General features: G+C 45.3%; 1 protein-coding gene across 1 annotated transcript in view; it reads right to left on the reverse strand.

Annotated features, from left to right (window-relative positions):
- LOC123121579 (uncharacterized) overlaps window positions 1–2,080 on the reverse strand; it is a 2,782-nt gene extending 702 nt beyond the window's left edge. Inside the window, exons 1-2 of the mRNA XM_044541603.1 lie at window positions 1,882–2,080; window positions 1,610–1,738 (exon numbers count right to left, since the gene is read on the reverse strand). Of these exons, the coding sequence (XP_044397538.1) occupies window positions 1,610–1,738; window positions 1,882–1,902 (150 nt within the window). The 5' untranslated portion in view covers window positions 1,903–2,080. The remainder of the gene's footprint in view (window positions 1–1,609; window positions 1,739–1,881) is intronic.
- Between the last annotated feature and the right edge of the window lie 142,099 nt (window positions 2,081–144,179).

Raw genomic sequence — 144,179 nt, forward strand, 5'->3', positions numbered from 1 at the left:
AGAACAGGGCAGAGGACAAAATTATTGTTATTGACATGTCTTACAGAACAAGGTTGGCTGCTAACCCAGCAGACAGTTTGACAAGTAACTATCATAACTTCTAATGACTAAAACAAGTCCCAAGCACACGCCAAAATGTGTGCTATTTGTATTAGAAGAGAGCATCAAAATTATCAACAAGTCTTACAGCAAGGAAAAACCAAACATAATGCCAAAAACAGGGTAAAAACTAGAAGCGGAAAAGGAAGAAACAAAACTGGCTGCAGGAGCTAAAACGGTAGTCAGGTCAGAAGGCCGAGCATGAAGCAGCAGCCAGCCAGCCACCTCAACCTTTTGGCTCTGGCGAGACCATCAAAGCATGTGTTCCTCTCTGATCTAAGCTACAACTTTCGTCCAACAGTGAAATAAAAATTAATTTCTACTCCCTTCGTCCTGAAATAATTTCTAGACACAGTGAAATAAAAATTCTCAACTACTCTCTAATCTAGAATCTGTAACTAGAGGTTCTAGACACAGTGAAATAAAAATTCTCAATATGGACCCTAATTTCTACTCCCTTCGTCCTGAAATAAGTGTCGCTGACTTGGTACAACTTTGGCATACAATATTATGTACTGTAAATTGGAGAATTGCTTCATACATTGATTCCATCAATATTTCAAATTGTGAATGCCCACCTTACACATAAAACAAATTGAATTATTTGGTGTTTGTGCACTTGTGTCTTCCCCTCTTATTCCATTTCCTATCGTAAAGTCTATATAAGAAACTGAATAATCGCTCATCATATGACTTTCTTGGGACTGGTGTCTGAACAAACAAAAATCTCCAGTCATATCAGGTAAAAGCACTCAGCTCAGTTATCATGCTTACCCGTTTGGAATAAAATGCTAGTCTTTTATTAAGTCTTCTAAGCAGTTATAAAATGCTAGTCTTTTTATTTCACTGTGTCTAGAACCTCTAGTTACAGATTCTAGATTAGGGTCCATAATCGCAACAACAAAAACTAACTTCAGATTTCCTAACTCTAGTTACAGATTCTTCATCATGACAAACTTATGTTTAACTAGTTCAGGAACACACAACCATTCACCTTACTGGGGTCATCGTCTCAATAACATATTCAATATTTTAGCTGGAGATTTTCCATTATCTTTCGGTGTCAACAATGCCGCAACATTAATCCGTTTGGGTAAGAAACACAGTGATGGACATATCTTTTATCGTTTTAGGTAACAGGAAATGCATGGAAACTCGCCCCCTTTCTTCCCAAACTACTCAGCTTGGGTTTTGTTCCAATTTATCTTTTGTGGTCCGGAAGCGTTCCACATGGTATTTCCGCCACAGTTGGATGAGCCAAAGACACCAGTGCTTTATTTTCAAGACCATTACAATATCACAAGGACTTTTGAAGATAAACCAATAATCGGTAACTAAGTTCATCGCCGTTGAGTGGTTAGAGCATGTCTGTTAACGAAACAAGATCATGACAATAAAAATTTCAACGAGTAGATTAATGAAATTCGATATCAACATTCTGATAGTTACGAATCGTTATAATAGTCCGCAAAAGCAGGCACAAGTTAAATGTGTCGAACAAAATGCAGACCTGATAGGAGAAGGATGCGCCCCCAGAGGCCGCGTCGGCGTCGGCAAGGGAGCGGTAGATGGCGCGGCGCTGGTGGAGGACGAAACCACCCATGGAGACGGAGCCCAGGGCGAACCCGAGGAGGCGCTCCTGCGCACAGATCCACGCGGAACCCACAAGAAACCGAGCCGAGTGAATCAATCGGTCAACCAATCGAAGGGGGCGGACGCGAAATGGAAACGGGGGATGCGAATCCCTTCGGAATCTACAGCCTTGGAGTCAGGATGGGTTACCTGCGCGAGGATGCTGATCATCGTGGTGGCGGCCGCCGGCGAGACGCCGAGGTTGTTGAGAAGTTTCCTCTTTTCGTGTACGGTTTCTGCGGGCCTTCACGATGTGTGGCAGCAGCTGCGTGTGTGCTGGTTATTAGGAACGGAGCGCTCAAGGGGCCACGGCCATCCTATTTTCTTTTGAGCCCTAAACTTAAACTAGAGCTTTTTTTTGCGGTAAAAACTAGAGCATCTCCGGTCACAATTAGTATCAAATATGGCCTTCATTTGTCTGTGAAAAAATTTGAAAATATCCATTGACAGAAGACGGAAGAGATTTTTTTGCCTGTTTCCAAAATCAAAATTCATATAAAATCATTTGATAATAGAAATAGCACATATTCAGCAATTCAAACAATGCCAAAATCATCCACGGCAAATAAAATTCAACATATCATATAAACCAGTGAATCAAGTGTTTTCCTTGCATTTGGTGATGTCTTTGCACGTGGAGGTGATCCACTCCTTGGTATCATCGTCCAAAAGGCTTGTGTTGGCTAATATGATCCTCGACTCATCGATGAATCTTTTATTGGCCGCGGGTAAACGCCTAGCTAGGGATAGACTCCCACCCGTCCCCCATGTCGCCCTCCCTGGCGGCGACGGGGAAACCCAGATCCGGCCGCCCTCCACCCTTCCCATCTGTCTCCCCACCTCGCCGCCACCGTAGGAACGGCCGGCGAAGCCGGCGCCGGTTCCCGGGATGGTGGCGGCGGGGCGAGACCGCTCCCTTTCGGTGGTGAGAGTCCGGATCTGAGGCGGCGGCCTCGCTGGTGCGGACGGCGCTCCCGGCGGCGGGGAGTGCTCGTCGGTGAGGTAGGCCGGGTCCCCTCGGCTACGCGGGCAGCGAGGTCCTAGTGGGCGCAGGTCATGGCGCGGGGAGGCCCCAGGCTCCCCGCGTCAGATCGGAGGCGATCCTGGTCCGCTCGTGATGCATGACCTCCGGCCGGCCTGGATCTCCGGCGTACTCGCGCCTGCGGATGTTGTGGCTGGTTCGGAGGTGGCGGCAGGGTGCTTGGCCGGGGGAAACCCTTGGCCGCCGGTGGCGGTCACGGCGTCGATGGCGTCCCGGACGCCATTCCCTCCTTGGTGGCGGCGCCGAGGCTAAACCTCCCCTGCCTCCCCCCTTCCCCTGCGCCCGGGTGAAAACCCTAGCCCCGGTGGCTAAGCGGCGGCGGCGCCACAACGTCGTCACCTTCTTGAAGGCGCCGACTTGGGCATGGGGATGCTGGGTGTGCATGGCGAGCTTGTCTAGTTCCTGGTGGCGGCCCGCCTGATCTGCTGCGTCGCAGCTCCGGGCAGTGTCTCGGGGCTGCGGTGCTTCTCTTCCGGCCGTGTCTCCGATGGGGGACCTTGCCCTTCCTCACCCTGTACATGCCGTGGTGGAGCGGTACTTCATCTCACTCATTGATGGCGGAGAAGATTGGCGGCATGGCGCTGTGGAGGCTTGCCGCCCGATGCGCGGAGATGGACTCACGCAGGAGGAGGTTGCTATCTGGCATCATGGTGACGTGACGTCGATGGCAGAGTGGCCAGACAAGGTAAAAGCCTCAATATGATCTGAAGACGGACCTGTGGAAGATGGTGGCGACGACACACGAGTGCGTCTGGCCGGATTGTGCCCCAGACCCGGTATGTGGCTCGGCTGGGGCTTCCGAATAGGTTTCGGTTTCCGGCTTTTTGATGTTAGGCTTAGGTGAGTGGTTTGGGTAGTGGCCCAGCTAGCACCCCTTCATCATTTTGGATAGGAGTAGTGGCATGTGTTGCCAAGATGGTGGATTCAGACTCATTGTTGTAATATTTTGTAAGGTCCCCGAGAATAATCAATAAAGTGGCCGTATGCATCTCCCAGATGCAGAGGCCCGGGGTCATCCTCCTTTTCTAAAAAAAATGGGGATGATTCTGACAATAAGAGATAGGGGTAGATGCAACGCTAGATCTAGCTAGGCGTAAGTGTGACATGGGAATTTTACGAGTTCAGACCCCTCTCGGTAGAGGTAAAGGCCCTAAGTCTCGAGCTTCAGGAGCTTTTCTTTCTCTGCATCTAATGAGGATTCCAATGATATGTAAACCCCTGTCTACGAGGAGCGGTTTATATAGAGTGCGCCAAGCCCCTAGCCTTTGTTGTTACAGAGGAATTGAAGTGTTACATTGATTAAACCCAGTACAACTGGTAACTGATGGTATTTAAACTAATAACTTATGTTTCATTAAACATTGTGACGCTTCCGATGTTTCATCTGGTTGTTCGGCTTCATACACCTGGGTAGCTTACATATATGAGTGCTTGTCAATAGCCCACTAAGTATTCTATGAACATTTGTTTGGGTATCAAGTGTGCTACCTCGTCCGAGTGAGCAAGAGCTCCGATGTCGTTCGAGTAAATTCTTAGATGGTTGAGATTGATCTACGAGTATCTCATGTATACACCCTATAATTTGTGATGCTTTGGACCTTCATGAGCCTACCCTTAATAGGTAGCCTGCCACCTTGCGATCCTCATCTTCTCTCTCAGTTTTAATGAGCTTCATTGCTTTCTTCCTCTCAAACTTCATATGGCATCTTGCTTTCATCCTCTCCATTTATATCCTCTCCCTCTCAATTATCATCATCTCCCTCACCCTCCTGTAAAATTTCATCATCTCCCTTTACACATCCAAGAAGAGTTTATATATCTTCTCCTCCTCTATTTTCTTCAGTTCCACCCTTTGTCGGAAAGGAGGTTCACTCGGGTAGACAATATTTCGCTCACCGCTCTGTAGCACCCCGGGATCGACACTATGCAGATCTAACATCCTCCAATAGCCTCCACGTCGATCCTAAGGCGCCACTTTCACACAATGAGCACGTCAAAATGTGCACACCATATGATGGCACGGTCGGTATCACAAAACACATAACAAAATAATCCGCAACGACAACTCTGGAGAGCAAAAACTAACGAAAGAATACAATAAGGGTCTTTCGACTAAGATACAACTCATACACCAAAGTGAATATAACTTAGATAGGTAAGAATACAAATTGCCTTAAGAAGGCTTAAACAAAAGCAAAGGGCACCCATATCCCTTCCCATGCCACTTTTTGTAGAATAACCAGCTAACGTCGTCCATCAACAAACCTGCTTCGTTAACTATTGTCAGTTGTATGGCAGTCATCTAGAAAAAAAAGTATATTAAGCAAGGTGGGAGCTCAATTGTACTCACAACACTTACGCAAACCTAAACTAGTTTATCCAACATGTTTAGAAGAAAGTGGTAAAGTGATTTAGTGACACAGGCACTAACAGTGGCGGAGGCAGGGGTGCCAGCAGGGGCCCCTGCCCGGGCCAACATGTACATTTTTTCAATACATCACCGATTACCTGTTATTGATATTGTGTATTACGGTGATTTGGTTTGCTTTGGCCCTCCCTAACATGATTTAACATCAGTTGGCCACCCTTATTAAGTTTTCCTAGCTCCATCACTGGGCACTAAGCAGTCTACAGAAGTACAAAGACGCACTGCAACTTGTGTATATTAGAGATAATAAGAGAGGGCGCCTACCTGTTCAAATAGATATAAAGTAAAATGGCAGATCACAACTACTCTATTCACCTACCTAACCGCAAACATAAGATAACACTACCTTATCCCCCCCCCCCCCCGCATCTCCTGCGAGGAAGAACCCACAAGACATTCACATGGTTGGCAAACTTTTATTGTATTTGTTAAGGTTAAAGTTGTTCTATGAACTGAGATTAATCACCAAGTCGTCCATAACTGCGGACACGACTATTCGAATAGATTTATCCCTGTAGAGATGCACCAATGGACCCTCACATCCATCCATATCTTGTCATAGATCGGTTATTTGCACATTATATGCATGAACCGGAAGATGCGGATCGACACGACGCTCCATTATGCTATCTGATTCTGAATCTGGCCGCAACTCCAAAGAAAGTTATCACTCCACCTCGAAAGTGGTTTTCTAAGACCATCTACAGCCAGGATTGCCAAATCTGGTGCCCTATACGTCCACGGACGTGCCCGGGCGTGTCTGTGGACAGTTGAAAGGATCGATATAGTTGACTAGAGTGGGGTGAATAGGCAACTAACAATTTTTAGCTTTTCTTTACCAAATTAAACTTTGCATCAAAGTAGGTTATCTAGATATGCAACTAGGTGAGCAACCTATATGATGCAACAACAACAAGCACTCAAGCAAGCAAGGAATTCAACTCGATAAGCTTGCACAAGTAAAGGTGAGAGACAACCAAGAGTGGAGTTGATGGAGAAGAGGATGTGTTACCGAAGTTCCTTCCCTTGAGAGGAAGTACGTCTCCATTGGAGCGGTGTGGAGGCACAATGCTCCCCAAGAAGCCACTAGGGCCACCGTATTCTCCTCACGCCCTTACACAATGCGAGATGCCGTGATTCCACTACTGGTGCCCTTGAAGGCGGCAACCGAACCTTTACAAACAAGGTTGGGGCTCTCTCCACAACCGAATTGGAAGCTCCCAACGAAACCACGGAGCTTCACCACAATGGAATGTGGCTCCAAGGTGACCTTAACCATCTAGGGTGCTCAAACACCCAAGAGTAACAAAATCCACACAAGAAAGTATGGGGGAATCAAATATCCTTTGGTGGAAGTGTAGATCTAGGTCTCCTCCTTCAATCCCTAGCAAATCAATAAGTTTGAGTGGCTAGAGAGAGAGATCGGGCAAGAAAGCTTGAAGGGCATTAATGGTGGAGAGATAGGGGCAAGAGGTAAGTGTGGTAGGTGGAAGAACCACCCTTATATAGCAAACCCTAAAATCCAACCGTTACTGCGAAAGAAGCATTGCAGCAGTACAACCGCTCATTGTCCCGGTACAACCGGGACTCACCGGTAACCTACAAAAACCCTACCAAACGGTACAACTAGGCAGACAGGCGGTAGTACCGGTTGTGGAGAACAACCGAAACAACCGCTCAGCCACCGCTCAACCACCGCTTTAAAACAGTAGGGTGTCACCCCTGTGTGCGGTGATCGAGTGGTATAGCACCGGTGCAACCGCCTGGCCCTGGTCACTTGGATGGCTAAGTCCCAAGCGGCAGAACCGCTTAGTGAAGGAAATATGCCCTAGAGGCAATAATAAAGTTATTATTTATTTCCTCATATCATAATAAATATTTATTATTCATGCTAGAATTGTATTAACTGGAAACATGATACATGTGTGAATACATGGACAAACATAGTGTCACTAGTATGCCTCTACTTGACTAGCTTATTAATCAAAGATGGTTATGTTTCCTAACCATAGACATTTGTTGTCATTTGATTAATGGGATCACATCATTAGGAGAATGATGTGATTGACTTGACCCATTCTGTTAGCCTAGCACTTGATCGTTTAGTATGTTGCTATTGCTTTCTTCATCACTTATACAAGGTTCCTACAACTATGAGATTATGCAACTCCCGTTTACCGGAGGAACACTTTGTGTGCTACCAAACGTCACAACGTAACTGGGTGATTATAAAGGTGCTCTACAGGTGTCTCCAAAGGTACATGTTGAGTTGGCATAATTCGAGATTAGGTTTTGTCACTCCGATTGTCGGAGAGGTATCTCTGGGCCCTCTCGGTAATACTCATCACTTAAGCCTTGCAAGCATTGTAACTAATGAGTTAGTTACGAAATGATGTATTACGGAACAAGTAAAGAGACTTGCCGGTAACGAGATTGAACTAGGTATTGGATACCGACGATCGAATCTCGGGCAAGTAACATACCAATGACAAAGGGAACAACGTATGTTGTTATGCGGTTTGACCGATAAAGATCTTCATAGAATATGTAGGAACCAATATGAACATCCAGGTTCCACTATTGGTTATTGACCGAGAATAGTTCTAGGTCATGTCTACATAGTTCTCGAACCCGTAGGGTCCGCACGCTTAACGTTACGATGACAGTTTTATTATGAGTTTATAAGTTTTGATGTACTGAAGTTTGTTCGGAGTCCCAGATGTGATCACGGACATGACGAGGATTCTCGAAATGGTCGAGACATAAATATTGATATATTGGACGGTTATATTTGGACACTGAAAAGGTTCCGGATGAGATTGGGACTATACCGGAGTTCCGGGAGGTTACCGGAACCCCCCGGTAAGTATGTGGGCCTTATTGGGCCTTAGTGGAAAGGAGGGAGAAGGAGCAAAGGAGGGGGCGCCCCCCCCCCGAAGCCCAATCCGAATTGGGAGGGGGTCGCCCCCCCCCCTTCCTTCTTCCCTCCCCTCTCTGTTGGGGAACGTAGCAGAAATTCAAAATTTTCCTACGCGTGACCAAGATCTATCTATGGAGAAACCAGCTACGAGTAGAAGGAGAGTGCATCTACATACCCTTGTAGATCGCTAAGCGGAAGCGTTCAAGTGAACGGGGTTGATGGAGTCGTACTCGTCGTGATTCAAATCACCGATGATCAAGTGCTGAACGCACGGCACCTCCGCGTTCAACACACGTACAGCCTGGTGACGTCTCCCACGCCTTGATCCAGCAAGGAGAGAGGGAGTGGTTGAGGAAGACTCCATCCAGCAGCAGCACAACGGCGTGGTGGTGGTGGAGGAGCGTGGCAATCCCGCAGGGCTTCGCCAAGCACCATGGGAGAGGAGGAGTAGGGAGAGAGGTAGGGCTGCACCAAGAGGGAGAGAACTCATGTGTATGGCAGCCCCAAAACTCATCTATATATAGGGGGAAGGGGGGGCTGCGCCCCCTTTAGGGTTTCCTACCCCCAAGGGGTGCGGCCAGCCCTAGATGGCAAAGGGGAGGCGGCCAAGGGGGGAGAGGAGAGGGAGGCGCACCAATATGGGCCTTAAGGCCCATCTGGACTAGGGTTTGCCCCCTCCCACTCTCCCTTGCGCCTTGGACCCCTTGTGGGGGGCGCACCAGCCCTCCTAGGGGCTGGTCCCCTCCCACACTTGGCCCACGCAGCCTTCTGGGGCAGGTGGCCCCACTTGGTGGACCCCCGGGACCCTCCCGGTGGTCCCGGTACAATACCGATATCGCCCGAAACTTTTCCGGTGACCAAAACAGGACTTCCCATATATAAATCTTTACCTCCGGACCATTCCGGAACTCCTCGTGACGTCCGGGATCTCATCCGGGACTCCGAACAACATTCGGTAACCACATACAAGCTTCCTTTATAACCCTAGCGTCATCGAACCTTAAGTGTGTAGACCCTACGGGTTCGGGAGACATGCAGACATGACCGAGACGTTCTCCGGTCAATAACCAACAGCGGGATCTGGATACCCATGTTGGCTCCCACATGTTCCACGATGATCTCATCGGATGAACCACGATGTCAAGGACTTAATCAATCCCGTATTCAATTCCCTTTGTCTATCGGTATTTTACTTGCCCGAGATTCGATCGTCGGTATCCAATACCTTGTTCAATCTCGTTACCGGCAAGTCACTTTACTCGTTCCGTAACACATCATCCCGTGATCAACTCCTTGGTCACATTGCGCATATGATGATGTCCTACCGAGTGGGCCCAGAGATACCTCTCCGTTTACACGGAGTGACAAATCCCAGTCTCGATCCGCATAAAACAATAGATACTTTCGGAGATACCTGTAGTGCACCTTTATAGTCACCCAGTTACGTTGTGACGTTTGATACACCCAAAGCACTCCTACGGTATCCAGGAGTTACACGATCTCATGGTCAAAGGAAGAGATACTTGACATTGGCAAAGCTCTAGCAAACGAACTACACGATCTTTGTGCTATGCTTAGGATTGGGTCTTGTCCATCACATCATTCTCCTAATGATGTGATCCCGTTATCAACGACATCCAATGTCCATAGCCAGGAAACCATGACTATCTGTTGATCACAACGAGCTAGTCAACTAGAGGCTCACTAGGGACATATTGTGGTCTATGTATTCACACGTGTATTACGATTTCCGGATAATACAGTTATAGCATGAATAAAAGACTATTATCATGAACAAGGAAATATAATAATAACTTATTTATTATTGCCTCTAGGGCATATTTCCAACAGTCTCCCACTTGCACTAGAGTCAATAATCTAGTTCACATCGCCATGTGATTAACACTCACAGGTCACATCGCCATGTGACTAATACCCAAGAGTTTACTAGAGTCAGTAGTCTAGTTCACATCACTATGTGATTAACACTCAATGAGTTTTATGTTTGATCATGTTGCTTGTGAGAGAGGTTTTAGTCAACGGGTCTGAACCTTTCAGATCCGTGTGTGCTTTACAAATCTCTATGTCATCTCCTAGATGCAGCTACCACGCTCTATTTGGAGCTATTCCAAACAACTGTTCTACTTGGAGCTATTCTAAATTATTGCTCCATTATATGTATCCGGTCTCTCTACTCAGAGCTATCCGGATAGGTGTCAAGCTTGCATCGTCGTAACCTTTACGACGAACTCTTTTACCACCTCCATAATCGAGAAAATTCCTTAGTCCACTAGTTACTAAGGATAACTTTGACCGCTGTCCTGTGATCCATTCTTGGATCACTCTTGTACCCCTTGACTGACTCATGGCAAGGCACACTTCAGGTGCGGTACACAGCATAGCATACTGAAGAGCCTACGTCTTAAGCATAGGGGACGACCTTCGTCCTTTCTCTCTATTCTGCCGTGGTCGAGCTTTAAGTCTTAACTTCGTACCTTACAACTCAGGCAAGAACTCCTTCTTTGACTGGTCCATCTTGAACACCTTCAAGATCATGTCAAGGTATGTGCTCATTTGAAAGTATTATTAAGCATTTTGATCTATCCTTATAGATCTTGATGCTCAATGTTCAAGTAGCTTAATCCAGGCTTTCCATTGAAAAACACTTTCAAAATAACCCTATATGCTTTCCAGAAATTCTACGTCATTTCTGATCAACAATATGTCAACAACATATACTCATCAGAAATTCTATAGTGCTCCCACTCACTTCTTTGGAAATACAAGTTTCTCATAAACTTTGTACAAACCCAAAATCTTTGATCATCATCAAAGCATACATTCCAACTCCGAGATGCTCACTCCAGTCCTTAGAAGGATTGCTGGAGCTTTGCATACTTATTAGCATCTTTCGGGATTGACAAAACCTTCCGGTTGTATCACATACAACCTTTCCTCATTAAAATCGTCGAGGAAACAATGTTTTGACATCCTATCTGCAAGATTTCATAAATAATGCAGTAATCGCTAATATAATTCCAACAGACTCTTAGCATCGCTACGAGTGAGAAAATCTCATCGTAGTCAACTCCTTGAACTTGTCGGAAAACATCTTAACGACAAGTCGAGCTTTCTTAATGGTGACATTTACCATCATTGTCCGTCTTCCTTTTGAAATCCATCTGTACTCATTAGCCTTACGACCATCGAGCCGTTCTGCCAAAGTCTACACTTTGTTTTCATACATGGATCCTCTCTCGGATTTTATGGCCTCAAGCCATTTATCGGAATCCGGGCCCACCATCGCTTCTCCATAGCTCGTAGGTTCATTGTTGTCTAGCAACATGACCTTCCAAGACAGGATTACGTACCACTCTGAAGTAGTACGCATCCTTGTCATCCTACGAGGTTTGGGAGTGACTTGATCCGAAGTTTCATGATCAATATCATAAGCTTCCACTTCAATTGGTGTAGGTGCCACAGGAACAACTCCCTGTGCCCTGTCACACACTAGTTGAAGAGACGGTTCAATAACCTCATCAAGTCTCCACCATCCTCCCACTCAATTCTTTCGAGAGAAACTTTTCCTCGAGAAAGGACCCGATTCTAGAAACAATCCATATTGCTTTCGGATCTGAATTAGGAGGTATACCCAACTGTTTTGGGTTTCCTATGAAGATGCATTTTATCCGCTTTGGGTTCGAGCTTATCAACCTGAAACTTTTTCATATAAGCGTCGCAGCCCCAAACTTTTAAGAAACGACAACTTAGGTTTCTCTAAACCATAATTCATACGGTGTCATCTCATCGGAATTACGTGGTGCCCTATTTAAAGTGAATGTGGTTGTCTCTAATGCCTAACCCATGAACGATAGTGGTAATTCGATAAGAGACATCATGGTACGCACCATATCCAATAGGGTGCAACTATGATGTTCGGACACACCATCACACTATGGTGTTCCAGGCGGTATTAATTGCGAAACAATTTCCACAATGTCTTAATTGTGTGCCAAAACTCGTAACTCAGATATTCATCTCTATGATCATATCATAGACATTTTATCCTCTTGTCACAATGATCTTCTACTTCACTCTGAAATTACTTGAACCATTCAATAATTCAGACTTGTGTTTCATCAAGTAAATATACTCAACATCTACTCGAATCATCTGTGAAGTAAGAACATAACGATATTCACTGCATGCCTCAGCACTCATTGGACTGCACACATCAAAATGTGTTACTTCCAACAAGTTGCTATCTTGTTCCATCTTACTGAAAACGAGGCTTTTCAGTCATCTTGCCCATGTGGTATGATTTGCATATCTCAAGTGATTCAAAATCAAGTGAGTCCGAACGATCCATTTGCATGGAGTTTCTTCATGCATATACACCAATAGACATGGTTCGCATGTCTCAAACTTTTCAAAAACGAGTGAGTCCAAAGATCCATCAACATGGAGCTTCTTCATGCGTTTTATACCATTATGACTTACATGGCAGTGCCACAAGTAAGTGGTACTATCATTACTATCTTATATCTTTTGGCATGAAAATGTGTATCACTACGACCGAGATTCAATAAACCATTCCTTTAGGTGCAAGACCATTGAAGGTATTATTCAAAAATAGAGTAACCATTATTCTCCTTAAATGAATAACCGTATTGCGATAGACATAATCCAATCATGTCTATGCTCAACGCAAACATCAATCTCGGTGGTAGAGGGAGCGTGCGATGCTTGATCATATCAACCTTGGAAACACTTCCAACATATATCGTCAGCTCACCTTTAGCTAGTCTCCGTTTATTCTGTAGATTTTATTTCGAGTTACTAATACTTAGCAACCGAACCGGTATCTAATACCCTGGTGCTACTAGGAGTACTAGTAAAGTACACATCAATACAATGTATATCCAATATACTTTTATCGACCTTGCCAGCCTTCTTATCTACCAAGTATCTAGGGTAATTCTGCTCCAGCGGCTATTCCCCTTATCACAGAAGCACTTAGTCTCGGGTTTGCGTTCAACCTCGGGTTTCTTCACTGGTGCAGCAGCTGATTTGCCGTTTCATGAAGTATCCCTTCTTGCCCTTGCCCTTCTTGAAACTAGTGGTTTCACCAACCATCAACAATTGATGCTCCTTCTTGATTTCTACTTTCGCGGTGTCAAACATCGCAAATACTTCAAGGATCATCTTATTTATTCCTGATATGTTATAGTTCATCACGAAGCTCTAGCAGCTCGGTGGCAATGACTTTGGGGAAACATCACTATCTCATCTGGAAGATCAACTCCCACTCGATTCAAGTGATTGTTGCACTCAGACAATCTGAGCACAAGCTCAACGATTGAGCTTTTCTCCCTTAGTTTGTAGGCTAAGAAAATCGTCGGAGGTCTCATACCTCTTGACGTGGGCACGAGCCTGAAATCCCAATTTCAGCCCTCGAAACATCTCATATGTTCCGTGACGTTTCGAAAACGTCTTTAGTGCCTCAACTCAAACCATTTAATTGAACTATCACGTAGTTATCAAAACGTGTATGTCCGATGTTCGCAACATCGACAAACGACGTTGGGGTTCAGCACACTGAGCGGTGCATTAAGGACATAAGCTTTCTACTGATCGCATAATCGCTACTATCAACTTTCAACTATATTTTCTCTAGGAACATATCTAAAACAGTAGAACTAAAGCGCGAGCTACGACATAATTTGCAAAAGGTCTTTTGACTATGTTCAGGATAATTAAGTTCATCTTATGAACTCCCACTCAGATAGACATCCCTCTGGTCATCTAAGTGATTACATGATCCGAGTCAACTAGGCCGTGTCCGATCATCACGTGAGACGGACTAGTCATCATCGGTGAACATCTTCATGTTGATCGTATCTACTATACGACTCATGCTCGACCTTTCGGTCTCCGTGTTCCGAGGCCATGTCTGCACATGCTAGGCTCGTCAAGTTAACCCTAAGTGTTTTCGCTGTGTAAAACTGTCTTACACCCGTTGTATGTGAACGTAAGAATCCATCACACCCGATCATCACGTGGTGCTTAGAAGCGACGAACTGTAGCAACGGTGCACAGTTAGGGGAGAACACTTCTTGAAATTTTGTAAGGGATCATCTTATTTACTACCGTCGTTCTAAGCAAACAAGATGCATAAACATGATAAACATCACATGCAATCAAATAGTGTAGTGACATGATATGGCCAATATCATATAGCTCCTTTGATCTTCATCTTCGGGGCTCCATGATCATCTTGTCACCGGCATGACACCATGATCTCCATCATCATGATCTCCATCATCGTGTCTTCATGAAGTTGTCACGCCAACGACTACTTCTACTTCTATGACTAACGCGTTTAGCAATAAAGTAAAGTAGTTTACATGGCGTTCTTCAATGACACGCAGGTCATACAATAAATAAAGACAACTCCTATGGCTCCTGCCGGTTGTCATACTCATCGACATGCAAGTCGTGAATCCTATTACAAGAACATGATCAATCTCATACATCACATATATCATTCATCACATCCTTTTGGCCATATCACATCACATAGCATACCCTGCAAAAACAAGTTAGACGTCCTCTAATTGTTGTTTGCATGTTTTACGTGGCTGCTATGGGTTTCTAGCAAGAACGTTTCTTACCTACGCAAAACCACAACGTGATATGCCAATTGCTATTTACCCTTCATAAGGACCCTTTTCATCGAATCCGTTCCGACTAAAGTGGGAGAGACTGGCACCCGCTAGCCACCTTATGCACCAAGTGCATGTCAATCGGTGGAACCTGTCTCACGTAAGAGTACGTGTAAGGTCGGTCCGGGCCGCTTCATCCCACAATACCGTCGAAACAAGATTGGACTAGTAACGGTAAGCATATTGAACAACATCAACGCCCACAACTACTTTGTGTTCTACTCGTGCAAAGAATCTACGCAATAGACCTAGCTCATGATGCCACTGTTGGGGAACGTAGCAGAAATTCAAAATTTTCCTACGCGTCACCAAGATCTATCTATGGAGAAACCAGCTACGAGTAGAAGGAGAGTGCATCTACATACCCTTGTAGATCGCTAAGCGGAAGCGTTCAAGTGAACGGGGTTGATGGAGTCGTACTCGTCGTGATTCAAATCACCGATGATCAAGTGCCGAACGCACGGCACCTCCGCGTTCAACACACGTACAGCCCGGTGACGTCTCCCACGCCTTGATCCAGCAAGGAGAGAGGGAGAGGTTGAGGAAGACTCCATCCAGCAGCAGCACAACGGCGTGGTGGTGGTGGAGGAGCGTGGCAATCCCGCAGGGCTTCGCCAAGCACCATGGGAGAGGAGGAGTAGGGAGAGAGGTAGGGCTGCACCAAGAGGGAGAGAACTCATGTGTATGGCAGCCCCAAAACTCATCTATATATAGGGGGAAGGGGGGGGCTGCGCCCCCTTTAGGGTTTCCCACCCCCAAGGGGTGCGGCCAGCCCTAGATGGCAAAGGGGAGGCGGCCAAGGGGGGAGAGGAGAGGGAGGCGCACCAATATGGGCCTTAAGGCCCATCTGGACTAGGGTTTGCCCCCTCCCACTCTCTCTTGCGCCTTGGACTCCTTGTGGGGGGCGCACCAGCCCTCCTAGGGGCTGGTCCCCTCCCACACTTGGCCCACGCAGCCTTCTGGGGCAGGTGGCCCCACTTGGTGGACCCCGGGACCCTCCCGGTGGTCCCGGTACAATACCGATATCGCCCGAAACTTTTCCGGTGACCAAAACAGGACTTCCCATATATAAATCTTTACCTCCGGACCATTCCGGAACTCCTCGTGACGTCCGGGATCTCATCCGGGACTCCGAACAACATTCGGTAACCACATACAAGCTTCCTTTATAACCCTAGCGTCATCGAACCTTAAGTGTGTAGACCCTACGGGTTCGGGAGACATGCAGACATGACCGAGACGTTCTCCGGTCAATAACCAACAGCGGGATCTGGATACCCATGTTGGCTCCCACATGTTCCACGATGATCTCATCGGATGAACCACGATGTCAAGGACTTAATCAATCCCGTATTCAATTCCCTTTGTCTAGCGGTATTTTACTTGCCCGAGATTCGATCGTCGGTATCCAATACCTTGTTCAATCTCGTTACCGGCAAGTCACTTTACTCGTTCCGTAACACATCATCCCGTGATCAACTCCTTGGTCACATTGCGCATATGATGATGTCCTACCGAGTGGGCCCAGAGATACCTCTCCGTTTACACGGAGTGACAAATCCCAGTCTCGATCCGCATAAAACAATAGATACTTTCGGAGATACCTGTGGTGCACCTTTATAGTCACCCAGTTACGTTGTGACGTTTGATACACCCAAAGCACTCCTACGGTATCCAGGAGTTACACGATCTCATGGTCAAAGGAAGAGATACTTGACATTGGCAAAGCTCTAGCAAACGAACTACACGATCTTTGTGCTATGCTTAGGATTGGGTCTTGTCCATCACATCATTCTCCTAATGATGTGATCCCGTTATCAACGACATCCAATGTCCATAGCCAGGAAACCATGACTATCTGTTGATCACAATGAGCTAGTCAACTAGAGGCTCACTAGGGACATATTGTGGTCTATGTATTCACACGTGTATTACGATTTCCGGATAATACAGTTATAGCATGAATAAAAGACTATTATCATGAACAAAGAAATATAATAATAACTTATTTATTATTGCCTCTAGGGCATATTTCCAACACTCTCTTCCTTCCCTCTCCTACTCCTAATAGGAAAGGGGGGCCAAACCTACTTGGAGTAGGATTGCCCCCCCTAGGGCGCGCCTCTCCCCTTGGCCGGCCCCCTCCTCCTCTCCCCCTTTATATACGAGGGAGGGGGGCACCCCTAAGACACACAAGTTGATCTACAGATTGTTCCTTAGCCGTGTGAAGTGCCCCCCTCCACCATATTCCACCTCGGTCATATTGTCGCGGAGTTTAGGCAAAGCCCTGCACTGGTAGAACATCATCATTGTCACCACGCCATCGTGCTGATGGAACTCATCCCCGACGCTTTGCTGGATTGGAGCCCGGGGGACGTCATCGAGCTGGACGTGTGCTGAACACGGAGGTGCCGTACGTTCGGTGCTTGGATCAGTCGGATCGTGAAGACGTACGACTACATCAACCGCGTTGTCATAACGCTTCCGCTTAACGGTCTACGAGGGTACGTAGACAACACTCTCCCCTCTCGTTGCTATGCCATCACCATGATCTTGTGTGTGCGTAGGAATTTTTTTGAAATTACTACGTTCCCCAACAGTGGCATCCGAGCCTAGGTTTTATGCGTTGATGTTATATGCACGAGTAGAACACAAGTGAGTTGTGGGCGATACAAGTCATACTGCTTACCAGCATGTCATACTTTGGTTCGGCGGTATTGTTGGATGAAGCGGCCCGGACCGACATTACGCGTACGCTTACACGAGACTGGTTCTACCGACGTGCTTTGCACACAGGTGGCTGGCGGGTGTCAGTTTCTCCAACTTTAGTTGACCGAGTGTGGTTATGCCCGGTCCTTGCGAAGGTTAAAACAACACTAACTGGACGAACTATCGTTGTGGTTTTGATGCATAGGTAAGAACGGTTCTTGCTAAGCCCGTAGCAGCCACGTAAAACTTGCAACAACAAAGTAGAGGACGTCTAACTTGTTTTTGCAGGGCATGTTGTGATGTGATATGGTCAAGACGTGATGCTATATTTTATTGTATGAGATGATCATGTTTTGTAACCGAAGTTATCGGCAACTGGCAGGAGCCATATGGTTGTCGCTTTATTGTATGAAATGCAAACGCCCTGTAATTGCTTTACTTTATCACTAAGCGGTAGCGATAGTCGTAGAAGAATAGATGGCGTAAACGACAACGATGCTACGATGGAGATCAAGGTGTCGCGCCGGTGACGATGGTGATCATGACGGTGCTCCGGAGATGGAGATCACAAGCACAAGATGATGATGGCCATATCATATCACTTATATTGATTGCATGTGATGTTTGTCCTTTATGCATCTTATTTTGCTTTGATTGACGGTAGCATTTTAAGATGATCTCTCACTAAAATTTATCAAGAAGTGTTCTCCCTGAGTATGCACCGTTGCCAAAGTTCGTCGTGCCCAGACACCACGTGATGATCGGGTGTGATAAGCTCTACGTCCATCTACAACGGGTGCAAGCCAGTTTTGCACACGCAGAATACTCAGGTTAAACTTGACGAGCCTAGCATATGCAGATATGGCCTCGGAACACGAAGACCGAAAGGTCAAGCGTGAATCATATAGTAGATATGATCAACATAGAGATGTTCTCCATTGAAAACTACTCCATCTCACGTGATGATCGGTTATGGTTTAGTTGATTTGGATCACGTGATCACTTAGATGACTAGAGAGATGTCTGTCTAAGTGGGAGTTCTTAAGTAATATGATTAATTGAACTTAAATTTATCATGAACTTAGTACCTGATAGTATTTTGCTTGTCTATGTTTGTTGTAGATAGATGGCTCGTGCTGTTGTTCCATTGAATTTTAATGTGTTCCTTGAGAAAGCAAAGTTGAAAGATGATGGTAGCAATTACATGGACTGGGTCCGTAACTTGAGGATTATCCTCATTGCTGCACAGAAGAATTACGTCCTGGAAGCACCGCTGGGTGCCAGGCCTGCTGCAGGAGCAACGCCAGATGTTGTGAACATCTGGCAGAGCAAAGCTCATGACTACTCTATAGTTCAGTGTGCCATGCTTTATGGCTTAGAACCGGGTCTTCAACGACGTTTTGAACGTCATGGAGCATATGAGATGTTCCAGGAGTTGAAGTTAATATTTCAAGCAAATGCTCGGATTAAGAGATATGAAGTCTCCAATAATTTCTACAACTGCAAGATGGAGGAGAATAGTTCTGTTAGTGAGCATATACTCAAAATGTCTGGGTATAATAATCACTTGATTCAACTGGGAGTTAATCTTCCGGATGATAGCGTCATTGACAGAATTCTCCAATCACTGCCAACAAGCTACAAGAGCTTCATGATGAACTATAATATGCAAGGGATGAACAAGACAATTCCCGAGCTCTTCGCAATGCTAAAGGCTGCGGAGGTAGAAATCAAGAAGGAGCATCAGGTGTTGATGGTCAACAAGACCACTAGTTTCAAGGAAAAGGGCAAAGGGAAGAAGAAGGGGAACTTCAAGAAGAACAGCAAGAAAGTTGCTGACCTAAGCCTGAAACTGAGTGCTTCTACTGCAAGCAAACTGGTCACTGGAAGCGGAACTGCCCCAAGTATTTGGCAGATAAGAAGGATGGAAAAGTGAACAAAGGTATATGTGATATACATGTTATTGATGTGTACCTAACTAGAGCTCGTAGTAGCACCTGGGTATTTGATACTGGTTCTGTTGCTAATATTTGCAACTCGAAACAGGGACTACGGAATAAGCGAGCACTGGCCAAGGACGAGGTGACGATGCGCGTGGGAAACGGTTCCAAAGTCGATGTGATCGCGGTCGGCACGCTACCTCTATATCTACCTTCGGGATTAGTTTTAGACCTGAATAGTTGTTATTTGGTGCCAGCGTTGAGCATGAACATTATATCTGGATCTTGTTTGATGCGAGACGGTTATTCATTTAAATCAGAGAATAATGGTTGTTCTATTTATATGAGTAATATCTTTTATGGTCATGCACCCTTGAAGAGTGGTCTATTTTTATTGAATCTCGATAGTAGTGATACACATATTCATAATGTTGAAGCCAAAATATGCAGAGTTGATAATGATAGTGCAACATATTTGTGGCGCTGCCGTTTAGGTCATATCGGTGTAAAGCGCATGAAGAAACTCCATACTGATGGACTTTTGGAATCACTTGATGATGAATCACTTGGTACTTGCGAACCGTGCCTCATGGGCAAGATGACTAAAACACCGTTCTCCGGTACTATGGAGAGAGCAACAGATTTGTTGGAAACTATACATACAGATGTATGTGGTCCGATGAATGTTGAAGCTCGTGGCGGATATCGTTATTTTCTCACCTTCACAGATGATTTAAGCAGATATTGGTATATCTACTTAATGAAACACAAGTCTGAAACATTTGAAAAGTTCAAAGAATTTTAGAGTGAAGTGGAAAATCATCGTAACAAGAAAGTAAAGTTTCTACGATCTGATCGTGGAGGAGAATATTTGAGTTACGAGTTTGGTTTACATTTGAAACAATGCAGAATAGTTTCGCAACTCACGCCACTTGGAACACCACAAAGAAATGGTGTGTCCGAACGTTGTAATCGTACTTTACTAGATATGGTGTGATCTATGATGTCTCTCACTGATTTACCGCTATCGTTCTGGGGTTATGCTTTAGAGACGGCCGCATTCACGTTAAATAGGGCACCATCAAAATCCGTTGAGACGACGCCTTATGAACTGTGGTTTGGCAAGAAACCAAAGTTGTCGTTTCTTAAAATTTGGGGCTGCGATGCTTATGTGAAGAAACTTCAGCCAGATAAGCTCGAACCTAAATCGGAGAAATGTGTCTTTATAGGATACCCAAAATAGACTGTTGGGTATACCTTTTATCACAGATCCAAAGGAAAAACATTCGTTGCTAAGAATGGATCCTTTCTAGAGAAGGACTTTCTCTCGAAAGAAGTGAGTGGGAGGAAAGTGGAACTTGATGAGGTAACTGTACCTGCTCCCTTATTGGAAAGTAGTTCATCACAGAAATCAGTTCCTGTGACAACTACACCAATTAGTGAGGAAGCTAATGATATTGATCATGAAACTTCAGATCAAGTTTCTACTGAACCTCGTAGGTCTACCAGAGTAAGATCCGCACCAGAGTGGTACGGTAATCCTATTCTGGAAGTCATGTTACTTGACCATGATGAACCTACGAACTATGAGGAAGCGATGATGAGCCCAGATTCCGCAAAATGGCTAGAGGCCATGAAATCTGAGATGGGATCCATGTATGAGAACAAAGTATGGACTTTGGTTGACTTGCCCGATGATCGGCAAGCCGTTGAAAATAAATGGATCTTTAAGAAGAAGACTGACGCCGACGGTAATGTAACTGTCTATAAAGCTCGACTTGTTGCGAAAGGTTTTCGACAAGTTCAAGGGGTTGATTATGATGAGACTTTCTCACCCGTAGTGATGCTTAAGTCTGTCTGAATCATATTAGCGATTGCCGCATTTTATGATTATGAAATTTGGCAGATGGATGCCAAAACTGCATTCCTGAATGGATTTCTGGAAGAAGAGTTGTATATGATGCAACCAGAAGGTTTTGTCGATCCTAAGGGAGCTAACAAAGTGTGCAAGCTCCAGCAATCAATCTATGGTCTGGTGCAAGCCTCTCGGAGTTGGAATAAACGCTTTGATAGTGTGATCAAAGCATATGGTTTTATACAGACTTTTGGAGAAGCCTGTATTTACAAGAAAGTGAGTGGGAGCTCTGTAGCATTTCTAATATTATATGTGGATGACATATTGTTGATTGGAAATGATATAGAATTTCTGAATAGCATAAAAGGATACTTGAATAAAAGTTTTTCAATGAAATACCTCAGTGAAGCTGCTTACATATTGGGCATTAAGATCTATAGAGATAGATCAAGACGCTTGATTGGACTTTCACAATGCATGTACCTTGATAAAATGTTGAAAAGGTTCAATATGGATCAGGCAAAGAAAGGGTTCTTGCCTGTATTACAAGGTATAAAGTTGAGTAAGACTCAATGCCCGACCACTGCAGAAGATAGAGAGAAAATGAAAGGAGTTCCCTATGCTTCAGCCATAGGCTCTATCATGTATGCAATGTTGTGTACCAGACCTGATGTGTGCCTTGCTATTAGTTTGGCAAGGAGGTACCAAAGTAATCCAGGAGTGGGTCACCAGACAGCGGTCAAGAACATCCTGAAATACCTGAAAAGGACTATGGATATGTTTCTCGTATATGGAGGTGACAAAGAGCTAGTCGTAAATGGTTACGTCGATGCAAGCTTTGACACTGATCCGGACGATTCTAAATCGCAAACCGGATACGTATTTTTATTGAACGGTGGAGCTGTAAGTTGGTGCAGTTCTAAACAAAGTGTCGTGGCGGGATCTACATGTCAAGCGGAGTACATAGCTGCTTCGGAAGCAGCAAATGAAGGAGTCTGGATGAAAGAGTTCATATCCGATCTAGGTGTTATACCTAGTGCATCGGGACCAATGAAGATCTTCTGTGACAAAAATGGTGCAATTGCCTTGGCAAAGGAATCCAGATTTCACAAGAGGACCAAACACATCAAGAGACGCTTAAATTCCATTCGGGACCAAGTCCAAGTGGGAGACATAGAGATTTGCAAGATACATACGAATCTGAATGTTGCAGACCCGTTGACTAAGCCTCTCTCACGAGCAAAACATGGTCAGCACCAAGACTCCATGGGTGTTAGAATCATTACTATGTAATCTAGATTATTGACTCTAGTGCAAGTGAGAGACTGAAGGAAATATGCCCTAGAGGCAATAATAAAGTTATTATTTATTTCCTCATATCATGATAAATGTTTATTATTCATGCTAGAATTGTATTAACCGGAAACATGATACATGTGTGAATACATAGACAAACATAGTGTCACTAGTATGCCTCTACTTGACTAGCTCATTAATCAAAGATGGTTATGTTTCCTAACCATAGACATGTGTTGTCATTTGATTAATGGGATCACATCATTAGGAGAATGATGTGATTGACTTGACCCATTCTGTTAGCCTAGCACTTGATCGTTTAGTATGTTGCTATTACTTTCTTCATGACTTATACAAGGTTCCTACAACTATGAGATTATGCAACTCCCGTTTACCGGAGGAACACTTTGTGTGCTACCAAACGTCACAACGTAACTGGGTGATTATAAAGGTGCTCTACAGGTGTCTCCAAAGGTACATGTTGAGTTGGCATAATTCGAGATTAGGTTTGTCACTCCGATTGTCGGAGAGGTATCTCTGGGCCCTCTCGGTAATACTCATCACTTAAGCCTTGCAAGCATTGTAACTAATGAGTTAATTACGAAATGATGTATTACGGAACGATTAAAGAGACTTGCCGGTAACGAGATTGAACTAGGTATTGGATACCGACGATCGAATCTCGGGCAAGTAACATACCGATGACAAAGGGAACAACGTATGTTGTTATGCAGTTTGACCGATAAAGATCTTCGTAGAATATGTAGGAACCAATATGAACATCCAGGTTCCACTATTGGTTATTGACCGAGAACAGTTCTAGGTCATCTCTACATAGTTCTTGAACCCGTAGGGTCCGCACGCTTAATGTTACGATGACAGTTTTATTATGAGTTTATAAGTTTTGATGTACCGAAGTTTGTTCGGAGTCCCGGATGTGATCACGGACATGACGAGGAGTCTCGAAATGGTCGAGACATAAAGATTGACATATTGGACGGATATATTTGGACACTGGAGAGGTTCCGGATGAGATTGGGACTATACCGGAGTTCCGGGAGGTTACCGGAACCCCCCGGTAAGTATATGGGCCTTATTGGGCCTTAGTGGAAAGGAGGGAGAAGGAGCAAAGGAGGGGGCGTGCCCCCCCCCAAGCCCAATCCGAATTGGGAGGGGGGCCGGTCCCCCTTTCCTTCTTCCCTCCCCTCTCTTCCTTCCCTCTCCTACTCCTAATAGGAAAGGGGGGGCAAACCTACTTGGAGTAGGATTGCCCCCCCTAGGGCGCGCCTCTCCCCTTGGCCGGCCCCCTCCTCCTCTCTCCCTTTATATACAGGGGAGGGGGCACCCCTAAGAGACACAAGTTGATCTACGGATTGTTCCTTAGCCGTGTGCGGTGCCCCCCTCCACCATATTCCACCTTGGTCATATCGTCGCGGAGTTTAGGCGAAGCCTTGCGCCGGTAGAACATCATCATCGTCACCACGTCGTTGTGCTGACGGAACTCATCCCCGACGCTTTGCTGGATTGGATCCCGGGGGACGTCATCGAGCTAGACGTGTGCTGAACACGGAGGTGCCATACATTCGGTGCTTGGATCGGTCGGATCGTGAAGACGTACGACTACATCAACCGCGTTGTCATAACGCTTCCGCTTAACGGTCTACGAGGGTACGTAGACAACACTCTCCCCTATCGTTGCTATGCCATCACCATGATCTTGCGTGTGCGTAGGAAATTTTTTGAAATTACTACGTTCCCCAACACTTAGGGCACCGGTGGTACCGGTGTGCGGGGCACAACCGGACCAACCGGGCCACCACCGCCCAAGTACCGCATGAAAATAGAAACCGGACCGGTTGTTGAGCTATTCTTGTCCGGTACAACCGCCAATGACACACCACAGTCAATTTTAAGCACGGTGGCGGTACCACCGCCCGGGAGCAACGGTACAACCGCTTGGTCATGACTGGGTTGTTCAACCCCATGGTATCACCCCTGGGGTGGTGGTTGGGTTAGTGCCAAGGGCCAGCGGTACAACCGCTCGAACGAGCGGTACAACCGCTGGGAGAACACAACAAACAGTTGAAAATGAAAGGGAGCTCTGTCTCTCACAAAACAAGGAAGCAAAGGTGGGAGAGGCAGAAGTGTACGTGCAAAGATTCCCCCAACTCCTTCCAATGTGGATTCCCTCTTAATAGTGCGGGTTCCCTACGACCAAAGAGGTAAAAAAACATAGACAAAAACCGTCTTCGATCTTTTCCTTCCAGAGAGAATAGCTAACCGATGTAAGCCTAATCACCGAGAACCTGAAGCACTTAGCACGAGATTAGACCAACAAGGGGTTGTCATCATCATCCAATACACAAAGTAGGGAAATGTCCTTACAATCTCCCCCTTTTTGGTGGATGATGACAACAACACATTTGCAAGAGAGAGGTCTAGAAAATATAGGCAGAACTCCCCTAGATGTGTGCCCTAATTTGAATTTGCTATTGGAATGCAAGTGCACACATTAGGAGCAAGACTCCCCCTAGATTTTATAGACCCACCACTCTTACCAGACAAGCAAAGATAAGCAATAAGCACATAATAAGAGAGTAAAGACTATAACGGATAAATAAATGACATTAACAATAATAAAGATAAGTAGAGGAGCGAATGTCTCACACCATGCAAGTCGAGATAAGCAACAAGGTCCACAAACTAAAGTTCAACACGACGCACGAAGGAACCAACACCAAGCAAAACCCATGCAAATTCCGAGACCTAATAGAACTCTCTCCCCCTTTGGCATCACGACACCAAAAAGGAAGAGAGCGAAGCTAGCGCTCCAAAGCTCAGTACTCCTCCTCTGACTCCTCGGTCGCATACGGATCCTAATCATCATCTGCTCCTCATCATCATCCCTGTCAGCATCCTCCATGATATCATTAGTAGCGGCAGCGGAGGTAGAAGGCTGGCGAGGAGCCTCATCATCTGACCATGTGTTGTACGCAGAGATCCACCAGTCCTCAGGGGTGATGCTCTTCTCGGATCCACTCTACACGGGCATGTTGAGGTGCTTCATCATATCAATCTGACAACACATGGCAAGCTTCTCATTGACATGGGCCTTATACAACTTCTTCTGAATGTCAGTCTGAAGGCAGAAGGTCTTCTTCACTTTAGCAGTGAGCTTGGTCACCCAAGAAGGCTTGGCCCCTGGCTCCATCTCGAAGTCCTCATCATCTGAATTGGCATAGACATCCTCGGGCTCATTAGCAGGAAAGCAAGGCTCGACATGCTTCTTACTCTCGAGTTGCTTGACCTCATGCACGGTGAGGTTATCTGGAGAAGTGAGAAGCTCTCCAGGACGGCGAACAGCCCAAACGGAGTTCAGAAAGCACATGACGAATAGAGCATAAATGGGGACCTTTCTGTAGATGACCATGTTGTACATCTCGTGCCACATCCAGTTGGACACATCAAAGGTAGCACCAGACCCCACCTTGGTCTTCATAGCAACAAGCAAGTTGTCGGATTACAGGATCCGCAAACCCTTGAAAGGTTCGAACTCTGGGGTGCATGCGGAGATCTCAACCTACCCAGCCTGCCTACTTGCGATCCTCCTAAGCCTAGCACGTCGAGCTCAAAGAAACAAAGAGACACAACAGTTTATCCTGGTTCAGGCCACCTTGCGGTGTAATACCCTACTCCAGCGTTTTGGTGGATTGACTCAAAGAGGCTGAGGGAGAACTAGTACAGTGGATGAACTGGCCTCAGGAGGTGAGGTGTTCTTGAGCTCAAGAGAGCTGGTGAGGTGGTCGGGTGAGAATGGATCCCCTCCCCTTCTATGTGGTGGCTAAGTCCTATTTATAGTGGCCTTGGTCCTCTTCCCAAATGTTGGCAGGAAGGGATCCCACAACGACCGGATTTGAAAGGGAACAAGTAGTACAACTTATCCTGACAAAAGTGGTCTTTGCCTGCGAAAAGCCCCTAGTCGTGACGCTGCGGTGGGCTCGGTGATGACCTCGTCCTCTCGTCCTGGTGGTCTTGGTCTTGTTGCACCAGAATGGAAACCTTTGGCTGATTCCTCGGGACTCCGCGCCTGCTGCTTGCCTTCCTTGCACCGAAGAGGAAACTGGCGCTCTGCGCCCACTTGCGCCCGCCTGGCCTTGGTCATCATGTCTCACGTCAGCTGAGCCTCGTGAGGTGCACCTTGCATAGAACTCTCTGCCCCTCGGGAGCCAGCCTGAAGAGGCCGATCCCCTCGGGGGTCTTGGCGTCGTCCGCCTCGTGAGGCTTGGCCCCTCGCGAGGGTCTTGAGCTGTTGATGTCGAATCTGGGTCGTACCAGGCCGTCGACGGATCCACGTGGTGGGCTACAGGCAGGCAAGTCTGGATACCCCCATATCCAGAACACCGACAGTAGCCCCCGGGCCCAGGGCACGCTCGGACTTGGCTTCCAGGTGAAGCCAAAGGGCAAGTGCGGAGCGCCGCGGGCCCTAACCGCATGCAGTCTTGATGACGCGTGGCGATTGATGGGACGTGGGCGTCTCCACTTCCCCATGACACCTTGATATTTGCCAGGCCTAGTGGTCGCCTGTTGTCAGAGCAACTCACCCTCTCATATTGTCACGCCTGACCTCCATTTCTTCTCCCCCAATCTTGTAGCTCCATGCGTAGATTCAGCGCCGGTGCCTCATCCCCTTTTCTGGCTTCCATCATGGCCCCGCAGTCGAGGAAGAAGAAGGAGAAGCCGCAAGCCCCGGCCAGTTTCCCACCGGCCTTGGAGCCGACTCTTGAGCGGTCGACGGTGATCAACCAGGAGGGGCTGGACAAGGTCCGCCATGCCCTTGCGGCCGATTCCAACGAGTGGAAGGCGACGGCCGTCCATCCTGCGTCTTGGCGCGTGAGTGAGATGAGTGCCACTGAGATCCCCATCTATCTCCACGCTCTCCTTGCGGTTTTGATTCCCCCTTTCTCTCCCTTCTCCAACGCTATAATCTCGCATTATCAGATCCACCTGCTGCATCTGGACTCCTGCTTTGTTATCCTTCTTGTTGTCTTCACCTTCCTTTGCGAGGCCATGGTCGACATTACCCCTTCCGTGGCCCTGTTTCGTCATTTCTTCTTGCTCCAGTTGGTCGATGCTTGCCAATGCTCTGGATGCGTGGCCTTCGAAGCCGTGGCCGCAACCGCCGGCTCGGGGATCGACTTCGAGCTTTCGCCTGCTGTGAAGGAGTTTCAGAAGCAGTGACTGCTCATGGATGCCAGTACGTACAGCCCCCTGCTCCTGAATCCTGGGGCGCCGGCCTCGCCTAGCTCCGGTTGGGGCCACGCTAAGCTTTCCGACTGGCGCCTTACTTTTGTCTGGAAGAGATTGGCGAGGTTGCAAGAGCTGGAGGTGACGGCGCTAGTGGTGGTGAAGGAGTTCGTGAGGCGGCGCGTCACTCCCTCCAGCGCCACTCCCGCCCAATGTGGGACCTTGCTGGCGTCGAGGATCCCATGAGGCTGCAGAGGCCGTTACTGATTGCTGGGACCTTGAGCATGGTGCTTAAACTCCTGACGGGCGTATCCGAGCCTGCCGACCTTCCTGGAGATGGCTGTCTCCTCTATCAGTGCTCGAACAAGGCAGCCTTTGTGGGACAAATGCCCTTATTCGACGAGTCGGGGTTACTCCCGGAAGGCCTTGAGGGGCCTCATGAGAACCCCGTCTCCGTGGCTCCCCTACTACTCGATCCTGCCGCGTGCGCCCCAAGTGTTGAAGCAGGAGGGCGCCCATCGCCAGCGGCTATTGAGGATCCCTCCGGAGGCCTGGCGCCGACGGGACTTCGGGACTCCCGGGACCTACGCTCCAGAGACGGAGGCCCCCGAAGCTCGGGGTGATGGCTTCGAGGTGGCCGCTGATGGTGAGGTGCCCACCAACAGCTCCGGAGCCGCTGCTCAGAAGACCCCGCTAGGCGCCGATGCCTCACCGAATGCTCCTCCTCCCGGGGGCTGTCCGTCGGGGTCTGGTCGGCCCCGCCTGAGCCTTGAATCGCTTCTGAAGAGGAGGAGGTCTTCGTGCCGCAGCGACGGCACCCGTCGACCGTTGAAGCTGAGGAGATATGTTACTGCCGACGAGTAAGTACCTTTGCTCTTGATTCCTTGCGCACCGCGCTCTCTCCTGACCAGGGCCTTGCAGGGATCTCGTGAAGATGAACCCTCGGGAGGCGAGCGCCTCCAAGGATCCCATCTTGATGCCAGCACACAGCCCCCGGCGCCCTGGTCCTGCGCAGGGTGTGGGGCCAACTCCGGCTGCCATGATGCTGCAAGGGGGCCCCGGGCCCGAGCTTCCTACTCCCTTTCTCTGCGGCTCAGCCTGTGAGACGAGGGATGCACCGGTGATCCTTCCTCTGGTCACTGCCGGCAGGTGGGCGCCCCTGTTGGGGAACGTAGTAATTTCAAAAAAATTCCTACGCACACGCAAGATCATGGTGATGCATAGCAACAAGAGGGGAGAGTGTTGTCCACGTACCCTCGTTGACCGAAAGCGGAAGCGTTAGAACAACGCGGTTGATGTAGTCATACGTCTTCACGGCCCGACCGATCAAGCACCAAAACTACGGCACCTCCGAGTTCTAGCACACGTTCAACTCGATGACGTCCCTCGAACTCCGATCCAGCTGAGTGTCGAGGGAGAGTTCCGTCAGCACGACAGCGTGGTGACGATCTTGATGTTCTACCATCGCAGGGCTTCGCCTAAGCACCGCTACAATATTATCGAGGAGGACTACGGGGGAGGGGGGCACCGCACACAGCTAAGAGATCAAGAGATCAATTGTTGTGTCTAGAGGTGCCCCCTGCCCCCGTATATAAAGGAGCAAGGGGGGAGGCGGCCGGCCTAGGAGGAGGGCGCGCCAAGGGGGGGAGTAGGACTCCTCCTTTCCTTGTTGGAGTGGAAGAAGGGAAGGGAGAAGGAGAAGGAAGGAAGGGGGTGCCCCCTCCCTAGTCCAATTCGGACTAGTCCATGGGGAGGGGTGCAGCCACCCTTCGGGGCCTTTCTCTCCTTTCCCGTATGGCCCATTAAGGCCCAATACGAATTCCCGTAACTCTCTAGTACTCCGAAAAATACCCGAATCACTCGGAACCTTTCCGATGTCCGAATATAGTCATCCAATATATCGATCTTTACGTCTCGACCATTTCGAGACTCCTCGTCATGTCCCCGATCTCATCCGGTACTACGAACTCCTTAGGTACATCAAAACTCATGAACCCATAATATAACTGTCATCGAAAACTTAAGCATGCGGACCCTACGAGTTCGAGAACTATGTAGACATGACCGAGACACGTTTCCGGTCAACATCAATAACGGAACCTGGATGCTCATATTGTGTCACGCCCAATATGCGACCCTATCCAAAAGGAACTCGAAGGTCCCACCAAGGATAGACCCGCATATTGGAACGCTTTTGCAAGGTGGATATCATTACATCAACATTACATAATAGAGGGGATACATACATAAGGCATACAATGCCACACGAATACAACATCACAATACATCAGAGCACCATCCAACTACGGATGAATCATAACCAGAAACTCAAACAATATCCACCCTGCTAGCCCAGGCTGCCGACCTGGAACCTATCCCCTGATCGAAACAGAAGAAGAACTCAATGCAAGCAAGCATCGCTCTCGCGTCATGAGCATCGCAACCTGTACCTGCAACTGTTGTTGTAGTAATCTGTGAGCCACGAGGACTCAGCAATCCCATTACCATGGGTATCAAGACTAGCAAAGCTTAAAGGGAAAGGAAGGGGGTAAAGTGGTGAGGCTGCAGCAGCGACTAAGCATGATATGGTGGCTAACATACGCGAATAAGAGCGAGAAGAGAACAAGAGGAACGGTCGTCAACTAGTAATGATCAAGAAGTGATCCTGAACACCTACTTACGTCAATCATAACCCAGAAACCGTGTTCACTTCCCGGACTCCGCCGAGAAGAGACCATCACGGCTACACACGCGGTTGATGCGTTTTAATTCGGATCTGGTGTCAGGTTATCTACAACCGGACATTAACAAATTCCCATCTGCCAATAACCGCAGGCACGGCTTTCGAAAGATTATACTCTGCAGGGGTGTCCCAACTTAGCCCATGATAAGCTCTCGCGATCAACGAAGGAATAGACCTTCTCCCAGGAAGACCCGATCAGACTCGGAATCCCGGTTTACAAAACATTTCGACAATGGTGAAACAAGACCAGCAAAGCCGCCCGATGCGCCGACAATCCCGATAGGAGCTGCACATATCTCGTTCTCAGGGAAACACCGGATAAGTCAAGCTACGAGTAAAACCAACCCTCAAGTTGCCTAGAGGTGGCCCGGCAGGCTGCTCGGTTCGGACCAACACTTAGACAAGCACTGGCCCGAGGGGGCTAAAATAAAGATGACCCTCGGGTTGGCCGACCCAAGGGAAAGGGGTAGGTGGTGGTGAGGCAAATGGTAAAACCAAGGTTGGGCCTTGCTGGAGGAGTTTTATTCAAAGCGAACTGTCAAGGGGGTCCCAAAAATCACCCGACCGCGTAAGGAACGCAAAATCCGGAAACATAACACCGGTATGACGGAAACTAGGGCGGCAAGAGTGGAACAAAACACCAGGCAAAAGGCCGAGTCTTCCACCCTTTACCAAGTATATCGATGTTCGAAATATGCCCTAGAGGCAATAATAAAAGTATTATTATATTTCATTGTTCATGATAATTGTCTTTTATTCATGCTATAACTGTATTATCCAGAAATTGTAATACACGTGTGAATACATAGACCACAATATGTCCCTAGTGAGCCTCTAGTTGACTAGCTCGTTGTGATCAACAGATAGTCATGGTTTCCTGGCTATGGACATTGGATGTCGTTGATAACGGGATCACATCATTAGGAGAATGATGTGATGGACAAGACGCAATCCTAAGCATAGCACAAAGATCGTGTAGTTCGTTTGCTAGAGCTTTGCCAATGTCAAGTATCTCTTCCTTTGACCATGAGAGCGTGTAACTCCTGGATACCGCAGGAGTGCTTTGGGTGTATCAAACGTCACAACGTAACTGGGTGACTATAAAGGTGCACTACAGGTATCTCCGAAAGTATCTATTGTTTTATGCGGATCGAGACTGGGATTTGTCACTCCGTATGACGGAGAGGTATCTCTGGGCCCACTCGGTAATGCATCATCATAATGAGCTCAAGGTGACCAAGGTGTTGGCCACGGCATCATGCATTACGGTACGAGTAAAGTGACTTGCCGGACTGAACAAGGTATTGGGATACCGACGATCGAGTCTCGGGCAAGTAACGTACCGATTGACAAAGGGAATTGTATACAGGGTTTGATCGAATCCTCGACATCGTGGTTCAACCGATGAAATCATCGAGGAGCATGTGGGAGCCAACATGGGTATCCAGACCCCGCTGTTGGTTATTGCCCGAGAGTGGTCTCGGTCATGTCTGCATGTCTCCCGAGCCCGTATGGTCTACACACTTAAGGTTCGGTGACGCTAGGGTTGTTAGGAAGACTAGTATGTGACTACCGAATGTTGTTCGGAGTCCCGGATGAGATCCCGGACGTCACGAGGAGTTCCGGAATGGTCCGGAGGTAAAGTTTTATATGTGGGAAGTTGTTAAACGGGCACCGGAAAGTTTCGGGGTCATACCGGTATTGTACCGGGACCACCGGAAGGGTTCCGGGGGTCCACCGGGAGGGGCCACCCCTCCCGGGGGGCCACTTGGGCTGCGTGGGGATAGCAGCCAGCCCCTAGTGGGCTTGGCGCCCCCCCTTGGGCCCATGCGCCTAGGGTTGGGGGGGAAACCCTAAAGGGGGCGCACCCCCTTGCTTGGGGGGCAAGCCCCCCACCCCTTGGCCGCCGCCCCCCCTAGGGTTTTCCCTAGAGGGCCGGCCCCCCTTGCCCTTTCCCCTATATATAGAGGGGTGAGGGGAGGGCTGCAACACACCACAAGCCAAGGCGCAGCCCCTCCCCTCCCCAACACCTCTCCTCCTCCGTACGTGCTTGGCGAAGCCCTGTCGGAATACTGCCGCATCAACTGCACCACGCCGTCGTGCTGCCGTTGGAGCTGCCTTCCTCAACCTCTCCTTCCTCCTTGCTGGATCAAGAGGGAGGAGACGTCTCCCGTCCCGTACGTGTGTTGAACGCGAAGGTGCTGTCCGTTCAGCACTAGGACATCGGTGATCCGAATCACGTTCGAGTACGACTCCATCATCACCATCCCCTTGGCAAGCTTCCGCTCGTGATCTACAAGTGGTATGTAGATGCAAACTCTCTCCCTTGACTCGTTTCTTAGATGAACTCATAGATGGATCTTGGTGAAACCGTAGGAAAAATTTTAATTTTCTGCAACGTTCCCCAAGAGTGGCATCATGAGCCAGGTTTATGCGTAGTTCTCTTTGCACGAGTAGAACACAATTTTGTTCTGGGTGTGGATCTTGTCAACTTGCTTGCCTCTACTAGTCTTTTCTTGCTTCAGCGGTATTGTGGGATGAAGCGGCCCGGACCAACCTTACACGTACGCTTACGTGAGACCGGTTCCACCGATTAACATGCACTAGTTGCATAAGGTGGCTGGCGGGTGTCTGTCTCTCCCACTTTAGTTGGAGCGGATTCGATGAAAAGGGCCCTTATGAAGGGTAAATATAAGTTGACAAAATCACGTTGTGGTTATTCGTAGGTAAGAAAACGTTCTTGCTAGAACCCAATTGCAGCCACGTAAAAGATGCAACAACAATTAGAGGACATCTAACTTGTTTTTGCAGCAATTGATCATGTGATGTGATATGGCCAGAAGTTGTGATGAATGATGAATTGTGATGTATGAGATCATGTTCTTTTAATAGGATTCACGACTTGCATGTCGATGAGTATGACAACCGGCAGGAGCCATAGGAGTTGTCTTTATTTTTGTATGACCTGCGTGTCATTGAAGAACGCCATGTAACTTACTTTACTTTATTGCTAAACGCGTTAGCCATAGAAGTGGAAGTAGTCGTTGGCGTGACAACTTCATGAAGACACGGTGATGGAGATCATGGTGTCATGCCGGTGACAAGATGATCATGGAGCCCCGAAGATGGAGATCAAAGGAGGTATATGATATTGGCCATATCATGTCACTACTTTATATAATTGCATGTGATGTTTATTATGTTTTATGCATCTTGTTTACTTAGGACGACGGTAGTAAATAAGATGATCCCTTACAAAATTTCAAGAAGTGTTCTCCCCTAACTGTGCACCGTTGCTACAGTTCGTCGCTTCTAAGCACCACGTGATGATCGGGTGTGATGGATTCTTACGTTCACATACAACGGGTGTAAGACAGTTTTACACAGCGAAAACACTTAGGGTTAACTTGACGAGCCTAGCATGTGCAGACATGGCCTCGGAACACGGAGACCGAAAGGTCGAACACGAGTCGTATGGAAGATACGATCAACATGAAGATGTTCACCGACGATGACTAGTCCGTCTCACGTGATGATCGGACACGGGCTAGTCGACTCGGATCGTGTAACACTTAGATGACCAAAGGGATGTCTAATCTGAGTGGGAGTTCATAATTTGATTAGAACTTAATTATCATGAACTTAGTCTAAAACCTTTGCAAATATGTCTTGTAGATCAAATGGCCAATGCTCATGTCAACATGAACTTCAACGCGTTCCTAGAGAAAACCAAGCTGAAAGATGATGGCAGCAACTATACGGACTGGGTCCGGAACCTGAGGATCATCCTCATAGCTGCCAGGAAACAATATGTCCTAGAAGGACCGCTAGGTGACGCTCCCGTCCCAGAGAACCAAGACATTATGAATGCTTGGCAGTCTCGTGCTGATGATTACTCCCTCGTTCAGTGCGGCATGCTTTATAGCTTAGAACCGGGGCTCCAAAAGCGTTTTGAGCATCACGGAGCATATGAGATGTTCGAAGAGCTGAAACTAGTTTTTCAAGCTCACGCCCGGGTCGAGAGATATGACATCTCCGACAAGTTCTATAGTTGTAAGATGGAGGAAAATAGTTCTGTCAGTGAGCACATACTCAAGATGTCTGGGTTGCACAACCGTATGACCCAGCTGAATATTAACCTCCCTGATGAGGCGTCATTGACAGAATCCTTCAGTCGCTCCCACCAAGCTACAAGAGCTTTGTGATGAACTACAACATGCAGGGGATGGAAAAGACCATTCCTGAAGTGTTCTCGATGCTGAAGTCAGCAGAGGCTGAAATCAAGAAAGAACATCAAGTATTGATGGTCAATAAGACCATTAAGTTCAAGAAGGGCAAGGGTAAGAAGAACTTCAAGAAGGACGGCAAGGAGGTTGCCACGCCTGGTAAGCCAGTTGCCAGGAAGAAGTCAAAGAATGGACCCAAGCCTGATACTGAGTGCTTTTATTGCAAGGGGAAGGGTCACTGGAAGCGGAACTGCCCCAAATACTTAGCGGATAAGAAGGCCGGCAACATCAAAGGTATATTTGATATACATGTAATTGATGTGTACCTTACCAGTACTCGTAGTAACTCCTGGGTATTTGATACCGGTGCCGTTGCTCATATTTGTAACTCACAGCAGGAGCTGCGGAATAAACGGAGACTGGCGAAGGACGAGGTGACGATGCGCGTCGAGAATGGTTCCAGAGTCGATGTGATCGCCGTCGGCACGCTGCCTCTACATTTACCTACGGGATTAGTTTTGAACCTTAATAATTGTTATTTAGTGCCAAGTTTGAGCATGAACATTGTATCTGGATCTCGTTTAATACGAGATGGCTACTCATTTAAGTCCGAGAATAATGGTTGTTCGATTTATATGAGAGATATGTTTTATGGTCATGCTCCGATGGTCAATGGTTTATTCTTAATGAATCTCGAGCGTAATATTACACATGTTCATAGTGTAGATGCCAAAAGATGTAAAGTTGATAACGATAGTCCCACATACTTGTGGCACTGCTGGTGTGAAGCGCATGAAGAAGCTCCATGCTGATGGACTTTTAGAGTCTCTTGATTATGAATCATTTGACACATGCGAACCATGCCTCATGGGAAAAATGACCAAGACTCCGTTCTCCGAAACAATGGAGCGAGCAACCAACTTGTTGGAAATCATACATACCGATGTGTGCGGTCCAATGAGCGTTGAGGCTCGCGGAGGATATCGTTATGTTCTCACTCTCACTGATGACTTAAGTAGATATGGGTATGTCTACTTAATGAAACACAAGTCTGAGACCTTTGAAAAGTTCAAGGAATTTCAGAATGAGGTGGAGAATCAACGTGACCGAAAGATAAAGTTCCTACGATCAGATCGAGGAGGAGAATATTTAAGTCACAAATTTGGCACACACTTAAGGAAATGTGGAATCGTTTCACAACTCACGCCGCCTGGAACACCTCAGCGAAACGGTGTGTCTGAACGTCGTAATCGCACTCTATTGGATATGGTGCAGTCTATGATGTCTCTCACCGATTTACTGCTATCATTTTGGGGATACGCTCTAGAGACAGCTACATTCACTTTAAATAGGGCACCATCTAAATCCGTTGAGACGACATCGTATGAATTATGGTTTGGAAAGAAACCTAAGTTGTCGTTTCTAAAAGTTTGGGGATGTGATGCTTATGTCAAGAAACTTCAACCTGAAAAGCTCGAACCCAAGTCGGAAAAATGCGTCTTCATAGGATACCCCAAGGAAACTGTAGGGTATACCTTCTACTTAAGATCCGAAGGCAAGATCTTTGTTGCCAAAAACGGATGCTTTCTGGAAAAAGAGTTTCTCTCGAAAGAAGTAAGTGGGAGGAAAGTAGAACTCGATGAAGTACTACCTCTCGAACGGGAAAGTGGTGCAGCTCAGGAAAATGTTCCTGTGATGCCCACACCAACTGAAGAGGAAACCAATGATGATGATCAAGGTACTTCAGATCAAGTTGCTACTGAACTTCGTAGGTCCACAAGGACATGTTCCGCACCAGAGTGGTACGGCAACCCTGTCCTGGAAATCATGTTGTTAGACAACGGTGAACCTTCGAACTATGAAGAAGCGATGGCGGGCCCAGATTCCAACAAATGGCTAGAAGCCATGAAATCCGAGATAGAATCCATGTATGAAAACAAAGTATGGACTTTGACAGACTTGCCCAATGATCGGCGAGCGATAGAAAACAAATGGATCTTTAAGAAGAAGACGGACGCGGATGGCAATGTTACCATCTATAAAGCTCGACTTGTCGCTAAGGGTTATCGACAAGTTCAAGGGATTGACTACGACGAGACATTCTCTCCCGTAGCGAAGCTGAAGTCCGTCCGAATCATGTTAGCAATTGCCGCATACTATGATTATGAGATATGGCAGATGGACGTCAAAACGACATTCCTTAACGGGCATCTTAAGGAAGAACTGTATATGATGCAGCCAGAAGGTTTTGTCGATCCTAAGAACGCTAACAAAGTATGCAAGCTCCAGCGATCCATTTATGGGCTGGTGCAAGCATCTCGGAGATGGAATATTCGCTTTAATGAGATGATCAAAGCGTTTGGGTTTATGCAGACTTATGGAGAAGCCTGCGTTTACAAGAAAGTGAGTGGGAGCTCTGTAGCATTTCTCATATTATATGTAGATGACATACTCTTGATGGGAAATAATATAGAATTTCTGGACAGCATTAAGGCCTACTTGAACAAATGTTTTTCAATGAAGGACCTTGGAGAAGCTGCTTATATATTAGGCATCAAGATCTATAGAGATAGATCGAGACGCCTCATAGGTCTTTCACAAAGCACATACCTTGATAAGATTTTGAAAAAGTTCAAAATGGATGAGTCCAAGAAAGGGTTCTTGCCTATGTTACAAGGTGTGAGATTGAGCTCAGCTCAGTCACCGACCACGGCAAAAGATAAAGAAGAGATGAGTGTCATCCCCTATGCTTCAGCCATAGGATCTATTATGTATGCCATGCTGTGTACCAGACCTGATGTAAACCTTGCTGTAAGTTTGGTAGCAAGATACCAGAGTAATCCCGGCAAGGAACACTGGACAGCGGTCAAGAATATCCTGAAGTACCTAAAAAGGACAAAGGACATGTTTCTCGTTTATGGAGGTGACGAAGAGCTCATCGTAAAGGGCTACGTCGATGCAGCTTCGACACAGATCTGGATGACTCTGAGTCACAAACCGGATACATGTATATGTTGAATGGTGGAGCAGTAAGCTGGTGCAGCTACAAGCAGAGCGTCGTGGTGGGATCTACATGTGAAGCGGAGTACATGGCAGCCTCGAAGGCAGCGCATGAAGCTATTTGGGTGAAGGAGTTCATCACCGACCTAGGAGTCATACCCAATGCGTCGGGGCCAATCAAACTCTTCTGTGACAACACTGGAGCTATTGCCCTTGCCAAGGAGCCCAGGTTTCACAAGAAGACCAGGCACATCAAGCGTCATTTCAACTCCATCCGTGAAAATGTTCAAGATGGAGACATAGAAATTTGCAAAGTACATACGGATCTGAATGTCGCAGATCCGCTGACTAAACCTCTCTCGCGAGCAAAACATGATCAACACCAGAACTCTATGGGTGTTCGATTCATCACAATGTAACTAGATTGGTGACTCTAGTGCAAGTGGGAAACTGTTGGAAATATGCCCTAGAGGCAATAATAAAAGTATTATTATATTTCATTGTTCATGATAATTGTCTTTTATTCATGCTATAACTGTATTATCCGGAAATTGTAATACACGTGTGAATACATAGACCACAATATGTCCCTAGTGAGCCTCTAGTTGACTAGCTCGTTGTGATCAACAGATAGTCATGGTTTCCTGGCTATGGACATTGGATGTCGTTGATAACGGGATCACATCATTAGGAGAATGATGTGATGGACAAGACCCAATCCTAAGCATAGCACAAAGATCGTGTAGTTCGTTTGCTAGAGCTTTGCCAATGTCAAGTATCTCTTCCTTTGACCATGAGAGCGTGTAACTCCTGGATACCGTAGGAGTGCTTTGGGTGTATCAAACGTCACAACGTAACTGGGTGACTATAAAGGTGCACTACAGGTATCTCCGAAAGTATCTATTGTTTTATGCGGATCGAGACTGGGATTTGGCACTCCGTATGACGGAGAGGTATCTCTGGGCCCACTCGGTAATGCATCATCATAATGAGCTCAAGGTGACCAAGGTGTTGGCCACGACATCATGCATTACGGTACGAGTAAAGTGACTTGCCGGTAACGAGACTGAACAAGGTATTGGGATACCGACGATCGAGTCTCGGGCAAGTAACGTACCGATTGACAAAGGGAATTGTATACAGGGTTTGATCGAATCCTCGACATCGTGGTTCAACCGATGAAATCATCGAGGAGCATGTGGGAGCCAACATGGGTATCTAGACCCCGCTGTTGGTTATTGCCCGAGAGTGGTCTCGGTCATGTCTGCATGTCTCCCGAGCCCGTAGGGTCTACACACTTAAGGTTCGGTGACGCTAGGGTTGTTAGGAAGACTAGTATGTGACTACCGAATGTTGTTCGGAGTCCCGGATGAGATCCTGGATGTCACGAGGAGTTCCGGAATGGTCCGGAGGTAAAGTTTTATATATGGGAAGTTGTTAAACGGGCACCGGAAAGTTTCGGGGTCATACCGGTATTGTACCGGGACCACCGGAAGGGTTCCGGGGGTCCACCGGGAGGGGCCACCCCTCCTGGGGGGCCACTTGGGCTGCGTGGGTATAGCAGCCAGCCCCTAGTGGGCTTGGCGCCCCCCCTTGGGCCCATGCGCCTAGGGTTGGGGGGGGAACCCTAAAGGGGGCGCACCCCCTTGCTTGGGGGGCAAGCCCCCCACCCCTTGGCCGCCGCCCCCCCCCCCCTAGGGTTTTCCCTAGAGGGCCGTCCCCCCTTGCCCTTTCCCCTATATATAGAGGGGTGAGGGGAGGGCTGCAACACACCACAAGCCAAGGCGCAGCCCCTCCCCTCCCCAACACCTCTCCTCCTCCGTACGTGCTTGGCGAAGCCCTGTCGGAATACTGCCGCATCAACTACACCACGCCGTCGTGCTGCCGTTGGAGCTGCCTTCCTCAACCTCTCCTTCCTCCTTGCTGGATCAAGACGAAGGAGACGTCTCCCGTCCCGTACGTGTGTAGAACGTGGAGGTGCTGTCCGTTCAGCACTAGGACATCGGTGATCCGAATCACGTTCGAGTACGACTCCATCATCACCATCCCCTTGGCAAGCTTCCGCTCGTGATCTACAAGTGGTATGTAGATGCAAACTCTCTCCCTTGACTCGTTGCTTAGATGAACTCATAGATGGATCTTGGTGAAACCGTAGGAAAAAATTTAATTTTCTGCAACGTTCCCCAACAATAGATGCATTAATAATATAAGAGATATTGTGATATCCCAATCAAAATCCTGTCCACCATGGAGAAATCTTCAACTTCACCTGCAGCTAGCAACGCTATAAGAGGGGCTGAGCAAAGCGGTAACATAGCCAAACAGTGGTTTGCATAGGAAAGGTGTCAAAGGTTAGGGGTTCATGGCAATATGGGATGGCTTGATAAACAGGTGATAGGTAGCGCAGCATAGCAATAGAACGAAGCAACTAGCATAGCAATGATAGTAGTGAGATCCAGGGTAGTGGTCATCTTGCCTAAAATCCCGCAAGGAAGAAGAACGAGTCCATGAAGAAGATGAAGCCACGAAGATGAACCACACGTAGACGAACGAATCCTCACGATCGCAACGAAACAGGAACTAACAAGAAGAAGCACACAACATAGTAAACACACCACACATGAACAAGACATGATGCATATGCATGACAAAGCTACATGAAGCTACTCATGGCAAGAGATGATGCACACAAGAGCAACACATCAAGGCAAGTTTAAATGAGGCCGGAAACAACATATAACAAATCCGGTAAGTCCTCATATGCAAATTTCGAAATTAGTCCAGATCTGAATAAACCTTATGTTCAAGTTGTTAAACGGCAAGTTAAGATGCACCAAGATGATCTATACGAGATTCTAGTCAAGTTTCATATAAAGTTCATTTAATTCGGAGCTACGGCCTAGAAGATATGAGCAAAACAAGTTAAACATGGCATTGATGCAAAATGCACCCAAACATCAAGCAAACACCTCAAAACAAGGATGCAACATGATAATATGAAGCTACAAGCAAAATCAAACAAGTTTCATATAGAGCACACTCAAAACGGAGCAACGGTTCAACACACACACACACTATACAAGTCATAGTAACCATCTGTCCATAACAACAAGTAGGCACATTGCAAGCATCAAAACAATAAGCTACAACACCCCAACATAAGAACAAAAGGCATGGGCATGAAGTACAGGTAAAGTATAACAAAACATGAACACTGAGCTATCTCCAGAAATCACTAGAACATGCTCAAACAGACATGGTAAGATTGCAAATAATAACAGTTTCAGGGTTTGCAGAATTAACATCAGGTTGCAATGTTCAGAGCTATCAAACAACATGTTACAGGAACTTATCATGGCAATGAAAGGCATGGCATGAATCTACTAGATGCATAGATCAAAAGTCCTTTACTGACCAAGAGCCAAAAAGGATCGGAAAATATGATGGCACCCATGTAAACATGGCAAGTTATATTACAGAATCAAACATGGCAGGAGCAACAATAAGTAGGCATGTAAATGAGCTTGAACAACTCACTACAGAGCAATACATGGCATGGCAAGGCAACCAACAGTGAGAAGGCATGTTTATGAAGCTAAGCATGGCAATAGCAAGTTCATAGGGCACATGGAACACTAGCAAAACACATGGGAACAAGTGAACTTAATGTTAACAGGCTGACAGCAACATTGTGAAGCAACTTTGGAGCAAGATATGAACAAGCTACAGCAACCTATAATTGCAACCAAGGGCATGGATGGTTATAGGATGACATGTAGATCAAAACATGTTTATAGAACATCTCCAGATTATGCATAAAATGATTAGTAGCAACATGTTTATATAGCATCACGAAATAACAGATTCAGCCTAGCAAAACAGTAACATCATGTACACTACTTAACAAGCTCGATTCACTCACCACAAATCATTGCATGACAAGATAAGCATAGCATCATCAAGAAGACATGTTTATGTAACCAACCATGGTAAGAACAAGTCCATAGCATGCAAGGATCAACTATAGCAACCTTGGCCAAATTGAATAACAAGTAAACAATCTGCCAGGAAACATTTTGAAGCAAAAGTAGAGCACTCAAATGACATCCTAGGCTACTCCATAATTGCAACAAAGGGCATAAATGGATAGACAACAACCACATGTTCAAAACACCCTTACTGAAGTATCCCAAAATATGCATGGATCACTCTGTAGCATCATGTTTACATGGCATGAAAATAACAGCAGACAGGGACTAAAATCAGCAACAGCAAGTACCCTACTTAGCAAGCTCGATGCACTCAGCACACAAATCACAAAAATACATGGATAACACCTCTGGAAAGATGGCATGGCATAGATCAAAACACATGTAGACATTAACCTCATAGGATGCACACATCAATCATGGCAAAAATGACAAATGAGCAAGTTATAACAGTTCCAGCAGATCAACATCAACATGCACTCTTCCAACAGCATTTAGGGCATCAAGATGAGCTCAAATGAAAATGATGCAATGGAATGAAATGATCTACTCGACGAGACGAACAATTTGACATATTACACACACGAAACGGGGCTACGGATGCAGAGATATGATGCGATGAACATGGCATGATTAATGTATGAATATACGGGACTTAGTGAAATTTTACCCCGGGGAAACGTGGACAGAGGGGTTCCGGGACGGAGAGGTACGAGACGGGCGTGCCGTTTGGTTCACGTCCTGGTGGATCTGGTCCACCCGGACCGGATCTGGAGCGGGGTCGCCGGCGATGGCGAGGGACGGCGGGGCGGCGATGCCCGGCGACGTAGGGCGGCGGGGCCGGCGATGGAGCTGCGGAGGACGACGGGGCGGCGGCCGGAGGAGGAGCGAAGGCCATGGCGCGGCGGTGGGGACCACAGCGGGGAGGCACAGAGGCCCCGAGCGCGGGCTGGCGGCACACGGCGGCGGCGCTCGCACTGCGCGGGCGGCGGGGCTCCGGCGGCCGGCGAGGCTCGCGGAGGACGCGGAGCGCCGGAGGGAGGACGGTCGGCGACGGGGTCGGGGCGCGCGGGCGGCGGCGCTCGGCGGCGCGGAGGCGCGGTGGTGGCCGGCGGCGAGGCGACGGGCGGCCGGAGGGAGCCCGCGGCGGCGGAGGCGGCGAGCGGGCGCCGGCGGGGCGCGGGCGGGGTGCGGGCGGCGGACCGGGCCCCGCGGGCCTGCTGCGGGCCGCGCGGGCCGGCGGCGGCGCGGTGGGAGCGGCGGCGGCGGGGACACGTGGCACGACCGGATTGGACGGGGGGAGCGGGGCGGACATGTCCGGGCGGATCCGGACATGTCCGGCGGCGGAGAGGAGCGGGGCTAGGGTTTCGGGCGATTTGATCCGCGAATTTCGGGGGAGGGGCTAGTTTTATAGGTAGAGGGAGCTAGGAGAGTCCAAATGAGGTGCGGTTTTCGGCCACGCGATCGTGATCGAACGACCGAGAGCATGGAGGGGAGTTTGCTGGGTTTTGGGCCACTTTGGAAGGGGTGTTGGGCTGCAACTTAAAGAGGGCTTTGCGGTTACCCGGTTAACCGTTGGAGTACCAAACGACCTCCAAATGGCACGAAACTTGACAGGCGGTTTACCGGTGCTATACCAAGGCCTCTTGGCAAACCTCGGTCCATTCCGAGAAAGTTTAACACCCACTCACAAAAGGAGAGAAGAAGGGGACGCCGGATGACATAGGAGTGCCGGATTGCAAAGCGGACAATGGGGAAAAGGCTCGGATGCATGAGACGAACACGTATGCAAAATGAAATGCACATGATGACATGGAAATATGCAACACGCAAGCAAATGACATGGCAACGACGGCAAATAACTGGCGGACACCTGGCGCATCGAATCCGGGGCGTTACAACACTCCACTAAGAAGAGATCTCGTCCCGAGATCTTAGGACCGAGACAGAAGGGAAAAGGGATGAGGTGAAAACAAGAACTCAAGAGAAGAAGCAAAGAATCGAGAGCACTCGAGAAAAAGAGAGGAACGACTTGAATGACAAGAATCAAAAGCTCACGGAATCAGATACTCTGAAACAACTCGTTCTAGCCGGAGTGGTTAGAATGAGAAAAGAAACGAATAAGACTGAAAGGATTTAGGCAGCACTCCGGCTGAACATGGAAAGAATAGAACATGAACTAGAGAGGATGGAATGATACTCGATGAACTCTTGAAGAATGAATTAAATCATGAAGAACCACCATGAAGAACTCCGGTAACAAAAGAATGACGAGATAAAATGAAGGATGAAAGAATAAGATTAAGGCCTTGCGATGATTTAGATGGAGGTTCCGATGAAATGGCATAGGAAATTGGACTCCGGAAAAGAAAAGATGAAAACGCTCGGAACTAGAATTTATTCCTCAAGAACAAACTCTGAAGGAAAAGATTACTCACTTTGAGGAAATAAGAATAAGATTTATTGTATGCTTATCCTTCATCAACTTAAATTGATGACAAGCAATGGATTTGGCAAACAACTTATTCTCCTTGAAAAGGATTAAGGGGGGTATAGCACAAAACTTGAGAAAGTCTTCATGAACCACCGGTAGGATTGGAAAGAACGAATGGATTAATATGATAATCAAAGAAAAAGAATCTGAATGAACCACCGTAAGAATTTGAAAATGACTGACGAAAGAGAATGAATCACCGGGAAGAATTAGAAGAACCAATACGCAAGAGGGGATTTAGATGCACAAGAACGAAGAGATAACGAGCTGATTAAAGAACTTGAACGAAACACCGGAATAATTAGAGAACGATAACTGGAATGATGACCTCCGGTGAAAAGAAACGGGAAAACAACTCCTGATATACTCCGGATGGTTGAGAAAAAGGAATTTCCGACAAACGGAATAATTCGAGAGGGTACCAAGAAGCTAGAACCACAAATCTTTGGGAGAACGGGCAAGATTTAGAGTAAAAACTCTTCTTCGGTCTTCAAATGATGACGAGAAACACCACCAAAATTTGTTAAGGCACTCCGAGAGAACGAAAGCGGAGAGGTTGAGGCAACAATGAAAATGATTCGAAATTGATCTTGGGAAAGATCTGACTGATGAAATTCATACTTACGTCAAACTTCGAAAAGGATTTGAGAATAGCTCCAGGAAATTAGAAGAGTCAGGTAAGATCCTGGGAAAAGACCTGTGGGTTAGGGCCCACTAAAAGAAAACACCGTTGGAAAGGGTTGTTGAAGAGGTGGATGATGCACCGGAACAATTGAAATATTCGAATGAGGTGACAACCTCGAATTAATTGGAACACAGACGAATCTCCTGAGATGTCTTGAACACTCCGGAAAGGATAAACTGGCGAGAGGCGAACGAGCAAGGGGAAAACACTTGAGCCGAGGAAAAGAATATGATCAACCCGAAAAACTTGAATTGAATCCCCCGGAAAAGAGTTGAAGAATGTCCACCGAGACGAGAATTCACCAGCTGAAATGATTGAGGGAAGACTGAAGAGGCTCCGTATGAATGAAATTGATGGTCGAGACAGACTCAGGCTCCTGGAACAAAAAGGGGTGGGAGGGCGGGAAAACACAGGCAACTGGAAGGGGAAATCGACGAATATCTTGAAGATAAAACACCGGTTAAAATCATTGAGGAAAGAAAGCAAAGACTTCCCACGAGTAGGATGGATACTCGGTTACGGACTCCGGTTCCAATAAGAAGAAGGGCGGGCGGGTGGAAAACAAAACAAGGACAACTTCGGATGGGGAAAAACAACGTCGATTGAAAAGAGGCTGAGGATTGAACTCAAAGATGAAGAGGCTCGAGTCAACTTGACGAGAAATGCACCGGATGAAAAGAGAAGAGAACCAACGATCGGAAAACCAACTACGTGATCCTAAAGAAAAATTTAAAGGGGAAGAGGAGTAATTCAAAACACCTACGTCAAGATTCCTTACCAGAGCGATGAAGGGGCTGAGGAGTAAAAAGAATTCCTACTCTCCGATATAACTAGACTCCGAAAACAATTTTCTTCTAGACTCAACAACGGCCAAACTACACGATCAATCAAGGGGGCTCCTAGGGTCGGTCGAGGCTCTGGTACCAACTTGTCACGCCCAATATGCGACCCTATCCAAAAGGAACTCGAAGGTCCCACCAAGGATAGACCCGCATATTGGAACGCTTTTGCAAGGTGGATATCATTACATCAACATTACATAATAGAGGGGATACATACATAAGGCATACAATGCCACACGAATACAACATCACAATACATCAGAGCACCATCCAACTACGGATGAATCATAACCAGAAACTCAAACAATATCCACCCTGCTAGCCCAGGCTACCGACCTGGAACCTATCCCCTGATCGAAACAGAAGAAGAACTCAATGCAAGCAAGCATCGCTCTCGCGTCATGATCATTGCAACCTGTACCTGCAACTGTTGTTGTAGTAATCTGTGAGCCACGAGGACTCAGCAATCCCATTACCATGGGTATCAAGACTAGCAAAGCTTAAAGGGAAAGGAAGTGGGTAAAGTGGTGAGGCTGCAGCAGCGACTAAGCATGATATGGTGGCTAACATACGCGAATAAGAGCGAGAAGAGAAAAAGAGGAACGGTCGTCAACTAGTAATGATCAAGAAGTGATCCTGAACACCTACTTACGTCAATCATAACCCAGAAACCGTGTTCACTTCCCGGACTCTGCCGAGAAGAGACCATCACGGCTACACACGCGGTTGATGCGTTTTAATTCGGATCTGGTGTCAAGTTATCTACAACCGGACATTAACAAATTCCCATCTGCTAATAACCGCAGGCACGGCTTTCGAAAGATTATACCCTACAGGGGTGTCCCAACTTAGCCCATGATAAGCTCTCGCGATCAATGAAGGAATAGACCTTCTCCCAGGAAGACCCAATCAGACTCGGAATCCCGGTTTACAAGACATTTCGACAATGGTAAAACAAGACCAGCAAAGCCGCCCGATGCGCCGACAATCCCGATAGGAGCTGCACATATCTCGTTCTCAGGGCAACACCGGATAAGTCAAGCTACGAGTAAAACTAACCCTCAAGTTGCCTAGAGGTGGCCCCGTAGGCTGCTCGGTTCGGACCAACACTTAGACAAGCACTAGCCCGGGGGGGCTAAAATAAAGATGACCCTCGGGTTGGCCGACCCAAGGGAAAGGGGTAGGTGGTGGTGAGGCAAATGGTAAAACCAAGGTTGGGCCTTGCTGGAGGAGTTTTATTCAAAGCGAACTGTCAAGGGGTCCCATAAATCACCCGACCGTGTAAGGAACGCAAAATCCGGGAACATAACACCGGTATGACGGAAACTAGGGCGGCAAGAGTGGAACAAAACACCAGGCAAAAGGCCGAGTCTTCCACCCTTTACCAAGTATATAGATGCATTAATAATATAAGAGATATTGTTATATCCCAATCAAAATCCTGTCCACCATGGAGAAATCTTCAACTTCACCTGCAGCTAGCAACGCTATAAGAGGGGCTGAGCAAAGCCGTAACATAGCCAAACAGTGGTTTGCATAGGAAAGGTGTCAAAGGTTAGGGGTTCATGGCAATATGGGATGGCTTGATAAACATGTGATAGGTAGCGCAGCATAGCAATAGAACGAAGCAACTAGCATAGCAATGATAGTAGTGAGATCCAGGGTAGTGGTCATCTTGCCTGAAATCCTGCAAGGAAGAAGAACGAGTCCATGAAGAAGATGAAGCCACGAAGACGAACCACACGTAGACGAACGAATCCTCACGATCGCAACGAAACAGGAACTAACAAGAAGAAGCACACAACATAGTAAACACACCACACATGAACAAGACATGATGCAGATGCATGACAAAGCTACATGAAGCTACTCATGGCAAGAGATGATGCACACAAGAGCAACACATCAAGGCAAGTTTAAATGAGGCCGGAAACAACATATAACAAATCCGGTAAGTCCTCATATGCAAATTTCGAAATTAGTCCACATCTGAATAAACCTTATGTTCAAGTTGTTAAACGGCAAGTTAAGATGCACCAAGATGATCTATACGAGATTCTAGTCAAGTTTCATATAAAGTTCATTTAATTCGGAGCTACGGCCTAGAAGATATGAGCAAAACAAGTTAAACATGGCATTGATGCAAAACGCACCCAAACATCAAGCAAATACCTCAAAACAAGGATGCAACATGATAATATGAAGCTACGAGCAAAATCAAACAAGTTTCATATAGAGCACACTCAAAACGGAGCAACGGTTCAACACACACACACTATACAAGTCATAGTAACCATCTGTCCATAACAGCAAGTAGGCATATTGCAAGCATCAAAACAATAAGCTACAACACACCAACATAAGAAAAAAAGGCATGGGCATGAAGTACAGGTAAAGCATAACAAAACATGAACACTGAGCTATCTCCAGAAATCACTAGAACATGCTCAAACAGACATGGTAAGATTGCAAATAATAACAGTTTTAGGGTTTGCAGAATTAACATCAGGTTGCAATGTTCAGAGCTATCAAACAACATGTTACAGGAACTTATCATGGCAAACAAAGGCATGGCATGAATCTACTAGATGCATACATCAAAAGTCCTTTACTAACCAAGAGCCAAAAAGGATCAGAAAATATGATGGCACCCATGTAAACATGGCAAGTTATATTACAGAATCAAACATGGCAGGAGCAACAATAAGTAGGCATGTAAATGAGCTTGAACAACTCACTACAGAGCAATACATGGCATGGCAAGGCAACCAACAGTGAGAAGGCATGTTTAGAAGCTAAGCATGGCAATAGCAAGTTCATAGGGCACATGGAACACTAGCAAAACACATGGGAACAAGTGAACTTAATGTTAATAGGCTGACAGCAACATTATGAAGCAACTTTGGAGCAAGATATGAACAAGCTACATCAACCTATAATTGCAACCAAGGGCATGGATGGTTATAGGATGACATGTAGATCAAAACATGTTTATAGAACATCTCCAGATTATGCATAGAATGATTAGTAGCAACATGTTTATATTGCATCACGAAGTAACAGATTCAGCCTAGCAAAACAGTAACATCATGTACACTACTTAACAAGCTCGATTCACTCACCACAAGTCATTGCATGACAAGATAAGCATAGCATCATCAAGAAGACATGTTTATGTAACCAACCAAGGCAAGAACAAGTCCATAGCATGCAAGGATCAACTATAGCAACCTTGGCCAAATTGAATAACAAGTAAACAATCTGCCAGGAAACATTTTGAAGCAAAAGTAGAGCACTCAAATGACATGCTAGGCTACTCCATAATTGCAACAAAGGGCATGAATGGATAGACAATAACCACATGTTCAAAACACCCTTACTGAAGTATCCCAAAATATGCATGGATCACTCTGTAGCATCATGTTTACATGGCATGAAAATAACAGCAGACGGGGACTAAAATCAGCAACAGCAAGTACCCTACTTAGCAAGCTCGATGCACTCAGCACACAAATCACAAAAATACATGGATAGCACCTCTGGAAAGATGGCATGGCATAGATCAAAACACATGTAGACATTAACCTCATAGGATGCACACATCAATCATGGCAAAAATGACAAATGAGCAAGTTATAACAGTTCCAGCAGATCAACATCAACATGCACTCTTCCAACAGCATTTAGGGCATCAAGATGAGCTCAAATGAAAATGATGCAATGGAATGAAATGATCTACTCGATGAGACGAACAATTTGACATATTACACGCACGAAACGAAGCTACGGATGCAGAGATATGATGCGATGAACATGGCATGATTAATGTATGAATATACGGGACTTAGTGAAATTTTACCCCGGGAAACGTGGACAGAGGGGTTCCGGGACGGAGAGGTACGGGACGGGATTGCCGTTTGGTTCACGTCCTGGTGGATCTGGTCCACCCGGACCGGATCTGGAGCGGGGTCGGCGGCGATGGCGAGGGACGGCGGGGCGGCGATGCCCGGCGACGTAGGGCGTCGGGGCCGGCGATGGAGCTGCGGAGGACGACGGGGCGGCGGCCAGAGGAGGAGCGGAGGCCATGGCGCGATGGTGCGGACCACGGCGGCGAGGCGGAGAGGCCCCGAGCGCGGGCTGGCGGTGCACGGCGGCGGCGCTCGCACTGCGCGGGCGGCGGGGCTCCGGCAGCCGGCGAGGCTCACGGAGGACGCGGAGCGCCGGAGGGAGGACGGTCGGCGGCGGGGTCGGGGCGTGCGGGCGGCGGCGCGGAGGCGCGGTGGTGGCCGGCGGCGAGGTGACGGGCGGCCGAAGGGAGCCCGCGGCGGCGGAGGCGGCGAGCGGGCGCCGGCGGCACGCGGGCGGGGCGCGGGCGGCGGACCGGGCCCCGCGGGCCTGCTGCGGCGCGCGGGCCGGCGGCGGCGTGGTGGGAGCGGCGGCGGCGGGGACACGTGGCAGGACCGTATTGGATGGGGGGAGCGGGACAGACGTGTCCGGGCGGATCCGGACGTGTCCGGCGGCGGAGAGGAGCGGGGCTAGGGTTTCGGGCGATTTGATCCGCGAATTTCGGGGGAGGGGCTAGTTTTATAGGTAGAGGGAGCTAGGAGAGTCCAAATGAGGTGCGGTTTTCGGCCACGTGATCGTGATCGAACGACCGAGAGCATGGAGGGGAGTTTGCTGGGTTTTGGGCCACTTTGGAAGGGGTGTTGGGCTGCAACTTAAAGAGGGCTTTGCGGTTACCCGGTTAACCGTTGGAGTACCAAACGACCTCCAAATGGCACGAAACTTGACAGGCGGTCTACCGGTGCTATACCAAGGCTGCTTGGTAAACCTCGGTCCATTCCGAGAAAGTTTAACACCCACTCACAAAAGGAGAGAAGAAGGGGACGCCGGATGACATAGGAGTGCCGGATTGCAAAACGGACAACGGGGAAAAGGCTCGGATGCATGAGACGAACACGTATGCAAAATGAAATGCACATGATGACATGGAAATATGCAACACGCAAGCAAATGACAAGGCAACGACGGAAAATAACTGGCGGACACCTGGCGCATCGAATCCGGGGCGTTACATATTGGCTCCTACATATTCTACAAAGATCTTTATCGGTCAAACCGCATAACAACATACATTGTTCCCTTTGTCATCGGTATGTTACTTGCCCGAGATTCGATCGTTAGTATCTCAATACCTAGTTCAATCTCATTACTAGCAAGTCTCTTTACTCGTTATGTAATGCATCATCCCGCAACTAACTCATTAGTCACATTGCTTGCAAGGCTTATAGTGGTGTGCATTACCGAGAGGGCCCAGAGATACCTCTCCAACAATCGGAGTGACAAATCCTAATCTCGAAATACGCCAACTCAACATGTACCTTCGGAGACACATGTAGAGCTCCTTTATAATCACCTAGTTACGTTGTGACGTTTGGTAGCACACAAAGTGTTCCTCCGGTAAATGGGTGTTGCATAATCTCATAGTCCTAGGAACATGTATAAGCCATGAAGAAAGCAATAGCAACATACTAAACGATCAAGTGCTAAGCTAGCGGAATGTGTCAAGTCAATCACATCATTCTCCTAATGATGTGATCCCGTTAATCAAATGACAACTCATGTCTATGGCTAGGAAACTTAACCATCTTTGATTCAACGAGCTAGTCAAGTAGAGGCATACTAGTGACACTTTGTTTGTCTATGTATTCACACATGTATCAAGTTTCCGGTTAATACAATTCTAGCATGAATAATAAACATTTATCATGAAATAAGGAAATAAATAATAACTTTATTATTGCCTCTAGGGCATATTTCCTTCAGTCTCCCACTTGCACTAGAGTCAATAATCTAGTTCACATCATCATGTGATTTAACACCAGTATTCACATCTGTATGTGATTAACATCCATAGTTCACATCGTCATGTGACCAACACCCAAAAGGTTTACTAGAGTCAATAATCTAGTTCACACCGCTATGTGATTAACACAAAAAGAGTACTAAGGTATGATCATGTTTTGCTCGTGAGAGAAGCTTAGTCAACGGGTCTGTCACATGCAGAGCCATATGTATTTTGCAAATATTCTGTGTCTACAATGCTCTGCACTGAGCTACTCTAGCTAATTGCTTGCACTTTCAATATGTATCCAGATTGAGACTTAGAGTCATCCGGATCGGTGTAAAAAGCTTGCATCGGTGTAACTTTTACGACAAGCTCTTTTTATCACCTCCATAATCGAGAAATATTTCCTTAGTCCTCAGTAAGGATATTTGTGACCGTTGTCCTTAGATCAAAATTGTACTCCCTTGCCAAACTCAGAGAGCAAGGTATACAATAGGTCTGGTACATAGCATAGCATACTTTATAGAACCTATGACTGAGGCATAGGGAATGACTTTTCATTCTCTTTCTATTTTCTGTCGTGGTCGGGCTCTGAGTCTTACTCAACTTCACACCTTGCAACACAGGCAAGAACTCCTTCTTTGACTGTTCTATTTTGAACTACTTCAAATCTTATCAAGGTATGTACTCATTGAAAAATCTTATCAAGCGTCTTGATCTATCTCTATAGATCTTGATGCTCAATGTGTAAGCAGCTTCACTGAGGTATTTCTTTGAAAAACTCTTATTCAAGTATCCTTTTATGCTATCCAGAATTTCTATATCATTTCCAATTAACAATATGTCACCTACATATAGTTTTAGAAATGTTATAGAGCTCCCACTCACTTTCTTGTAAATACAGGCTTCTCCAAAAGTTTGTATAAAACCATATGCTTTGATCAACTCGTCAAAGCGTATATTCCAACTCCGAGATGCTTGCACCAGTCCATAGATGGATCGCTGGAGCTTGCACAATTTGTTAGCACCTTTAGGATTGACAAAACCTTCTGGTTGCATCATATACAACTCTTCTTTAATAAATCCATTAAGGAATGCAATTTTGACATCCTTTTGCCATATTTCATAATTATAAAATGAGGCAATTGCTAACATGATTTGGACAGACTTAAGCATCGCTACAGGTGAGAAAGTCTCATCATAGTCAACCCCTTGAACTGTCGAAAACCTTTTGCAACAAGTCGAGCTTTGTAGATAGTTCCATTACCATCAGCGTCAGTCTTCTTCTTGAAGATCCATTTATTCTCGATGGCTTGCCGATCATCGGGCAAGTCAACCAAAGTCCATACTTTGTTCTCATACATGGATCCCATCTCAGATTTCATGGCCTCAAGCCATTTTGCGGAATCTGGGCTCATCATCGCTTCCTCATAGTTCATAGGTTTGCCATGGTCAAGTAACATGACTTCCATAATAGGATTACCATACCACTCTGGTGCGGATCTTACTATGGTTGACCTACGAGGTTCGGTAGTAACTTGATCTGAAATTTCATGATCAATATCATTAGCTTCCTCACTGATTGGTGTAGTCGTCACAGGAACCGGTTTCTGTGATGAACTATTTTCCAATAAGGGAGCAGGTACAGTTACCTCATCAAGTTCTACTTTCCTCCCACTCACTTCTTTCGAGAGAAACTCCTTCTCTAGAAAGGATCCGAATTTAGCAACAAAAGTCTAACCTTCAGATCTGTGATAGAACGTGTACCCAATAGTTTCTTTTGGGTATCCTATGAAGACACATTTCTCCGATTTGGGTTCGAGCTTATCTGGTTAAAAAAATTCACATAAGCATCGTGAAGGAAATATGTCCTAGAGGCAATAATAAAGTTATTACTCGTTTCCTTATTTCATGATAAATGTTTATTATTCATGCTAGAATTGTATTAACCGGAAACATAATACATGTGTGAATACATAGACAAACATAGTGTCACTAGTATGCCTCTACTTGACTAGCTCGTGAATCAAAGATGGTTAAGTTTCCTAGCCATAGACATGAGTTGTCATTTGATTAACGGGATCACATCATTAGGAGAATGATGTGATTGACTTGACCCATTCCGTTAGCTTAGCACTTGATCATTTAGTATGTTGCTATTGCTTTCTTCATGACTTATACATGTTCCTACAATTATGAGATTATGCAACTCCCGTCTACCGGAGGAACACTTTGTGTGCTACCAAACGTCACAACGTAACTGGGTGATTAAAAAGGAGCTCTGCAGGTGTCTCCAAAGGTACATGTTGAGTTGGCGTATTTCGAGATTAGGTTTTGTCACTCCGATTGTGGGAGAGGTATCTCTGGGCCCTCTCGGTAATGCACATCACTATAAGCCTTGCAAGCAATGTAGCTCATGAGTTAGTTACGGAATGATGCATTACATAACGAGTAAAGAGACTTGCCGGTAACGAGATTGAACTAGGTATTTGAGATACCGACGATCGAATCCGGGCAAGTAACATACCGATTACAAAGGGAACAACGTATGTTGTTATGCGGTTTGACCGATAAAGATCTTCGTAGAATATGTAGTAGCCAATATGACCATCCAGGTTCCGCAATTGGTTATTGACCAGAAATGTGTTTCGGTCATGTCTACATAGTTCTCGAACCCGTAGGGTCCGCACGCTTAAGGTTTCGATGATAGTTTTATTATGAGTTTATGAGTTTTGATGTACCGAAGGAGTTCGGAGTCTCGGATGAGATCGGGGACATGACGAGGAGTCTCGAAATGGCCGAGATGTAAAGATCGATATATTGGACGACTATATTCAGACTTCGGAAAGGTTCCGAGTGATTCGGGTATTTATCGGAGTACCGGAGAGTTACGGGAATTCGCCGGGGAGAAGTATTGGGCCTTATTGGGCCATACGGGAAAGAGAGAGGGGCTGCCTAGGGCAGGCCGCGCCCCCCCAAGGCCTAGTCCGAATTGGACTAGGGGGAGGGGCTTCACCCCTCCTTCCTTCCCTTCCCTCTCCCCCTTCCTTGTCTCCTACTCCTAATACTTGGAAGGGCTCCTAGTTCTACTAGGAAAGGGGGAATCCTACTCCTGGTGGGAGTAGGACTCCCTAGGGCGCGCCTTAGAGAGGGACGGCCCTCCCCCTCCTCCACTCCTTTATATACGGGGAGGGGGGCACCCCTTGGAGACACAACAATTGATCTCTTGATCTCTTAGCTGTGTGCGGTGCCCCCCTCCACCATAGTCCTCCTCGATAATATTGTAGCAGTGCTTAGGCGAAGCCCTGTGATGGTAGAACATCAAGATCGTCACCACACCGTCGTGCTGACGGAACTCTTCCCCGACATTCTGCTGGATCGGAGTACGGGGATCGTCATCGAGCTGAACGTGTGCTAGAACTCGGAGGTGCCGTAGTTTCGGTGCTTGATCGGTCGGGCCATGAAGACGTACGACTACATCAACCACGTTGTTCTAACGCTTCCGCTTTCGGTCTACGAGGGTACATGGACACACTCTCCCCTCTCGTTGCTATGCATCACCATGATCTTGCGTGTGCGTAGGAACTTTTTTGAAATTACTATGTTCCCCAACAGTGGCATCCGAGCCTAGGTTTTATGCGTTGATGTTATATGCACGAGTAGAACACAAGTGAGTTGTGGGCGATACAAGTCATACTGCTTACCAGCATGTCATACTTTGGTTCAGCTGTATTGTTGGATGAAGCGGCCCGGACCGACATTACGCGTACGCTTACGCGAGACTGGTTCTACCGACGTGCTTTGCACACAGGTAGCTGGCTGGTGTCAGTTTCTCCAACTTTAGTTGAATTGAGTGTGGCTACACCCGGTCCTTGCAAAGGTTAAAACATCACTAACTTGACAAACTATCGATGTGGTTTTGATGCGTAGGTAAGAACGGTTCTTGCTCATCCCGTAGCAGCCACGTAAAATTTGCAACAACAAAGTAGAGGACGTCTAACTTGTTTTTGCAGGGAATGTTGTGATGTGATATGGTCAAGACGTGATGCTATATTTTATTGTATGAGATGATCATGTTTTGTAACCGAGTTATCGGCAACTGGCAGGAGCCATATGGTTGTCGCTTTATTGTATGAAATGCAAGCACCCTGTAATTGCTTTACTTTATCACTAAGCGGTAGCGATAGTCGTAGAAGCAATAGATGGTGAAACGACAATGATGCTATGATGGAGATCAAGGTGTCACGCCGGTGATGATGGTGATCACGACGGTGCTTCGGAGATGGAGATCACAAGCACAAGATGATGATGGCCATATCATATCACTTATATTGATTGCATGTGATGTTTATCCTTTATGCATCTTATTTTGCTGTGATTGACGGTAGCATTTTAAGATGATATCTCACTAATTATCAAGAATTGTTCTCCCTGAGTATGCACCGTTGCGAAAGTTCTTCGTGCTGAGACACCACGTGATGATCGGGTGTGATAGGCTCTACATTCAAATAGAACGGGTGCAAAACAGTTGCATAGGCGGAATACTCAGGTTAAACTTGACAAGCCTAGCATATGCAGATATGGCCTCGGGACACTGGAGACCGAAAGGTCGAGCGTGAATCATATAGTAGATATGATCAACATAGTGATGTTCACCATTGAAAACTACTCCATCTCACGTGATGATCGGTTATGGTTTAGTTGATTTGGATGACGTGATCACTTAGATGACTAGAGGGATGTCTATCTAAGTGGGAGTTCTTAAGTGTTATGATTAATTGAACTTAAACTTATCATGAACTTAGTCCTGGTAGTATTTTGCAAATTATGTTGTAGATCAATAGCTCGCGTTGTTGCTTTTTTATGTTTATTTTGATATGTTCCTAGAGAAAATTGTGTTGAAAGATGTTAGTAGCAATGATGCGGATTGGATCCGTGATCTGAGGTTTATCCTCATTGCTGCATAGAAGAATTATGTCCTTAATGCACCGCTAGGTGACAGACCTATTGCAAGAGCAGATGCAGACATTATGAATGTTTGGCTAGCTCAATATGATGACTACTTGATAATTTAGTGCATCATGCTTAAGACTTAGAATCGGGACTTCAAAGACGTTTTGAACGTCATGGACAATATGAGATGTTCCAGGAATTGAAGTTAATATTTCAAGCAAATACCCGAGTTGAGAGATATGAAGTCTCCAACAAGTTCTATAGCTGAAAGATGGAGGAGAATCGCTCAACTAGTGAGCATGTGCTCAGATTGTCTGGGTACTACAATCGCTTGAATCAAGTGGGAGTTAATCTTCCAGATAAGATAGTGATTGACAGAGTTCTCTAGTCACCATCACCAAGTTAGTAGAACTTCGTGATGAACTATAGTATGCAAGGGATGACAAAAACGATTCCCGAGCTCTTCGTGATGTTGAAATCGACGAAGGTAGAAATCAAGAAAGAGCATCAAGTGTTGATGATTGACAAGACCACTAGTTTCAAGAAAAGGGCAAAGGAAAAAAGGGAACTTCAAGTAGATTGACAAGCAAGTTGTCACTCCCGCGAAGAAGCCCAAAGCTGGACCAAAGCCTGAAACTGAGTGCTTACACTGCAAAGGAAATGGTCACTAGAAGTGGAAATGCCCTGAATATTTGGTGGATAAGAAAGATGGCAAAGTGAACAAGGGTATATTTGATATACAGGTTATTGATGTGTACCTTACTAGTATTTATAGTAGCCCCTGAGTATTTGATACTTGTTCGGTTGCTAAAAAGTAGTAACTCGAAACAGGAGTTACAGAATAAACATAGACTAGTTGAGGGTGAAGTGACGATGTGTGTTGGAAATGGTTCCAAGATTGATATGATCATCATCGCACAATCCCTATATTTTCGAGATTAGTGTTAAACCTAAATAAATGTTATTTGGTGTTTGTGTTGAGCATGAATATGATTTGATCATGTTTATTGCAATACGGTTATTCATTTAAAGTCAGAGAATAATTGTTGTTCTGTTTACATGAAGAAAACCTTCGATGGTCATACACCCAATGAAAATAGTTTGTTGGATCTCGATCGTAGTGATACACATATACATAATATTGATGCCAAAAGATGCAAAGATGATAATGATAGTGCAACTTATTTGTGCCACTGCCGTTTGGGTCATATCGATGTAAAGCGCATGAAGAAACTCCATAAAGATGGACTTTTGGAATCACTTGGTTACGAATCATTTGATACTTGCGAATCGTGCCTTTTGGGAAAGATGACTAAAACTCCGTTCTTCAGAACAATGGAACGAGCAACAAACTTGTTGGAAATGATACATACTGATGTATGCAGACCAATGAGTATTAAGGCTCGTGGCGGGTATCGTTATTTTCTGACCTTCACAGATGATTTAAGCAGATATGGGTATATCTACTTGATGAAACATAAGTCTGAAATAGTTGAAAGGTTCAAAGAATTTCAGAGTGAAGTGTAAAATCATCGTAACAAGAAAATAAAGTTTCTGCGATCTGATCGTGGAGATGAATATTTTGAGTTACGAGTTTGGCCTTCAGTTAAAACAATGTGGAATAGTTTCACAAACTCATGCCACCTGGAACACCACAGTGTAACGGTGTGTCCGAACGTCGTAACCACACTTTATTGGATATGGTGCGATTTATGATGTATCTTACCGATTTACCACTATAGTTTTGGGGTTATGCATTAGAGATAGCTGCATTCACTTTAAATAGGGCACCATCTAAATCCGTTGAGACGACACCGTATGAATTATGGTTTAGTAGTAAACCTAAGATGTCGTTTCTTAAAGTTTGGAGTTGTGATGCTTATGTGAAAAAGGTTTCAACTTGATAAGCTCGAACCCAAATCGGAGAAGTGTGTCTTCATAGAATACCCAAAGGAAACTGTTGGGTACACCTTCTATCACAGATCCGAAGGCAAAAACATTCGTTGCTAAGAATGGATCCTTTCTAGAGAAGGAGTTTCTCTCGAAAGAAGTGAGTGGGAGGAAAGTAGAGCTTGATAAGGTAATTTGTACCTTCTCCCGAATTGGAAAGTAGTTCATCACAAAAATCAGTTCCAGTGATTCCTACACCAATTAGTGAGGAAGCTAATGATGATGATCATAAAACTTCAGATTAAGTTACTACAAAACCTCGTAGGTCTTCCAAAGTACAGTCAGCACCAAAGTGGTACGGAAATCCTGTTCTGGAAATCATGTTACTAGACCATGATGAACCTACGAACTATGAGGAAGCGATGATGAGCCCAAATTCCGTGAAATGGCTTGAGGCCATGAAATCTGAGATGGGATCCATGTATGAGAAAAAAGTGTGGACTTTGGTAGAGTTGCCCGATGATCGGCAAGCCATATTGTATAAATGGATCTTCAAGAGGAAGACAGACGCTGATAGTAGTGTTACTATCTACAAAGCTCGACTTGTCACAAAAAGGTTTTCGACAAGTTCAAGATGTTGACTACAATGAGATTTTCTCAACTGTAGCGATGCTTAAGTCTGTCCGAATCATGTTAGCAATTGCCACATTTTATGAAATCTGGCAAATGGATGTCAAAACTGCATTCCTTAATGGTTTTCTTAAAGAAGAGTTGTATATGATGCAACTAGAAGGTTTTGTCAATCCTAAAGGTGCTAACAAAATACGCAAGCTCCAGCGATCCATCTATGGACTGGTGCAAGCATCTCAGAGTTGGAATATACGCTTTGATAAGTTGATCAAAGCATATAGTTTTATACAGACTTACGGTGAAGCCTTTCTAATTAGTATATGTGAGTGACATATTGTCGATCAAAAATGATGTAGAATTTCTCTGGAAAGCATAAATGAGTGTTTGAAAGGAGTTCTTTAAAAGAAAGACCTCAGTAAAGCTACTTACATATTGAGCATCAAGATCTATTGAGATAGATCAAGACGCTTGATAAGATTTTCAATGAGTACATACCTTGACAAGATTTTGAAATAGTTCAAAATGGAACAGTCAAAGAAAGAGTTCTTGTCTATGTTGCAAAGGTGTGAAATTGAGTAAGAATCAAATCCCGGCCACGGCAGAAAATAGAAAAAGAATGAAAGTCATTCCCTATGCCTCAGTCATAGGTTCTATAAAGTATGCTATGCTATGTACCAGACCTATTGTATACCTTGCTCTGAATTTGGCAAGGGAATACAATAGTGATCTAGGAGTAGATCACTGGACATTTATCCTTAGTGAGGACTAAGGAAATATTTCTCGATTATGGAGGTGATAAAAGAGCCCGTCGTAAAGAGTTACATCGGTGCAAGCTTTCACACCAATATAGATGACTCTAAGTCTCAATCTGGATACATATTGAAAGTGTGAGCAATTAGCTAGAGTAGCTCTGTGCAGAGCATTGTAGACATAGAATATTTGCAAAATACATACCGCTCTGAATGTGACAGACTCGTTAACTAAGCTTCTCTCACGAGCAAAACATGATCACACCTTAGTACTCTTTCGGTGTTGATCACATAGCGATGTGAACTAGATTATTAACTCTAGTAAACCCTTTGGGTGTTGATCACATGACGATGTGAACTATGGGTATTAATCACATACAATTGTGAATATTGGTGTTAAATCACACGGCAATGTGAACTAGATTATTGACTCTAGTGCAAGTGGGAGACTAAAGGAAATATGCCCTAGAGGCAATAATAAAGTTATAATTTATTTCCATATTTCATGATAAATGTTTATTATTCATGCTAGAATTGTATAAACCGGAAACATAATACATGTGTGAATACATAGACAAACATAGTGTCACTAGTATGCCTCTACTTGACTAGCTCGTGAATCAAAGATGGTTAAGTTTCCTAGCCATAGACATGAGTTGTCATTTGATTAACGGGATCACATCATTAGGAGAATGATGTGATTGACTTGACCCATTCCGTTAGCTTAGCACTTGATCGTTTAGTATGTTGCTATTGCTTTCTTCATGACTTATACATGTTCCTACAACTATGAGATTATGCAACTCCCGTTTACCGGAGGAACACTTTATGTGCTACCAAACATCACAACATAACTGGGTGATTAAAAAGGAGCTCTACAGGTGTCTCCAAAGGTACATGTTGAGTTGGCGTATTTCGAGATTAGGTTTTGTCACTCCGATTGTCGGAGAGCCATCTCTGGGCCCTCTCGGTAATGCACATCACTATAAGCCTTGCAGGCAATGTAGCTAATGAGTTAGTTACGGAATGATGCATTACATAACGAGTAAAGAGACTTGCCGGTAACGAGATTGAACTAGGTATTTGAGATACCGACGATCGAATCCGGGCAAGTAACATACCGATGACAAAGGGAACAACGTATGTTGTTATACGGTTTGACCGATAAAGATCTTCGTAGAATATGTAGGAGCCAATATGAGCATCTAGGTTCCGCAATTGGTTATTGACCGGAAACGTGTTTCGGTCATGTCTACATAGTTCTCGAACCCATAGGGTCCGCACGCTTAAGGTTTCGATGACAGTTTTATTATGAGTTTATGAGTTTTGATGTTCCAAAGGAGTTCGGAGTCCCGGATGAGATCGGGGACATGACGAGGAGTCTCTAAATGGCCGAGACGTAAATATCGATATATTGGACGACTATATTCGGACTTCGGAAAGGATCCGAGTGATTCGGGTATTTATCGGAGTACCAGAGAGTTATGGGAATTCGCCGGGGAGAAGTATTGGGCCTTATTGGGCCATACGGGAAAGAGAGAGGGGCTACCTAGGGCAGGCCCCCCCCCAAGGCCTAGTCCGAATTGGACTAGGGGGAGGGGCTGCGCCCCCTCCTTCCTTCCCTTCCCTCTCCCCCTTCCTTGTCTCCTACTCCTAATACTTGGAAGGGCTCCTAGTTCTACTAGGAAAGGGGGAATCCTACTCCCGGTGGGAGTAGGACTCCCTAGGGCGCGCCATAGAGAGGGCCGGCCCTACCCCTCCTCCACTGCTTTATATACGGGGAGGGGGGCACCCCTTGGAGACACAACACTTGATCTCTTGATCTCTTAGCCGTGTGCGGTGCCCCCCTCCACCATAGTCCTCCTCGATAATATTGTAGCAGTGCTTAGGCGAAGCCCTGCGACAGTAGAACATCAAGATCGTCACCACGCCGTCGTGCTGACGGAACTCTTCCCCGACATTATGCTGGATCGGAGTATGGGGATCGTCATCGAGCTGAACGTGTGCTAGAACTCGGAGGTGCCGTAGTTTCGGTGCTTGATCGGTCGGGCCGTGAAGACGTACGACTACATCAACCGCGTTGTTCTAACGCTTCCGCTTTCGGTCTACGAGGGTACATGGACACACTCTCCCCTCTCATTGCTATGCATCACCACGATCTTGCGTGTGAGTAGGAATTTTTTTGAAAGTACTACGTTCCCTAACACATCGTAGCCCCAAACTTTAAGAAACGATAACTTTGGTTTCTTGCCAAACCATAGTTCATAAGACATCGTCTCAATAGATTTTGATGGTGCCCTTTTTAAAGTGAATGCAATTGTCTCTAATGCATAACCCCAAAACAATAGTGGTAAATCGGTAAGATACATCATAGATCGCACCATATCCAATAAAGTGCGGTTACGACGTTCGGACACACCATAACGTTGTGGTGTTCCAGGTAGCATGAGCTGTGAAACTATTCCACATTGTTTTATGTGAAGGCCAAACTCGTAACTCAAATATTCTCCTCCATGATCAGATCGTAGAAACTTTATTTTCTTGTTACGATGATTCTCCACTTCACTCTGAAATTCTTTGAACTTTTCAAATGTTTCAGACTTGTTTTTCATTAAGTAGATATACCCATATCTGCTGAAATCATCTGTGAAGGTTAGAAAATAATGATACTTGCCACGAGCATCAACACTCATTGGATCGCATACATCGGTATGTATTATTTCCAACAAGTCAGTAGCTCGTTCCATTGTTCCGGAGAACGGAGTTTTAGTCATCTTGCCCAAAAGACACGGTTCGCAAACATCAAATGATTCATAACCAAGTGATTCCAAAAATCCATCTTTATGGAGTTTCTTCATGCGCTTTACACCGATATGAACCAAACGGTAGTGCCACAAATAAGTTGCACTCTCATTATCAACTTTGCATCTTTTGGCATCAATATTATGAATATGTGTATCACTACACTCATCGTCACTTCACCCTTAACTAGTCTCTGTTTATTCTGTAACTCCTGTTTCGAGTTACTAATTTTTAGCAACCGAACAAGTATCAAATACTCAGGGGTTACTATAAACACTAGTAAGGTACACGTCAATAACCTGTATATCAAATATACCCTTGTTTACTTTGCCATCCTTCTTATCTACCAAATATTCAGGGCATTTCCGCTTCCAGTGACCATTTCCTTTGCAGTAGAAGCACTCAGTTTTAGGCTTTGGTCCAGCTTTGGGCTTCTTCGCGGGAGTGACAACTTGCTTTCCATTCTACATGAAGTTCCCTCTCTTTCCATTTGCCATATTCTTAAAACTAGTGATCTTGTCAATCATCAACACTTGATATTCTTTCTTGATTTCTAGCTTCGTCGATTTCAACATCACGAAGAGCTCGGGAATCGTTTTCGTCATCCCTTTCATACTGTAGTTCATCACGAAGTTCTACTAACTTGGTGATGGTGACTAGAGAACTTTGTCAATCACCATCTTATCTGGAAGATTAACTCCCACTTGATTCAAGTGATTGTAATACCCAGACAATCTGAGCACATGCTTACTAGTTGAGCGATTCTCCTTCATCTTTTAGCTATAGAACTTGTTGGAGACTTCATATCTCTCAACTCGGGTATTTGCTTGAAATATTAACTTCAATTGCTGGAACATCTCATATGGTCCATGACATTCAAAACGTCTTTGAAGTCCCGATTCTAAGCCGTTAAGCATGGTGCACTGAACTATCAAGTAGTCATCATATTGAGCTAGCCAAACGTTCATAACGTTTGCATCTGCCCTTGCAATAGGTATGTCACCTAGCGGTGCATCAAGGACATAATTCTTCTGTGCAGCAATGAGGATAAACCTCAGATCACGGATCCAATCCGCATCATTGCTACTAACATCTTTCAACATATTTTTCTCTAGGAACATATCAAAATAAACATAGGGAAGCAATAACGCGAGTTATTGATCTACAACATTATTTGCAAAATACTATCAGGACTAAGTTCATGATAAATTAAAGTTCAATTAATCATATTACTTAAGAACTCCCACTTAGATAGACATCCCTCTTATCATCTATGCGATCACGTGATCCAAATCAACTAAACCATGTCCGATCATCACGTGAGATGGAGTAGTTTTCAATGGTGAACATCATTATGTTGATCATATGTACTATATGATTCACGCTCGACCTTTCGGTCTCCGTGTTCCTAGGCCATATATGCATATGCTAGGCTTGTCAAGTTTAACCTGAGTATTCCGCGTGTGCAACTGTTTTGCACCCGTTGTATTTGAACGTAGAGCCTATCACGCTCGATCATCACGTGGTGTCTTAGCATGAAGAACTTTCGCAACGGTGCATACTCAGGGAGAACACTTCTTGATAATTAGTGAGAGATCATCTTAAAATGCTAGCGTCAATCAAGGCAAGATAAGATGCATAAAGGATGAACATCACATGCAATCAATATAAGTGATATGTTATGGCCATCACCATCTTGTGCTTGTGATCTCCATCTCCGAAGCACCGTCGTGATCACCATCGTCACTGGCGCGACACCTTGATCTCCATCGTAGCATCATTGTCGTTATGCCATCTATTGCTTCTACGACTATCTCTACTGCTTAGTGATAAAGTAAAGCAATTACAGGGCGCTTGCATTTCATACAATAAGGTGACAACCATATGGCTCCTGCCAGTTGCCGATAACTAGGTTACAAAACATGATCATCTCATACAATAAAATATAGCATCACGTCTTGACCATATCACATCACAACATTCCCTGCAAAAACAAGTTAGACGTCCTCTACTTTGTTGTTGCAAATTTTACGTGGCTGCTATGGGCTGAGCAAGAACCGTTCTTACCTACGCATCAAAACCACAACGATAGTTTGTCAAGTTAGTGTTGTTTTAACCTTCGCAAGGACCAAGTTGGAGAAACTGACACCCGCCAGACACCTGTGTGCAAAGCACGTCGGTAGAACCAGTCTCGCGTAAGCGTACGCGTAATGTCGGTCCGGGCTGCTTCATCCAACAATACCGCCGAACCAAAGTATGACATGCTGGTAAGCAGTATGACTTGTATCGCCCACAACTCACTTGTGTTCTACTCGTGCATATAACATCTACGCATAAAACCAGGCTCGGATGCAACTGTTGGGAAACGTAGTAATTTCAAAAAAAATCCTACGCACACGCAAGATCATGGTGATGCATAGCAATGAGAGGGGAGAGTGTTGTCCATGTACCCTCATAGACCGAAAGCGGAAGCGTCAGAACAACGCGGTTGATGTAGTCGTACGTCTTCACGGCCCGACCGATCAAGCACCAAAACTACGGCACCTCCGAGTTCTAGCACACGTTCAGCTCAATGACGTCCCTCGAACTCCGATCCAGCCGAGTGTCGAGGGAGAGTTCCGTCAGCACGACGGCATGGTGACGATCTTGATGTTCTACCGTCGCAGGGCTTCGCCTAAGCACCGCTACAATATTATCGAGGAGGACTATGGTGGAGGGGGGCACCGCACACGGCTAAGAGATCAAGAGATCAATTGTTGTGTCTAGAGGTGCCCCCTACCCCCGTATATAAAGGAGCAAGGGGGGAGGCGGCCGTCCTAGGAGGAGGGCGCGCCAAGGGTGGAGTCCTACTCCCACCGGGAGCAGGACTCCTCCTTTCCTTGTTGGAGTGGAAGAAGGGAAGGGAGAAGGAGAAGGAAGGAAGGGGGCGCCCCCCTCCCTAGTCCAATTCGGACTAGTCCATGGGGAGGGGTGCGGCCACCCTTTGGGGCCTTTCTCTCCTTTCCCGTATGGCCCATTAAGGCCCAATACCAATTCCCGTAACTCTCCGGTACTCCAAGAAATACCCGAATCACTCAGAACCTTTCCGATGTCTGAATATAGTCGTCCAATATATTGATCTTTACGTCTCGACCATTTCGAGACTCCTCGTCATGTCCTCGATCTCCTCCGGGACTCCGAGCTCCTTCGGTACATCAAAACTCATAAACTCATAATATAACTGTCATTGAAACCTTAAGTGTGCGGACCCTATGAGTTCGAGAACTATGTAGACATGACCGAGACACGTTTCTGGTTAATAACCAATAGCGGAACCTGGATGCTCATATTGGCTCCTACATATTCTACGAAGATCTTTATCGGTCAAACCGCATAACAACATACGTTGTTCCCTTTGTCATCGGTATGTTACTTGCCCGGGATTCGATCGTCGGTATCTCAATACCTAGTTCAATCTTGTTACCGGCAAGTCTCTTTACTCGTTATGTAATGCGTCATCCCGCAACTAACTCATTAGTCACATTGTTTGCAAGGCTTATAGTGATGTGCATTACCGAGAGGGCCCAGAGATACCTCTACAACAATCGGACTGACAAATCCTAATCTCGAAATACGCCAACTCAACATGTACCTACGGAGACACCTGTAGAGCTCCTTTATAATCACCCAGTTACGTTGTGACGTTTGGTAGCACACAAAGTGTTCCTCCGGTAAATGGGTGTTGCATAATCTCATAGTCATAGGAACATGTATAAGCCATGAAGAAAGCAATAGCAACATACTAAACGATCAAGTGCTAAGCTAACGGAATGGGTCAAGTCAATCACATCATTCTCCTAATGATGTGATCCCGTTAATCAAATGATAACTCCTGTCTATGGCTAGGAAACTTAACCATCTTTGATTCAATGAGCTAGTCAAGTAGAGGCATACTAGTGACACTTTGTTTGTCTATGTATTCACACATGTATCAAGTTTCCGGTTAATACAATTCTAGCATGAATAATAAACATTTATCATGAAATAAGGAAATAAATAGTAACTTTATTATTGCCTCTAGGGCATATTTCCTTCAGCCCCTGGGGCGGCCTTCGTCTTCGGGTTCCGGGGCTGCACCGGCCAGCCCCCGGCCGGCGGCGGGTGAGCCGCGTAGTGCCTCCTCGGCAGCCTTCGGGGCCGAAGAAGGCCTTGGTGATGCACTGGCGCTTGCACGCGGGTGTAGTGTCGTTCGCTTAGAGCTCTTTGGTGAGGCGATGCGTGCGATGATCCAGCTTGGCGGGGAGCTTGCTAATGTCGACACCAGGCTTGAGGCGGAAGGCTTCCACCTAGTGCATGAGTCGCAACAACTAAAGGTTGCCATCAACCTCGGGAGACTTCAGCACGACGAGGCCGATGCGCTTGCGGTGGCCTCGCTTGCAGCTTCTCGCGAGGCTTGCGCCCGCACCATGGAGGTGACCGAAGCCGCCAACCGATGTCGCGAGGTGGCCGAGGAGCGGGAGCGGGAGCTCCTATCCTCAAATGCTGCCCTTGAGCGAGAAGTTGAGGAGCGTCGCACCCTCCTGGCCTCCTCACCAGACGAAGCGGCCTTTGCCGAGGCGGAGCTCCTAAGGCGCCATGATGACTTGACGTTGGAGGCCGTGGAGCACAGCATGGCGTTGGAGAGGTTGGAGGTGAGGGAGCGCTAGGCTGCCGCGGCTGAGGATGATGTCGCTGCCCGAGAAGCTCAGGTCCAACTGGAGGTGGAGGAGAGGTTGGTGAAGACGCGTGCTAATTTAGTCGAGGGGCACCGCCTGGATCTAGATCTACTCAAGGCCTAACTTGAAGGTAGGACCTCCGCCTTGAAGGCGAAGCTGCAATCCGCAGAACAACATGAGACCGCTGCTCGAGAAGCCCTGACTTCCTCTGAATCTGCCTTGAATTCTACCCGTGCCGAGATATCCTCTCTCCAGAAGCAAGTCAAAGACACCGCCTCCCTCCTGAAGAAGGCTTCGAGTGAAAAGAGCCACCGCCTAACACTGGAACACGACCACGGCTCCATGCTCCAAGGTATGCGCTTCAGAGCTAACCATGCCTTGGGTGCTATCTATGACGAGAGCACTCCTCACCCGCACAAGAGCGACTACGCCAGCCATCTCAACTTCTTCACTGATGTCGTGACCCGCTTGGAGGATCAGATCGCGAAAGCTCGCCAGCTTGTTGAGGAGAGGAGACGGGGCCTCCTCGGGCATGCGCTCTCGCGCTCTTCAGCAATCTCCTGAACCGCGATTCCCACTTTGATTTCAACATCGTGCTAGCCCCCGTGCCTGCGGCCACCCAAGAAAAGCTCGCCAAGTGGGTGGATGACCATGTGGACGCCTTGGTGAAGGAGCTGGCCCCCAAGGAGGACACGGTCGTGCTCATGCCCGGAGCGGACGGTACGGGCAGTGGCTATGAGGAGGATGGCTGTCGGGGCTCCGGCAGCACGAGTAGCAAGGACAGAGGTGACAAAGAGGGCGCGCTTGGCTAGACCCGCACTTCCGCTTGCTTTATCCTGTATGACAAAACTTGGAAGTTCCCTTGTGAGAGCATTTTAATAAAGGGGGCTTGTGATTGTCATGTACATAATTATGAGATGCCTTGAAATGATGCCGCAGGGCGACCCCTCAGGTTCGCAACCTTAGGCGGGATGGTGGTTGTCGGTGTCAAAACCGGCGAATCTCGGGTAGGGGGTCCCGAACTGTGCGTCTAGGCGGATGGTAATAGGAGACAAGGGACACGATGTTTTTACCCAGGTTCGGGCCCTCTCGATGGAGGTAAAACCCTACTCCTGCTTGATTGATATTGATGATATGGGTAGTACAAGAGTGGATCTACCACGAGATCAAGGAGGCTAAACCCTAGAAGCTAGCCTATGGTATGATTGTTGTAATGGTTGTGTGTCCTACGGACTAAAACCCTCCAGTTTATATAGACGCCGGAGAGGGCTAGGGTTACACAGAGTCGGTTACAATGGTAGGAGATCTACATATCCGTATCGCCAAGCTTGCCTTCCACGCCAAGGAAAGTCCCATCCGGACACGGGACGAAGTCTTCAATCTTGTATCTTCATAGTCTTGGAGTCCGGCCGATGAATAGTCTGGCTATCCGGACACCCCCTAGTCCAGGACTCCCTCAGTGGTTGTGACTTATCTTTTGGCTCCGCGAGTCCCGAGCGGGCCTTGACGCTGTAGAAACATTTGTCCTCCTGAGGCATGCCTGTTGCGGGCTGGTGAGGGCCTGGCTTCCGTGAGGGGCCCATTGACCTGCTCTGGAGCGCTTCGCGAGGTACCAACCGCCAGCTCGTGGCGAGGTAGGCGCGCGTGGTGGCCGCACCCTTGAGCCCCCCAGGGGGGAGGCGGTCAATCCCTGCGCGCACACCGTACCCAGCCCCCGCTCGTGAGGCGCTTGAGGGCAGGGCGACAGTCACGAGCTCCATAAAAACGGAAGAACAGAAAGAAAGAAAGCAACGCTAGACGAGAAAAACTCCCCCCGTATTTATAAACACACGAGAGCCAAGTTACGCCAAAAAGCCGATGAACAAGTACAAAAAGGAGGCGAAAGCAAATGGCCGCATCCGGCGCCTAGGTAGTCTTCAAGTCTTCTCACCAGCGCGGAGCTAAGTGCTTCCACTGGCTAGGCATAGTCATTGGGGGACAGTGTCGATGACCAGCGCGGAGCATGGTGCTTCCACTAAGACGTGGGTGGGAGCCCCCGTGAGGCCCCAGGGCGGCACTCAGGAGACTCCGGGGCGTGTACATCCCCACTCATTATTAGGTGAGAGTGTCACGAGAGGAGACCTTCACAGGCCGGAGCCTTGCTTCATGTCGCCCGATGAGGACCCGCCCTATGCCACCCCCGACCACCGTTGGGGAAACCGGAAACCAGGACAAGACCAAGGGGCAAGTGTTGGGGAACGTAGTAATTTCAAAAAAAATTCCTACGCACATGCAAGATCATGGTGATGCATAGCAATGAGAGGGGAGAGTGTTGTCCATGTACCCTCGTAGACGGAAAGTGGAAGCATTAGCACAACGCGGTTGATGTAGTCGTACGTCTTCACGATCCAACCGATCAAGTACCGAACGGATGACACCTCCGAGTTCAGCACACGTTCAGCTCGATGACGTCCCATGAACTCCGATCCAGCAGAGATTTGCAGGAGAGTTCCGTCAGCATGACGGCATGATGACGGTGTTGATGATGCTACCGACGCAGGGCTTCGCCTAAGCACCGCTACGATATTACCGAGGTGGAATATGGTGGAGGGGGGCACCGCACACGGCTAATAGATCAATGATCAATTGTTGTGTCTAGAGGTGCCCCGCCGCCCCCGTATATAAAGGAGCAAGGGGGGAGGCGGCCGGCCTAGGAGGAGGGCGCGCAAAGGGGGGAGTCCTACTCGCACCGGGAGTAGGACTCCTCCTTTCCTTGTTGGAGTAGGAGAAGGGGGAGAGAGAGAGAGAGAGGAAGGAAACGGGGGCGCTCCCCTCCTTGTCCAATTCAGACTAGAGGGGGAGGGGGCGCGCGGCCTGCCCTGGCCGCCCCTCCTCTTCGCCAATAGGGCCCATGAGGCCCAATAAACCCCCCGGGGGGTTCCGGTAACCCCCCGGTACTCCGGTATATGCCCGAAACCTTGCGAAACCATTCCCGTGTCTGAACATAGTTATCCAATATATCGATCTTTACGTCTCGACCATTTCGAGACTCCTTGTCATGTCCATGTTCATATCCGAGACTCCGAACTACCTTAGTACATCATAACACAAAAACTCATAATACCGATCATCACCAAACTTTAAGCGTGCGGACCCTACGGGTTCGAGAACTATGTAGACATGACCGAGACACATCTCCAGTCAGTAACCAATAGCGGAACCTGGATGCTCATATTGGCTCCCACATATTCTACGAAGATCTTTATCGGTCAAACCGCATAACAACATACGTTGTTCCCTTTGTCATCGGTATGTTACTTGCCCGAGATTCGATCATCGGTATCTCAATACCTAGTTCAATCTCATTACCGGCAAGTCTCTTTACTCGTTATGTAATGCATCATCCCGCAACTAACTCATTAGTCACATTGCTTGCAAATCTTATAGTGATGTGCATTACCGAGAGGGCCCAAAGATACCTCTCCGACAATTGGAGTGACAAATCCTAATCTCGAAATACGCCAACTCAACAAATACCTTCGGAGACACCTGTAGAGCACCTTTATAATCACACAGTTACGTTGTGACGTTTGGTAGCACACAAAGTGTTCCTCCAGTAAACGGGAGTTGCATAATCTCATAGTCATAGGAACATGTATAAGTCATGAAGAAAGCAATAACAACATACTAAACGATCAAGTGCTAAGCTAACAGAATGGGTCAAGTCAATCACATCATTCTCCTAATGATGTGATCCCGTTAATCAAATGACAACTCATGTTTATGGTTAGGAAACTTAACCATCTTTGATTAACGAGCTAGTCAAGTAGAGGCATACTAGTGACACTATGTTTGTCTATGTATTCACACATGTATTATGTTTCCGGTTAATACAATTCTAGCATGAATAATAAACATTTATCATGAAATAAGGAAATAAATAATAACTTTATTATTGCCTCTAGGGCATATTTCCTTCAGTCTCCCGCTTGCACTAGAGTCAGTAATCTAGTTCACATCGCCATGTGATTTAACACCAATATTCACATCTGTATGTGATTAATACCCATAGTTCACATCGTCATGTGATCAACACCCAAAGGGTTTACTAGGGTCGATAATCTAGTTCACATTGCTATGTGATTAACACCCAAAGAATACTAAGGTATGATCATGTTTTGCTCATGAGAGAAGTTTAGTCAACGGGTCTGTCACATTCAGAGCCGTATGTATTTTGCAAATATTCTATGTCTACAATGCTCTGCACGGAGCTACTCTAGGTAATTGCTCCCACTTTCAATATGGATCGGTGTAAATGCTTGCACCGATGTAACTCTTTACGACGGGCTCTTTTATCACCTACATAATCGAGAAATATTTCTTTAGTCCTCACTAAGGATATTCTTGACCACTGTCCAGTGATCTACTCTTAGATCAAAATTGTACTCCCTTGCTAAACTCAGAGCAAGGTATACAATAGCTCTGGTACACAGCATAGCATACTTTATAGAACCTATGACTGAGGCATAGGGAATGAATTTTCATTCTCTTTCTATTTTCTGCCATGGTCAGGTTTTGAGTCTTACTCAACTTTCACACCTTCCAACACAGGCAAGAACTCCTTCTTTGACTGTTCAATTTTGAACTACTTCAAAATCTTATCAAGGTATGTACTCATTGAAAATCTTATTAAGCGTCTTGTGTTGGAAATATGCCCTAGAGGGAATAATAAAATGGTTATTATTATATTTCCTTGTTCATTATAATTGTCTATCATTCATGCTATAATTGTATTGACCGGAAACCGTAATACATGCATGAATACAACGACCACAACATATCCCTAGTGAGCCTCTAGTTGACTAGCTCGTTGATCAACATATGGTCATGGTTTCCTTACTATGGACATTGGATGTCATTGATAACGGGATCACATCATTAGGAGAATGATGTAATGGACAAGACCCAATCCCAAGCATAGCACAAGATCGTGTAGTTCGTTTGCTAAAGATTTTCTAATGTCAAGTATCATTTCCTTAGACCATGAGATTGTGCAACTCCCGGATACCGTAGGAATGCTTTGGGTGTACCAAACGTCACAACGTAATTGGGTGGCTATAAAGGTGTACTACAGGTATCTCCGAAAGTTTCTGTTGGGTTGGCACGAATCAAGACTGGGATTTGTCACTCTGTATGACAGAGAGGTATCTCTGGGCCCACTCGGTAATGCATCATCATAATGAGCTCAATGTGACTAAGTAGTTGGTCACGAGATCATGCATTACGGAACGAGTAAAGTGACTTGCCGGTAACGAGATTGAACGAGGTATTGGGATACCGACGATCGAATCTCGGGCAACTAATGTACCGATTGACAAAGGGAATTGTATACGGGATTGCTCGAATCCTCGACATCGTGGTTCACCCGATGAGATCATCGTGGAACATGTGGGAGCCAACATGGGTATTCAGATTCCCGTTGTTGGTTATTGGCCGGAGAGCTGTCTCGGTCATGTCTGCATGATTTCCGAACTCGTAGGGTCTACACACTTAAGATTCGATGACGCTAGGGTTATGGGAAAGGTTTGTACGTGGTTACCGAATGTTGTTCGAATTCTCGGATGAGATCCCGGATGTCACGAGGAGTTCTGGAATGGTCCGGAGGTGAAGATTTATATATGGGAAGTCATCATATGGTCACCGGAAGTATTCGGAGGTTTGCCGGTATTGTATCGGGGCCACGAAGGGGTTCCGGGGGTCCACCTTCCCCAGAGGGTCCTATGGGCTGTATGTGGCAGGGAACCAACCCCTAGGTGGGCTGGGCGCCACCCCCCTAGGGCCCATGCGCCTATGGTTGGGGGGGAACCCTAAAGGGGGCGCCCCTCCTTGGCTTGGGGGGCAAGCCCCCTCCCCATGGCTGTCGCCCCCCTCTAGATCTCATCTAGAGGGGCCGGGCCCCTTCCCCCTTCACCCTATAAATAGAGGGGAGGAGGGAGGGCAGCCGCACCACATCCAAGGCGCAGCCCTCCCCCTCTCCAACACCTCTCCTCCTCCATTTGAGCTTGGCGAAGCCCTCCTGGAGAACCACCGCTCCACCACCACCACACCGTCGTGCTTCTACTGGAGCCTTCTTCCTCAACCTCTCCCTCCTCCTTGCTGGATCAAGGCGCGGGAGACGTCACCGAGCTGCACATGTGTTGAACGCGGAGGTGCCGTTGTTCGGCGCTTAGATCGGAATCCACCACGATCTGAATCGCTACGAGTACGACTCCTTCATCCATGTTATTGCAACACTTCCGTGTCGCGATCTTCAAGGGTATGAAGATGCACTCCCCTCTCTCTCGTTGTTAGTTTCTCCATAGATTGATCATGGTGATGCGTAGAAAAATTTTAAATTCTGCAACGATCCCCAACAGTGGTATGAGAGCTAGGTCTATGCGTAGTTTCTATGCACGAGTAGAACACAAGTTGTTGTGGGCGTCAATTTTGTCAATTTACTTGCCACTACTAGTCTTATCTTGATTCGGCGGCATCATGGGATGAAGCGGCCCGGACCGACCTTACACATACGCTTACGTGAGACAGGTTCCACCAACTGACATGCACTAGTTGCATAAGGTGGCTAGCGGGGTCTGTCTCTCCAACTTTAGTCGGATCGGATTCGATGAAAAGGGTCCTTATGAAGGGTAAATAGAAATTGGCATATCACGTTGTGGTTTTGGCGTAGGTAAGAAACGTTCTTGCTAGAAACCTATAGCAGCCACATAAAAACTTGCAACAACAATTAGAGGACGTCTAACTTGTTCTTGCAGCATATGCCGTGTGATGTGATATGGCCAAAAGGATGTCATGAATGGTATATATGTGATGTATGAGATTGATCATGTTCTTGTAATAGGAATCATGACTTGCATGTCGATGTGTATGACAACCGGCAGGAGCCATAGGAGTTGTCTTAATTTATTGTATGACCTACGTGTCATTGAATAACGCCATGTAATTACTTACTTTATTACTAAACCGTTAGCCATAGTAGTAGAAGTAATAGTTGGCGAGACAACCTCATGAAGACACGATGATGGAGATCATGATGATGGAGATCATGGTGTCATGCAGGTGATGATGATGATCATGGCGCCCCGAAGATGGAGATCAAAAGGAGCAAAATGATATTGGCCATATCATGTCACTATTTGATTGCATGTGATGTTTATCATGCTCTACATCTTATTTGCTTAGAACGACGGTAGCATAAATAAGATGATCCCTCATAAAATTTCAAGAAAGTGTTCCCCCTAACTGTGCACCATTGAAAAGGTTCGTTGTTTCGAAGCACCACGTGATGATCGGGTGTGATAGATTCTAATGTTCGCATATAGCGGGTGTAAGCCAGATTTACACATGCAAAACACTTAGGTTGACTTGACGAGCCTAGCATGTACAGACGTGGCCTCAGAACACAAGAGACCGAAAGGTCGAACATGAGTCGTATAGCAGATACGATCAACACAAAGATGTTCACCGATGATGACTAGTCCGTCTCACGTGATGATCGGACACGACCTAGTTGACTCGGATCATGTATCACTTAGATGACTAGAGGGATGTCTATCTGAGTGGGAGTTCATTAAATAATTTGATTAGATGAACTTAATTATCATGAACTTAGCCTAAAATCTTTGCAATATGTCTTGTAGATCAAATGACCCACGCTAATGTTGCCCTCAACTTCAACGCGTTCCTAGAGAAAACCAAGCAGAAAGACGATGGTAGCAACTATATGGACTGGGTCTGGAACTTGAGGATCATCCTCATAGCTGCCAAGAAAGCGTATGTCCTAGATGCACCGCTAGGTGAAGCACCCGTTTTCCCATCAACTCAAGACGTTATGAACACCTGGCAGACGCGAAGTGATGATTACTCCCTGGTTCAGTGCGGCATGCTTTATAGCTTAGAACCGGTGCTCCAAAAGCATTTTGAGCAGCACAGAGCATATGAGATGTTCCAAGAGCTGAAAATGGTTTTCCAAGCTCATGCCCGGGTCGAGAGATATGAAGTCTCCGACAAGTTCTATAGTTGTAAGATGGAGGAGAATGGTTCTGTCAGCGAGCACATCTCAAAATGTCTGGGTTGCACAACCGCTTGTCTCAGCTGGGAGTTAATCTCCCGGATGACGCGGTCGTCGACAGAATCCTCCAGTCGCTTCCACCTAGCTACAAGAGCTTTGTGATGAATTCCAATATGCAGGGGATGGTGAAAACCATTCCTGAGCTATATTCAATGCTGAAATCAGCGGAGGTGGAGATCAAAAAGGAAAATCAAGTGTTGATGGTCAATAAAACCACTAGTTTCAAGAAAGACAAGGGTAAGAAGAACTTCTAGAAGGACGGCTAGGGAGTTGCCGCGCCCGGTAAGCCAGTTGCCGGGAAGAAGCCAAAGCATGGACCCAAACCTGAGACTGAGTGCTTTTATTGCAAGGGAAATGGTCACTGGAAGCGGAACTGCCCCAAGTACTTAGCAGACAAGAAGGCCGGCAACACCAAAGGTATATGTGATATACATGTTATTGATGTGTACCTTTCCAGTACTCGTAGTAGCTCCTGGGTATTTGATACCGGTGTGGTTGCTCATATTTGTAACTCAAAATAGGAGCTACGGAATAAGTGGAGACTAGCGAAGGACGAGGTGATGATGCGCGTCGGGAATGGTTCCAAGGTCGATGTGATCGCCGTCGGCATGCTACCTCTACATTTACCTGCGGGATTAGTTTTAAACCTCAATAATTGTTATTTAGTGCTAGCTTTGAGCATGAACATTCTATCTGGATCTCGTTTAATACGAGATGGCTACTCGTTTAAATCTGAGAATAATTGTTGCTCTATTTATATGAGAGATGTGTTTTATGGTCATGCCCCGCTGGTCAATGGTTTATTCTTAATGAATCTCAAACGTGATGTTACACATATTCATAGTGTCAATACCAAAAGATGTAAGGTTGATAATGATAGTCCCACATACTTGTGGCACTGCCTCCTTGGTCACATTGGTGTCAAACGCATTAAGAAGCTCCATGCAGATGGACTTTTGGAGTCTCTTGATTACGAATCATTGACACATGCGAATCATGCCTCATGGGAAAAATGACCAAGACTTCGTTCTCCGGAACAATGAGCGAGCAACCAACTTATTGGAAATCATACATACTGTTGTGTGCGGTCCAATGAGCGTTGAGGCTCGCGGAGGCTATCGTTATGTTCTCACCCTCACTGATGACTTAAGTAGATATGGGTATGTCTACTTGATGAAACACAAGTCTGAGACCTTTGCAAAGTTCAAGGAATTTCAGAGTGAGGTAGAGAATCAACGTGACAGAAAAATAAAGTTCTTACAATCAGATCGTGGGGGAGAATATTTGAGTCATGAATTTGGTATGCACTTAAGGAAATGTGGAATTGTTTCACAACTCACGCCACCTGGAACACCTCAGCGTAACGGTGTGTCCGAACGTCGTAATCGCACTCTATTGGATATGGTGCGATCTATGATGTCTCTTACCAATTTACCGCTATCATTTTGGCGATACGCTCTAGAGACAGCTACATTCACTTTAAATAGGGCACCGCCTAAATCCATTGAGACGACACCATATGAATTATGGTTTGGGAAGAAACCTAAGCTATCGTTTCTAAAAGTTTGGGGATGCGATGCTTATGTCAAGAAACTTCAACCTGAAAAGCTCGAACCCAAATCGGAAAAATGCGTCTTCATAGGATACCCTAAGGAAACCATTAGGTATACCTTATACCTCAGATCCGAAGGCAAGATCTTTGTTGCCAAGAACGGGTCCTTTCTGGAGAAAGAGTTTCTCTCGAAAGAAGTAAGTGGGAGGAAAGTAGAACTTGATGAAGTACTGCCTCTCGAACCGAAAAGTAGCGCAGCTCAGGAAGATGTTTCTGTGGTGCCTGCACCGACTAGAGAGGAAGTTAATGATGATGATCAAGGTACTTCGGATCAAGTTGCTACTGAACTTCATAGGTCCACATGGACACGTTCCACACCAGAATGGTATGGCAACCCTGTCCTAGAAATCATGTTGTTAGACAACGGTGAACCTTCGAACTATGAAGAAGCGATGGTGGGCCCAGATTCCAACAAATGGCTTGAAGCCATGCAATCCGAGATAGGATCCATGTACGAAAACAAAGTATGGACTTTGACAGAATTGCCCGATGATCAGCGAGCAATAGAAAATAAATGGATCTATAAGAAGAAGACGGACGCGGATGGTAATGTTACTCTCTATAAGGCTCGGCTTGTCGCTAAGGGTTATCGACAAGTTCAAGGGGTTGACTACGATGAGACCTTCTCACCCGTAGCAAAGCTGAAGTCCATCCGAATCATGTTAGCAATTGCCGCATTCTATGATTATGAAATATGGCAAATGGGTGTCAAAACGGCATTCCTTAACGGCTTCCTTAAGGAAGAATTGTATATGATGCAGTCGGAAGGTTTTGTCAATCCTAAGAATGCTAACAAGGTATGCAAGCTCCAGCGCTCCATCTATGGGTTGGTGCAAGCATCTCGGAGTTGGAACATTCGCTTTGATGAAATGATCAAAGCGTTTGGGTTTATGCAGACTTATGGAGAAGCCTGCGTTTACAAGAAAGTGAGTGGGAGCTCTATAGCATTTCTCGTATTATATGTGGATGACATACTATTGATGGGAAATGATATAGAACTTTTGGAAAGCATAACGGCCTACTTGAATAAGTGTTTTTCAATGAAGGACCTTGGAGAAGCTACTTACATATTAGGCATCAAGATCTATGGAGATAGATCGAGACGCCTCATAGGTCTTTCACAAAGCACATATCTTGATAAGATATTGAAGAAGTTCAATATGGATTAGTCCAAGAAGGGGTTCTTGCCTGTATTGCAAGGTGTGAAATTGAGCTCGGCTCAAAGCCCGACCACGGCAGAAGATAGAGAAAAGATGAGTGTCATCCGCTATGCCTCAGCCATAGGGTCTATTATGTATGCCATGCTGTGTACCGGACCTGATGTAAACCTTGTCGTAAGTTTGGTAGGAAGGTACCAAAGTAATCCCGACATGGAACACTGGAGAGCGGTCAAGAATATCCTGAAGTACCTGAAAAGGACTAAGGATACGTTTCTTGTTTATGGAGGTGACGAAGAGCTGATCATAAAGGGTTACGTCGATGCTAGCTTCGACACGGATCTGGATGACTCCGAGTCACAAACCGGATACATGCATATTTTGAATGGTGGGTCAGTAAGCTGGTGCAGTTGCAAGCAAAGCATTGTGGCGGGATCTACATGTGAAGCGGAGTACATGGCAGCCTCGGAGGCAGCACATGAAGCAATCTGGATGAAGGAGTTCATTACCGACCTAGGAGTTATTCCCAATGCGTCGGGCCCAATGACTCTCTTCTATGACAACACTGGAGCTATTGCCCGTGCCAAGGAGCCCAGATTTACAAGAAGACCAGGCACATCAAGCGTCACTTCAACTCCATTCGTGAAAATGTTCATGATGGAGACATAGATATTTGTAAAGTGCATACGGATATGAATGTTGTAGATCCGTTGACTAAACCTCTTCCACGAGCAAAACATGATCAACACCAGAACTATATGGGTGTTCGATACATCACAATGTAACTAGATTATTGACTCTAGTGCAAGTGGGAGACTGTTGGAAATATGCCCTAGAGGCAATAATAAAATGGTTATTATTATATTTCCTTGTTCATGATAATTGTCTATCATTCATGCTATAATTGTATTGACCGGAAAACGTAATACATGTGTGAATACATAGACCACAATATGTCCCTAGTGAGCCTCTAGTTGACTAGCTCGTTGATCAACAGATGGTCATGGTTTCCTGACTATGGACATTGGATGTCATTGATAATAGGATCACATCATTAGGAGAATGATGTGATGGACAAGACCCAATCCCAAGCATAGCACAAGATCATGTAGTTCGTTTGCTAAAGCTTTTCTAATGTAAAGTATCATTTCCTTAGACCATGAGATTGTGCAACTCCCGGATACCGTAGGAATGCTTTGGGTGTACCAAACATCACAATGTAACTGGGTGGCTATAAAGGTGTACTATAGGTATCTCCGAAAGTGTCTGTTGGGTTGGCACGAATCAAGACTGGGATTTGTCACTCCGTATGACGGAGAGGTATCTCTGGGCCCACTCGGTAACGTATCATCATAATGAGCTCAATGTGACTAAGTAGTTGGTCATGGGATCATGCATTAAGGAATGAGTAAAGTGACTTGCCGGTAACGAGATTGAATGAGGTATTGGGATACCGACAATCGAATCTCGGGCAAGTAACATACCGATTGACAAAGGAAATTGTATACGAGTTTGCTTGAATCCTCGACATCATGGTTCATTCGATTAGATCATCGTGGAACATGTGGGAGCCAACATGGGTATCCAGATTCCGCTGTTGGTTACTGGCCGGAGAGCTGTCTCGGTCATGTCTGCATGATTCCCGAACCCGTAGGGTCTACACACTTAAGGTTCGATGAATCTAGGGTTATGGGGAAGGTTTGTACGTGGTTACCGAATGTTGTTCAGATTCCGGGATGAGATCTTGGACGTCATGAGGAGTTCTAGAATGGTCCGGAGGTGAAGATTTATATATGGGAAGTCATCATATGGTCACCGGAAGTATTCGGGGGTTTGCCGGTATTGTACCGGGGCCATCGAAGGGGTTCTGGGGGTCCACTAGGAGGGTCCACCTGCCCCGGAGGGTCCTATGGGCTGTATGTGGTAGGGAACCAACGCCTAGGTGGGTTGGGCGCCACCCCTAGGGCCCATGCGCCTAGGGTTGGGGGACCCTAAAGGGGGGGCTTGGCTTGGGGGGCAAGCCCCCTCCCCTTGGCCGCCGCCCCCCTCTAGATCTCATCTAGAGGGGCCGGGCCCCTTCCCCCTTCACCCTATAAATAGAGGGGAGGAGGAAGGGCAGCCGCACCACATCCAAGGTGCAACCCTCCTCCCCTCAAACACCTCTCCTCCTTCGTTTGAGCTTGGCGAAGCCCTGCCGGAGAACCACTGCTCCACCACCACCACGCCGTTGTGCTGCAGCTGGAGCCTTCTTCCTAAACCTCTCCCTCCTCCTTGCTGGATCAAGGCGCGGGAGACGTCACCGGGCTGCACGTGTGTTGAACGCGGAGGTGCCGTTGTTCGGCGCTTAGATCGGAATCCACCGTGATCTGAATCGCTACGAGTACGACTCCTTCATCCGCTTTATTGCAACGCTTCCATGTCACGATCTTCAAGGGTATGAAGATGCACTCCCCTCTCTCTTGTTGTTAGTTTCTCCATAGATTGATCTTGGTGATGCGTAGAACAAATTTAAATTCTAGAACGATCCCCAACATCTTGATCTATCTCTATAGATCTTGATGCTCAATGTGTAAGCAGCTTCATTGAGGTCTTCGCCAAGTATTCTTTTATGCTATCCAGAATTTCTATATCATTTCCAATCAAAAATATGTCATCTACATGTTGTATTAGAAATGCTACAGGGCTCCCACTCACTTTCTTGTAAATACAGGCTTCTCCAAAAGTCTGTATAAAACCATATGCTTTGATCAACTCATCAAAGCGTATATTCCAACTCCGAGATGCTTGTACTAGTCCATAGATGGATCGCTGGAGCTTGCACATTTTATTAGCACCTTTAGGATTGACAAAACCTTTTGGTTGCATCATATACAACTCTTCTTTAATAAATCCATTAAGGAATGCAGTTTTGATATCCATTTGCCAGATTTCATAAAATCTGGCAATTGCTAACATGATTCAGACAGACTTTTAAGCATCGATACGAGTGAGAAAATTTCATTGTATTCAACACCTTGAACTTGTCAAAAACCCTTTTCGACAATTCAAGCTTTGTAGATAGTAACACAACTATCAGCGTCTGTCTTCCTCTTGAAGATCCATTTATTTTCTATGGCTTGCCGATCATCGGGCAAGTCAACCAAAGTCCACACTTTGTTCTCATACATGGATCCTATCTCAGATTTCATAGCCTTAAGCCATTTCGCGGAATATGGGCTCATCATCGCTTCCTCATAGTTCGTAGGTTCGTCATGGTCAAGTAATATGCCCTCCAAAACAGGATTACCGTACCACTCTGGTGCGGATCTTACTCTGGTTGACTGCTACGTCTTGAGCTTGCGTTGGTTTTCCTTGAAGAGGAAAGGGTGATGCAGCAATAGTAGCGTAAGTATTTCCCTCAGTTTTTGAGAACCAAGGTATCAATCCAGTATGAGGCTCCTCAAAAGTCCCACGCACTGATGTCTACTACACAACCTTCTTCTTGTAGACATCGTTGGGCCTGCAAGTGCACAGGTTTGTAGGACAGTAGCAAATTTCCCTCAAGTGTATGACCTAATGTTTATCAATCCGTAGGAGGCATAGGATGAAGATGGCCTCTCTCAAACAACCCTGCAACCAAATTGCAAAGAGTCTCTTGTGTCCCCAGCACACCCAATACAATGGTAAATTGTATAGGTGCACTAGTTCGGCGAAGAGATGGTGATACAAGTGCAATATGGATGGTAGATATAGGTATTTGTAATCTGAAATAATAAAAATAGCAAGGTAACTAGTGATAAAAGTGAGCGTAAACGGTATTGCAATGATAGGAAACAAGGCATAGGGTTCATACTTTCACTAGTGCAAGTTCTCTCAACAATAATGACATAGATAGATCATATAACAATCCCTCAACATGCAACAAAGAGTCACTCCAAAGCCACTAATAACGGAGAACAAACGTAGAGATTATGGTAGGGTATGAAACCACCGCAAAGTTATTCTTTTGGATCAATCTATTCAAGAGTTCGTACTAGAATAACACCTTAAGACACAAATCAACCAAAACCCTAATGTCACCAAGATACTCCATTGTCACCTCAACTATCCGTGGGCATGATTATACGATATGCATCACACAATCTCAGATTCATCCAACCAACACACCGTACTTCAAAGAGTTCCCCAAAGTTTCTATCGGAGAGTCAAGAAAACGTGTGCCAACCCCTATGCATAGGTTCATGGGCGGAACCCGCAAGTTGGTCACCAAAACATACATCAAGTGGCACGTGATATCCCATTGTCACCACAGATAAACACGGCAAGACATACATCAAGTGTTCTCAAATAAAGACTCAATCCGATAAGATAACTTCAAGAGGGGAAACTCAATTCATCACAAGAGAGTAGAGGGGGAGAAACATCATAAGATCCAACTATAATAACAAAGCTCGCGATACATCAAGATCGTGCCATAGCGAGAATACGAGAGAGAGAGAGAGAGAGAGAGAGATCAAACACATAGCTACTGGTACATACCCTCAGCCCCGAGGGTGAACTACTCCCTCCTCGTCATGGAGAGCGTTGGGATGATGAAGATGGCCACCGGTGATGGATTTCCTCCCCCCGGTAGGGTGCCGGGACGGGCTCCCGAGAGGTTTTTGGTGGCTATAGAGGCTTGCGGCGGCGGAACTCTCGATCTATCTTGATATTCGCTGTTTTTAGGGTATGTAGGCTTATATAGGCGAAAGAAGTCGGTCGGGAGGTGCTTGAGGGGCCCACAAGACAGGGGGCGCGCCCTCCTATCTCGTGGCCTCCTCGAGGATCTTCTGACGTGAACTCCAAGTCTCCCGGATCATATTCTTCCAAAAAATCATGCTGCAGAAGGTTTCATTCCGTTTGGACTCCGTTTGATATTCCTTTTCCTCGAAATACTGAAACAGGCAATAAAACAGCAATATGGGCTGGGCCTCGGGTTAATAGGTTAGTCCCAAAAGTAATATAAAAGTGTATAATAAAGATCGTAATCATTCAAAACAGATAATAAAATAGCATGAATGCTTCATAAATTATAGATACATTGGAGACGTATTAGCATCCCCAAGCTTGATTCCTACTCGTCCTCGAGTAGGTAAATGATAAAAGAAAGAATTTATGAAGTGTGAATGATAGAAGGTGCACAAGTTTGATCAATGATAATTTCAATCACCTTTTCTAGCATGATAATATGTCATAACAGTAGTTCATCTCATAAAACTTCTCACAATGAAGTAACAAGCAATTCACATGTCAAAGCATAGACCATAAACTTTCTTGAAAACTAGCAAACTTTATTCTCAGTCATCAAACAATTGCAATTCATCTTATTTTCAGAAATAGCAAACTCCACATACTCAACTATCATATAGTCTTCTTCAATTGCTAACACTCACGCAATACTAATGGTTATGGAGTTTCAATCGGACACTGAGAAAGATAGGGGCTTATAGTGTTGCCTCCCAACGTATTCACCTTTGGGTGATGTCAACAATAATAGTTCATGCTAACTTACATCCAATTGGATATATATATCAGGATCTTCCCAACACGAGGTGCTTGCCAAAGGATAAAATAAAAAAGGGAAAGGTGAAGATCACCTTGACTCTTGCATAAAGTAAAAGACATAAAGTAAAAGATAGGCCCTTTGCAGAGGGAAGCAGAGGTTGTCATGCGCTTTTAGGGTTGGATGCACAAAATCTTAACGCGAAAGAATGTCACTTTATATTGCCACTTGTATATGGGCCTTTATTATGCAGTCCGTCACTTTTATTGCTTCCATAACAAGAGATCGTATAAATCTATTTTCTTCACACCAAAAGATCAAACATATTTAGAGAGCAATTTTTATTGCTTGCACCGATGACAACTTACTTGAAGGATCTTACTCAATCCATAGGTAGGTATGGTGGACTCTCATGGAAAAACTTGGTTTAAGGATATTTGGAAGCACAAGTAGTATCTCTACTTGGTGCAAGGAATTTTGGCTAGCATGAAGGGGAAAGGCAAGCTCAACATGCTTGAATGATCCATGACAATATACTTTAACTGAGATGTCGGAAAACATAAACCATTACGTTGTCTTCCTTATCCAACATCAACTCTTTAGCATGTCATACTTAATGAGTGCTCCCAATTATAAAAGATGTCTAGGATAGTATATTTATACGTGGAATCTCTCTTCCTTCAGTATTCTTTCATGAATTGTTCAAATGACCAATACAATGCTTGCTAACCTTCAATAAATTTACAACCTCTACTTCTTAGATGTGAATTCATAACTCCACAAGGGATAAGCAAATGAGACATATATAATTTCAGATTTATGACAATCAACTCATTCAACCATTTACTCATAGGATATAAGTGAAAAACACGAGTAAATGACAAGCTACTCCAACAAGATATAAGTGAAGATCAATGAGTAGCTAAATAATTATGTAACTATGTGAAGACTCTCTCTCATTTAAGAATTTCAGATCTTGGTATTGTATTCAACCAGCAAGCAAAATAAAATGACATTGCAAGGATAGCACAACTCATGTGAAGAAGCAAAAACTTAGGCTCAACCGATACTAACCGATAGTGGCTGGAGAAGAAAGGTGGGATGCCTACCGGGGCATCCCCAAGCTTAGATGCTTGAGACTTCTTGAAATATTATCTTGGGGTGCCTTGGGCATCACCAAGCTTGAACTTTTTTGTCTCCTTAATTCCTCTCATATTATGGTTTCTCTATTTCTCAAAAGCTTCATCCACAACAAACTCAACAAGAACTCGTGAGATAGGTTAGTATGAACCAATGCAAAACCTTATCATTTTCTACTGTAACAAATCACTAAAATTATTATTCAACATTGCATACTAAATTCCTTTGCATATTTAATACTCCTATCCTCAAATAGAATCATTAAACAAGCAAACATATGCAAACAATGTAAATAGAACAGCAATCTGCCAAAACAGTACAGTCTCTAAAGAATACAAGAGTATCAATACTTCCCTAACTCCAAAAATTATGAAATAAAATTCCCACTGTAGTAAATTTATCAGAGATCATTATTAAAAAGGTTTCATCATTATATCATTCTCTGACTTTTCTAGGTAATTTTTGCAACAGTGGTAAACTTTCCGTTTTGAAACAGCAACATGTATACTAGCAAAATAAGCATGGTAAAGGCTATCCTTGACATTTTTTATTGAAACTAAAGATGCAAAAAATTATTATAAATAACATCAAGCAAATACTAACAAAATAAAATGATGCTACAAGCAAAACACATATCATGTGGTGAATAAAAATATAGCTCCAAGTAAAGTTACCGATGAACGAAGACGAAAGAGGGGATGCCATCCGGGGCATCCCCAAGCTTAGGCTCTTGGTTGTCCTTGAATATTGCCTTGGGGTGCCTTGGGCATCCCCAAGCTTAGGCTCTTGCCGCTCCTTATTCCATAGTCCATCGAATTTTTACCCAAAACTTGAAAACTCCACAACACAAAACTCAACAGAAAACTCGTAAGCTCCATTAGTATAAGAAAATAAAACCACCACTTAGGTACTGTAATTAACTCATTATAAATTCATAATGGTGTAATATCTACTGTATTCCAACTTATCTATGGTTCTACACTCCGATACTACTCATAGATTCATCAAAATAAGCAAACAACACATAGAAAACAGAATCTGTCAAAAACAGAACAGTCTGTAGTAATCTGTATCAAACGTATACTTCTGGAACTCCAAAAATTCTACCAAATTAGGAAGACCTGAGAAATTTGTGTACCAATCCAGAGAAAAATTAATCAGATCATAATCACGTTTCTGTGAATTAACAAAACTAATTTACTGGGTGCAAATGTTTCTGATTTTCAGCAGGATCAACACAACTATCACCGTAAGCTATCCTAAAGGTCTTACTTGTCACTTTATTGAAACAAAAGCTATAAAACATGATTACTACAGTAGCATAATCATGTGAACACACAAAAACAATAAGGGTAAATATTGGGTTGTCTCCCAACAAGCGCTTTTCTTTAATGCCTTTCTAGCTAGGCATGATGATGACAATGATGCTCACATAAAAGATAAGAACTGAAACATAACGGGAGCATCATGAAGCATATGAATAGCACATTTAATTCTAACCCACTTCCTATGCATAGGGATTTTGTGAGCAAAAAACTTATGGGAACAATAATCAACAAGCATAGGAACGTAACACAAGTATAGCTTCAAGATTTTAAACATATAGAGAGGAAACTTGATATTATTGCAATTCCTACAAGCATAAATTACTCCCTCATAATAATTTTTAGTAGTATCATGAATGAATTCAACAATATAACCAGCACCTAAAGCATTCTTTTCATGATCTACAAGCATAGAAAATTTACTACTCTCCACATTCGGAATAGTGGGAGTAAACTCAACAAAATAATTATCATGTGAGGCATAATCCAATTGAAAACTAAAATCATGATGACAAGTTTCATGGTTATCATTATTCTTAATAGCATATAAGTCATCACAATAATCATCACAGATAGCAACTTTGTTCTCATTATCAATTGGAACCTCTTCCGAAATAGTGGAATCATCACTAAATAAAGTTGACACTCTTCCAAATCCACTTCCATGTTCATCACAATAAGATTCAACATCCTCCAAAATAGTGGGATCACTACTTTCAAAAGTTGACACTCTTCCAAACCCACTTTCATCAATATAATCATCATAAATAGGAGGCATGCTTTCATCATAATAAATATTCTCATCAAAACTTGGGGGACTAAAAATATCATCTTTATCAAACATAGCATCCCCAAGCTTGTGGCTTTGCATATCATTAGCATCATGGATATTCAAGGAATTCATACTAAAAACATTGCAATCATGCTCATCATACAAAGATTTAGTACCAAGCATTTTAATGCATTCTTCTTCTAGCACTTGAGCACAATTTTCCTTTCCATCATACTCACGAAAGATATTAAAACGATGAAGCGTATGAGACAAACTCAACTCCATTTTTTTGTAGTTTTCTTTTATAAACTAAACTAGTGAAAAAACAAGAAACAAAAAGATACGATTGCAAGATATAAATATATACCTTCAAGCACTCACCTCCCCGGCAACGACGCCAGAAAAGAGCTTGATGTGTACTACACAACCTTCTTCTTGTAGACGCTGTTGGGCCTGCAAGTGCACAGGTTTGTAGGACAGTAGCAAATTTCCCTTAAGTCGATGACCTAAGGTTTATCAATCCGTAGGAGGCGTTGTCGGTGTCAAAACCGGCGGATCTCGGGTAGGGGGTCCCGATCTGTGCGTCAAGGCTGATGGTAACAGGAAGCAAGGGACATAGATGTTTACCCAGGTTCGGGCCCTCTCGATGGAGGTAAAACCCTACTTCCTGCTTGATTAATATTGATGATATGTGTAGTACAAGAGTAGATCTACCACGAGATCGTAGAGGCTAAACCCTAAGAGCTAGCCTATGGTGGTATGATTGTAATTGTGATCGGCCTTCTAAGGACCAACCTCTCCGGTTTATATAGACACCGGAGAGGGCTAGGGTTTACATGGAGTCGGTTACAAGGAAGGAAATATAATATTTGGATCACCAAGCTTGCCTTCCACGCAAAGGAGAGTCCCATCCGGACACGGGCCGAAGTCATGAGTCTTGTATCTTCATGCTTCAATAGTCCGGACGTTGTACACAGTCCGGTTGTCCGGATACCCCCTAATCCAGGACTCCCTCAGTAGCCTTTGGACCAGGCTTCAATGACGATGAGTGTGTCGTTTTCGTCCCACACTTCCTCCGCGGTTTGGGTTTCACCCTTGATCCCTTCGTGAGGGGGCTCATGTTCTATTATGGGTTGGATTTTCATGATCTGGCTCCGGACGCTATCCTCCATATCTCGTCGTTCATTCTCGTGTGCGAGGCTTTTCTCCACGTCACCCGCACTTCGGCTTATGGCTCAAGACCTTCAATGTGACGCCGAAGATGATCGAGGGGCGACATGTGGAGTGCGGAGGTGCCGTAATAAGCAGAAACCCCGATGCCCCATGGCCTGAGGGTTCTTTCCCAGAAGTATCCGATGTATGGCAACGGAGATGGTTTTATGTCATGGCTCCTAGAGGCACAAAGCGGGCGGCTGTCCCCCGAGTTTCGCTCGGGCCCTCTGTCACAGTTGGCATCTTGGACAGACGTAGGGCGGAATTGGGGACCCACTAGTGACATACCAGTACTGCAGAATCGCATCCAGGAGCTTCTTGCAAGGGACATTAATCTTGTCAGCATAATGCAAGTGATGTTGATCCGGCGGATGTTGCCGTGCCAACGCCGGCCTCTCCGAATGTGGGAGTTTAATCCGGAGGGTCCGCAGACCGTCAAGCACTTCTTCGGCCTGAAGCTCGAAGAGATGTGCAAATTATTCTTCGGACGGAAAGTAATGCGTCCGGACACCGCCGAGGATGCGGGCCTAAGCTGTAATCGCTTAGACACTCGGGTAAGTAGCCTTGATACCGGACACCCCATGTTGTATTTGTCATGATTGTTTATTCTGAAAATCATCCATGTCCAGGAATGGCTCAGCAAGGCAGAGAGAATCAGATGTCCGGCGCCACTTCCCGAAGGCTCGCCCGCTCCCACCATGGACAAGATGCTTGACCGAGTACTCAGCAGGATACCCTCGGGGAAAGGCAAGGGGAGGGATGAAGAATCCGAACCCCACACGCTACGCCTCCAAACCGGGGAATTGTTACCTCCCCCAAGGAGGATAGTCGGGGAGGAGAGGTTAAGGCCTCCTCCCTGCGCGGGAAGAAGAGGGCCTCCTCCAAAGATTTGGAGGCGTAGATGCCCAAATTAGGGAAAAAGACATCCCCAAGGGGCCTTGCCCCGACGGGAACCCTCACCGCACCATGCCCTCCAACGGGCCAGCCCTCCACCGAGCCGTAAGTCAATCTATGATCCGAAGGTACTATGTTTCTCCTCGGTCAGTAACCATGATCCAAATTTTTGCAGTCCGGCCAGCAGCTCCTCTCAACAGGGTTCGTCTTCGGGGGACCTTCCTCCGGAGATGATGGAGAGAGAAACCCCACCCCCTTCTCCGACTCATGAAGCGGGCGACATCGAGGTGTCGTCACAGAGGAGTCCGGATCTGCCGAAGCCGGCAGTCAATTCGTCAGCCGCCCTGCACCCGGAGCACTTGGCTACAACGGGGGGCGATGGGAAGAGTTCGGCGCAGTTCGATGTCCGGCCGGACGTACTGACGGGCTTGCTGGAGCGAGCTGCGCTCTCAGAGGAGCACCACTCATTAATGAGCGCAATGCTTAAGAAGATTTCATCCGCTACGAGCGGTTTGAATGAAGCATTCACAAGCCTGCTCAGAGGCTTTGAGGTATGTAATGGAGAATCCATTATTTCTTTAATTGTGAGGCATGCACTAGGTGTGCTCCATATAGGTAGTAGCCCCTGAGACTCTGGTTGCCCGCCTTAGGCGGCAAACGGGAGATCAAAAACCAAAGATTTATGTTGTAAATGTGTGCAGGTACCTGTGGGTCCGGCCGCTGGCCCGTCCGTTGAAGTTGCCGAACTGACGAGGCAAATTGGGTCGATTGATGCCGATATCACTCTGATGAATGAGCGGCTGGATAAATCACAAGGTATGTGTTCTGTCTTTCCATTGCATAGGAAAATATTAAGGTGGCACATATTAATGTAATATGTTCGGACTGCAGATGGTGCTGCTGCCGTGGAGGCCCTGAGGGCGGAACTTGTTCTAGCCAAGGAACAAGCTCGGGTGAGCAATGCGGCTGCCCTAAAGGCAACCGAGGAATTGAGAGCCGAACAGGCTGCTCATCGCCGAAGCGAGGAAAAGATAGCTGAAATGGCTATCGAGTTAAAAATGCCGCTGACCGGTATGAGCTCCTGAAGAAGGAATGTCGGTGTCAAAACCGGCGGATCTCGGGTAGGGGGTCCCGAACTGTGCGTCTAGGCGGATGGTAACAGGAGACAAGGGACACGATGTTTTTACCCAGGTTCGGGCCCTCTCGATGGAGGTAAAACCCTACTCCTGGTTGATTGATATTGATGATATGGGTAGTACAAGAGTGGATCTACCATGAGATCAAGGAGGATAAACCCTAGAAGCTAGCCTATGGTATGATTGTTGTAATGGTTGTGTTCTACGGACTAAAACCCACCGGTTTATATAGACATCGGAGAGGGCTAGGGTTACACAGAGTCGGTTACAATGGTAGGAGATCTACATATCCGTATCACCAAGCTTGCCTTCCACGCCAAGGAAAGTCCCATCCGGACACGGGACAGAGTCTTCAATCTTGTATCTTCATAGTCTTGGAGTCCGGCTGACGATGATAGTCCAGCTGTCCGGACACCCCCTAGTCCAGGACTCCCTCAGTAGCCCCCGAACCAGGCTTCAATGATGATAAGTCCAGCGCGTATATAGTCTTCGGCGTTGCAAGGCGGGTTCTCCTTTAAGTTCCATGTACCTGCCGAACAGTGCCCGGCTCTTTTGTAAACGTTGCGCTCCTTGGCTTCCACGCCCAATAATGGCCTTCTTCCACGCGTCGCATGAATGCGAAAAGCCAGGGTATCTTTTATGTTTTACCCCCTAGCTGCGCAAATAATCTGCCTATAAGAGAGGCAAGAATCCAGATCCAAATCACACCATCTTCCTTCCGCAAGTACTCATCGGAGCGCCTCTGACCAAAAATCCATTCCATCATGGACCGTCGACGCGACTCCTCCTCTCGCGCTCCCAGCCCTCTACCAGGAGATTGGAGGAGATGTTCTGTCCCTCACAATGAGCTAGTGACGCTCCAAGCGGATGGATATCTTCCTCCGGCCTTTATGGTTCCGGTTCGAGCCGGGCTGGCCACCTACAATGGTGGGAAGCAAGTGAAGGCTACCCCAAGTCCCAACAAAGGGGAGCGGGTATGCTTCGTCCCCTATCTGATAAGGGGGCTCGGATTTCCTGTACATTCGTTCCTCCGCGGGCTTCTGGAGTTCTACGGACTCCAGCTCCATCACCTCACGCCCGCCTCGATTCTGCATATAGCAGGCTTCGTACCTCTTTGCGAGCTATTTCTGGGCATCGAGCCCCATTTTGCGATGTGGAAGAGGTTATTTTGCCTCGTACCCCGATCTCACGAGGGGTCCATATATCAAGTGGGCGGTGCCGAAATATGGCGCATCACCGGGACCGGATATCCATCCGGAACCCCTAAGAAGGCGTCCGAAGACTGGCCTTCCGAATGGTTTTACGTAGAAGACGCTCCGCTGCCGGACCCTGTTCGGATCGGCCTCCTGGAGTTCAGCAATGCTCCTCTGAAGAAACACCTAAGTTGGCGTCCGCGGAGCCCCCAGCTGGAGGAAGACAAGAGCGTCCATTATTTGATGGGCCGGATAAGGTTACTGGCCCATTCCGGACTGACCATGATTGGAGTCATGGCCACGTGCATCATGCGGGGGGTGCAGCCGCTGCAATACAGGGGCCACCCCATGTGGGATTTCAATGGAGAGAATGATGCCACTCGTCATGGCCGCCAAGGGCCGGGATCGGCCGAAGACCTGGTGAAGATTCTGTCCGGCCTGTACAAGGGGGAGAAGGAGGACTTCCTCCGGACGAGCCCATTGAATGGGTTATCCATGAACAACCCTCGAAGCTGGGTAAGCGAATGTTCATTTATCCGACCCACGCTTTCAAAGTTAAGTACCTTACTTTATGGTTTTGATGCAGGATCTGCACTGGACTGTGGAGAGCATTCATAGCCCGGCTCCACAGCCCGAGGATCCAGAAAGATCCCTTGATCCGTCCTCCGAAGAGGATCTGGACATAAAGGTGGAGCTAATCAACGGGGTGTTCCATCAACTCAGCATGGACAATGCTCTAGTCGCCATTACGGCTGACTACCCCGGCCTATCTCCGGCTCCCCAGGTGATTGTGACCGAAGTCCTAACACCATTATTCCGTCCTTGCGCATTTCTGACCACTGTGTACCATGGTGTCTCGCAGGGGGCGCATTCAGGGCAGGAGGCCGAGGCCACGGCAACTGGCCAACAAGGGTCAGTCCGGCCCAGCAGGCGGAAGAGGAGTGCGGCGCGGATCGAGACGTCGCCGCAACGGTATAGCTCGCGATTGTTATTTAGGACAAAGTTCCTAGGAAGTGTTTGAATGCTCATGACCTTTGCAGGAGAAAGAGTGCTCGCCGGACTGTCGGCATAGGAGTTGCCAACCCAGCTTCTACCAGCCAGGCTCCAACGCCTGGTCCGGAGGGGGAGGCGAGCGCAAGGCGCGAGCCGGATACTCCTCCAACGGAGGATGCCGACAGACTGTCTGCCACCAGGTCTGAGGTGGAGAGCGCCATGAACCATAGGCGCCGCCAGACAGTTTTTCGTGACGCATGCTTCTCCCCCGAGGCGTTGAATGCCTTTAACGCGGGGGACACGCACCTCCGTGCTTCTCAAGATGGTTTGACTAGATCCACGGAGCAGTATGTAAAGGACATACGGGTAAGAGATTTTAATAATTGTATATGCCAGTAGCCCCCGAGACTTAAAGTAGTTGGAATAACTAATTTAAGGATCATTTGATATGCAGGATCTTACAGAGAAGAATACCCGATTGTCCCAGGAGCTACAAGAGTGCAAGGCCCAACTTGAGGCCGCACTAGCTGCCGCAGGAGGAAACATAGAGACCCCTCCTGGTAACACATTATTTCAAAAAGATAATCGGTGTGCAGCGTGCGTGTAAGTCTGACAATGACATTGCAGGTGGTGCCGGACAGGATCCGGACAGGCAAGAACTGCTGCGCCAGCTGAAGGCCGGCGAGAGGGTGCTGACGAGGGTGCAGCAGGAAAGGAACAAGCTCCAGGATGCCCATGCCCAGCTTGGAGAAGAGCTGAAAGGTGTTCGGGCCAAGCTGTCTGGCTCCGTGAAGGAGAATCAGCGGCTTCGTCGCGGCATCTATAGTAAGTGCTTGAGCGAACTCCTTTGAAAAGAAGAGTTCGGCGAGGAAGTCAATTGACAAAAATATGTCTGTAGGTGTGCTCACAGGTCGCCCTGCGGAGGAGATGCCCGTATCAACGGGTGATCAACTTCCTGAGCTGGTGCAACTGCTTGAACGAGTTCGGCAGGCAATGAGCGGCGTCGTCCAGGCCTTATGGTCGTCCCTCTCCCTACCCGAGGTCCTTGGAGAGCTTGCGGAGAAGCTTCAGGGAGCATGGCAGCGCTTCCGTTTATGGAAGATTTCGGCCTGCCGCCAAGGTGCCAGGGAGGCCTGGGCCATGGTGAAGACGCGGTACAAGAAGGCGGATCCCAACCACATGGCCGAGGTCGGACCTGTGGGGCCTGATGGGAAGGAGATCCCTGTGAGTTTAGTGTACGGCCAAGTAGAGTTGGCCGCTAAATATTCCCAACGGGACTGTAAATTAGACAGCCTGTTAGACGGGATTGAGGAGGAATATAGTTAGTCGATTTGACAATGTATTTTAAAATGACATGTAAAATGCCTTCTAGCCGGATTGTAGATCGTTTGTCTTTGCCGACCTTTTCGCTTCAACCTCGGGACCCTAGAGTCCGGAGTGTGTCCGAATACCTTCTCGGTTAAGAAACAACCGGGGCATGCATGGAGACAAGGCATAGGGGTCATTAGTGCTTTATCAGACAAGTGCCCAACTAGTTATGTTATATTACATGGTTAGTAAGAAACATCTTCCAGGGAGAATAGTTCCGTTAAGGGTTCCTTTCCCTGGGAGGCATGCCCTAAAGTGCATGTCCGGACTGGGAAAAGAGCAGGAAAACATCTGGGGGCAGATAAATAAATAGGTAAAAAATCATCTTTCAAGTCACCGACCGAATATTCCCTTAAGAACGCTAGCTTTCTGCTTCACCGAGTCTGAGGTACACATCCGGCTGACCCGGCAGTAACAATCGCAGAGGTGCTCCCTTTACCTCCTAGCCGAACAATCGGGAACGTAGGGGTAAGCACAGGAGCCAGGCAACCCAGCTTGGCCAAAACTTAAGTCATATCGATGCATATAATGGTGAATAAAAGGTACGCGTGGAAGTTTGACACATGTGCTGGGCATGAAGCCCTTATAATTAAGCTTCTCGTAAAGAAGCCCCCGGGTATAATGAGTGCGGATAGCACATCAAGTGTGTGCGAACAATGCGCAAGTAGGCCTTTAAGGGCTTTTATGAAAAGGGGTGAGAGAAAAAAGAGAAACAAAAGACAGCTGAAGTGTAAAAATTTGGGCGGGGGAAGGGGACGAACTCTTAGTCCGGCGCTAGGCATAGAATCTTCGGAGGCGGGTTGCGTTCCATGGGTTCGGCTCGAGTCGGTTGTCCGACGCATTTCGCAGACGGTACGCTCCGCCGGTCAGGACTTGATCGATAATGAAGGGGCCTTCCCATTTGGGTTTGAGCTTGTCCTTTTTCTTGTCCGGCAGGCGTAGAACTAGTTCGCCAACATTGTAAGACTTAGCCCGTACTTCTCTGCTTTGATATCTTCGAGCCTGCTGCTGATAGAATGCGGAACGAGCCTTGGCGACGTCGTGTTCTTCCTCCAATGCGTCCAAGTTGTCCTGCCGATCCATCTCGGCTTCTCTTTCTTCGTACATGCGCACTCGAGGTGAGTCATGAATGATGTCGCAGGGCAAAACTGCCTCTGCGTCGTATACCATAAAAAATGGTGTGAATCCGGTAGTACGGTTGGGCGTTGTCCGCAGCCCCCAGAGTACGGAGTCGAGCTCCTCTACCCAGTGCGTGTCAGATTTCGTAAGGGACCGCACTAGTCTGGGTTTGATGCCGCTCATTATTAGACCATTTGCTCGTTCCACTTGACCGTTGGTTTGAGGATGATAGACTGAAGCGTAATCGAGCTTAATGCCCATATTTTTGCACCATAATTTAACCTCCTCAGCCGTGAAGTTCGTGCCGTTATCGATAATGATGCTATGGAGGACACCATAACGGTGTACTACCCCGGATATGAAGTCTATCACTGGTCCGGACTCTGTCGTTTTAACTGGCTTGGCCTCTATCCATTTGGTGAATTTGTCCACCATGACCAATAGGTACCTTTGCTTGTGGGTTCCCCCTTTAAGGGGTCCAACCATGTCAAGCCCCCAGACCGCGAACGGCCAGGTAATGGGTATAGTTTTGAGGGTGGTGGGTGGCATATGGCTCTGATTAGCAAAGAGCTGACAACCAACGCATCTTTGGACTAAGTCTGAGCATCTGCCCGGGCCATCGGCCAATAAAATCCTATTCGGAATGCCTTGCCTACAAGGGCCCGAGCTGCGGCGTGGTGTCCGCCTAGTCCGGCATGAATTTCAGCCAGAAGGTTTCGCCCTTCCTCTTCGGAGATACACCGTTGAAGGACTCCGGTTGTGCTTTTCTTATAGAGTTCTCCCTCGTGGACCTTGTAGGCTTTAGATCGCCGGACTATGCAGCAGGCCTCATTTTGGTCTTCGGGAAGCTCCTGCCTAAGTAAGTAGGCTAGGTACGGCTCTGTCCACGGGGCGATTACTGCCATTATTTCGTGGGCTGAAGGTGTTATTTCATCGGCTGAGTCGCCGTTTATGTCAGATTGTTCTGTGTTGGGTGGTGCGGCTGCCTCCGGGTTGTTATTTCCGGACTCCTCTTCCCATAGTATGGATGGCTTAAAGAGCCGTTCCAGGAAGATGTTAGGAGGGACAGCATCGCATTTTGCGCTGATGCGTGCCAGTACGTTGGTTGCTTGGTTATTATCTCGGGCTACATGGTGGAATTCGAGCCCTTCGAACCGAGCTGACATTTTTATGACATTGTTACGGTAGGCTGCCATTTTCGGATCCTTGGCGTCAAAGTCTCCATTTACTTGGGATATTGCGAGGTTTGAATCCCCGCGCACCTCTAGGCGTTGAATGCCCATGGAGATTGCCATCCGGAGGCCATGTAGGAGGGCCTCATATTCGGCTGCGTTGTTGGAGTTCGTGTACATTATCTAAAGTACGTATTGGACTGTATCCCTGGTCGGGGACGTCAATACGACGCCAGCCCCCAAGCCGGCCAACATTTTGGAGCCGTCGAAATGCATAATCCAATTGGAGTATGCGCCTACTCTTTACGGAGTTCAGCTTCAGTCCATTCGGCGATAAAGTCGGCCAAGACTTGTGACTTTATAGCTCGCCGAGGTTTGTAAGTTATATCGAATGGTAAGAGCTCAATGGCCCGTTTTGCAATCCTGCCCGTCATGTCGCGGTTGTTTATAATGTCGTTGAGGGGCACTTCGGAGGCCACTGTTATCGAACACTCTTGAAAGTAGTGTCGGAGCTTCCGGGATGCCATGAACACCGCCATATGCTATCTTTTGATAGTGCGGGTAACGGGACTTGCAGGGAGTTAAAACAGTGGATACGTAGTACACTGGTTTTTGAAGAGGGGATTTGTGCCCTTCTGTTTCTCGTTCGACGACGAGTACCGCGCTTACAACTTGATGTGTTGCCGCGATGTATAACAACATTGGTTCGCCCAGGTTAGGCGCGGCCAGGACCGGATTTGTTGCCAATATGGCTTTGATTTCTTCGAGTCCGGCAGTGGCAGTATCCGTCCACTCGAAGTGTTCAGTGCGCCTGAGGAGGCGATAGAGGGGTAATGCCTTTTCTCCCAAACGGGAGATAAAGCGGCTTAGGGCCGCCACACATCCGGTCAATTTTTGTATTTGTTTGAGGTCTTTTGGAATATCTAGCTGTGACAGAGCTCGGATCTTGCCTGGGTTTGCTTCAATTCCTCTATCGGATACAATGAAGCCCAGGAGCTTTCCGGCTGGTACACCGAAAACGCATTTTTCCGGATTCAGCTTGATGTCATATGCTCGGAGGTTGTCGAATGTTAGCCTCAAATCGTCTACTAGAATCTCGACGTGTTTGGTTTTGACAACTACGTTGTCTACGTATGCTTCTACTGTTTTTCCGATCTGGGTAGCCAAACATGTCTGAATCATGCGCTGATATGTTGCGCCGGCGTTTTTGAGTCCGAAGGGCATCGTGTTGAAGCAGAATGGTCCATATGGAGTAATGAATGCCGTTGCGGCTTGGTCTGCTTCCGCCATCTTGATTTGATGGTAGTCAGAATATGCGTCAAGGAACCACAATGAATCGTGCCCTGCAGTAGCACCGCTTATTTGGTCGATGCGGGGGAGGGGGAAGGGATCCTTTGGGCAGGCCTTGTTGAGGTCTTTAAAATCGACACATAGGCGCCAGGATTTGTCCTTCTTTGGTACCATTACCAGGTTTGCTAGCCAGTCTGGATGTTTGATGTCTCTGATGAATCCGACTTCCAGTAGTTTGGCTAGCTCTTCTCCCATTGCTTGTCTTTTGGGTTCGAAAAATCGCCGAAGAGCCTGCTTGACTAACTTGAATCCTTTTAGGATGTTTAGGCTGTGTTCTGCCAATCTGCGTGGGATTCCTGGCATATCTGAAGGGTGCCAGGCGAAGATGTCCCAATTTTCCAGAAGGAATTCTCGCAGTGCGGCATCTACATCAGGGTTCAACTGCGCCCCGATGGAGGCCGTCTTTGTTGGGTCCGTTGGGTGGACCTGGAATTTGACTATTTCGTCCGCTGGTTTGAAAGAGGTGGACTTGGATCTCTTATTGAGTATCACATCATCCCTATTCACCGTAGAGCGCAGTGCAGTGAGTTCTTCTGCCGCTAGGGCTTCAGATAGTGCCTCCAGGGCTAATGCGGCTGTCTTGTTTTCGGCGCGGAGTGCTATGTCCGGATCACTAGCGAGAGTGATTGTTCCGCCGGGCCCAGGCATCTTAAGCTTCATGTACCCGTAATGGGGTATGGCTTGGAAAATTGTGAATGCCTCCCGTCCTAATATAGCGTGATATCCGCTGCTGAACGGGGCCACTTGGAACGTGACTTCTTCGGACCTGTAATCGTCTGGCGAGCCGAACACCACATCAAGTGTGATTTTTCCTGTGCAGCGCGCTTCCCGGCTAGGGATTATTCCTCTAAAGGTTGTGCTGCTTCGCTCAATGCGGCTCCAGTCTATTTCCATTTTTTGAAGAGTTTCCTTGTAGATGAGGTTTAGTCCGCTGCCGCCATCCATGAGTACCTTGGTAAGATGAAAGTCGTACACTATTGGACTGAGGACCAATGCGGCTGGTGCTCGGGCTGTTCGAAATTTAGGTTCGTCGCTGGCGTTGAAGGTGATGGCCATGTCACTCCATGGATTTGTTGTTGCTACTTGGTAGACTTCGGCGAGGCTGCGGATTGTTCGTTTTCGCACATTATTTGATGTGAAAGTCTCGAAGACTGTTGACACCGTACTGGTACTGTTGGAGTGGTTTTCTGGAGCTAGAAGCTCCTCGCCACTTTTGGCCACCTGCCGCAATATCCAACATGCTCGAAGGCTATGTGTTGGGGTGGCGCCTTCTGTACTGTGAATTTTACAGGGTCCGCTGAGCCATCCCTCCAGTACGGTTCCTTGCCCTTTATGGGGTTTTTGCTTTTTGGTTTTTGTACCTGGTGCCTGAGTGTGCTGCACCCTTTTGTTATGGACTAGGGTTATATTTGGGGCCGGATTGTCACAAAACTTAGTTTCAGTTTTCCGGAAACTCTCCATCGCACAGTACTTTCGTACTATGGACGCCAGGTTGGAGAAGCGTGTAATTTCACGGCGTCTGATGGCGTTCGAGATTCCCTCGTCCATGAAATTATTGCAGAAAATTGAAATTGCGTTTTCCTCTCGGCAGTCCTTTATCCTGTCCATAACCAGGAGGAATCTGGCCCAGTAATGATGTACTGTTTTAGCGGGCTCTTGCCGGATTTGAGATAGATCGCATATGTCTGGGTGGGTGGGTGGAATTAAGTCCGGAACCCTACCCATCTCGAGGCTCAAGGGCCGAGTAGTTTCCGAATTTGGAAGCTTGGATCGTTGGACGTCGTCCAACGAGTCCGGTCCGATGCCTGACTTTAGGTTCAGTGCTTGATCGAAGTCCGTCCCCCTGCGGGAGTCCGGCATGGAGGGTTCGGAAGCCCGGACATGACTAATTTTCAATATAGGAGAAGAGTCGCCGTGTTGTTCCTCTACCACCGCGACGTGGTGGGTAACCTGGGGAGAGTTAATCTCTCTCAGATCGGTTTTAAGCCCAATCTGATTGTAGTCTGTAGCGACTCCCAGGGCGGCGATGCGATCCAAGAGCTCATTTACGGACAAAAACTCTATTGGATCCAACTGCTCGGCAAATTCCGAGTTGACGCGAAGATTGCTTTTGACGACCTGAGAGGTCATCGTCGAAGCGGTGGCCGAACAGGCGGTCATGAGAAAACCACCCAACCGGATAGTTTGGCCGGCGGCCAAGGCTCCTTCGGTGAAGATACCGTCTTTAAAGACGGGAAGAGGCATCCTTCCTATCGGTGACGGCACAGAGGAACTCTCAATGAAAGCACCAATGTCGGTGTCAAAACCGGCGGATCTCGGGTAGGGGGTCCCGAACTGTGCGTCTAGGCGGATGGTAACAGGAGACAAGGGACACGATGTTTTTACCCAGGTTTGTGCCCTCTCGATGGAGGTAAAACCCTACTCCTGCTTGATTGATATTGATGATATGGGTAGTACAAGAGTGGATCTACCACGAGATCCAGGAGGCTAAACCCTAGAAGCTAGCCTATGGTATGATTGTTGTAATGGTTGTGTTCTACGGACTAAAACCCTCCGGTTTATATAGACACCGGAGAGGGCTAGGGTTACACAGAGTCGGTTACAATGGTAGGAGATCTACATATCCGTATCACCAAGCTTGCCTTCCACGCCAAGGAAAGTCCCATCCGGACATGGGACGGAGTCTTCAATCTTGTATCTTCATAATCTTGGAGTCCGGCTGACGATGATAGTCCAGCTGTCCGGACACCCCCTAGTCCAGGACTCCCTCAAGGAACATGAGGATAAATCGGCTGACCTGAGCAAGGCACTTAATGCCACCAAGGAAATACCGACCGAGCTCAGGGGTGCGCGGGAGGAGCTTCAACAGGCCAGTAAAATTGCGGCTGGGGGCTCCTATTTGCTACGGACAAAGTTCTTCGATCCAAAGTACGCTCCCCTGGATGGACGCTGGAGCTCGCCGGACACATATGTGGACCTGGCGAAGAGTACGGCTGATGTTGTGGAGTTCTTCAAAGATCAAGGTGAAAAGGAGGTGGAGAAGCTTTCGCAGTTCAATGCTCCCACTCGCCCGCTGCCGCTAAGTGATAAGATGGTTGCTGTGGCGAAGCTTCACAGGCTGACCGGGCTTGCGATGCGGTCTGTAATAGACCATCTTTGGCCGAAGGGGCCTAAGCCGGACAGCTACTTTGGTTTGATGCAACAGTTCCTTGGGGTCGTGCCTCGGATCGATGCCATGAGGTAGTCGGCATGCATCGAGGGTGCGCGGATGGCCCTTGCCCGCGTTAAGTCGTATTGGACGGATATGGATGCCACTATGATAGCGTCTCAGGATCCAGTGGGGGGCCAATGTCCGGCCGGGCACTACTTGGCACAGGTCACAGAGGGCGCCCGCCTAATAGAGGCGCAGTGCCTGAAGAATCTCTTATTCGAGTGATGATTCAAATCATTGTAAAAACAATGTTTATTTTGATTATAAGGCTATATTTATAATGTTTGCCTGAAAATATGATTGTGTCCCCTGTGCGGCCGTTTATATATATATATATATATATATATATATATATATATATATATATATATATCTGTGTGTGTGTGTGTGTGTGTTTGTATAATCCAAAAGATAGCAGTCGTTGGCTTCAGCCCCCACGCATACAATGCGGGGGTGTTTGCGAAAAAATGTGCTTAATCACTCTTTATCCAACGCCTCGCACGTCGAACTAGGCAACCGGACTATATAGTTGTAACACTTTCGCTTAGACGCGGGATTCTAACATTGGGGTTACTATGCAGTCCCTGGTACATTCGCGTGCATCCGAATACGGGCGCGTATGTACCTGGCCGGGAAATGGCCCTTCGTTAATGCGGAGGAATCCTAGAGATTCCGGTGAGTCATCGAGTGGTTGACCAGTCTCTCGCTATATCATGACAGTCAGTTTTCGGCTTTCTCTACTGAGGTGCTCATCTGGAATAACCAGGGCACAATCGCAGTAGTTCTCCTTTGGCCACCTTAGCCGATAATAACGAAACGTAAGGCGGCAAACCCAAGAGCCGGGCAAACCCAACATTTGACCAAAGACATGATTCGGAGCTGATGCATATAAGGCCAAACTCGTGACGCTGAACACTCCCGAAGGTATTCGGACTTTATAACAGATGATGGGCTCAAGAATGCCCATTCATTATAAACCCTGTGTTTCCGGGTACGTGCGTTGATCTGTCGTGGCGAAATACCAAAAACGGCAGTATCCTCCGTGGGTATGGAACCCATGAGATGGTGAAAGAACAAGAGGCAATAGAAAAGGTTTACACAGGGGCTTAATCTAAAAAGAAACCTGTTGAACGGGGCCCTGCTGCACGTCTGCGCCTTTATCTCCATTGTGCCGCATCCTAGAAGGGTATCGCGCGAACGTTGTCTGCAGAAAAGGGAAACTCATAGGAGAGTGCAACGTAAGTATGTGATGGATAGTAAAAAAATGTAAGCTGCTGGCCTGCCAATAAGGTTGAGCCAAGTGTGGGGCTTTATTATTAGCCCCTGGTGTCCACTATAGGATTACATATACGGTGCCCTGGTTTAATGTGGGCTGCCGGACTCGTCTAACCGTGTCCGTGGTCTTAACGACCCGCTGTATTTTTGTTAGAGGCCGCTTATAGTCCGGCCGCTAGGGCCATCGTGTATTCCTCTGCGCTCGAAGAGCGCTCTGTTATTCCGCTAACGGTGATGACGCCACGTGGACCGGGCATCTTAAGTGTAAGGTAGCCATAGTGCGGCAATGCACTGAAGCGGGCGAAGGCCGTTCTTCCAAGCAATGCTTGATAGCTGCTTTGGAAGGGTGCGATGATGAAGGCTAGTTCTTTGCTTGTGGAGTTGCCTGGAGAGCCGAATGTTACCTCCAGTACAACGGAGCCCCTGCTGTAGGCTTCAACGCCTGGTATCACCCCTTCAAAGGTGGTGTGAATCTTGCTGATTCTGGATGAGTCTATCCCCATCCTGCGGACAGTGTCCTCATATATTAAATTGAGACTGCTGCCGCCGTCCATGAGGACATGTGTGAGATGGTATCCGTCGATTATTGGGTCAAGCACCAAGGCATTTGATCCTTCGTGCCGAATACTAGTTCGGCCGTCCAAGCGATCGAAGGTGATCGAACAAGACATCCAGTAGTTAGGTGTGGGTACGATGGGCTCTATATCGCGTGCGTCTTTATGGGCGCGTTCTCTACTTCCCAAGGATGTACGAGTCGCGTGGATCATGTTCACTATTTTAACCTCTGGCGGGAATTTTTTCTGTCCCGTAGTGTTCGGCTGGCGAGGTTCATCCTCATCCTCACTTGGTGTTTCCCTTCCCTTGTGTTTAGCATTCAATTTACCAGCCTGCTTGAAGACCCAGCACTCTTTGTGCATGTGGTTTGCAGGTTTGTCAGGGGTGCCATGGATTTGGCACAATCTATCTAGGACTCTATTCAGTCCGGACGGTCCCTCTTTACTGCCTTTAGATGGCTTATTTTGCCGATTAGGTCGAGAGCCCCTGAATCCGGCATTAACCGTTGTGTTATCCGGGCTCACTTCCTTGTTTTGGCGTTTATTTTTATTACGCCGTGGCTTCCCGTTGCCATCCCTTATTTCGGATGTGCTAGGGTCACTGGTGCCTTTACGGGCGAGCCAGCTATCTTCTCCCGCGCAAAAGCGGGTCATAAGGCTTGTTAGGGCTGCCATTGTCCTTGGCTTTTCTTGGCCGAGGTGTCTGGTGAGCCACTCGTCACGGATGCTGTGTTTGAATGCCGCTAAGGCTTCGGCATCCGGACAGTCAACGATTTGATTCTTCTTAGTGAGGAATTTGTTCCAAAGCTTGCGGGCGGACTCTCCAGGTTGTTGGATTATGTGACTTAAGTCTTCAGCATCCGGAGGTCGGACATAAGTCCCTTGAAAATTGGCCCTGAAAGCGTCCTCTAGTTCCTCCCAGCTCCCAATTGAATTTTCAGGGAGGCTTTTCAACCAGTGCCAAGCTGGTCCCTTCAGTTTGAGGGGAAGGTATTTGATGGCGTGGAGGTCATCCCCACGAGCCATATGTATGTGCAGGATAAAGTCCTCGATCCAGGCCCCTGGGTCTGTCGTTCCGTCGTATGCCTCTATGTTCACAGGTTTAAAGCCCTGTGGGAATTCATGGTCCAGTACTTCATCAGTAAAGCACAGGGGGTGAGCAGCCCCTCTGTATCTGGACATGCCATGGCATGCCGTCGGCTGTTGTTGTGTTCTGTGTTTATTCCGAACTAGTGTTTGGTTGTCATAATTGTTTTGACGACCACATTCCCCCGCCAGGGTGTGTCCTTTAGATCCATAGATGGACCTAGCTGCGCTAGCTTTCTTATCCAGGTGCTCACGTAGATCGTGGGCATCTTCGGTAGTTGATTTATTGTGGTTATGAAGTGGTACTTCTGGTCTCCTGGTCGTGTTACTTTTTGGTGGGACGGCCTCGTCGTCGAATTCTGGCAGTAGCTTACGTTTTAGGTAGCTCTTTGTATGGCGATCGTCGCCATATCTTTCTTCAGTGTCTAGCAATTTGCTCCATCTGCGGTTGAGCATTTCCTGTGCGGCCTTAAGTCGTTGCTTCTGCTTCTTCAGACTTCTTGCTGTGGCCATAAGCTTTCTGTGGAGGTTCTCTCGTTCCACGCGTTCTTCCGGAACGATGAATGCGTTGTCGTCCGGACTGTCTTCTTGTCCTGGGCCGGTTTGATGGACTCGTCCCTCTGGATCGTTTTCTTCGGGCGTATGCTCCGAACCATGTTCGGCGTGACCTGGTTCGTCCTGCTCCATCGCTGGTTCCGTTTGGTCGTTATTGCCTTCAGGGTTGACTGGAGTATCCATTCTTCTGGCGCTCTTGCTGATATTGTTACTGTTGTCGGATTTGGAACGGCGTCTACGTCGTCGCTTTGGTTTTTGCCCAGGGGTGTTATGTTTTGGATTGTCACCGTCGCCTTCCTTGGGCGTATCCACCATGTATATGTCGTGTGACGAGGCGGGAATCTGGTACCCCATAGATTCTGAGTCTTCTCCTGCATCCTCGTCCATACCATCGATGCCTTTGGAGTCGAAGTCCAGCACATCGGTTAAATCATCAACCGTGGCTATCAAGTGGGTGGTGGGTGAGTAACGAATTTCTTCGTCGCCTGCTTCCCACTCGAGACGTACATAGTTCGTCCCAGAATTCTCTGTCAAAGAGAGAATTTTAAATGAGTTTAGTGTGTCACCAAAGGGCGAATGCTGAAAGATGTCCGCCGCGGTGAACTCCATCACCGGAGTCCACCCAGGATCGGCGGGCTCGGGGACGCGCGGACTGGAACCTACATCCGGATATGAATCCGACGGTCCAGAGTCACAGGTTCCCCCAGAGGTGAGACCTGTGTTCGGCTCCATCGCCAACGAGGGTATGGCCTGCGGGACAGGGTCCAGCCCTCCGTCCTTAGGCAACGCAACCTGCCCCGGATTTAGATCCAAGGCTTCCGCCAGGGTATTATCCCGAGCATCCTCTGACGGCAGGTCCAAGCCATGCTCATCATAACTATCTGGCGCTCCTGACACGATCTTCTCCAGATGACCAAGCGGATCGGTCCATAGTGTGAAGCCGCCGAACACGAAGATCTGTCCGGGGAGGAAAGCCTCACCCTGGATAGTGTTGTTGATGATGATTGAAGGAGCCATTAAGCCTTGTGGCGACGTCACAGAGGAACTCCCAATGAAAGCACCAATGTCGGTGTCAAAACTGGCGGATCTCGGGTAGGGGGTCCCGATCTGTGCGTCAAGGCTGATGGTAACAGGAAGCAAGGGACACAGATGTTTACCCAGGTTCGGGCCCTCTCGATGGAGGTAAAACCCTACTTCCTGCTTGATTAGTATTGATGATATGGGTAGTACAAGAGTAGATCTACCACGAGATCGTAGAGGCTAAACCCTAAGAGCTAGCCTATGATGGTATGATTGTAATTGTGATCGGCCTTCTAAGGACCAACCTCTCTAGTTTATATAGACACCGGAGAGGGCTAGGGTTTACATGGAGTCGGTTACAAGGAAGGAAATATAATATCCGGATCGCCAAGCTTGCCTTCCACGCAAAGGAGAGTCCCATCTGGACACAGGCCGAAGTCTTGAGTCTTGTATCTTCACGCTTCAATAGTTCGGACGTTGTACACAGTCCGGCTGCCCGGATACCCCCTAATCCAGGACTCCCTCAGGCGTAGGATGAAGATGGTCTCTCTCAAACAACCCTGCAACCAAATAGCAAAGAGTCTCTTGTGTCACCAACACACCCAATACAATGGTAAATTGTATAGGTGCACTAGTTCGACGAAGAGATGGTGATACAAGTGCAATATGGATGGTACATATAGGTATTTGTAATCTGAAATAATAAAATCAGCAAGGTAACTAATGATAAAAGTGAGCGTAAACGGTATTGCAATGATAGGAAACAAGGCATAGGGTTCATACTTTCACTAGTGCAAGTTCTCTCAACAATAATAACATAGATAGATCATATAACAATCCCTCAACATGCAACAAAGAGTCACTCCAAAGCCACTAATAGCAGAGAACAAACATAAAGATTATGGTAGGGTACAAAACCACCTCAAAGTTATTCTTTCGGATCAATCTATTCCAGAGTTCGTACTAGAATAACACCTTAATAAACAAATCAACCAAAACCCTAATGTCACCTAGATACTCCATTGTCACCTCAAGTATCCATGGGCATGATTATACGATATGCACAGATTCATCCAACCAACACAAAGTACTTCAAGGAGTGCCCCAAAGTTTCTATGAGAGAGTCAAGAAAACGTGTGCCAACCCCTATTCATAGGTTCATGGGCGGAACCCGCAAGTTGGTCACCAAAACATACATCAAGCGGCACGTGATATCCCATTGTCACCACAGATAAACACAGCAAGACATACATCAAGTGTTCTCAAATAAAGACTCAATCCGATAAGATAACTTCAAGAGGGGAAACTCAATTCATCACAAGAGAGTAGAGGGGGAGAAACATCATAAGATCCAACTATGATAACAAAGCTCGCGATACATCAAGATCGTGCCATAGCGAGAATACGAGAGAGAGAGAGAGAGAGAGAGAGAGAGAGAGAGATCAAACACATAGCTACTGGTACATACCCTCAGCCCAGAGGGTGAACTACTCCCTCCTCGTCATGGAGAGCGTCGGGATGATGAAGATGGCCACCGGTGATGGATTCCCCCTCCGGCAGGGTGCAGGAACGGGCTCTCGAGAGGTTTTTGGTGGCTACAGAGGCTTGCGGCGGTGCAACTCCCGATCTATCTTGATATTCGATGTTTTTAGGGTACGTAGGCTTATATAGGCGAAAGAAGTCAGTCGAGAGGTGCTCGAGGGGCCCACGAGACAGGGGGGCGCGCCCAGTAGGGGGGCCCTCCTATCTCGTGGCCTCCTCGAGGATCTTCTGACGTGAACTCCAAGTCTCCCAGATCATATTCTTCCAAAAAATCACGCTGCAGAAGGTTTCATTCCGTTTGGACTCCGTTTGATATCCCTTTTCCTCGAAATACTGAAACAGGCAAAAAAACAGCAATACGGGCTGGGCCTCCGGTTAGTAGGTTAGTCCCCAAAATGATATAAATGTGTAAAATAAAGCCCATAAACATCCAAAAGGGGTAACATAATAGCATGGAACAATCAAAAATTATAGATACGTTGGAGACGTATCAAGCATCCCCAAGCTTAATTCCTACTCGTCCTCGAGTAGGTAAATGACAAAAAGAGAATTTTTGATGTGGAATGCTACCTAGCATAATTCTTAATGTAATTTTCTTTATTGTGGCATGAATGTTCATTTCCAAATGATTCAAAATAAAAGTTCATATTGATAAAAGAAATAGTAACACTTCAAGCATACTAATCAAAGTAATCATGTCTTCTCAAAATAACATGGCAAAAGAAAGTTCATCCCTACAAAATCATATAGTTAGCATATGCTTCATTTTCGTCACACAAAGATGTTCCCAACTTCTATACCCCCGATGACAAGCCAAGCAATTGTTTCATACTTAAATAATCTCAAACTTTTTCAACCTTCACGCAATACAATAGCGTGAGCCATGGATATAGCACTACGGGTGGAATAGAATATGATGATGGGGATTGTGTGGAGAAGACAAAAAATAGAGAAGGTCTCACATTGACGAGGATAATCAACGTGTATGGAGATGCCCATCAATTGATGTCAACATGAGGAGTAGGGATTTCCATGCAATGGATGCACTAGAGCTATAAATGAATGCTCAACAAAAGAAAACTAGTGGGTGTGCATCCAACTTGCTTGCTCACGAAGACCTAGGGCATTTGAGGAAGCCCATCGTAGGAATATGCAAGCCAAGTTCTATAATGAAAAATTCCTACTAGTATGAAAAAGACAACTTATGAGACTCACTATATGAAAAACATGGTGCTACTTTGAAGCACAATATATGAGACTCACTACATGAAGAACAAGGTGCTACTTTGAAGCACAAGTGTGGAAAAAGAGATAGTAATATTGCTCTTTTTATTTTATTTTTTATTTTTTTTATTTTTTTTAATTTTTTTCTTCTTTTTTCTTTTTTTTTCTTTTGGGACTTTCTTTTTTTTCTTTTGGCCTTTCTTTCTTTTTCTTTTTGGGCAATGCTCTAATAATGATGATCATCACACTTTCATTGATTACAACATATGAATTACAACTCGAAACTAGAACAAGATATGACTCTATATGAATGCCTCCGGCGGTGTACCGGGATGGTGCAATGAATCAAGAGTGACATGTATGAAAAATAATGCATGGTGGCTTTGCCACAAATACGATGTCAACTATATGATCATGCAATGGCAGTATGACAAAAGTAAAGTATGTCATGATGATGATGAACGGAACGGTGGAAAGTTGCATGGCAATATATCTCGGAATGGCTATGGAAATGCCATAATAGGTAGGTATGGTGGCTGTTTTGAGGAAGATATAAGGAGGTTTATGTGTGATAGAGCGTATCGTATCACGGGGTTTGGGTGCACCGGTGAAGTTTGCACCAACTCTCAAGGTGAGAAAGGGCAATGCACGGTACGGAAGAGGCTAGCAATGGCGGAAAGGTAAAAGTGCGTATAATCCATGGACTCAACATTAGTCAAAAGAACTCATATACTTATTACAAAAATTTAGAAGTCATCAAAAATCAAGCACTACGCGCATGCTCCTATGGGTATAGATTGGTAGGAAAAGACCATCGCTCGTCCCCGACCGCCACTCATAAGGATGCACAAGCCAGGTACACTTCATGTTTCAAATTTGTTACACAACTTTAACCATACATGCATGCTATGGGACTTGCTAACTTCAACACAAGCATTCTTTAAATTCATAATCACCCAACTAGCATGACTTTAATATCACTACCTCCATATCTCAAAACAACTATCAAGTATCAAATTGATCATAGCATCCAATTCACTTCATATGATAGTTTTTATTATACCCAACCTGGATGCCTACCATTCTAGGACCAATTTTATAACCATAGCAAATACCATGCTATTCTAAAATACTCTCAAAATAATATAAGTGAAGCATGAGAGACTAGAAATTTCTACAAAAATAAGCCACCGCCGTGCTCTAAAAGATATAAGTGAAGCACTAGAGCAAAAACTATCAAGCTCAAAAGATATAAGTGAAGCACATAAAGTATTCTAGCAAATTCTAATCAAATAGGCTTCTCCCAAAAGGTGTGTACAGAAAGTATGATTGTGGTAAACTAAAAAGTAAAGACTAATATAATACACAATGCTCCAAGCAAAACACATATCATGTGGCGAATAAAAATATAGCTCCAAGTAAAGTTACCAATGAACGAAGACGAAAGAAGGGATGCCTTCCCGGGGCATCCCCAAACTTAGGCTTTTGGCTATCCTTGAATATATTGGGGTGCCATGGGCAACCCCAAGCTTAGGCTCTTGCCACTCCTTATTCCGTAGTCCATAAAAGCTTTACCCAAAACTTGAAAACTTTACAACACAAAACTCAACAGGAAATCTTATAAGCTCCATTAGTGAAAGAAAACAAAACCACCACATAAGGTACTGTAATGAACTCATTATTTATTTATTTTGGTGTTAAACCTAATGTATTCCAACTTATCTATGGTTTATAAACTATTTTACTAGCCATAGATGCATCAAAATAAGCAAACAACACACGAAAAACAGAATCTGTCAAAAACAGAACAGTCTGTAACAATATGTAACTAACGCAAACTTCTGGAACTCTAAAAATCCTACCAAAATAGGAAGTCCTGGAAAATTTGTCTATTGATCAGAAGAAAAAAGAATTAATGCAAAATCACGTTTCTGTGATTTAACAAAACTAAATTTGTGCGCGTAAAGTTTCTGTTTTTTAGCAGAATCAAATCAACTATCATCATAGGTTATCCTATAGGTTCTACTTGGCACAAACACTAATTAAAAGATAAAAACACATCTATAGAAGGTAGATGCAAGATTTATTACTAAACAGGAACAAAAACAAAAAACACAAAGAAAATAGGGCTGCCTCCCGACTAGCGCTATCGTTTAACGCCCCTAGCTAGGCATAAAAGCAAAGATAGATTTAACGAGTGCCATCTGTGGCACTAAATTCATAAGTAGCTCGCATGATAGATTCATAAGGTAATTTGAATTTCTTTCTTGGAAAGTGCTCCATGCCTTTCTTTAATGGAAATTGGAATCTAATATTCCCTTCCTTCATATCAATAATCGCGCCAATCGTTCTAAGGAAATGTCTACCAAGAATAATAGGGCAAGAAAGATTGCAATCTATATCAAGAACGATAAAATCTACGGGCACCAAATTTCTATTTGCAAAAATGAGAACATCATTGATCCTTCCCATTGGCTTTTTAATGATGGAATCCGCAAGGTGCAAATTTAAAGAGCAATCATCAAGATCATGGAAACCTAGAATATCACATAAAGTTTTCGGAATCGTGGAAACACTAGCACCCAAATCACACAAAGCAAAACACTCATAATCTTTAATTCTAATCTTTATAGTAGATTCCCACTCGTCATTAAGTTTTCTAGGTATAGAAACTTCCAAATTAAGTTTTTCATCATAAGATTGCATCAAGGCATCAACGATATGTTTGGTAAAAGCTTTATTTTGACTATAAGCATGAGGAGAATTAACAACGGATTGCAACAAGGAAATACAACCTTCTAAATAATAATTATCATAATCAAAATCCTTGAAATCCGAGATAGTGGGTTCAATACTATTTAAAGTCGTGACCTCTCCAATCCCCCTTTTACCAAATTTAGTATCAAGATCTAAAAACTCCGAATTCTTGGGACGCCTTCTAGGTAAAGTTGACTCATCATCAGTCCCATAATTATCAAGATTCATATTGCAAAACATAGATCTAATAGGAGACGCATCAATAACTTTAAGATCTTCATCATTATTTTCATCTAACTTTTCTGGTTTGGCGGCCATCTTATTGACTAAGGTGGCTTGCTTATCAGAAATTTTGGCTATAGCATTTTCAAGCCGGGTAATTTGAGCGTTCACACCATAAAATTCTTTATTCATATCATCAAGCTCTTTGTTCATAAATCCCAAAAAACCTTTTTGTTCCTTAAGCTCTGTTCTGAAGAAAATATTATGCTCAAATCGCAAATTCATAAAGCTTCTAATATTTGATTCAATCTCTTCCAACCTTCTAAGAAGGTGGTCGGAACCCTTAGGCGAAGCCATAAGGACAAACAAGCACACAAGCAAACAGAAAAAGGCAAGCGAAAGAGAGAGGAGGAGATTGGGAAAGAGAGGGCGAATAAAACGGCAAGGGTGAAGTGGGGGAGAGGAAAACAAGAGGCAAATGGAAAATAATGTAAATGCGAGGGAGATGGGTTTGTGATGGGTACTTGGTATGTCTTGACTTGAGCGAAGACCTCCCCGGCAACGGCGCCAGAAATCCTTCTTGCTACGTCTTGAGCTTGCGTTGCTTTTCCTTGAAGAGGAAAGGGTGATGCAGCAATAGTAGTGTAAGTATTTCCCTCAGTTTTTTAGAACCAAGGTATCAATCCAGTAGGAAGCTCCTCAAAAGTCCCACGCACCTACACAAACAAACAAAGAACTCGCAACCAACGCAGTAAAGGGGTTGTCAATCCCTTCACGGCCACTTGCGAAAGTGAGATCCAATAGAGATAGTATGATAAGATAAATATATTTTTGGTATTTTATAATATAGATGCAAAAAGTAAAGATGCAAATAAAAGTAGATTAGAAGCAAATATGATAAGAGATAGACCGGGGGACCATAGGTTTCACTAGTGGCTTCTCTCAAGATAGCATAAGTATTACGGTGGGTGAACAAATTACTGTCAAGCAATTGATAGAAAAGCGAATAATTATGAGATTATCTAGGCATGATCATGTATATAGGCATCACGTCCGCAACAAGTAGACCGACTCCTGCCTGCATCTACTACTATTACTCCACACATCAACCGACTCCTGCCTGCATCTAGAGTATTAAGTTCATAAGAACAGAGTAACGCCTTAAGCAAGATGACATGATGTAGAGGGATAAACTCAAGCAATATGATATAAACCCCATCTTTTTATCCTCGATGGCAACAATACAATACGTGCCTTGCAACCCTTTTTGTCACTGGGTAAGGACACCGCAAGATTGAACCCAAAGCTAAGCACTTCTCCCATGGCAAGAAAGATCAATCTAGTAGGCCAAACCAAACTGATAATTCGAAGAGACTTGCAAAGATAACTCAAACATACATAAAAGAATTCAGAGGAGATTCAAATATTTCTCATAGATAAACTTGATCATAAACCCACAATTCATCGGATCTCGACAAACACACCGCAAAAAGAGTTTACATCGAATAGATCTCCACAAGAGAGGGGCAGAACATTGTATTGAGATCCAAAAAAGAGAGAAGAAGCCATCTACCTAATAACTATGGACCCGAAGGTATGTGGTAAACTACTCACAACTCATCAGAGGGGCTATGGTGTTGACGTAGAAGCCCTCCGTGGTCGATTCCTCCTCCGGCAGAACGCCGGCGAAGGCTCCAAGATGGGATCTCGCGGATACAGAAGGTTACGGCGGTGCAAATTGTGTTTCGGTGGCTCCCTAGATGTTTTCAGGGTACGTAGGCTTATATAGGAGGAAGAAGTACGTCGGTGGTCGCCCGAGGGGACCACGAGACAGGAGGGCGTGCCCTATAGGGGGCGCGCCCTCCTATCTCGTGGCTGCCTTGGCTGCTTCTTGACTTGCACTCCAAGTCCTCTGGATCACGTTCCTTCCAAAATTCATGCTCCCAAAGGTTTCATTCCGTTTGGACTCCGATTGATATTCCTTTTCTTCGAAATACTGAAATAGGCAAAAAAACAGCAATATGGGTGGGCCTCCGGTTAGTAGGTTAGTCCCAAAAATGATATAAATGTGTAAAATAAAGCCCATAAACATCTAAAAGGGGTAATATAATAGCATGAAACAATCAAAAATTATAGATATGTTGGAGACGTATCATTGACCTACGAGGTTCAGTAGTAACTTGATCCGAAGTTTCATGATCATCATCATTAACTTCCTCACTAATCGGTGTAGGCATCACTGGAACTAGTTTCTGTGATGAACTACTTTCCAATTCGGGAGAAGGTACAATTACCTTATCAAGCTCTACTTTCCTCCTACTCACTTCTTTCGAGAGAAACTCCTTCTCTAGAAAGGATCCATTTTTAGCAACGAATATCTTGCCTTCGGATCTGTGATAGAAGGTGTACCCAACAGTTTCCTTTGGGTATTCTATGAAGATGCACTTCTCCGATTTGGGTTCGAGCTTGTCAGGTGAATTTTTTTTCACATAAGCATCACAGCCCCAAACTTTTAGAAACGAAAACTTTGATTTCTTGCCAAACCACAGTTCATAAGGCGTCGTCTCAATGGATTTCGATGGTGCCCTATTTAAAGTGAATGCAGCTGTCTCTAATGCATAACCCCAAAACAATAGTGGTAAATCGGTAAGATACATCATAGATCGCACCATATCCAATAAAGTGCGGTTACGACGTTCGGGCACACCATTACGCTGTGGTGTTCCATGTGGCGTGAGCTGTGAAACTATTCCACATTGTTTTAAATGAAGGCCAAACTCGTAACTCAAATATTCTCCTCTACGATCAGATTGTAGAATCTTTATTTTCTTGTTACGATGATTCTCCACTTCACTCTGAAATTCTTTGAACTTTTCAAATGTTTCAGACTTGTGCTTCATTAAGTGGATATACTCATATCTGCTCAAATCATCTGTGAAGGTCAGAAAATAACGATACCCGCCACGAGCATCAACACTCATTGGACCGCATACATCGGTATGTATTATTTCCAACAAGTCATTGGACCGCATACATGTTTATGGAGTTTCTTCATGCGCTTTACACCGATATGACCCAAACGGCAGTGCCACAAATAAGTTGCACTATCATTATCAACTTTGCATATTTTGGCATCAATATTATGAATATGTGTATCACTGCGATCGAGATCCAACAAACTATTTTCATTGGGTATATGACCATCGAAGGTTTTATTCATGTAAACAGAACAACAATTATTCTCTAACTTTAAATGAATAACCGTATTGCAATAAACATGATCAAATCATATTCATGCTCAACGCAGACGCCAAATAACATTTATTTAGGTTTAACACTAATCCCGAAAGTATACGGAGTGTGCGATGATGATCATATCAATCTTGGAACCACTTCCAACACACATCATCATTTCACCCTCAACTAGTCTCTGTTTATTCTGTAACTCCTATTTCGAGTTACTAATTTTTAGCAACCGAACAAGTATCAAATACCCAGGGGCTACTATAAACACTAGTAAGGTACACATCAATAGCCTGTATATCAAATATACCCTTGTTCACTTTGCCATCCTACTTATCCACCAAATATTCAGGGTATTTCCTCTTCCAGTGACCATTTCCTTTGCAGTAGAAGCACTCAGATTCAAGCTTTGGTCCAGCTTTGGGCTTCTTCACGGGAGTGACAACTTGCTTGCCATTCCACTTGAAGTTTCCCTTTCTTTCCCTTTGCCCTTTTCTTGAAACTAGTTGTCTTGTCAATCATCAACACTTGATGCTCTTTCTTGATTTCTACCTTTGTCGATTTCAACATCACGAAGAGCTCAGGAATCGTTTTTGTCATCCCTTGCAAACTATAGTTCATCACGAAGTTCTAGTAACTTGGTGATGGTGACTAGAGAACTCTATCAATCACTATCTTATCTGGAAGATTAACTCCCACTTGATTCAAGCGATTGTAGTACCCAGACAATCTGAGCACATGCTCACTAGTTGAGCAATTCTCCTCCATCTTTTAGTTATAGAACTTGTTGGACACTTCATATCTCTCAACTCGGATATTTGCTTGAAATATTAACTTCAACTCCTGGAACATCTCATATGGTCGTCTTTAAAGTCCCAATTCTAAGCCATTAAGCATGGTGCACTAAACTATCAAGTAGTCATCATATTGAGCTAGCCAAACGTTCATAACGTCTGCATCTGCTCCTGCAATAGGTTTGTCACCTAGCGGTGCATCAAGGACATAATTCTTCTGTGTAGCAATGAGGATAAACCTCAGATCACGGACCCAGTCCACATCATTGCTATTATCATCTTTCAACTTAGTTTTCTCTAGGAACACATATAAAACATAGGGAAGCAACAACGCGAGCTATTGATCTACAACATTATTTGGAAAATACTATCAGGACTAAGTTCATGCTAAATTAAAGTTCAATTAATCATATTACTTAAGAACTCCCACTTAGATAGACATCCCTCTAATCATCTAAGTGATCACGTGATCCAAACTAAACCATAACCAATCATCACGTGAAATGGAGTAGTTTTCAATGGTAAACATCACTATGTTGATCATATCTACTATATGATTCACGCTCGACCTTTCGGTCTCAGTGTTCCGAGGCCATATCTGCATATGCTAGGCTCGTCAAGTTTAACCTGAGTATTCTGCGTGTGCAAAACTGGCTTGCACCCGTTGTAGATGGACGTAGAGCTTATCACACCCGATCATCACGTGGTGTCTGGGAACGACGAACTTTGGCAATGGTGCATACTCAAGAAGAAGCACCGTCATGACCACCATCGTCACCGGCGCGACACCTTGATCTTCATCGTAGCATCGTTGTCGTCTCGCCAACTATTGCTTCTACGACTATCGCTACCGCTTAGTGATAAGGTAAAGCAATTACAGGGCGATTGCATTGCATACAATAAAGCGACAACCATATGGCTCCTGCCAGTTGCCGATAACTTTGTTACAAAACATGATCATCTCATACAATAAAATTTAGCATCATGTCTTGACCATATCACATCACAACATGCCCTACAAAAACAAGTTAGACGTCCTCTACTTTGTTGTTGCAAGTTTTATGTGGCTGCTACGGGCTAAGCAAGAACCATTCTTACCTATGCATCAAAACCACAACGATATTTCGTCAAGTTAGTGTTGTTTTAACCTTCTCAAGGACCAGGCATAGCCACACTCGGTTCAACTAAAGTTGGACAAACTGACACCCGCCAGCCACCTATGTGCAAAGCACGTCGGTAGAACCACTCTCGCGTAAGCGTACGCGTAATGTCGGTCCGGGCCGCTTGTTTCAACAATACTGCCGAACCAAAGTATGACATGCTGGTAAGAAGTATGACTTTTATCGCCCACAACTCACTTGTGTTCTACTTGTGCATATAACATCTACGCATAAAACCAGGCTCTGATACCACTATTGGGGAACGTAGTAATTTCAAAGAAAATCCTACGCACACGCAAGATCATGGTAATGCATAGCAATGAGAGGGGAGAGTGTTGTCCACATACCCTCGTAGACCGAAAGTGGAAGCGTTAGCATGACGCGGTTGATGTAGTCGTACGTCTTCATGATCCGATCGATCAAGTACCGAATGTATGGCACCTCCAAGTTCAGCACACGTTCAGCTCGATGACGTCCCACGAACTCCGATCCAGCAGAGATTTGCGGGAGAGTTCCGTCAGCACGACGACGTGATGACAGTGTTGATGATGCTACCGACGCAGGGCTTCGCCTAAGCACCGCTACGATATTACCAAGGTGGAATATGGTGGAGGGGGGCACTGCACACGGCTAATAGATCAATGATCAATTGTTGTGTCTAGAGGTGCCCCTTGCCCCCGTATATAAAGGAGCAAGGGGGGAGGCGGCCGGCCTAGGAGGAGGGCGCGCAAAGGGGGAGTCCTACTCCCACCGGGAGTAGGACTCCTCCTTTCCTTGTTGGAGTAGGAGAAGGAGAGAGAGAGAGAGAGAGAGAGAGAGAAAGAGAGAGAGAGAGAGAGAGAGAGGAAGGAAAGGGGGGCGACGCCCCTCCTCCTTGTCAAATTCGGACTAGAGGGGGAGGGGGCGCACGGCCTGCCCTGGCCGCCCCTCCTCTTCTCCAATAGGGCCCATGAGGCCCAATAAATCCCCCGGGGGGTCCGGTAACCCTCGGTACTCCGGTATATGCCCGAAACCTTCCAAAACCATTCCGGTGTCAAAACATAGTCATCCAATATATCGATCTTTACCTCTCGACCATTTAGAGACTCCTAGTCATGTCCGTGATCATATCCGAGACTCCGAACTACCTTCGGTACATCCAAAGACAAAAACTCATAATATCGATCGTCACCAAACGTTAAGCGTGTGGACCCTACGGGTTCGAGAACTATGTACACATGACCGAGACACATCTCCGGTCAATAACCAATAGTGGAACCTGGATGCTCATATTGGCTCCCACATATTCTACGAAGATCTTTATCGGTCAAACCGCATAACAACATACGTTGTTCCCTTTGTCATCGGTATGCTACTTGCCCGAGATTCGATCGTCGGTATCTCAATACCTAGTTCAATCTCATTACCAGCAAGTCTCTTTACTCGTTATGTAATGCATCATCCCCCAACTAACTCATTAGTCACATTGCTTGCAAGGCTTATAGTGATGTGCATTACCGAGAGGGCCCAGAGATACCACTCCGACAATTGGAGTGACAAATCCTAATCTCGAAATACGCCAACTCAATAAGTAACTTCGGAGACACCTGTAGAGCACCTTTATAATCACCCAGTTACGTTGTGACGTTTGGTAGCACATAAAGTGTTCCTCCGGTAAACGGGAGTTGCATAATCTCATAGTCATAGGAACATGTATAAGTCATGAAGAAAGCAATAGCAACATACTAAATGATCAAGTGCTAAGCTAACGGAATGGGTCAAGTCAATCACATCATTCTCCTAATCATTTGATCCCGTTAATCAAATTACAACTCATGTTTATGGTTAGGAAACTTAACCATCTTTGATTAACGAGCTAGTCAAGTAGAGGCATACTAGTGACACTATATTTGTCTATGTATTCACACATGTATTATGTTTCTGGTTAATACAATTCTAGCATGAATAATAAACATTTATCATGAAATAAAGAAATAAATAATAACTTTATTATTTCCTCTAGGGCATATTTCCTTCAGCAAGGGGGACGCTGGCGGCGTCCTCGGCGACCGTAGGCCCCCCGCCAGAGGAAGGGCTCGCCGGCGCCTTCCCCGGCGGGAAACCTACCTCCAGGCAGGGTCTTGCCCCACACAGCGCGAGGAAGTCCCTGCCGCTTGGCTCCCCCCACGCTGCTCCCAACGCCCTTCATGCTCCTGCAGGGGATCCACCGTCCCAACATCCACGTAAGCGTGCCCATGTGGCGTTAGATGTACCCAGAGGTTGTCGCCGTTGGAGATGTTGGCGGGGCTCGGCGGCGGCTCGAAAGAGATCTTGGCTTCATGTCTATCCAGTGCTCAGCCTGGCATGGGGGATCGGCTGGGACCCTCTCCTTGCGTGTGCCTCCGGTCCATCACAACGGGGACGTAGGCTTCCAGGCTGGCCGCACCAGAACCACTGCCCGGATGCCTCACGTTCCCATCTTCTTCGGTCGTCCTCTGGTCCTGTCAACTAGGGGCCGGCGCTCCAGCGCGGCCCTGGTGATATCGCTCGAAGCAGCCCCACGCTAAGGTGGCACGTTTGGAGGGGTGCAGGCTGCTCCGTGAAGCTGGACGGCGTCGAGAGGCTCTTCAGGGGCCCTGGGAGGGGTTGCGCGGTTGTGTCAGGGACGGGCGCGTGCCCCTACCACTGCCTGCGATGTGGGCAGGGTGCAGAATGGTGTTGCACCCCTGCATGCCGCATCCAGTAGCTCGGCGACTCATTCCAGCAGGGCATCGCGACCGCTTTCCAGCAGCCTGCACCTCAAGATCTCTCGAGCCACGATGACTGCATCCCGCATGTTTGCCTGTTCCCTGTGCGTGTGCGGTGCAGTTGCCGCGGCGTACCTTGCAGATTGCGCGGCGGTGCAGTTGTGGAGCAGTGCCAGTGGGGAAGGCTGCGCCCCGCGCCTCTCGCGGCCGGCCGCCCCAGGCGAAGCGCGGGGCGGAGTGGAGATCCTCCTCATCAGCGGGCATCGTCGTGGATGCCCGAACAACCCAGTGCTCGACATGCACCATTGGGGCGTCGGCCATGGCGTTGGTGGAGCGGTGGAGGACTGGTCGACGAAAGAGAAGATCCGACGCACCCCTACCTGGCGTGCCAAATGTCGAATTACGGGATCCGCAAACCCTTGAAAGGTTCGAACTCTATGGTGCATGCAGAGATCTCAACCTATCCAGCCTACCTACTCGCGATCCTCCTAAGCCTAGCACGTTGAGCTCGAAGAAACAAAGAGACACAACAGTTTATCCTGGTTCGGGCCACCTTGTGGTGTAATACCCTACTCCAGCGTTTTGGTGGATTGTCTCAAAGGGTTGAGGGAGAACTAGTACAGCGGATGAACTGGCCTCAGGAGGTGAGGTGTTCTTGAGCTCAAGAGAGCTGGTTAGGTGGTCGGGTGAGAATGGATCCCCTCCCCTTCTATGTGGTGGCTAAGTCCTATTTATAGTGGCCTTGGTCCTCTTCCCAAATGTTGGCGGGAAGGGATCCCACAACAGCCGAATTTGAAAGGGGACAGGTAGTACAGCTTATCCTGACAAAAAGTGGTCTTCGCCTGCGAAAAGGCCCTGGTCGTGACGCTACGGTGGGCTCGGTGATGACCTGCGTCCTGCCGTCCTAGTGGTCTTGGTCTTGTTGCACCAAAATGGAAACCTTTGGCTTATTCCTCGGGACTCCACGCCTGCAGCTTGCCTCCCTTGCACCGAATAGGAAACTGGCACTCTGCGCCCGTTGGCGCCCACCTCGCCTTGGTCGTCATGGCTCACGTAAGCTGAGCCTCATGAGGTGCACCTTGCATAGAACTCTCCGCCCCTTGGGAGCCAGCCTGAAGAGGCCAATCCCCTCGGGGGTCTTGGTGTCTCCCCCTCGCAAGGATTGGCCCCTCGAGAGGGTCTTGCGCTGTTGATGTTGAATCTGGGCCGTACCAGGCCGTCAACGGAGCCACGTGGTGGGCCGCAGGCAGGCAAGTCTGGATACCCCCATATCCAGAACTCTGGCACAAGTCAACTAGGTATCCATAAACCTCACCCTGATTTCTCACCTTGGGCAGAAGCACATTGCGAAACACACGATGCATGAACAATCCCTCATTCCCTTCAAGACTGGTATCCTCATATCCAATGGCATTGCAGAAGGCCCTCCAGGGAATCTGAAAGAACTCATCACGACACATGAATGAGAGAGTGCGAGCGTCATCCTCCCCAAAATGAACAGTGGCATAAAACTGATCGACAAGCTCAACGTCAAAGTCACAGTTGATACACATGAGCTTGATCAAGTCAAACTCTTCACAAAGAGCCAAGGCCTCCCCAAAGTACTCCAAATTGATCCTCCAGTGATCAAGATCAATAGTCCACTACTTGGCAAACCGGTTCTTGTTCTGTTCAAACAACTCATGAACAATCCTTACTCGCATCTCATTCTGGTGCTGAACATTGGTTTAGGGGTGCAACCAGAACTAAGTAAGGATTTGAAATCCGGAAGTCCTCCCAATCTTTGGCTTTCCATCTGTGCAAGCATGACCACTCGTTGCTTGGCAGCGGCCGACTTCTCTCGGTGAGTAGGCTTGGTGGGAATCACAACTTTGTCTTCTTCATTGGTCTTGACGGGGCGCTTGGATCGCTGATCCCTCTTCTTGGTCTTGCTACGAGGAGCAGAGGGAGAACTAGAGCCTCCTGCACACACACACACACACACACACACACGCACACAAACGGGGAGAACACAAGAAACCCAGCAAAGATGAGAGGATTGCACACACGATCAGAGGAATAGGTTGCTTGCAAAACAGAGAAGATAGAATGGTGTTGTGTGGTTCACACATCCCGGTTGTACCGGTTCTACAACTGGTAGTACCGCTCAAGCGGTTATACCACCCAAGGAGGCGGTAGAACCCCTAGGAGAGCAGTACTACCAAAAGTAGAAGGACTACCCACGAGATCTGAATCAAACTGACAATATTCTAACATATAAGGCAATGCAAACAACACAGGGGGCATATAGATCTCTTTCACCCAATAGTTTGAACAATAAATGCGGAATGTCAAGCAATGCCTAGAAGAAAGAAAAATGGATCCCTAGAGAGAAGATAACATGGCATTACGGGCATCCATGGGAAGAGATCAGGAAGGAGGGGGCCTCCACGGAGCGGATCCATGGAGTGCCCACGGATCCGGAGCGCAACAAGCACTCCAGGGCAGGGGTAATGGCGACCGACGTCTAGGGAAGGAGATGGAGGAGGGAAAGGGATAAGGGGAAAAGAAACCCCTTCGGCGACCCTATATAATTGCCCGCAGACACGAAGCAGTTGTACCGCTCCGAGGAGCACTTGTACCACTCCCTGATACATACCCAAGGTGGAGGGCGGTATTGTCGTTGCCTAGAAGGCAGCGGTAGTACCGCCTGCGACCAAGCGGTAGTATCGGCCAAGATCTCAATCTGGGATCGAGCGGTGGAACCGCTCAGACACCCCTGAGGGTCCTCCTGGGGCGGTACAAATGAGTGTACCAGCGGTTGAACCGCTAGGACCACCAGTTGTACCGCCCAGTCAGCATTACCCATTCCAAGATCAAGGTGTGTGCAATTGGATGAGATGGCTAAGAGGTAGAGGAAGGCTTGGGATGGAGCACGACACTGGAATATGGTGGGATGATCTCCAAGAGTAAGAAGCAACCAACTAGAAAAACACAACTCGGAGATCACAACACCTAAGACCTAACAAAGGACTAAGCAAGAGCGAGAAAGACCCAAGAAAACTAACTCTCCTTCAAAAAGAAGGGCGGTGGCCGAGGCCACCTATGTTTGAGTGAAAGTTATGGTACCGCGAAGATTTTAACCTTGGTTCCATGACCAAAACTCATCTTTAAAGCACAAGTACCATAAAAAATGGCTAATGTGAAAGACTTGATCAATTTATGCATAATGGGGGGAGGAAGAGTTCATTGAAAGAACAATACTCCCCCTATGTCCATCCTACACCTAAACAAGACATCAAGATGAGTATGGTGGTGTGTGCACAGGTTCAAGCTACATTGCTCGAATCAATGATATTTAGCTCATGCCTTAACTCGCAAAATCTTGCTTCATCCAAGGGCTTTGTGAAAATATCTGCAAGGTTATCATGAGTGTTGACATACTTGAGCTTGATCTCCCCTCGCCTAATGTGATCCCGGATGAAGTGATACCAAATCTCAATATGCTTTCGTCTTGAAGTGTTGCACCGGATTGAGAGAGATCTTTATAGCACTTTCGTTATCACACCAAAGAGGCACTTCGTCACAAATGACACCGTAATCCTTCAAAGTTTGCCTCATCCATAGAAGTTGAGCACAACAACTACCGGCAACCACATACTCTGCTTCGGTAGATGAGAGAGACACACAACTTTGCTTCTTAAAACACCAACTCACCAAAGAGCAACCAAGGAATTGGCACCCTCCGGAGGTGGACTTCCTATCCACTCTGTCTCCCGCCCAATCAGAGTCTGAATAGACCAAAAGTTTGAAGTTTGCTCCTCTTGGGTACCATAAGCCAAAGTTTGGGGTATGAGCCAAATATCGAAAGATTCGCTTGACCGACACAAAGTCGCTTTCCTTAGGTGCAGCTTGAAACCGCACAAATTCCCACACTCAACATGATATCTGATACGTCCATTTTGCATCATGCTTTTATATCAATATTTATTGCATTATGGGCCATTATTACATGTTATGTCACAATACTTATGGGTATTCTCTCTTATGTTACAAGGTTTATCATGAAGAGGGACAATGCTGGCAGCTGGAATTCTGTCTGGAAAAGGAGCAAATATTGGAAACCTATTCTGCACAACTCCAAAAATCCTGAAACTCCACGGAAGTCACTTTTGGAATTAATAAGAATTATTGAGCGAAGAAAACACCAGAGGGGGCCCACACCCTGGCCAGGAGGGTGGGGCGCGCCCCCCACTACTGGACGCGCCCCCTGTCTCCTGGGCCCCCTGGTAGCCCTCTGGTGCCCATCTTCTGCTATATGAAGGCTTTTACCCTGGAAAAAATCATAAGCAAGCTTACGGGACGAAACTCCGCCGCCACGAGGCGGAACCTTGGCGGAACCAATCTAGGGCTCCGGCGGAGCTGTTCTGGCAGGGAAACTTCCCTCCGGGAGGGGGAAATTATCACCATCGTCATCACCAATGATCCTCTCACCGGGAGGGGGTCAATCTCCATCAACATCTTCACCAGCACCATCTCCTCACAAAACCCTAGTTCATCTCTTGTATCCAATCTTGTATCAAAACCACAAATTGGTACCTGTGGGTTGCTAGTAGTGTTGATTACTCCTTGTAGTTGATGCTAATTGGTTTATTTGGTGGAAGATCATATGTTCAGATCCTTAATGCATATTAATACTCCTCTGATTATGAACATGAATATGCTTTGTGAGTAGTTATGTTTGTTCCTGAGGACATGGGTGAAGTCTTGCTATTAGTTGTCATGTGAATTTGGTACTCGTTCAATATTTTGATGAGATGTATGTTGTCTCTGATCTAGTGGTGTTATGTGAACGACGACTACATGACACTTCACCATTATTTGGGCCTAGAGGAAGGCATTGGGAAGTAATAAGTAGAAGATGGGTTGCTAGAGTGACAGAAGCTTAAACCCTAGTTTATGCGTTGCTTCGTAAGGGGCTGATTTGGATCCACTAGTTTCATGCTATGGTTAGGTTTACCTTAATACTTATTTTGTAGTTGCGGATGCTTGCAATAGGGGTTAATCATAAGTGGGATGCTTGTCCAAGAAAGGGCAGTACCCAAGCACCGGTCCACCCACATACCAAATTATCAAAGTACCGAACGTGAATCATATGAGCGTGATGAAAACTAGCTTGACGACAATTCCCATGTGTCCTCGAGAGCGCTTTTCTCATTATAAGAAATTGTCCAGGCTTGTCCTTTGATACAAAAAGGATTGGGCCACCTTGCTGCACCTTATTTACTTTCCTTGCTTGTTAACCGTTACAAATTATCTTATCACAAAACTATCTGTTACCTACAATTTCATTGCTTGCAGAGAATACCTTACTGAAAACCACTCGTCATTTCCTTATGCTCCTCGTTGGGTTCGACACTCTTACTTATCGAAAGGACTACGATAGATCCCCTATACTTGTGGGTCATCAAGACTCTTTTCTGGCGCCGTTGCCGGGGAGTGAAGCGCCTTTGGTGAGTGGAACTTGGTAAGGAAACATTTATATAGTGTGCTGAAATTTTCTGTCACTTGTTACTATGGAAACTAATCCTTTGAGGGGCTTGTTCGGGGCATCTTCGCCCCGACCAGTAGAGCAAAGAGTTGCTCCTCAACCTACTGAACCTACTGAAAATGTTTACTTTGAGATTCCTTCGAGTATGATAGAGAAACTGCTAGCTAATCCCTTTGCAGGAGATGGAACATTGCATCCCGATTTACACCTTATCTTTGTGGATGAAGTTTGTGGATTATTTAAGCTTGCAGGTATTCCCGATGATGTTGTCAAGAGGAAGGTCTTCCCTTTATCTTTGAAGGGAGATGCATTGACATGGTATAGGCTATGTGATGATACGGGATCTTGGAACTATAAACGATTGAAATTGGAATTTCACCAGAAGTTCTATCCTATGCATGTTGTTCATCGTGATCGTAATTACATATATAATTTCTGGCCTCGCGAAGGAGAAAGCATCGCTCAAGCTTGGGGAGGCTTAAGTCAATGTTATATTCATGCCCCAATCATGAGCTCTCAAGAGAAATGATTATTCAAAAAAATTATGCTCGGCTTTCTCTCAATGATCGCACCATGCTTGATACTTCCTGTGCTGGTTCTTATATGCTGAAGACTACTGAATTCAAGTGGGATTTATTGGAAAGAATTAAACACAACTCTGAAGATTGGGGTTCCGACGATGGTAAGGAGTCAGGTATGACACCTAAGTTTGATTGTGTTAAATCTTTTATGGATACCGATGCTTTTCATGGATTTAGCGCTAAATATGGACTTGACTCTGAGATAGTAGCTTCTTTCTGTGAATATTTTGCTGCTCACGTTGATCTCCCTAAGGAGAAGTGGTTTAAATATAATCCTCCCATTGAAGTAAAAGTAGTTACACCTATTACAGTTGAAGAAAAGGCTATCACTTATGATGATCCTATTGTTCCTACTACTTATGTTGAGAAACCACCTTTCCCTGTTAGGATAAAGGATCATGCTAAAGCTTCAACTGTTGTTCGTAAGAGTAATACTAGAACATATACAACTCCTGAGCAAATTAATGTGGAACCTAGTATTGCTATGGTTAAAGATCTCTTGGATGATAATATAGATGGGCATGTTATTTACTTTTGTGAACAGGCTGCTAATATTGCTAGACCAGATGCTAAGATACATAGACCTGTTGTAGGCATGCATGTTATTTCTGTTAAAATAGGAGATCATTGTTATCATGGCTTATGTGATATGGGTGCTAGTGCTAGTGTGATACCGCATTCCTTATATGAAGAAATTATGCATGATATCGCACCCGCTGAAATAGAAGGTATTGATGTTACTATTAAGCTTGCCAATAGAGATACTATTGCAGCAGTTGGGATTGTTAGAGATGTTGAAGTCTTGTGTGGGAAAGTTAAATATCCTGCTGATTTTCTTGTTCTTGGTTCCCCACAAGATGACTTTTGTCCCATTATATTTGGTAGACCCTTCTTGAATACTGTTAATGCTAGGATTGATTGCAAAAAGGATGTTGTTACAATTGGCTTAGGGGATATGTCTCATGAGTTTAATTTTGCTAAGTTTCGTAGACAACCCCGTGATAAAGAATTGCCTAGTAAGGATGAAATTATTGGTCTTGCTTCTATTGTCGTGCCTCCTACTGATCCTTTAGAACAATATTTGCTAGACCATGAAAATGATATGTTTATGAATGAAAGAAGGGAAATAGATGAAGTATTCCTTCAACAGGGTCCTATTCTAAAACACAACTTACCTGTTGAAATCCTAGGGGACCCCCCTCCACCCAAGGGTGATCCCGTGTTTGAGCTCAAACCATTACCTGATAATCTTAAATATGCTTATCTTGATGAAAAGAAGATATATCATGTTATTATTAGTGCTAACCTTTCAGAGCAAGAAGAAGAAAGATTATTGAAAACTCTGAAGAAGCACCATGCTGCTATTGGATATACTCTGGATGATCTTAAGGGAATTAGTCCCACTCTATGCCAACACAAAATAAAACTGGAGAAAGATGCCAAACCAGTTAGAGATCCTCAACGACGGTTAAATCCTAAGATGAAAGAAGTGGTAAGAAAGGAGATACTAAAACTCCTTGAGGCAGGTATAATTTATCCCGTTGCTGATAGTGATTGGGTAAGTCATGTCCATTGCGTTCCTAAAAGGGAGGTATTACTATCGTTCCTAATGATAAAGATGAATTGATTCCGCAAAGAATTATTACAGGTTATAGGATGGTAATTGATTTTTTGTAAATTAAATAAAGCTACTAAGAAGGATCATTACCCTTTACCTTTTATTGATCAAATGCTAGAAAGACTATCCAAGCATACACATTTCTGCTTTCTAGATGGTTATTCTGGCTTCTCTCAAATACCCGTGTCAGCGGAGGATCAATCAAAAACTACTTTTACTTGCCCTTTCGGTACTTTTGCTTATAGACGTATGCCTTTTGGTTTATGTAATGCACCTGCTACCTTTCAAAGATGCATGATGGCTATATTCTCTGACTTTTGTGAAAAGATTTGTGAGGTATTCATGGATGATTTCTCCGTTTATGGATCCTCTTTTGATGATTGCTTGAGCAACTTTGATCGAGTTTTGCATAGATGTGAAGACATTAGTCTCGTCTTGAATTGGGAAAAGTGCCACTTTATGGTTAATGAAGGCATTGTCTTGGGGCATAAAATTTCTGAAAGAGGTATTGAAGTTGATAAAGCTAAAGTTGATGCTATTGAAAAGATGCCATGTCCCAAGGACATTAAAGGTATAAGAAGTTTCCTCAGTCATGCCGTTTTTATAGGAGGTTTATTAAGGACTTTTCTAAAATCTCTAGGCCTCTAACTAATTTATTGCAAAAAGATATTCCTTTTGTCTTTGATGATGATTGTGTAGAAGCATTTGAAATACTTAAGAAAGCTTTGATCACTACACCTATTGTTCAGCCACCTGATTGGAATTTACCCTTTGAAATTATGTGTGATGCTAGTGATTACGCAGTAGGTGATGTTCTAGGGCAAAGAGTTGATAAGAAATTAAATGTTATCCAGTATGCTAGTAAAACTCTTGATACTGCCCAGAGAAATTATGCTACTACTGAAAAAGAATTCTTAGCGGTTGTATTTGCATGTGATAAGTTCAGACCTTATATTGTTGATTCTAAAGTTACTATTCACATTGATCATGCTGCTATTAAATATCTTATGGAAAAGAAATATGCTAAGCCTAGACTTATTAGATGGGTTCTCTTGCTCCAAGAATTTGATTTACATATTATTGATAGAAAGGGAGCTAAGAACCCTGTTGCAGACAACTTGTCTAGGTTAGAGAATGTTCTTGATGACCCACTACCTATTGATGATAGCTTTCCTGATGAACAATTAGCGGTCATTAATGCTTCTCGTACTGCTCCATGGTATGCTGATTATGCTAATTACATTGTCGCTAAATTTGTACCACCTAGTTTCACATACCAGCAAAAGGAAAAGTTCTTTTATGATTTAAGACATTACTTCTGGGATGACCCTCACCTTTATAAAGAAGGAGTAGATGGTGTTATTAGACGTTGTGTACCTGAGCATGAACAGGAACAGATCCTACGCAAGTGTCACTCCGAACCATATGGAGGACACCACGCTGGAGATAGAACTGCACATAAGGTATTGCAATTCGGTTTTTATTGGCCTACTCTATTCAAAGATGCTCGTAAGTTTGTCTTGTCTTGTGATGAATGACAAAGAATTGGTAATATTAGTAGACGTCAAGAAATGCCTATGAATTATTCTCTTGTTATTGAACCATTTGATGTTTGGGGCTTTGATTATATGGGACCTTTTCCTGCCTCTAATGGATATACACATATTTTAGTTGTTATTGATTACGTTACTAAGTGGGTAGAGGCTATTCCAACTAGTAGTGCTGGTCATAACACCTCTCTTAAGATGCTTAAGGAAGTTATTTTTCCGAGGTTTGGAGTCCCTAGATATCTTATGACTGATGGTGGTTCACATTTTATTCATGGTGCTTTTCGTAAAATGCTTGCTAAGTATGATGTTAATCATAGAATTGCATCTCCTTATCACCCACAGTCTAGTGGTCAAGTAGAGTTGAGTAATAAAGAGCTCAAATTAATTTTGCAAAAGACTGTTAATAGATCTAGAAAGAATTTGTCCAAGAAACTTGATGATGCATTATGGGCCTATAGAACTGCATATAAAAATCCTATGGGTATTTCTCCATATAAGATAGTTTATGGAAAAGCATGTCACTTACCACTCGAACTCGAACATAAAGCATATTGGGCTATTAAAGAGCTCAACTATGACTTCAAACTTGTCGGTGAGAAGAGGTTATTTGATATTAGCTCACTTGATGAATGGAGAACCCAAGCATATGAGAATGCCAAGTTGTTCAAAGAAAAAGTTAAAAGATGGCATGACAAAAGAATACAAAAGCATGAGTTTAATGTAGGTGATTATGTGTTGCTATTCAACTCTCGTTTAAGATTTTTTGCAGGAAAACTTCTCTCTAAGTGGGAAGGTCCTTACGTTATCGAGGAGGTTTATCGTTCCGGTGCCATAAAAATCAACAACTTCGAAGGCACAAGTCCGAGGATGGTGAACGGTCAAAGAATCAAACATTATATCTCAGGTAATCCTATCAATGTTGAAACTAATATTATTGAGACCGTAACCCCGGAGGAATACATAAGGGACACTTTCCAGAATGTTTCAGACTCCGAAAAGGAATAGGTATGTGGTATGGTAAGTAAATTGACTCCAAAACAATTCTAATGGCAATTTTTATCCATTTTGGAATATTTAAGAATTTTGGAAAGCAAGAAGTAGTCCGGGAAGGACACGAGGGTGTAGGGCGTGCCCACCCTTACTGGGCGCCCCCTGTCTCGTGGCCACCTCGTGTGCCTCACGGAGTCCGTTTTCTTGCACGTTACTTCTCTTGGTCAGTAAAAATTCATTCTATAATCTCACGAAGGTTATGACCACCGTATCATGCAAAAGTCCTCTGTTTTTTTCGAGCTGTTTTTCTGACAAATCTAGAGCATCATGACGTCACCCTCATTGAACAATGAAGACAAGGATGCTTGGCTATTGAAGATAGAGCTAAAAAGAGAAGAACCTAAGGAGATCAACAAGGATGAAGGGATCAAGAAGGCCATGGAGGATCAAGCGCCGGCGCTGGAAGAAAACATCCCTCAACCTCTACCTAACCTCTTTACTCCAACTGAGATTGAAGCTTTCAAGATGATTGAGCTAGCTCGCATACAAAACAAGTATCTCACACAGGAAAATATTTTGTTGAAGGATCATATCGTCGGACTCAAGGGCATTATCCGCAAGTTGAGGAGGAAGCCTACATCACCAACAACTCCTTCATCACCTCCGAGGACATAATCACATGGGTATGGGCACTCCCCTTGGCAACTGCCAAGCTTGGGGGAGGTGCCCCGGTATCATATCACCATCACACTCCTATCTTTACCGTTTTACTTAGTTTGATCCTTTTAGTAATATCTTGATCTAGTAGAATAAAGTTTTGGTATGAAGTAATTTTGAGTTTTGCTTTGTGATCTCTTTAGGTATCAAGTCCGTGAGCTATATAATAAAGATTAGTGTTGAGTCAAGGGCTTTGCTATCTTGCTTTGATCTTGAGAAAATAGAAAGAACAAAAGGAATAAAATAGTTCATATTGATCTTATGGATAGTAATGAATTCACATATAAAAAGTATGTGGCATAAAAGTTGTTGAGAGTTAACAAACATAGTTTTGGTCATCGTTGCAATTAATAGGAAGTAATAAAGAAAGAGAGGTTTTCACATATAAATATACTATCTCAGACATCTTTTATGATTGTGAGCACTCATTAAGTATGACATGCTAAAGAGTTGATGTTGGAAAAGGAAGACAACGTAATGGTTTATGTTTTCTCACATCTCAGTTAAAGTATATTGTCATGGATCATTCAAACATGTTGAGCTTGCCTTTCCCCCTCATGCTAGCCAAAAATTCCTTGCACCAAGTAGAGATACTACTTGTGCTTCCAAATATCCTTAAACCCAGTTTTGCCATGAGAGTCCTCCATACCTACCTATGGATTGAGTAAGATCCTTCAAGTAAGTTGTCATGTTGCAAGCAATAAAAATTGCTCTTTAAATATGTATGACTTATTAGTGCGAAGAAAATAAGCTTTATACGATCGTGTGATATGGAAGTAATAGAAGCGACGGACTGCATAATAAAGGTTCATATCACAAGTGGCAATATAAAGTGACGTTCTTTTGCATTAAGATTTTGTGCATCCAACCCCAAAAGCATATGACAACCTCTGCTTCCCTCTGCGAAGGGCCTATCTTTATTTTATGTCTTTAATTTATGCAAGAGTCAAGGTTATCTTCACCTTTCCCTTTTTCCTTTTATCCTTTGGCAAGCACCTCGTGTTGGAAAGATCCTGATATATATATCCAATTGGATGTAAGTTAGCATGAACTATTATTGTTGACATCACCCAAAGGTAAATATGTTGGGAGGCAACACTGTAAGCCCCTATCTTTCTCAGTGTCCGATTAAAACTCTATAACCATAAGTATTGTGTGAGTGTTAGCAATTGTAGAAGACTATATGATAGTTGAGTATGTGGACTTGCTGAAAAGCCCTATTCTTGACTCTTTCTGATGTTGTGATAAATTGCAATTGCTTCAATGACTGAGATTATAGTTTGCTAGTTCTCAATAAAGTTTATGATCCATACTTGACATTGTGAATAGATTGTTACTTGAGCATAAGAAATCATATGATAAAATCTATATATGTTGTTGTTATAAGAATGATCATGATGCCCTCATGTCCGTATTTTCTTTTTAACGGCACCTCTATCTCTAAACATGTGGACATATTTTTCGATATCAGCTTCCGCTAGAGGACAAGCAAGGTCTAAGCTTGGGGGAGTTGTTAAGTCCATTTTGCATCATGCTTTTATATCAATATTTATTGCATTATGGGCTGTTATTAAACGTTATGTCACAATACTTATGGCTATTCTCTCTTATTTTACAAGGTTTATCATGAAGAGGGAGAATGCCGGCAACTGAAATTCTGGCTGGAAAAGGAGCAAATATTGGAAACATATTCTGCACAACTCCAAAAATCCTGAAACTCCACGGAAGTCACTTTTGAAATTAATAAGAATTATTGAGCGAAGAAAACACCAGAGGAGGCCCACACCCTGGCCAGGAGGGTGGGGGCACCCCCCCCCCCTACTGGGCGCGCCCCCTGTCTCCTGGGCCCCCTGGTGGCCCTCTGATACGTCTCCAACGTATCTATAATTTATGAAGCATTCATGCTATTTTATTACCTGTAATGAATGTTTATGGGCTTTATTATACACTTTTATATCATTTTTGGTACTAATCTATTAACCAAAGGCCCAACCCATATTGTTGTTTTCTTGTCTATTTCAGTGTTTCAAAGAAAAGGAATATCAAACGGAGTCCAAATGGAATGAAACCTTTGGGAAAGTTATTTTTGGAACAGAAGCAATCCAGGGAACTTGGAGTGCAAGCCAATGAAGCTTCGAGGAGGCCACGAGATAGGGGGCGCCCCCCCTGGGCGCACCCTCCACCCTCGTGGGCCCCTCGTGGCTCCCCCGATCGACTTCTTCCGCCTATATATTCCCATATACCCTAAAACCATCAAAGAACAAGATAGATCGGGAGTTCCGCCGCCGCAAGCCTCCGTAGCCACCAAAAACCTCTCGGGAGCCCATTCCGGCACCCTGCCGGAGGGGGAATCCCTCACCGGTGGCCATCTTCATCATCCTGGCGCTATCCATGACGAGGAGGGAGTAATTCACCCTCGGGGCTGAGGGTATGTACTAGTAGCTATGTGTTTGATCTCTCTCTCTCTCTCGTGTTCTTGACTTTGCACGATCTTGATGTATTGCGAGCTTTGCTACTATAGTTGGATCTTATGATGTTTCTCCCCATCTACTCTCTTGTAATGGATTGAGTTTTCCTTTTGAAGTTATCTTATCGGATTGAGTCTTTAAGGATTTGAGAACACTTGATATATGTCTTGCCATGCTTATCTGTGGTGACAATGGGATATTCACGTGATCCACTTGATGTATGTTTTGGTGATCAACTTGCGGGTTCCTCCCATGAACCTATGCATAGGGGTTGGCACACGTTTTCGTCTTGACTCTCCGGTAGAAACTTTGGGGCACTCTTTGAAGTACTTTGTGCTGGTTGAATAGATAAATCTGAGATTGTGTGATGCATATCGTATAATCATGCCCACGGATACTTGAGGTGATAATGGAGTATCTAGGTGACATTAGGGTTTGTGTCTTAAGGTGTTATTCTAGTATGAACTCTATGATAGATTGAACGGAAAGAATAGCTTTATGTTATTTTACTACGGACTCTTGAATAGATCGAGTAGAAACAATAACTTTGAGGTGGTTTCATACCCTACCATAATCTCTTCGTTTGTTCTCCGCTATTAGTGACTTTGGAGTGACTCTTTGTTGCATGTTGAGGGATAGTTATATGATCCAATTATGTTATTATTGTTGAGAGAACTTGCACTAGTGAAAGTATGAACCCTAGGCCTTGTTTCCTATCATTGCAATACCGTTTACGCTCACTTTTATCATTAGTTACCTTGCTGTTTTTATATTTTTAGATTACAAAAACCTATATCTACCATCCATATTGCACTTGTATCACCATCTCTTCACCAAACTAGTGCACATATACAATTTGCCATTGTATTGGGTGTGTTGGGGACACAAGAGACTCTTTGTTATTTGGTTGCAGGGTTGTTTGAGAGAGACCATCTTCATCCTACGCCTCCCACGGATTGATAAACCTTAGGTCATCCACTTGAGGGAAATTTGCTACTGTCCTACAAACCTCTGCACTTGGAGGCCCAACAACGTCTTTAAGAAGAAGGTTGTGTAGTAGACATCAAGCTCTTTTCTCGCGCCGTTGCCAGGGAGGTGAGTGCTTGAAGTTATATCTTTAGATCTTGCAATTGAATCTTTTTGTTTCTTGTTTTATCACTAGTTTAGTTTATAAAAGAAAACTACAAAAAAATGGAATTGAGTTTGTCTCATATGCTTCATCTTTTTAATATCTTTCATGAGAATGATGGAAAGGAAAATTGTGCTCAATTGCTAGAAGAAGAATGCATTAAAATGCTTGGTACTAAATCTTTGAATGATGAGCATGATTGCAATGTTGTTAGTATGAACTCTTTGAATATCCATAGTACTAATGATGATTGCACTAGTTAAGATAAAAATGTCTCCTATAAGCATGTCGATTTTTGTGGAGAGCATTGGGTTTGCATAGATACACCAAATAGAGAAGATAGATATTGCAAGAGGCAGAAGCATGTGGAAACTAAATTGTTGCAAGAAAGGCTAAGGGAGAGTGCTGAAAATTTATATTTCCTTCGCCGTACTTGTGAACTTTGCAATGAAAGTGGTTGATACGTCTCCAACACGTATAATTTTTGATTGTTCCATGCTATTATATTACCCCTTTTGGATGTTTATGGGCTTTATTTTACATATTTATATCATTTTTGGGACTAACCTACTAACCGGAGGCCCAGCCCGTATTGTTGTTTTTGCCTATTTCTGTATTTCGAAGAAAAGGAATATCAAACGGAGTCCAAACGGAATGAAACCTTTGGGAGCGTGATTTTTGGAATGAACGCGATCCGGAGAACTTGGAGTGCAAGTCAAGAAGCAAACGAGGCGGCCAGGAGATAGGAGGGCATGCCCACCCCTCCTGGGCGCGCCCCCTGTCTCATGAGCCCCACGAGTAGCCATCGACGTACTTCTTCCTCCTATATATACCTACGTACCCCGAAAACATCCAAGGAGCTAACAAAAAACAATTTCCACCTCCGTAACCTTCTGTATCCATGAGATCCCATCTTGGAGCCTTCGCCGGCGCTCCGCCGGAGGGGGAATCGACCAAGGAGGGCTTCTACATCAACACCATAGCCCCTCTGATGAGTTGTGAGTAGTTTACCACAGACCTTCGGGTCCATAGTTATTAGCTAGGTGGCTTCTTCTCTCTATTTGGATCTCAATACAATGTTCTCCCCCTCTCTTGTGGAGATCTATTTGATGTAACTCTTTTTGCGGTGTGTTTGTCGAGATCCGATGAATTGTGGGTTTATGATCAAGTTTATCTATGAATAATACTTGAATCTTCTCTGAATTCTTTTATGTATGATTGAGTTATCTTTGCAAGTCTCTTCGAATTATCAGTTTGGTTTCGCCTACTAGATTGATCTTTCTTGCCATGGGAGAAGTGCTTAGCTTTGGGTTCAATCTTGCCGTGTCCTTACCCAGTGACAGAAAGGGTTGCAAGGCACATATTGTATTGTTGCCATCAAGGATAAAAAGATGGGGTTTATATCATATTGCTTGAGTTTATCCCTCTACATCATGTCATCTTTCTTAATGCGTTACTCTGTTCTTATGAACTTAATACTCTAGATGCATGCTGGATAGCGGTCGAGGTGTGGAGTAATAGTAGTAGATGCAGGCAGGAGTCGGTCTACTTGTCGCGGACATGATGCCTATATACATGATCATGCCTAGATAATCTCATAATTATTCACTTTTCTATCAATTGCTCGACAGTAATTTGTTCACCCATCGTAATACTTATGCTATCTTGAGAGAAGCCACCAGTGAAACCTATGGCCCCCAGGTCTATCTTTTATCATATAAGCTTTCAATCTACTTTTATTTGCATCTTTACTTTTTGCATCTATATTATAAAATACCAAAAATATATTTATCTTATCATACTATCTCTATCAGATCTCACTTCGCAAGTGGCCGTGAAGGGATTGACAACCCCTTTATTGCGTTGGTTGCGAGTTCTTTGATTGTTTGTGTAGGTGTGTGGGACTTTTGAGGAGCCTCCTACTGGATTGATACCTTGGTTCTCAAAAACTGAGGGAAATACTTACGCTACTTTGCTGCATCACCCTTTCCTCTTCAAGGAAAACCAACGCAAGCTCAAGGCATAGCAGTGGTCATTTACATCTCCGATGCAAATTGTTTCATGATCGAATCGTGTCCAAAAATTGTGATGATTTGATCACCCTTGCACATTATAATGAACTTAGTTTGCTTATGGGTTACGAAGAAATGAAAGGTTTAACTAAATTTCTTCCAGAATTTGCCCGTTATAACCTTCTTGAGTTTGATCTAGAGGAAATTTATATGTATTGTGCAGTGAATTGCATTGAAAATCCTTATATTGCCAATTACATAAAGAAAAGAAAGCAAATAGAAGATGAAGAGAACACTAATGAAAGGGAAGAGACTTCCCAATCTCCTCCTATTATTTCTTATGATGAATCAGGTAATGAGGAGGAGCTTTCTATTCAACCAATCTCATCAATAAGGATCTCAAAGAAGAAAGTTGAACCTACACATAATGTGAAGAAGAAAAAGAAAAAACAAATAAACAAAGGTAGAAAGGTATCTCTCCCAAATGATGTTGCTCCTACTACTCATTGTGATGATGATAATTGCTATACTATTGGTGCTATCCATACTATTAATTATAAGAGTGATTATGCTTATGATATGAAAGGGCCCAAGCTTGGGGAAGCTACGTTTGGTGAGGATGACATATTTGAGAATATATTTGCTGAAATTAATGTTTGTCCCAAGCTTGGGGATGCTATGTTTAATGAAGATGATATTTTTAGCATCCCAAGTTTTGATACGCAAAGTTGTTATGATGATAGCATGCCTCTTACCTATGATGATTGTATTAATGAAAGTGGGTTTGGAAGAGTGTCAACTTTAGGAAGTAGTGATCCCACTATTTTGGAGGATGTTGAATCTTATTGTGATGAATATGAAAGTGGATTTGGAAGAGTGTCAACTTTATTTAGTGATGATTCCACTATCTTGGAAGAGGTTTCAATCGATTATGATGAGAACAAGTTGCTACTTATGATGATTATTGTGATGAAACTTATGCTATAAAAAGTAGTGATGATTATATTTATAAAACTTGTCATGATTATCATTACCCTTTTTATGAACATTACTCTTTTAATGTGGAAACAATTTATAGTATTCAAGTCTTTTATGATACTCCCACTAATTCGAATGAGAAGAATTTTGCTTATGAGGAGAGTAGTAAATTTTCTATGCTTGTAGATCATAAAAAGAATGCTTTAGGTGCTGGTTATATTGTTGAATTCATTCATGATGCTACTGAAAATTATTATGAGGGGGGAACATATGCTTGTAGGAATTGCAATAATATCAAGTTTCCTCTCTATGTGCTAAAAAATCTTGAAGCTATGCTTGTTTTGCCTTCCTATGCTAGTTGATTATTGTTCCCATAAGTTGTTTGCTCACAAAATCCCTATGCATAGGAAGTGGGTTAGGCTTAAATGTGCTAGTCATATTCTTCATGATGCTCCCTTTATGTTTCAATTCTTATCTTTTATGTGAGCATCATTGCCATCATCATGCCTAGCTAGAAAGGCATTAAAGAAAAAGCGCTTGTTGGGAGACAACCCAATACTCACCCTTACTGTTTTTGTATGTCCACATGATTATTCTACTGTAGTAATCATGTTTTATAGCTTTTGTTTCAATAAAGTGCCAAGTAAGACCTTTAGGATAGCTTACGGTGATAGTTGTGTTGATCCTGCTGAAAATCAGAAACTTTTGCACCCAGTAAATTAGTTTTTATAATTCACAGAAACGTGCTTATGATCTGATTCTTTCTGATCTGTATTGGTACACAAATTTATTAGGACTTCCTAATGTTGTAGGATTTTTGGAGTTCCAGAAGTATACGTTTCATACAGATTACTACAGACTGTTCTGTTTTTGACAGATTCTGTTTTCTGTTTTAGAACGATTTTCTGTTGAGTTTTGTGTTGTGAAGTCTTCAAGTTTCGGGTAAAGATTTGATGGACTATGGAATAAGGAGTGGCAAGAGCCTAAGCTTGGGGATACCCAAGGCACCCCAAGGTAATATTCAAGGACAACCAAGAGCCTAAGCTTGGGGATGCCCGGATGGCATCCCCTCTTTCGTCTTCATCCATCGGTAACTTTACTTGGAGCTATATTTTTATTCACCACATGATATGTGTTTTTCTTGGAGCATCATTTTATTTTGTTAGTATTTGCTTTCTGTTATTTACAATAATGTTCTGCATCTATATTTTCAATAAAAATGTCAAGGATAGCCTTTACCATGCTTATTTTGCTAGTATACATGTTGCTGTTTGAAAACAGAAAGTTTACCGTTGTTGCAAAAAAATCCCTAGAAAAGTCAGAGAATGGTATAATGTTGAAACTTTTTGCATATTTAGCTCTGATAAATATTCTACAGTGAGGTATTTTTCTCATGATTTTTGGAGTTACGGAAGTATGATGAATCTTGCATTCTTTACAGACTATACTGTTTTGGCAGATTGCTGTTATGTTTGCATTGTTTGCATATGTTTGCTTGTTTAATGATTCAATTTGAGGATAGGAGTATTAAATATGCAGAGGCATTTAGTATGCAATGTTGAATAATAATTTTAGTGGTTTGTTACAGTAGAAAATGATAAGGTTTTTGCATTGGTTTATACTAACTTATCTCACGAGTTCTTGTTGAGTTTGGTGTGGGTGAAGTTTTTGATAAATAGAGAAACCATGATATGAGAGGAATTAAGAAGACACAAAAGTTCAAGCTTGGGGATGCCCAAGGCACCCCAAGATAATATTTCAAGAAGTCTCAAGCATCTAAGCTTGGGGATGCCCCGTTAGGCATCCCACCTTTCTTCTTCAACAACTATCGGTTAGTATCGGTTGAACCTAAGTTTTTGCTTCTTCACATGAGTTGTGCTATCCTTGTAATGTCATTTTATTTTGCTTTGCTTGCTGTTTGAATAAGATATCAATATCTGAAATTCTTAAATGAGAGAGAGTCTTCACATAGTTACATAATTATTTAACTACTCATTGATCTTCACTTATATCTTTTTGGAGCAGTTTTTCATTTACTCGTGTGCTTCACTTGTATCCTATGAGTAAATGGTTGAATGAGTTGAATGTCATAAATCTGAAATTATATATGTTTCATTTGCTTATCCCATGGGGAGTAATGACTTCACATCTAAGAAGTAGAGGTTGTAAATTTATTGAAGGTTAGCAAGCATTGTATTGGTCATTTGAATAATTCATGAAAGAATATTGAAGGAAGAGAGATTTCACATATAAATATACTATCTTAGACATCTTCTATGATTGTGAGCCCCATTAATTATTTTCAAACCTGAGCAAATTAGTTGAAGTTGGACAAGGAAGACAATGTAATGAGTTATGCTTGGGTATATTTGTATAGAAGTTATATTATTATAGATCCTCCAACATGTGGTGCTTGCTTTTTAGAATCCTTTGCTAGCCAAAATATCTGTACTAAGCGGGAATACTGCTTGTGCATCCAAATTCCTTGAACCAAGTTTCTTCCATGAGTGTCCACCATACCTACCTATATGTGGTATTTACCTGCCGTTCCAAGTAAATTTGCATGTGCCAAAATCTAAACCTTCAAATAATAATCTGTTTTGTATGCCCGAATCGCTCATGTAGCGACTAGGGGCTGTCAGTATCTTCCATACTAGGTGGGTTATTCTCAAGATGAGTGGACTCCGCTCATCATTCATGAGAAAAATGGCTGGTAACCGGGATGCCCAGTCCCATGATCAAAAAGATCAAAGCAAAACAAAATAATTAAAACAAAACTCCCCCAGGACTGTTGTTGGTATGGATGGTACCCCGTTGTTTTGGATGGCCGTGGAGTGTTATTGTTGGTGGAGGGGGAGTAAAAAATTTACCATTATGTTTGGGAACCGCCTATAATGTATGTAGTATGGAAGATATTGGGAACTCTTGGTTGTTATGTTGACAATGAGATCATACCTCTCAAAATTATTTATCTCTATTTCAAAAACGAGCTCTGGCACCTCTGCAAATCCCTGCTTCCCTCTGCGAAGGGCCTATCTTTTACTTTTATGCAAGAGTCAGTAGTATTCCTTCTCATTCCAATCTTCTCTTTAGTTGGCAAGCATCGTGTGTTGGGGAAAGATCTAAGCATATATGGCCATGCAAATATATTTGATCATGAATTATTATTGTTGACAATTATCTATATGATAAGTGAGTTGGGAGGTGAAACACTAAGCCCCTATCTTTCTCTGTGTTCGATGGATGCCATTTGTTCTAAGAATATGCTTTGAGTGGTAGCGATCATGGAAGACTATATGATAGTTGAGTATGTGGAGTTTGCTAAATCAAAGCTCTGACATAGACCCTTCCTGAAAATAAGATGAATTGTAATTGTTTGATGACTGAGAATGAAGTTCGCTAGTTTTCAAGAAAGTTTATGGTCTATGCTTTAACATGTGAATAGCTTGTTACTTGATCTTGAGAAGTTTTATGAGATGAACTAATGTTATGACATATAATCATGCTAGAAAAGGTGATTGAAATTATGATTGATCAAACTTGTGCACCTGCTAGCATTCACACTTCATAAATTCTTTCTTCTATCATTTACCTACTCGAGGACGAGCAGGAATTAAGCTTGGGGATGCTGATACGTCTCCAACGTATCTATAATTTATGAAGCATTCATGCTATTTTATTATCTATTTTGAATGTTTATGGGCTTTATTATATACTTTTATATTATTTTTGGGACTAACCTATTAACCGGAGGCCCAGCCCATATTGCTGTTTTCTTGCCTATTTCAGTGTTTCGACGAAAAGGAATATCAAACGGAGTCCACACGGAATACCTTCGGGAAAGTTATTTTTGGAACAGAAGCAATCCAGGGAACTTGGAGTGCAAGCCAGGGAAGCTTCGAGGAGGCCACAAGATAGGGGGCGCGCCCACCACCCCTGGGTGCGCCCTCCACCCTCGTGGCTCCCCCGACCGACTTCTTCCGCCTATATATTCCCATATACCCTAAAACCATCGAAGAACAAGATAGATCGGGAGTTCCGCCGCCGCAAGCCTCTGTAACCACCAAAAACCTCTCGGGAGCCCATTTCAGCACCCTGCCGGAGGGGGAATCCCTCACCGGTGGCCATCTTCATCATCCCCGCGATATCCATGATGAGGAGGGAGTAGTTCACCCTCGGAGCTGAGGGTATGTACCAGTAGCTATGTGTTTGATCTCTCTCTCTCTCGTGTTCTTGACTTCGCACGATCTTGATGTAACGCGAGCTTTGCTACTATAGTTGGATCTTCTGATGTTTCTCCCCCTCTACTCTCTTGTAATGGATTGATTTTTCCCTTTGAAGTTATCTTATCAGATTGAGTCTTTAAGGATTTGAGAACACATGATATATGTCTTGCCGTGCTTATCTGTGGTGACAATGGGATATTCACGTGATCCACTTGATGTATGTTTTGGTGATCAACTTGCAGGTTCCGCCCATGAACCTATGCATAGGGGTTGGCACACGTTTTCGTCTTGACTGTTCGGTAGAAACTTTGGGGCACTCTTTGAAGAACTTTGTGTTGGTTGAATAGATAAATCTGAGATTGTGTGATGCATAGCGTATAATCATGCCCACGGATACTTGAGGTGACAATGGAGTATCTAGGTGACATTAGGGTTTTGGTTGATTTGTGTCTTAAGGTGTTATTCTAGTATGAACTCTATGATAGATTGAACGGAAAGAATAGCTTTATGTTATTTTACTACGGACTATTGAATAGACCGAGCAGAAAGAATACCTTTGAGGTGGTTTCGTACCCTACCATAATCTCTTCGTTTGTTCTCCGCTATTAGTGACTTTGGAGTGACTCTTTGTTGCATGTTGAGGGATAGTTATATGATCCAATTATGTTATTATTGTTGAGAGAACTTGCACTAGTGAAAGTATGAACCCTAGGCCTTGTTTCCTATCATTGCAATACCGTTTACACTCACTTTTATCATTAGTTACCTTGCTGTTTTTATATTTTTAGATTACAAAAACCTATATCTGCCATCCATATTGCACTTGTATCACCCTCTCTTCGCCGAACTAGTGCACCTATACAATTTGCCATTGTATTGGGTGCGTTGGGGACACAAGAGACTCTTTGTTATTTGGTTGCAGGGTTGTTTGAGAGAGACCATCTTCATCCTACGCCTCCCACGGATTGATAAACCTTAGGTCATCCACTTGAGGGAAATTTGCTACTGTCCTACAAACCTCTGCACTTGGAGGCCCAACAACGTCTACAAGAAGAAGGTTGTATAGTAGACATCACCCTCCGGTGCCCATCTTCTACTATATGAAGGCTTTTACCCTGGAAAAAATCATATGCAAGCTTGCGGGACGAAACTCCGCCGCCACGAGGCGGAACCTTGGCGGAACCAATCTAGGGCTCCGGCGGAGCTGTTCTGCTGGGGAAACTTCCCTCCGGGGGGGGGACATCACCAACGTCATCACCAACGATCCTCTCATCGGGAGGGGGTCAATCTCCATCAACATCTTCACCAGCACCATCTCCTCTCCAAACCCTAGTTCATCTCTTGTATCCGATCTTGTATCAAAACCACAAATTGGTACCTGTGGGTTGCTAGTAGTGTTGATTACTCCTTGTAGTTCATGCTAATTGGTTTACTTGGTGGAAGATCATATGTTCAGATCCTTAATGCATATTAATACTCCTCTAATTATGAACATGAATATGCTTTGTGAGTAGTTACGTTTGTTCCTGAGGACATGGGTGAAGTCTTGCTATTAGTGGTCATGTGAATTTGGTATTCGTTCGATATTTTGATGAGATGTATATTGTCTCTCCTCTAGTGGTGTTATGTGAACGTCGACTACATGACACTTCACCATTATTTGGGCCTAGAGGAAGGCATTGGAAAGTAATAAGTAGATGATGGGTTGCTAGAGTGACAGAAGCTTAAACCCTAGTTTATGCGTTGCTTCGTAAGGGGTTGATTTGGATCCACTAGTTTCATGCTATGGTTAGGTTTACCTTAATACTTCTTTTGTAGTTGCGGATGCTTGCAATAGGGGTTAATCATAAGTGGGATGCTTGTCCAAGAAAGGGCAGTACCCAAGCACCGGTCCACCCACATACCAAATTATCAAAGTACCGAACGCGAATCATATGAGCGTGATGAAAACTAGCTTGACAATAATTCCCATGTGTCCTCGGGAGCGCTTTTCTCATTATAAGAAATTTTCCAGGCTTGTACTTTCCTACAAAAAGGATTGGGCCACCTTGCTGCATCTTATTTACTTTCTTTGCTTGTTACCCGTTACAAATTATCTTATCACAAAACTATCTGTTACCTACAATTTCAGTGCTTGCAGAGAATACCTTACTAAAAACCGCTTCTCATTTCCTTCTGCTCCTCATTGGGTTCGACACTCTTACTTATCGAAAGGACTATGATAGATCCCCTATACTTGTGGGTCATCAATATCCGGTCTATATGCACAAAGGTAAAGCAAGGAGCCAATCATGGAGCGATATACCTTTTGATCCACCGCTTTACCACTGGGATCTATGTCAAGTTGGCATTTTACGGGCATTGGAGTGGAAGCCGGCTTGACGTCACTTAGCTTGAATCTCTTGAGCATGTCTTGAGTGTATTTGGCTTGGTTGATGAAGGTTCCTTCTCTTCTTTGCTTGATTTCGAACCCGAGAAAGAACTTCAACTCTCCCATCATGGCCATCTTGAACTTTGAGGTCATGAGAGCGGCAAATTCCTCATTGAAAGCTTTGTTAGGGGAACCAAAGATAATATCATCAACATATAGTTGGCAGACAAACAACTCCCCTTTGACCTTCTTAGTAAAAAGAGTGGGGTCAATTTTCCCAATTTCAAACCCACGATCTTGCAACAACTCGGTAAGGTGCTCATACCACGCACGTGGGGCTTGTTTAAGGCCATAGAGTGCCTTATCGAGTTGGCACACATGATCGGGGAAATAGGGATCTTCGAACCCCGGGGGTTGTTTGACATACACCAACTCATTAATAGGACCATTAAGAAAAGCACTCCTCACATCCATTTGTTACAACTTGAAGTTATGATGAGAAGCATAAGCAATCAACAAACGAATAGATTCAAGGCGAGCAACGGGAGCAAAGGTTTCACCGTAGTCGATACCCTCGACTTGGGAGTAGCCTTGTGCTACCAAATGAGCCTTGTTACGAACAATAATTCCATGAGCATCTTGCTTGTTCTTGAACATCCACTTGGTTCCAATGACATTATGGTTCCCCGTTGGCCTTGGCACCAATCTCAACACCTTGTTGTGCTCGAAGTTGTTGAGTTCTTCATGCATGACATTGAGCCAATCTGGATCCTCGAGCGCCACATAGACCTTTTGGGGTTCGACACAAGAAACAAACGCGCGATGTTCACAATAGTTTGCTAATTGTCTATGAGTGCTTACCCCCTTTCTTAAGCTTCCAAGCACATTACGTCATCTTGAGCTTGGATGCAATCTTAGTGGCACGACGCTCCAATTCCTCCTCAGGAGTGAGTTGAGGAGTGTTAACTTGATCATCTTGAGCATCGTCATGAGCTTGTTCTTGATCTTGAACTTGCTTGGGAGGGAGAACTTGACCTTGGGCATCACTTGGTGGTTCACCACCATCTTGAGGTTGATCTTTCCCTTGATCTTGTTCACTTGGTTGAGGGCCTTCACTTTGTTCTTCAGAAGCGT

The sequence above is a fragment of the Triticum aestivum genome, chromosome 1B (assembly GCF_018294505.1).
Source record: "Triticum aestivum cultivar Chinese Spring chromosome 1B, IWGSC CS RefSeq v2.1, whole genome shotgun sequence".
In the NCBI taxonomy this organism is placed as follows: domain Eukaryota; kingdom Viridiplantae; phylum Streptophyta; class Magnoliopsida; order Poales; family Poaceae; genus Triticum; species Triticum aestivum.